This window comes from Sceloporus occidentalis, unplaced genomic scaffold (genome assembly GCF_023333645.1).
Source record: "Sceloporus occidentalis isolate IW3139 unplaced genomic scaffold, rSceOcc1.0.p SCAF_523, whole genome shotgun sequence".
NCBI classification, from domain to species: Eukaryota; Metazoa; Chordata; class Lepidosauria; order Squamata; family Phrynosomatidae; genus Sceloporus; species Sceloporus occidentalis.
In genome coordinates, this window is record NW_028317503.1 from 1 (window position 1) to 122,500 (window position 122,500).

A 122,500-nucleotide genomic window follows, 5' to 3' on the forward strand; every position below is an offset into this window, starting at 1 on the left:
AAGATAAAAAGTGCTTTAAACTTATTTAGTGTCGAATCGGATTTTAACCAGTAAAATCATAGCTTTAAAGAATAATACTGCCACACACATTTTTTTTGTCCGATTAACCCCTTCACACCCCAGTGCAGCGGGCTGCGGTGGTGAGCGTCACCGAATTAACCCCGCGTCTCCGCAGATCCCTCCGGAACCTTTTCCAGATGAGAGGGATAATGAGCTGATGGATCGGCCAACTTGGCACGGAGCGGATTTTTCTCTTTTATGACCCATTTTCAACCCAGTCGGTGAACGGGCGCGGATTGGTTCGCTTGGCCCACTGATGGACCTCTTAGTAATTCCCACCAAGGTGCAGTCCTAGTTACCCGAGTCATTTGTCCCCCTGGGGACGATCAGATCAGCCTTGAACTCTTTAGGAACTGGATCAGCACTTTATACACGAACGTGTACTGAGCGATCGTCTGAACCATCATCATCCTCTGCTGCCTCAGCTTATCCAGAACTAAGTGGATGTCCCGCATCTGCAAAAACAAAAAAAAAAAACATCAGATTGCAGGAGTTTCCCCAGAAAATACAACCTAGCTGCTCCCCGGAAAGGCACAAGGCGATGGCGTTTAATTTTGATCCCCGCGGGGGGGTTGGGGTTGGGGTTTGCTGCACATTTTGTTGGAATATTCTATCGTTATTTGAAAATATATAAAAAACAATGATAAAAAAAATAATTGAAATGTAACCTAATTAAAGCATAAAAACAGCAGTTTTTAGTTGTTTCCTGGAGGTAATTTTATAAACGTTCCTCTGAAGCAAAAAAGCATTAAATTATCTCCAAAACAAATAATGAATGTGAACGGTAAAAATCGATAATATTAAGTACCGAGCGTGTATTTGAGCCGGTACCGGAGACACGACCAGTACGAGACCCAAAGTGTCAGCGTGACTTCTGCTCACCAACCGCTGGGAATAATTATATTATTTACCATTTTAACTGTACTATTCTCACAATCTCTTACTCCTTGAGGTCTCTTAGAGACAACCCTTCCGGCTACAGTTACTATAATAAGATTAAATGTTTAACTTCATTCATGCGTCCGCCAGACGACCTCGTGTTACTCTTGATCCAAAGGATCTGAGGTTCGCTCGGTTTGAGGGTCCGTTTATAGTGGACAGTGAAGACATGAATGTCACAAAGGCTTCAGATGGCTTTTTCAGAGGCGATCTCGATAAAATACTTAATCGACCGATCCCTACCTCATTGTGTTCCAGACAAGCGATCATGACCTCCGACAAAATGACGACTCCTGTCCTTCCGACGCCGGCGCTGCAATGAACGAGCACCGGCGGGTTCGGGGTTCCGGGGTCCGCAGTGCTGTTTGTGTGACGCCGCACAGACTGGATCTCCTCTAAATAAGCTTAAAAATAAGGTGGGGGAGACAAGTCACAGATGACATCACACATCAAAGAGCATGGTGAAACACGACATCGTTCTATGAGATTTATTTAAAATACGATTGATGATTGATGTATCACTTTTAATAAATAATAAATTATTTCCTTTTCTGAAAAATATTTTTTTTTTTTTGTATTAAATACATTTTTAAACTTAAGCAGTGTCCCCAAAATGTGTGTTTTTTAAATAATTTCAGTCAAATTCCAGTCTGGGATTTTACATTTTTATGAAATTAATTAGCTAGTTAAACCTAAACCGCGAGTTATTTTGGGTCTCGCTCTTTCAACTTACAGAGGAAGCCTTTGAGATCATCGGGGTGTCCGTGTTCCGGCCAATCGGTGTACTGCAGGTGCCATACAGTCCGCTCCTGGTTGGTCAGAAGGTGTTTGATCTTCAAGCCGGTGGTGGCGTAGCAGCCGGAGTCCGTGCGGAATCTGGTGGTGATCTTAAACCTACCGTACGTGACGGTGTTGTGCCGGGAGCCGAGTCTGGGCCAATAGCGGTAACTCTTCTCTCGGCCGCCCTCCTTTGAGATGAAAACACGGAAACCGAGAAGGTTAATTAAGGACCCTCCGTCTGCTCTATTTTCACCCCCCCCCCACAGCGGTAATTCCTTTCCCATTAACCCCCCAAATCCACAACTTCCTTTAAGAAAATTATTTAAAGCGTTGTTTCATCGCTCACTTCTTCCAGCGTCACCATGGCGATGATGGATACCCCCTGCTCCCAGACCATCTGCCAGAAATCCTGGCACGTGTTTTGCACGGGTCCTTGGGAGGCTATGTAATCCCAATCGACCCCGCCAACCGTCACCTGCGGGGGCCACAAACCGTTTGTGTTAGAGGAGCATAGATTTGATAAAAAAAAGAAAACAAACAGAACTTTCTGCCATCCGAGATGATCGCCCCCCCCGCACCTTGATATGAGAGGCGTTGATGTAACCGGTGTTGTTCTCCTTTGTCGGGACGAGCTCCACGCGGGTATCGTCGTAAGGGAGGACATCTTGGAATCTGTTTCGCTCCGTGTTTTCGGGAAGTCTGGCGAAGGAACATTCCGTCTCCGGCAAACGCTTCTTCTGAATCTGTTCATATTCCGTGAACACCATACCTTGTTCCAGCCGCTGCTCGAGGAGCTTACACTACGAAGAGAGGACACGACCCATCAGAATATCAAAACGGCGCACGCTCAGCTATGTTAGACAAGCCGTAAATCAGAGCTGCGTAACCTCCGTCCACGAGGGCCACAAACAGGCCAGGAATTCTGCTTATCCCTGCCTTAAAAAATAAATACAAGATCTAACCAGGAGAAGCGTTTTTTTCCCCATTTGCTGGAATCCTAACTGGGGTCAGTTTGGTCTTAATTCAAAAATTAATGGAAATTAAAATATTTCTATTTTTGTTATTAAAAAAATAATTACTCGTTCGTCATTGGTCGCCTGCACCCTCTCCTCTCGGTCTTCACCCGGTAAAGGCATCCGAATGGGCGATATCCCGTTCCAAGCAGCCATTCTCATGGGGCCTATTTTTCGGACTTCTGCCCTGTTGCCCTTTTTCATACCCTGTAGATGAGAAAATATTTTGTTTACAATAAGAACAAGGAACAAAAGCGCGAGATTACACTTTACTACGGAGCTTCTACACACCCCTGATGGTGGGAGTCCCTCCACTATGTCCTTTTTGCCCGAGAGAACTTCAGACACCGGTCTTTTCTTGGCGGGTTCCTTTTTCACCCGATAGCGCACGGTCGCTGCGGTCAGGTCGGATTCAGATACTGAAGGAGGTATAGCACCTTCTCCTCTTCTGAGATTCATGGGGTCTCCAGAAAACTGTACGGGGCCGACGGCCTTCATCCTTCTCTCTATCTCCAGGTCAGCCGGTTTGTGCTCACAGATATGTAAATGGTTGGTGGGCATAGACGCGAATAGATAACCTGGGTCCGTCTCGTCAGGATAGGTTTCCATGACCGTACGGAGCTGAGATCGGTCATAACAGATGGGTGCTTGAGGCACGTTGGTTCTGCGGTGCTCTTCTTCGTTGTCCTCTTCATCGTCCTCGCTGCTGTGAATGAGCATGGTGGCATCCGACAGGGACTTCTTGTGACCAAATTTTCCTCTCTCGTGCTCGGAGCTCTGCTCGTCTTTAGTCCGTTCTATGTAGACGTTTGTCTGCGAATCCGTCGATAACAGCCTCTGAGGTGCGACGTTCGCTGCAGATGAAGACGTGGTCCTCTCCTTCACCCTCATCCCTTCGAAGCTGTGAGTCAGCCCCGCTATTTCGATGCTATTCCTCTTCTGCACCTGGGCATGACGGGCAGCGGTCAATGGCTCGCTTACTTCTTGAAGAGAATGGGCCACCGGCAGACTGTCCTCCTGGAACATCTGCACAGAATGATGAACCCGCCTGGTGATCAGGTCCGGATTGCTGTTGCTGGCGTGGTGCCGGGTAAGATCCGGGGTGCTGTTGGCCGGACGTGGGTACGGATAAGGAGGAGGAGGCCTGTAGACCTGGGTCTTCATGATGTTGGATGCCGTGTAGTCTTGGGCTTGAAGCTGGACATTGGTCAGCTCCGGGACACTGACTGCCCCGACTACAGGGCGCCGTTCAGCCTGGTAAGGATACGGAGACTGGCTGTGAAAACTATAATTTAGATTAAAGGGGTAATGGTTCGACTGAGGAGACGCGAACTGCGAATGTTCTCGGATTTCCGGCTGGCTGTACACCAAGGCGTCCGGCCGGCTGTAGGCGTAAGAACTTCCAATGTTGAGGTTCCGCATGGAGTGGCTTTGTCTGTCCGAATGCATCATGCCCCTGTTCAGCTGCCTCATTACGGTCTCGTAATCAGGGGTCGGGCGGTAAGAAGGTGGGATGAGGGCGCTATGGCGGTGGGAGGGGATATACTCTGGCCTCATGATGTCACTTCCTGTAATGCTGGGATTGGAGGACATGGGTGATGGCTGCACGTAGTGCTGTTGGGTGTTCAGAGAGTTGGTGCTGTGTGCGCTGTACACGCTCCCGTTACGGATTCTCCCGTTGTAGTCGTGCGGCGCCCTGTCCAGGCTGGTCTGGGAGTAATAATGGTATCCATTCTGATTGTTCATAAACACGGAGAGGTTGTCTGCAAGAGACAAAGTCGGCAATAAAACACGACTGAGGACTTCATAGTGGCGAGCGTGTTAGCTAGAGAGCGAGACTTTTTATTATTTATCAGGTAATTTGCAGTTTTGCTGGGATATACCGGACTTCCCATCATATCAAGTTCTTTTATAGGCAGACTACGTGGGCATCTGCCATGTAATTCTGTTTCTATGTTGGTATTATTATCACCCACCTTGCGAAGACGCGTACTGCTCATTGTAGTGCCCGTTATATATCATCTGATGAGGCGGCATCATGTAAGGCTGATGTTTGGGCTGTCAGGAATAAATCGGAAAAATTATTAATAGGCGTTCACATGGACGTAGAGAATCTGCTCGGTAAAGGTCGCTTTTGGCTCATCTTACCAGGGACACTCTGGTGGAGGATCTCCGACGCACCGGATTCACTGCCTGGGATTGCCTGGAAAGAAAGAAAAAAGAAACAATGTTTCCCTTTTACTTTACAAAACGCAAGAAAATTATCATATATGCAGGTGATGAACCAGAAGCACGAGCGCATGTCACACACCAGAAAGCAGATGCCCGGGTCATATGAACTCATAAGACACAATTATCACCATCCCTTAAGAATTCATATTCAGTAGAAATTTTCTTTTTATCATATGACCCACTTTAGAACTGCTCATACCTCATAACCCTAGACTTTGCCGACAACGTGTCAGAACAGAAACGTCACTTTGTTACAATAAGGGAAAAAAAAAAAGAAACGTGAGGCTTGCAGGGCAGTAGGAACACACAAAGCGTGAAGCGTAACGTGGAGACCTTATCAACGGAGGGGTTTCACCGGCACAGCTGTCGGGAGTTGCCGGCGTGGGCATCAGAACGTACTACATTAACACAAGCGCATGCTTTCCGGCCCATGGCGAGCCACAAGTGCGTGGGGGCCAGAGAACAGCTCAATCTCACCCTTTGGGAAGAGAAGAACGAGAGAGGATTGGAAAACGTTGAAAGGAAAGGAGAGAGAGAGATTTCTGGAGACCTTCCGCTGGAGGAGGCGCAGGGAGATCTGGGGAGTCCCTGAGGACAAAGACACATGGAGGTCAAACAAAAAATACACAAGGACGCCGCTCCGAACGCGTCCCTTCCTGACCCCAACATCTGCTGGGATCTTCTGTCTGAGGACCGGTCCAGATGCACGGTTCCGTTCCATGACAAGATATCCAGAATTTCACCGGGCAAAGAAATTTAAGCAGGCCTGAAATATTTTACCCCCCACACACACACACCGGTCCATGACATCAGGCTAGCCTTATTGTGACCCAAAAAGATTGAACGTGTCACGAGGTGCCGACAGCTGACCAATAACAGTCTAAACCTCCCTGGAAATGAGCTCAACGCTTGTTGCTGAATAAACACATTAGCACCTAGAAAGCGTCCGAGCCGAGACAGGTGTCCGCAGCCGTGACATGTAAACGGAGAACACGTGTGACCCAGACACTGCGTCTATTGAGGGCCCAGGAATGCAGACATCGGAGGAGGACAGGTGGCAGCTGCCGGCCGCAGGGATGTCAAACAAAGGAGGGCTGTCAGAGACACGACCCGAGAAATGTGTAAAGAGCAGGGTGCAAGAGCCCCACACCGGCCCTCGGGGGCTACAACCCATCCAGAGCTTTAGATGTACTCTAGTGGATTATGATGTACCACGCGTGGGCCACCTTTAACATTAACATGGCCCTGGGCAAGCCTGGGTTCTCCAAGCACTCCCCAGCCCTACCATTGCAGAACACGTTCATCCCCTCCACCCGTTTGTATTCAGCTCCGGGCACTTCTGGTCGAGCGCATTATTCAGATGCTGTGGGCCCCTGGAAAGCGATTGGGCCCCTACGAAGCTACACATCTGGTTCCAATAAGATACGCAGAACATAACTGCGGACATTCGGAGTGTTCCAGCTCATAAGAGATTCACGGGCGGCCCCATCTCACCCTGGCACCATCGATTCACAAGCTTCTACTCCTAGAATGTCCCGTCTGGCCATAGTACAACACTCTTAGCACTTTATCAATACACTCATAACAAGAACAGAGGGTGTTAATGGGGTCAGATCACTAACAACTCAAAAGAGCCCCTGTCCCTGTCCTGACCACCCTTGGGGGTTTACAGGTGGATGGAGAGGAAAGAGTTGTCTTTGGTGTCTCAATCCGCACAACGTACACGCAACTGACGGCCAGCCGCTTTTCGAAATTCTTCCAGTCAGCAATAATCCGCTCCAAAGAGCTCGCAACAATGTTACTTAAGCAAAGGCTTACTGAGGACCACGATACCTTTCAAGGAGAACTGATAATTAGAAGGTTTGCCTTCTTCCTTGTGTTAAGAAAATGCCAGAGGAGTTCCGGGATCTGAAGTTATAAGATATAAAACTAGATAGCCTGATAGGAATATCATTTAACGGATCATAAACAAGCCAATTCCACTTAATAGCCTTTGTAAATTAGGGGACTCCAGAGTTCTGAGCCCACGGTCTGTGTCTGGGGGGTCTCGATCAGGTCCGGTACTTACAGGCTGCAGTGTAACCGGTAGAACTTGTGCCGAGCCACACACATCCTCCATACGTATTTAGCGGTTTCCATGTCCTCCTAAGAGAACAAAAACAGGAAACGTTAGTGGAAAAGAAAACAGCCATCGATCATCGGCACGGCCAAAACACGGCTTTCCGGAGAGACCCACCGGGAAATATATTGCAAAGCGACACACAACCACCTACCGCCAGCAAACTTCACATAATAACACGCAGTGAAAGCCATCCGTGACACGCATCACATTTACTGCTCGCATATTCCTGTCCCGGTCCAGAGCCGGCCTGTCCTTCGTCAAACCCAATGGATTTGAGGACATTTAAATGTAATCGATTATTTCATAAAATAAAAGGCAGATACTCACGGTCTGGAACTGGGTGGTTTCCTCTTTATTTGCCAACTCGAGAGTAAAGAAAGACTTGTTGTGCGTCATGTTGGTGATATCGAGCCACCTAGAGGCACATACAAAGACAATGAGCCGCGGAGGGTCCAGGAGAACCTGGCAAGCACGAGTCATAGGAGTCGGGGCAGCTGGCAGATATCGCCCAGCTTATTTCACTCGTTCCATTTTAAGGAAAGCTCCCATTCTTACAATAAACACCATTATTATACAACCAGGCAACTGGTCTACATTTTAGGAGGCCGGTTGGCTGTTCATGTAGAGATGGAAAGGCCACGAGGAGACAGAAAATACCTTGTATGTATCGTTCTAAAGGTCTATTAGAATATAACGAAAGGGACGCCTGGTGCGTTAGGACAGCTCTCTCCCTCCAAGATCCTCTCTCGTAATAAAGAACAATTAGTAACAACGTGACGCTGCCGGATACCAGACTCTCCGCGCGTTGGCGATCGGGCCGGTCTGGTACCTCCGGTGGAGGAGGACACATCTCGGTAGGTCTGTTTGTGACTCCTGGTACTCACCGGTACACAGCAGGGGGCTTCCCGTTCTTGTGTTTAACAAATACCCCCTTCAGGCAGGCGCCGATGGAGAGGTCAGCTCCTTGACTGTCCTGGGAGGAACAAAAAGACACAAACGGACGGTGAGGGGACGTCTCCAAGGGGAAGCGCCAACATATGGGGTTTTAAATCCATTGACCGGACACCGGTTTTGTGACGTTTTTGCTACGTTTCAGGAAACGTCCGTGTAATAACAGATCCTTACAACCCAATCGCTAAACAGCCCAAGTTCTTTTCTTGCTACTTTGTGGCAAGTAAAATGCCTCTTTTTACAATGATGTGTAAGGAGAGGCAGGGGTTACCGGCAGACATACCAATGATTAATGGGGGGGGGGAGCTGCCTCTTCCTTCACAGTTCATAAAAATATGTAAGATTAGATTAAAAAAAAAATTTACTCATATTCCTCCTGAATAAGGGTAGGGGCTTCCCAAATACAAAAAAAATAAAAAAACATTTTTATTATCAGAAATATGCATCCATCTGTCTGTCTGGTCAGTCTTTTGAGATGCAGAAACTAAAGTGGTAACTTTTGGTCTTTGTGATGGATCAACCCGTTAATGTCGTGGGTGGAGCCGCCAGTGCTAGTAATGGGCGGAGCCGCCGCTTACGCAAACCAATTGCATCTAAGGTTCAGTGGGGTGTAAATTAACCATTTACGTTACTTAGGGACACTTATGAATAGGAGCAGAAGACTATCCCGCGAAGTAACGTCAGCCCCCCGACTGCAAGTACCTTGGCGGGGTAACTCTCCTCCCCGTAGTTATCCAGCCTCTCAATCTCCTGCATGTACAACATCTCTGCCTCGGAAGGCAAGAGGCCCCTGAAAGACAATAAGCAATAAAGTCAAACACACAAAAGACAACACATTTACTATCATCCCTTAACATAATCACGGTAAGAAAGGGTTAAATCGCGGAAGGCGCTGCAGACAGACCTGAGCTTTTGGTGCAGTAGGGCCACGTTCTGCGTAGCTTCTTCCAGGGTCTTTTCATCCTGTATCCATCCCTAACAACAACAGGCGGCATGTGAATGGGCCAGCGGGGGCCGCGTGTACATTTAACTAAAAAAGATTTTACTAAAGCAAAACAGAATCCCTACTTGGCACTGAAAAGGTTACAAAGTATCGGGGTCCGATACATTGTTACGGGAAGGGTTAACCCAAAAGGTTCTCACCACAGGAAATAAAGCGTATCGCTGCAGGAAATCCTGAGATTCATACTGGTCGTAATCTCCGAAATCCGCTGGAAAAAATGAAACAAAGCATCAAACGCCCGAGCCGAGCGTTACTGCGCATGCTGGTAACATTCCCGAGTCCTGCACTGGTTGTACAGCAAGTCAGAGATTTTAAAACATATGTAAATATGTGAGGTGCAGTCCGGGTGGGCGACCGTGGAGACCACCAGCTACTTTGTATCTGTTACAGCAGGACCTGTGTGATTATCCTGTATTCCCAGCCAACCTCCTGCTTTTATCCTCACCCTGAACAGCGAGAGCGGCCAGCTGGACAGCCTGCTCCAACGTGCACGGGACCTTCCCCTCGAGAATGTCCTTCTTTAACTGGAGATAATACTGGTATCTGCGGGGCAAATACACAAGCATTTGGTAAATGAAGCAAAAACATTAATTCACAACCAAACATTTTTTATTCCACCTCCTCTCAAACTAAAAAAAATCTCAAAAACATTTGCGTTTCAGGCTTCTGTATTCGGTGGCCAACGATAAACTCATGGCCGCTCCAAGACAAGATGGTGCCTGGAATCCATTCCTTCATCTGACTTCAGATTCTCCGGCCATCGAACCTCACGTTCTCCCCAAATTATTGGAATTTCTTTCTTGAAGTGCACATTATACAGAAATCCCAGCGTCTCCCCGATGCACTCTCCCCCCCATACCTATACCCACCAACCCCAAACCTCTCACCAGGACGCAGCCACCTACCCCAAACCCTCTCATCAGGACGCAGCCACCTACCCCAAACCCTCTCATCAGGACGCAGCCCCCTACCCACCAACCCCAAACCTCTCACCAGGACGCAGCCACCTACCCACCAACCCCAAACCTCTCACCAGGACGCAGCCACCTACCCACCAACCCCAAACCTCTCACCAGGATGCAGCCACCTACCCCAAACCCTCTCATCAGGACGCAGCCACCTACCCACCAACCCCAAACCTCTCACCAGGACGCAGCCACCTACCCACCAACCCCAAACCTCTCACCAGGACGCAGCCACCTACCCACCAACCCCAAACCTGTCACCAGGATGCAGCCACCTACCCCAAACCTCTCACCAGGACGCAGCCACCTACCCACCAGCCCCAAACCTCTCACCAGGACAGCCCTCCACCCACCTACTCCATCACTCGGCCCATGCACGTAAAGAAATGCCTGGATGCCCCGCTCTTGGCTCAGACCCCATACTCCTCCTCACCTGGTTATTTCTTGCTGCAGCTGGGAGACAGAAGGCACGTAATACACCACCCCGAAATAGACCGTTGGCTCCAGCGCATACTTGTCCAGCTGCTTCTTGAGTGGTTTTTCCAAGTCGACCCAGCGCTGCTGGTTCTGCTTGTTAAAATACCACAGGCTGAAGTAAGTCACCTGAGAAATTCAACAAAGAAATAGGATTATTACGGTTCCTCTCCCTTAATCTGCGCAAAACACAAGTGCAATATCGCTTATACAGTTGGGAACTTTCCAGCAGCGATCCGATCATCGCCGGTAAAATATTACGTCCATTATACCCAGTACCCTCGCCGTCATCTCCCCGTTTGACCTTGAAAGCACCGTCGACCCATCGCGCGCAATAATGTAGCCTCGGCTCCGGTTCTATAGAACTTCATGCCAAAACTTTTGTTTGATGCAGCTCTCCATTACATGGGGTCATGTGATATTTGGCCCCACCCCCTGCACCTAATCGTCACTGTGCCACTCGCTTTATGGCAGAGCCGTCTCGTTCTTTTGCTCAGATCCAAAAATCGGACAGAACATGTTAATTTTATTTAGACGCCTAAAACAAAAGCGGGACTGGCGCCTGCGCTCTACGAAGAGGCTCCAAAATATACATTAAAATGGGAAATTATATTGTAAATATTTCGATAATTCAACCCAAAGTCAGGAAGGTCTTTCTTTCCTGAACAACCTCAAGGTTTCTGTTCAAAAGTCAAGTGACCGGCAACTGATAACGATATAAACTTTTGCCAGATGGCCTGAATCCCGGGGTGATTTGGGAACCGGGTCCTGAAATAGCCCGGAAGCTATACTTGGACTTTTAGAACTTAATATCCTTCGGCCGACGAGACCGGCAGAAAAAGCCGCCATTCGGACACATTAGAAGAGGAGTAACCGGAACGGGGAACTGCAGACCAGCAAGTCTAACAGCAGCAACAGATATTATTTATGCGTGTCTAATAAAAGTCACGGTAAAGACCATAAAAACCCAAAATTATACAGAATAATGTTGTAATGAAGACGAATTTGTAGTTTGATTATCTGAGAATGCGACGGGCCGGAGAGGAATCGCACGGAAACCTTTTTATTACAGGGGAGCAGCAGAGAAAAGAAAATGTTGGGGGGCAAAATTCCGTGTCCAAGAAACACCGGGCTGGGGTTCACCGGCATTAATGTCTCAATTTAACCCAGAAGATGCCAGGCACACGGAAAGACGGCCAGGGCCCACGACAACCGTACCGAGAAAAATGCAGAGACGGCACATTAATGGGAAGCAACGGAGGGCACCGCAAGTTCAGCTATCAGTGGAGGCTTTATTTCCAAAAAATGTTGTCATGGTAACAGTAATTTAGGTTGAAAAAAAGACCCAATACCTTAGAGTTCAACCCTGTCATCTAAAAGCATATTTTAAACGTATTACCAGACCCTACGGTGACAGCACCCGGCCCACCAAACCACAAACCATCCAAGATACCCTAAAACTCACCGATACAGACAAAAAGTGTACTAGGGGTGTATTCACTAAACAGAATTACGTGCAAAGCTAAATCCCAGCTTCAAGGCTTCGAAGCAGGCCGCCCCGTCCCTTTAAGACCCCCAGGCCCGGATTTGCCCCCTGATCATGCAGGGAGCCCACATCAAGTCCCACATAGTCATGGAAAAAAGGGAAAGAGTTAAACAAAACCTCAGCATTGCCCCAGTGAACCCACGAGATGACTCGGCCCCGGAGGAATGATGCGAGGCCGCGTTTAGCCACTTCGCACAGAGATTGGCATCTTAATCTACACCACGGCAGGTTCATTACTCACTGCGGCAGCCAGTGAATCACACACCGTACACACACACTATACACACACCATACATACACACACATGCACAGACACCGTACATACCATACACACACATCATAAATACTGTGTACACACAGACAGTACACACAAACACGGTACATACCATACACACACCGTACATACCATACACACACCGTACATACCATACACCGTACATACACACGCGTTTACACTGCACCAGCGACTGCTTTCCATGACGCAGCTTTTCACAAACGTCTAGAACAATACAAACACGGGATAAAACAGGAGTTACGTCACAGAGGGACAGACGAAAAACAAAAATGCCCCCCCCCCCCCCCCCAATGTGCCTTTCACCCAGCGGCAGGGCTTCGGTCAGCGCCCGGGAATCTGTCTCCACACAATAGATCGCCCTGCATTCTGCTCATTCTTTCTCTAACTTGCTGAGTAGGTGAGACAGGTTTGTTTGCGAATAAATCCCCTGCAAGCCTCATCGTGGCTTCATCAGAATAATTCAGTACACAAAACTACCCCCAGTTACCCCCCCCCCCCCGCACGGCGGGGCTGCAGAGCTAGGCAATCGGCGGGCGTTCTTTTACACAAAGCCGAGGGAACCGGGGCTCGGCGCATGTTTGCGACACGGAATTCCATGCCCCAGAAATAAGGAATTCGGGTTATCTGGAGAGTTTCAGTGAAAGCAGTGAGTCACCGGCTGACTCGGAGAGCCGGCGGGCAGATAAGGCCCGCCACGCAGGCGCTCGGTAAACACGCAGGAGGGGGGTCTCCCTCTTTCACCAAATAATCATAGCATATGTTAATACAATGTATCCGCACGGCCAGGACAATGAGTGGGGATAATGGGGGGTAACTGCAGGACGTCGGGGCCCCTCAGGACCTCACAGGCGTCCACGACGTCTGCGGAGAGGATGTTTCTTCTCTGAAGCTGCAGCCCCGGCACCCACACTGCCCCTTTACCATTACTATGTCGTGGACTGGGCCACTGGGCTCACACTCACCTCTCGGAGCTCCAGTCTCTGGGCCACGGCCTCCAGACACTCCTGGCCGGAGCTTTCCACCGACAGCGTGTACTCCACGAACTCATTGTTCAGCAGCTGGATCCGCGCCACCAGGCAGCTCTTGCTGGACACCGTGTACCTCCGAGTCCTCTTTAACTTCAGCCCAAACGGCAGCGGCATCTTCCCGGGGCGGAGGGGCAGCTGGAGGATTCAGAGACCAGCCCGGTCATCCAGCGGCCATTAAAAAGTGAGAGAAGAGTCCGCACGAGGAGGACATCAATAAACCTGCGCAGGAGAGAAAGCGGACGTTACTAAACCAAGAGACGCTCGTCAGGAGTAACGTCGGGGAGACTGCCGTGTTCATTCACACCGAGTCACGTTCATCACGACAAAGACCGCATTCCTGTATCTGCCGCCTAAAGCCTCAGCAGAAGCAAAACCATAAGCCAACGCAGTCATTTAAAGCAGGCGAGCGAAAAAGAGTCCAACATTTTCTACACCCCCCCTACATGTGGATGCTCTCGCAGGCCATCTGAAGGAGAGACCTCTGAGGCCTCAAAAACTTACGCGACGTATACATCTTTTCCTGCGTTAGTCCGATAATTGGCATCAGCCTCACAGGAAATACCCCAGCGAGTCGGGAATAACGGCTGTTACCAGGTGGGTTCCTCGGTCCCAGTGACACCGGCTAACACAGCGTGAAATCCTGTCATCGCGCAGCTGCCGTGTAAATCAAACAGCACTTTCTGTTCTGTCCGCATGCGGCCCTCAGATCCACAACCGATCAAGAGATTTTAATATTTAAAGGGGGACCACCACAATATCAGATAAAAGATACATTGTATGATAAGGGGTCGGGGGGGTTGTTTAGTAGATTAGGAGTGAGTGAAAACAGCCTGTGGAGAACAATAGAATGGCCCAGTCTTAATTAACCAGGGGGACTGTCCGTCTAATGAAAGTCTATGGAGGAACGGACTTCATTAGCATCGCCATAAAGCATCAGCTCAGTGTGGTGTCTGAGACGGGAAAGTCACCCAAAACATCACATGACTGACAGCAACGGCGGCTCCAGATCTGCAGATAAAGGGGGTTTATTGGGATAAAATGAGATAAAAGCAGGTTTTTGACCAACACCGACTGACATTAGTGTATACAGCGCTGGGGGGGTTATATTACTGTACACAGCATCGGGGGGGCTTATATTACTGTATACAGCGCGGGGGGGGGGCTTATATTTCTGCATACAGACCCAGGGGTAATATTATTGTATACAATGCAGGGGGGGTAATATTACTGTATACAGCCCCAGAAGTAAATATTTAAAACTAACATCTTTAATTTATATATATATATATATTTATTATTATTTATTTATTTTTTGTTAGAAACCTCTCTATCTTGGTCAGTATAATAAAACTTTGCAACCCTGGGCTATAATCATCAGTATTTATTGACAACCACACTGTATGAAATCTCCTTGTGTCCTCTAGGCGAAAACTCTACAGAAGCAAAGTCATGAAGCAGGTATAGATCGCGCCATTAAATAATTACAAGTAGGAAAACACAAAAAAACACTTCTTCTGCTACACAATATTTATTATTTACATCCATGTCTGTGACGGCATCTTTTATAAAGTCAACCAGTGCGAGGCGCGACACCAAATCCCCTTGCTGGCAAACGGCTCTGCAAAATGTAGAGAGGCGCACCAGAAGCACCGGACTCCTATCACACACAGCCAAAACCCACCGAGGATGTAGGCTGCAGAGCGTCTCAAGTTCATTATAACCACAGGAAATATTGCTGTATTTCAGTAACAATGTTATTATAATTACACGGACAAAAATATACTTTAGAGTTCATTATAGAATGTATTAGAACAGGGGCGTCCAACGTGCGGCCCTCCAGCTGCTGCAGGACTACATCTCCCATAATGCTCTTTCAGCTAAGGGGCTGGCTGAGGAGTATGGGAGATGTAGTCCTGCAGCAGCTGGAGGGCCGCACGTTGGACGCCCCTGTATTAGAATATAGTATATATATATATATATATATATATATATATACACACACACATATATATATATATATATTATATATATATACACATACACACACACATACAGTACTGGCCAAAAGTATTGGGACGCCTGACCATTACACCAACAAGGGCTTTGACGACATCACATTCTAAATACAGAGACATTAATATGAAGTCTGCCCCCCCCCCTTTGCAGATATAACGGCTTTCCACAAGATTTTGGGCACATGCTACCTGCATTAACTCCTTCACAGCAAGTCAACCTACGCCTGCCTGCGCAGAAGAGGATATGCCTCCCGCCATCACCGCCAGCTGTCGCTTTCACCGGAGTCACTCATCGCTGGGGTATTAACTCGATCTGCAGATATTCCTAATCGCCCGCAGCACAGAAAAAGAACAGGCCGCCCGGCCGGTACCTGGAATGAAAACTGTCCCCGAGCTGAAGTCACGTCTCTTTATTTAGCCGGAGAAAAAATCCTGCCGGACTTCCAAGAAAACTCCCCGGATTCTTTTCTAATCACGAACCCTTATTGTAGTAAATCTGATCCACGCAGTGAACTATAGAGGGGGGGGGGGGGTCCTCCAATATATACTACAACAACCAGACACATAATGTAAGCATCAGAGATCCGGGAACCCAGCAGTAATCAGAGCGGGGGTCCGGTGTCGGGGGTCCGGCGTCCGCTGTCACACTCACGGACACGTGATAAATACCACACGGTATCATGTTATTGCCACAATATTACAGAATGCCAGATGTAAGAGATCGATATGATATTACAGCCATACGTTATAAATAGAATATTACAGCCAGTGTCATAAATATCACAATAGGTGGGACACAGCGGAATAAAATAACACATTACGGCAACGATCTGCGGAACACGATGGCACCATTTAAACCTAATAATAATAATAATAATATTATATCACAAGTGAAGCAGATCACAGAAACGATGCTACAGGCACCATAAAACACCAAAACGATCACCGTGTTATAAAACTTGTTACACTAATAAACAGCACGATGTGAACAATAACAATAATACTACAACAATAAACAAACTTCTTACACCATTCAGCGTTACTGCCGGACCCAATGCATATATACAGCGCTATAGACATATCCCCCGCATATAGATACAGCGTTACAGCTGGACCCACCGCATATAGATACAACGTTACAGCTGGACCCACCGCATATAGATACAACGTTACAGCTGGACCCACCGCATATAGATACAACGTTACAGCTGGACCCACTGCATATAGATACAACGTTACAGCTGGACCCACTGCATATAGATACAGCGCTACAGCCGGAACCCCCACATATAGATACAGCCTTACAGCCGGACCCACCGCATAAAGATACAGCCGGAACCCCCGCATATAGCTACAGCGTTACATCCAGACCCACCGCATATAGATACAGCGTTACAGCCGGAACCCCCCCACATATAGATACAGCGTTACAGCCGGAACCCCCCCACATAAAGATACAGCGTTACAGCCAGAACCCCCCCCCATATAGATACAGCATTACAGCCAGAACCCCCCCACATAAAGATACAGCGTTACAGCCAGAACCCCCCCAAATATAGATACAAAGTGACAGCCGGAACCCCCCCCATATAGATACAGCGTTACAGCCAGAACCCCCCCACATATAGATACAGCGTTACAGCCAGAACCCCCCAAATATAGATACAAAGTGACAGCCGGAACCCCCCAAATATAGATACAAAGTTACAGCCGGAACCCCCCCCCCACATATGGATACAGCGTTACAGCCGGAACCCCCCACATAAAGATACAGCGATACAGCCGGACCCCCACACTGTTGTAATTCCGTAGAAAGCCCTGATTGAGGGTCCCTTTACCTGTTGCCCAGACCCGGGGGTGACTGTCAGTGTGTGGGGGCTGTTGGGGTGCTCCCTGCCCCGTTGTTGCCCTGAGAAGCCGAACCCCGAACCCCACACAGAGCCGCACTCACTTCCTGTGTGCAGAAGCTGGCAGCAGATCAATGCGCGCGGTGACGCGGCTAGAGAGAGTGAGAATGTCAGGAAGCCTCCACTCAAAGCCCCCCTCAGTATAGTCCCTCTCGGTACTTGCCCTCCGCCATCTGCCTCTGGCAAGGACGGGGCTGCCAGGTGCAGCAGGACACGGAATGGGGAAGATTAGTTCCCCGCGGAGGGATCTGCTGAGGGAGGGACACGCAGCCCCCATTAGGCTGCCCATGATGTCAGGGGGTTGGAATGCTGGCAGCCTCCCCGGCCATGGGGTATTACAGAAATAGAGGGCTATTCAGCAGCCCCTCAGCTCGCTGCCCCCTCCATGTGACGGGCCACTGGAAGGGTTAATGGTGGAGGGGTCGCCTATTAACCCTTCCAGTGCCGGGGGGGCTTAATATTTTAGGTAAAATAACTATATTAAAGGTTTCAGACTCCCACCCCCCAAAAGTCTATGGCACCTTATTAACCCTTTACATACTGTACAGGGCAACAAATGCAACAACAAAAATATTCGCAGAGGCAAAGGATTGATACAGTAAAGGGTTAAGTAAACGTAGCTTTTATTACAATAAAGTCCATCCGCGTGCTTTATGTTTAGTAACTTCCAGACCATATATGCTTGAACATAAAGGGTTAACTGCATGTCAGGCCTGCGCGTCGGCCCCGTCAGATCACAGGGAATTATTTTTTTTGCGCCGGGCTGGGATGGGTTAATAGTCATAATAACCCATAGGTAACCTGTTCCCAAATATTCCCAGCAGGTTCCTCTGGGCGCCTCGGAATCTGCAGAGCAAATTTAAACACCGGTAATCGGAGACGTATTTTACAAATATTACCATTACTTTACTGAGGGGGTGGTGGACAAGTGGAACAGCCTCCCAGCAGAGGTGGTAGAGGGTAATACAGCGAGGGTATTAAACATGCATGGGATAGACATACGGCTCCTGAATCTAAGACGAGACCAACGACTGATTAAGGTTTGAGTAGTTGCAGCCGGATGGGGCCGATCTGCCGGAGGGTTCTATATAATTACCCCCGAGTGCCACTAGCATTAAGTTTCTCGGTAGGACCCATAAGAGGTAGTGGCACCAGGAGAGGGGATCTGCCCTCAGATCAAAGATAACGCCTGCAACAGGTAGGTGTAGTGGATGCAGGTAGTTGCAGTAGGCGCAGGTAGGTGTAGTGGATGCAGGTAGTTGCAGTAGGCGCAGGTAGGTGTAGTGGATGCAGGTAGTTGCAGTAGGCGCAGGTAGGTGTAGTGGATGCAGGTAGTTGCAGTAGGCGCAGGTAGGTGTAGTGGATGCAGGTAGTTGCAGTAGGCGCAGGTAGGTGAAAATGTTCCGCTCCTCTTCTTTTGGAGGATGCCTCTCTTGAGCCGAAAGCCTCCAGGGGGGCTGTTGAGTAAATCATTCACACACCAGGTGTTGGTTCTCGGTGTATTTATTGCGGGTCGTTTCATGGGAGCTACAAAAATGTAACCCGCAGCATATAGCGGCTACAACCGATCCACACAAACACGGAATGAGGTCACAGTCTTATTCACACAGCAGGAGATATCGTCCTCTACATACAAGTAACACACGTTATCCCGCTACTCACGCATGACAAAGAAATCATTAACAAAAACCAGTCTGCGGGTATATAACAAGAGGTGTATTTAATAAAAAATGCTCTTCATCTGAATTCCATATTTACAGTAGGTGTAGTGGATGCAGGTAGGTGCAGCAGGTGAAGGTAATAGCAGCGGGAATTCAGTAAGTGCAGTGGGCATGCAGCGGGTGCAGCTGCCACTTCCGGTGTGCTGGTGCTGCAGTTCCTCCTCCTCGCCGCCAGGTGTCGCTCAGCTCTCCCCCCCCGTCGCGGCCGCTCTGCCCGGATATCTTTCCCCGGCAGCCCGAGGACCGTGTACCGGCTGCACCGGTCTCAGCTGTTACCATGGAGATCGGGACGGAGATCAGCAGAAAGATTCGGGTGCGGGGCTCGCAGGGGGGGGACCGGAGTGGGCTGTGTGGGGTCCGGAGGCAGGGGCTTTAGGGCAGTATGTTGTGGGGGGTCCTGGGTCCGTGTTGGGAGGAGGAGAGTGGGGGGGAGGGCTTTGGGGTGTGTGGGGTCAGGGTTTGGGGTGTGTGGGGTCAGGGTTTGGGGTAAGGGTTTTTTAGTCTGTAGACCCTGGTGTTTAACGGGGGGGGGCAGATTTGTGTAACCAGCACCTGGGGTCACTGCAGACTCCTGAGTGTGAGAGCAGAGCTTGCAATCTAATCTAGTGCAGGGGTGAGGCCGGTGTCCCCGAGCTCTGGTGAAATAAACGACGATCGGCAGTTGATTCTGTTTCTGCCACCGCCGTGGTTAATTAACCGCCCTGTCCCGGCAGCATGCGCAGTAGTTTGGGGCGTCTGGGTGGCCCTGATCTACAGGGACTGTCACTGCTGGTGACCGAGGCCCCCGGGGCCGCTGATCCGGATTTTTGTCTCATTTACATTTTTCTTACAGACGGCCATCAAGGGCAAACTCCAGGAGCTGGGCGCGTATGTCGGTACGTGTTACACGTCATAGTGATTGTCCGTCTGTCATACTTTACCGTTATACACGTTACACGTGATCCGTGATCCCCGAATCTGTATATCTTTTTAGATGAGGAACTTCCGGATTACATCATGGTCATGGTGGCCAATAAGAAGAGTCAAGAACAGATGACCGATGACCTTTCCCTCTTCCTTGGGAGCAACACTTGCAGGTTTACCACGTGGTGAGTGCCCGCGGCGCCCGCTAAATGGCGTTATGTTACCGGTGGATCCAGAGCCCGATCTCAGGAGGGACGCTCTCACCCTCGCCCACGCTCTCACCCTCGCCCACGCCCTCGCCCACGCCCTCGCCCACGCTCTCGCCCACGCTCTCACCCTCACCCTAACATGCCCATTCCACACACTCACTCACTCACAAACTCTAATAACATACCCTGATGCGCGCACGCTAATAATATACCCCCACACGCACATGCATGCCTCTGACTTACCTTGGGAAGCCTCAGCCCGTGTGCTACTACCTCGGGGGTCACAAACCTTACGTGACCCCTCTGAACTCACCCTCCTCCTTGAAATTAGGGACATAAAATGGTAAAAGTCAGGGAGCCGCCATCTTTTTCGGAGGCGATTGAAGCCGCTTGCAAACAGAGTAATGATAATGAAACGTCTCACGGCGAGTATTTTATTCCCGAAGAAAATCACGCTGCGAGCGTCTCCCGTCTCGCCTTGTGTTGCGTTGCGCAGGGAATTCTGTGATTGTTTAGTAATCTTTGACTCGTGTTTTTGTCCGCAGGCTGCAGGGGGTCCTCGATAAGCTGCGCTCAGCCGCACCAGGTCAGTGACCCCTTAAATCTTTCTTGTTTCCGGTGGAAATCCACGGATTCCTTTGTTCTACCGAAAAACGCGAGGGGGGATTCAGTGGACGCGGCAGCGGCATCCGTGGGGTCGTTTTTTAGGTCCATGCCGGCTCATTTATTTTTTATTTTATGAATGGGATAGATAGATAGATAATGCTTGAATGTAGAATATTATATAATGTCTTATTGCTGTGTTGGATGGAGATACGTTAGATGGCCACCTCCACTGTGAACGTCAGTATAACCCGCGTTGATGAGTTGAAGTTCTTTCAGAGTCCAACAGCCTGAAGGCATCTGAGGCTATCATCTTTGAGAGCTCCTTGCCACCGCTGCCATCCCTGCCCTCCAGTAGAGAGGATGGGAGGCGAGATGCGAAGACGGCGGCGGCGGCCTCCAGCACCAGACACGAGAGGTACTGCACCCAATCTCCTTTCAGCACCCAACACCGTCATGGTATCGGGTGGGACTCGTTGTTGACCTTCACTCTTTCTTTTTCAGGGTTTCTTCTGACATTGGGGCAGCTGCCCGCCTCATGTCTACAGTAAAACCCCTCAGGGAACTGTCCCCTTCAGAGGCTGTCATCGATATTAAACTTGATGTGGACGACCCTTTTAACGATGACGTGGCCTGCGTGTCCGAGAACGCCTTTCAGTCCAGGAAGAGATCGGCGGTCGCTTCCACCTACAGAAACGCTCGTCCCACGGCCCAGCTGTACAGGCCCCCCGGCAGCGGGCAGCAAGCGTACCGCGACACGGAGAGCGGCAGCGCTTTACAGCGACTCCCCCCCGGCAGACCCTCTGTCGGGAGACCGGCCGGCACGAACACCAAAGCCCTGTACAGCTCCCGAGATCCGTCTAGAGTGTCCGAGACCTACAGATCTACGTTACACACCTCATCTGCTAGAGTGTCTCTGGAAGTGAGTGTGAGCGGCGCTCTTGAATGAGTATTTACTCCCTGCTTGTCTGGTCCGTTCCTGGCGTTTTGTTTGGATATGGAATACGGTGGTCCCTGTAGTTTGAAGTTTTTGTATTCAGTGGGTAATTTTTTATTTCTGTAGCATGAAGACGCGCGGAAGCGGAAGCTCCCCGTAGTAAGTTCTGTTGTAAAAGTGAAGAGGGTTCCTTTTGGTGGTGAAGAAGAACAAGAGGAGGAGGAGGAAGAGGAGGAATATATCACTCACACGACTGGTGTTTCCAGCAGCGTCTCGGTGCCCGCCAGGCCAGAAAGAAGGTACAAACGAGGCCGCGTGTTCGGCGGTTTGGGTCAGCCTTTGGGGGGAGGTTGCACGAGTGCGTTAGACATATAGTTTGTTTATATCGGTGTAACGGTTAACGTCTCCTGGTGGTCTTCCAAACCCTGAAAAGGGACCCCATGACTATTCAGCGCGTTTGACGTACCCTCTGCATTTTTAGGCCGTCCCTCCCTCCGTCCAAACAGGCAAACAAGAACCTGATTCTGAAGGCCATCTCCGAAGCGCAGGACTCTGTGACCAAAACAACCAGTTACACCACAGGTAGGAAAGCCCCGTAACCAGTAACAGCATGGGGGTAAAAGTGTATCCGCGCACTACAGAGCAATGGGGGCTAAGCTGAGCTCCCTGATTTTAGGGGAGTCCGAGAGGAACACAACCCAGCTTTGCATCAGCGTTTTAGATAAAGTAGCAGCCAAAAGGTTTGCCTCCTTCTAGGGCGCAAAGATATAACGTGCCACGGGGTATAATGTTCTTCCAACGTACCCTCACCGTGACCTTTAAAATACCTGGCCGCGTTCCTTTAGTGTAATTATCCCCATGGTAGCTTTGATATTTAGTTGCTTGGAGTAAAATGGAGTGTTAGTAAAATAAAATCAAAACTTCCTCCCAAGTATTTATTTTTGATCCGAATTTTACTTTTTATTTTCAGCCATAGCAGCTCCCCAAAAGCAAACAGTGCCCGTGGCCCCGAGGGCTCGTTCGGAAGAGGAGCTGATTCTAATGAGGAGCCAGGCGGCCATGCTGTATTACCAGACAGATCCGCAGGGAGCACTGGAGCAGAGAGAGCAGCCCGCGGCAGGCGTGGAGATGCTTCCCACCGGAGCGGAGATAGCAGGTTGGTCCCTGTTTTTGGCCATTTTCGGCCAGCACGTTCCTCGACTAAGATGCCGAGCCACATAAACATCTCAGAAAGCCCGTCTTCTTCAGGCTCTCTGATATGTATATGACGGACCGTACGGCGATAATCTCAACGTATGCTGACCGTGATCGGCTCTGACATCCTATGTTAAGGGATCCACTGGATCGAGAGCTTAGTAGTTACTTCAGGAGCAGGCGGGCTTTTCCATCCTTTTCCGCAGGAGGAAGAATAAAAGTTGGGACGATTAACGGGTTTTATATGGAAATGCAGATTATTTTAACCTGTTTTTTGTTTTTCCAGCCTCGCAGCGATCGCATATAACGTGTAATAACATTTCATTCATTTAGTTTATGTGGATTTGTGTCTTCTCAGAAACCATGTACAGAAGGGACTTGTTCTCCAGGCTTCAGCCGGACCCCGAGGAGCCTCCGCTCAAAAGACAAGGTTTGGGTCCCTGTCTGTAACTAATATTTCCAATTTCCGTTGGAGTTTCTAACCCCCGGCTCCTTAAATAAGTGTTGTCTAATTTTATCCGTACTGCGTGTCTTGTTTCCATTAGACCCCCGAGAGGCTGAAACTCTCAGACCCGTGGACAGCAGATCCTTCATTCTGAAGAGAACAAAACTCTCTGCCCCGCCGCCCCAGAGCATCGCGGCTCAACCAGCAGGCGAGATCCAACCCCAGCCAGGACGTCTTATTCAGCCTAGGTGAGGATCTCCAAACCAGGATAGAACCCAGACTGGCTGAAGCTACCCGGGACTAGGCTGCAGGGGACGGTCTCCCCGATGGTGCTGAACCTGGTGACCCCTAATTTATTTTGGGTATAATGTCCCTGTTTTGTTTCATCAGGGAAGGATCCACCTATGAGAAACCAGCAAGCCCCAAGTTCATTGTGACGTTAGATGGAGTCCCCAGCCCCCCTGGGTACCTGTCAGACCAGGAACCAGAGGAGGAACCCATGTGTTTCACAGAGGAGGGGGAAACGTATCCAGAGCCGTACAGCAAGCTGAGCAGAGCGGAGCAGAGTTATCCGACGCAGCTCCTGCCAGAGCCGCTCCACGACACAGACGGTGAGCCCGCTTTACACGTGAGCTTCTTCCAGGACACGCACTTCTTGCTCTTAATTTTAAGGCTGGGTGATTGTTGTGCCCTCTGGCAGGACAGGGTTAACCGTGGGGCTTAATACTACCTGCCCCATCCACTGAAACCTTGCCGCTCTCGTACGGAGCGCACACACATTAAAGGGGGCATCGGTACCTGCCACGGGCCACAGAAACCAAATACCTGTCTGTTCTTTCTTCGCAGTGTTAATGGAGACCAAGGAGAAGATTAACGAACGCTGCAAATATTGGCCGGCGTGCAAGAACGCAGACAGCTGTGCTTACCACCACCCCACGGCGCCATGCAAGTAAGAGCCCTACGTACCTGCGCTACTCTAACAGCCCCAGATAGTGCTGCACTGGGGGGAGGGGGGTCTGTAACGGTCCTAGATAGTCCTGCACTAGGGGGGGTATTGCTCTCTATACATAATCCAGCAAGCGGGTGTTTCTTTTTGTGTGTCTGTTCCGTGTTTTGATGAACCCTCTCTGGTCTCTCCAGGGCTTTCCCCAAATGCCGATTCGCTGATAAGTGCTTCTTCATCCACCCGAACTGTAAATACGACGCGAAGTGCACCAAAGCCGATTGCCCTTTCACGCACGCCAGCAGGCGCTTACCTGCAGCTCCGCTAAAGCCAGGTAACCCTCAGTCTGATTTCTAGAAAACCTTTCCGCGGGTGCAAGGGCTGCTTCATCGTGTATTTTGTTCTTACTCCAGAACAAGGGACGCATCCCGCCGCTCAGCAGTGCCGTTACTTCCCAGCATGCAAGAAAACAGACTGCCCGTTCTACCACCCCAAGGTAACGTGTGCCTCGTCGAAGTAATCTCCGTCGTGGATGTTCACCGTCCTCGTTCTAACGCTGGTTTTTGTCTGGCTCCCGCAGCACTGCAGGTTCAGCACGCACTGCACGCGGTCGGACTGCAAGTTTTACCACCCGTCATCCTCGGTTCCACCCCGCCATGCCCTGACGTGGATTCGGTCACAAGCCAGGTAGGGCTTCTGGTCTTGGGTTCTCTTTAGTGCATGCAGGGGGAGTCGTCTGTCTGTCTGTCTGTCATGAAAAGGTTTGATGCAGTTATATATCATTTTTGTCTGTGCCATAACATGAAGTTTTGACCTTATTTTAGCCCTCATGGTCAATGTAGAGGGGATAATATAATGCATTTCTTTCACTCTTTAATACAAAATTTCACTCATTCCCCGTTGCCCTGTATACACGAGCCGCCATCTTGTTGCCCCGTCACGGGGTATAAATCGCCCCGTCGCCCTGAGATATTTGTGATAATAGCGTTACGGAGGGACAATCTAATGCTAGAGGCTCACGCGCCGTCCACTAAAACAATACGGGGAGAGAAAACAGAAAGCGGCTTCCTACTCGGGCCGACCAATGGGGTTCCAGTGCAATCTGCACTGAGGGATTGTGGGAAATGGAGTAATATTTGCATGATATACCTATACTGTATATTAGAGACAGAAATATAATTTCTGAACTTTGTGTCTCTCCTCAGTGACTGACTGCGTAGCGGGAGAGGGTCTGTCTCTTTGTAACACCAGCAAGGAGGAGGAAGAAATCCCACAATTTACATATTTTTGGTTTTAATCTTTTTTTTTTTTTTTTTTTTTTTCCCTGTGTTTTTAGATTCTTATGTAAAACTGTTGGGGGCGTTTCTGTGATTTTCTGCCAGGTTTTATATGCCGCTGGGTGGGAAAAACCTCAACCATTGACCTCAATTTTTCCCCCCTGTATTTTTATAAACAAACTGGAACATCGCTTGTTATCTGACTGCCCTTCATAATACATTTTATTTTTAAAATACAGGTTGCCGTTTTCCTTTCTTTTAAGCCAGAAGTTGACCTTTATTTGGCCAACATCTATTCCAAAAATAACAAAAAAAAAATAAAAAAAAAATCACCCATCTTGCAGACGCGACAACGGCGCATTCTGTCTCTTTCTGGTCCGCGGTAGAAGGGTTTTGATGAAAATCCGGGCAATAAATATGAAACACAGAAGGGCTGATCTTAAATTTATTATGTATCGGTTGCTATAATTGTTAATTTTCTAGCTAGCGTCCCCTGATTGGCACTTTTTCATCGGGTTTATGGTCCCTTTGGAGAGGAGGAAACTATCAAACCAAATGTAAAATCATTCCATCTCCCGTTTCTGTGCAGTCTGCCGGTGCATTTCGCCCTCTATGTGGTGTCTGCCGGCATATTTCGCTCTCTTTCCTTTCCTGAGTCAGGTGCAGACTTTCTTTCACTCTCCTGAATCAGCGCTACTGAATATGTTGGCGCTTTATCGAGCCCCCTGTTCTTACTTTCATTCCCCGGCTGGCGCTTAATAGAGAGCCCCCCGGAGCAAATATAAAATAATTTGGAGGTTTTCCCAAGCCGGACGTCTTTAGAACTTGTAAATAACTCTCTCTCTCCTGCATTTACCCCAATTTGGTCTGAAGGTCCTTCCTCTGATAATTGGTAGCCCAATACTGAGTCTTAGTAGCCCTTCTAGTAGACAAACTATTAAGGAATGTCAGGAGGATGTGTAGGAAATTATATTTATCACTTTTTTTGTTAGGATAAATGCACCCATAGCCCCTTCGGCGACCACAACGATCTACCGCGGGGTTAAAATACACAGCTTGACAGCCTATATAACATCTTCAGGGTAAGAGCTCCATGGAAGGGAGAACAAGCAGCACAGATGCAGGTATGGCAACTTCATCCTGTGACGCGCAGTTTGACTTACAAGGCAAATACAGGAGTCATTAAACTTTGGGAGTGTAGGGAAGGCACTCGGAAAGCGAGCCGCATCCCCGCTGGCACGGCTAGTCGAACGTGGTCTTGAGTAGATCGTCACGCCAGGTCGTGCGGGTCACTAGCAGCTGGACCGATCTTGGACCCTCGGGGGCGGCCGTGGGCTGCCGGTTCGTCCGTAAACAAGTTATCGAGCAGCCCTCTGATAGACGAGCCGGTCGCCCAAGCTGGCAAGTGAGAATCTTTAATACTCAGTCCAAAAAAAGATGTCTGCTTTAAAAGACAACACTCATCAGTCCTCGGGACGGGGCGGACGCATGCTTTCTCCATGTGGGCTTGCTTGGAAAAATCCTCTGAAGTGGACATGCCTGCCTGTGAGCCTCCAAAAGATCCCCCAAAAAGGGGTCTCTGACTGTGGTAGTTTTGCCCCCGTACCTTCTCCGTGACTCTGCATCACTCCTTGCAGACTCAAAGAGAATCCCCCATCGCACCTGGCCTGAGAGGTGGAGTGAGCGGCGCTCGGCAGGTCGGTTCCCGTCAGTGCGGCATATGCACACATTTCCATACGAACAAGCTGCAGCGACCGAGAGGCAGAATCAGGGGGGTGTTTTACCAACAGGTAACAAAAATAAAATGCTAAATTCTAGAGTATTGGGGTAAGCCGGGGCTTTGACCTCACCTGCAGTCGTCTCCTCCGGCGCTGACCACGTACCTGTCCCCGCTGGTGAAGCGGATATTGGTCAGGTGGGCAGAGTGCCCCAGAAAGCGCTTGTGTTTCGCCTGCAAACATAGAATACGCCATGAAGACAAAGCATGGAATGATGAGGTTAGTCGGACGGCAAAAGATAATTCAAAATAGAATTAAAATAACGAAAACGTGACGTTTAGCACAACGCTCTCCCTCGATCTGGAGTAATTAAAACGTATTTCTCTTTCTCCTAAAAACTTTGACCCGTTCTTCTCATTGGACCTCGCTGCCCGACTTCACCCGTAACGTCTCCTACGTCTGCCGGCGGCGGACAGCCATCTGAGGGATCTCTGGTGACACCAGCGTTAACCTGGAGCTCGGCCGCCGACGGCTCGCTGTCAATCAAACGCAAAAAAATATGCAAAAAGAGCTCTTACAAATTTTTCAGGACAGGGGAAGTCGAATAGTTTGACCGTTCCAAAATCGTCCCCGGTAACCAGGCTTATTCCTGAGTGAGAGACGGAGGCGCACGTCACGTCCGACTTCTCGTTGTGTCTGGACCAGATTCCGACCACCTCGTCTCCGAGGACGCTGGACGGAAGATGAGGAGAAAAGAGGTTTAGCCAAAAAAGACGGGTCGCTTACATTCTGAAATGGAATGGGTGTGAAAAGTCTAGAGATCGCCCCCTTCCTCGGGCAGCAGAAACAGGCGAGGATGTTTCTAACATTCTAATATAACCTTAATACTAATAATAATATCATCCCATCAATTCGGAGGGATACAAAGGACGTGTGGGCTTCTTAGTGAAGAGGATACATTGTAACAGGTGCGATAATATAAAAGGGGGGCTCGGCCCGAGGTACGGATGCCCACCTGGTCCAGGAAGCCCACGTAATTCTGTCGATCAGGGCTTGCTCGGTGAGCAGTTTCCCGGAAGGCACTTCATAGATCAGTCGCTTGTAACATCCGGTGGAGACCTGAGGATGACGAAAGAAACCCGAGGAGGATAAGCAAAGGAGAACGTGAAATAAACGTATAATATCATGTCTCCGGGGCAACTTTGAGTGTTGTGGATCTTACTTAGGGCGGCAAACCTTATTTGCTCCGTCATAGTATGTGTTTAAACATAACCCAAAGAATTAACGTTTAAAAGATAAATCGATAGCCAGTGGTCTATTTTTTTTTTCTTTACAAATCTCATCATCCTCAGCTGTTCTTCGGCGGCAAAAGGACCCGTCACACAAAAATGGTACTTCCACAAACACGCGGCGACGGCGAGAGCCGCAGGAGGTACCTGGACGTAGCGGCTGTCGGCAGAAAAATCTATCTGCAGCACAAAGCTGGGGATGTCTTTGCAGTAACTGATCCGATTCAGCGACGGGCCCATCGTCAGGTCGTAGAAATCCACAGCGTTCTCGCTGGAGCCGACGGCCAAGAAGTGGGAGTCCGGGCTGAATCTGTGCGGAAAGCCGTTGGGGCAAAAACCGCATTTTTTAAAATAAACAATAACAGATTTGTAGTCTTTGTTAACTGAACCCCCGAGAAACCCTGGCGGGGGATTCTATCTATAAGTACCTGTACTGTATAGATACCTGCGTCCCCGTAGCATATAAAGCCTCTCGCTGATCTCACCTGATGTCCTGAATAGCTGACCTTCTGTCTCTTTTCTTGCCCCAGATCTTCAGGGAGGTTACAAGAAGGATAATGAATTCTCCATTTCTCATGCCGATGGCTACCATGTCCCCCTCCGGGCTGTAACACACCGTGCGGGCAGCATGCCCTAAATTCACCTTATTCAGCATCTTCTATGAGAAAAAAAAAAAGGACGGAGGGGGGGACCCCAGAGGTTAACGTTTTTTCTCCCAGCGCTATTTAATCCAAAGAATGATAACGAAGAGTTTTTGTGCACCTTGTCTGCGATGTCCCACAGCCGGACTGTCCCGTCTTCTGCGGCCGACAGAAAGAGGTCTCTGGTTGGGTGGGTGGTCAGCCCCCAGATGGGTCCTTCCATGTGTCCGTTAATGAGAATGTTACACGCTGCGTTTTTTTCGCCAACCTCGATGATTTCTGCGTTGCGAGTTCCCACCAAGATTTTACCCTGAAGAGTATAAAAACCAAGGGATCAAATAGGCCGCCATATTGGGGGCTCCTCTCTGTGAGCCAAGCCTCAAACTGATGGAGACCTGACATGGACCAAGAGAGAAGAGTCCGGAGTATTCGTTAATACAAACAGTGGAATCGTATGAGGGGAACCATCTTCTGAAGTTCTTTGTTTGCCATATTGATCGGCACCGCCATATTGATTTATTGCCGGTAAGCCTATAACGTAGACCTGCCGTAGTGCGTCGCCTTACCGGGGGCTACATTGAGACAGAGCCACATCGCGATACGGTCACGGTGTCCGTACGGCTTTTACCTTCCCTCTGCAGACGGATCTCACGCAGTCCGTTATCTGACCCGTCTCCAGTCTGAAGGCGCGACATCTTTTCAGTTCCTGATCCCAGAGCTTCACCGCGCCACCTTCCTTAGATCTAAAGAGACCAAAATGGCTTGTTATCGGCGTTGCGTTTAACCGGAGGAGGATACATTGTGACGGGAAACAAGTAACTTTGGCATCAGCACCGCGCCTGTGTATGGGGCAGATCGCCCAAGAAGGGTTAATAAAAATCAAATCAATGACAAATTTGGTCAATATAATTTTTTCTGGAAAAGCGCAGATCTTCTCGCCGGAAACCATTGACATTTCTTAGATTTGTGAAATGGAATGATTTCCCTTGGAAGGAAGGAACTTCCTGCGTGTCACTTCCTTTCCGCCACCGTCCCAGGAGTCAATCAGAATCACTTACGGCCTCTCCTTCCCGCCTGTGACGATCAGGCCGTCCCTCAGCGTGGTGTACATGGTGAACACCGGCCCGTTGTGAGCTTTGGCCACGATCCTAGACAGTATGTGGTCTTTCCAGACGCAGACGTCCCCGCTGATCGTCCCGGTGAAGGTCAGGTTACCCTGCGAAGAGGCCGCAAAACAGACGAGGGCCAATCATTATCAACAAGAGATACGTGAACGCAGCCAATAGCAGGTCTTCGTTGGCTTTAGGAATCGTTAATGGTCTTAAAATAATTTTATTAACGCATTTCTCCCCGTGAGCTTGTTATGCTGGGGGGCACCTTGGGCTCTCTCCGGCCCCTCGGCTGAGAATAAATAAGAGAGAATAAATAGAAAGTCCGCGCAGAGATCGGACACTTACAGCTCCGAATGCCACCGCCAGCATGGTCTGCATGCGCGCGTCCTCGATGGAGCTCAGCATGCCCTTCTTACTGAGCAGCGCCCTCCCGGCCAGAGTCCAGAACCGCACGTGTTTCACCCCGACAGACACAAACTGGGTGTCCGAATCGGGTCGGAACTCGGCCACAAAGATGCGCTGATTGTGACCGGCCTTGCTGGCGATTTTGGCCCCTGAGAAGAAATAAAGGCGTCTGAAGTAATGGGGGTCCCGATATGAAACAGAGGGGGGCATCAGCGCAAAGGGCACATTTGTCTTAGTGGGTGCGGTTAGAGCTGTGGCTGGGGGCGGGGCTTTACCCAGACTTTTTAAGTGGCATTTAGAGGAAGAATAATGGGTTTTATTTCCCCCGTTTAATTTATAAAGCCGTTCCCTGCTGTTTCTATACACATTATCGGGGCTTTTAGGGCCGTAGAACCCTGCGATCCCCCCATACCCAGCAAACATTCTGAGCTCCTAGAAAAGAGGGGCTTCAGGGAAGAGAGGGAGGGGTATGAGGGGAGGTGAGAGGGGCATCGGTGGAGGAGAGAGGAGCATCAGGTATCACCCATTCTACAGAGCCACGGAATATGATGGCGCTATAGTAAACAATACAATGATAATAATCAGGGGAGGGGTATGCGGCTGCTGTTTGCCGGGATAACGGGACGGTACCTTCTTGCCACTTCCATATGGTGATGGTGTGTTCGGGGTCCAGTCCGACAGACAGGAGGAGTTTGCCGGTGGCACTGAAGCTGACGGAACAAACGCCCTTGGAGTGATAGCAGCGGAGGACGGAATGCGTCTGCTTGGTCATTGCGTCCCACACGTGGATAGACGGCGCCGTCGCTGCAAAGACACGCGTGGAAGAAGCTCGTGAATCGCTATCAGATCTCAGCCACTTCCCTGCAGCAGCAAAGGGGTTAAAAGGTCTTATTGTATTCAACCTGAAGTTACACAGAACCCCCCTGGTTACCGGCGCCGTGCACACAGAGCCCCCGGTTACCGGCGCCGTGCACACAGAGCCCCCAGTTACCGGCGCCGTGTACACAGAGCCCCCGGTTACCGGCGCCGTGCACACAGAGCCCCCAGTTACCGGCGCCGTGCACACAGAGCCCCCGGTTACCGGCGCCGTGCACATGGAACCCCCCCGGCAATACTCACACAAAGCCTAACAATCTTTTTATTGAACTATAACCCAATATTATCCCCGTCCCTCACTCACCAGACATATCGGCCGCATCACCTGAAACAAACAAAATGGGCTCATTATAACCAGGAATGGGCAAACCCACAGCTTATTAACCCCTGCACTGCTGGAAAGGGAATCACCATTAAGTATATATATAAATAATATAATACAGTGACAGATAAAATGTATCCTTTTTAAGGAAACACTGTTTGCCAACGCATTTTGCACCATTAACAAGAAATGCAATACTACTGCGGTACTGAAAGGGTTAAAAGCACACATTTGTCATCCCCACAATGCACCGCGGAAGCCACCAAAGAGCCGCTCCGTCACCGTAATACGGGGGCATTTTATTTGAATGACTCGGATCAGAACAAAGTCCAGGGCTTTATTAGAAATGTCTACTAAATAAGTAAATACTGAGATAGAATGCACACAGTGTATTAAACTGCACACTCTATATTAGAATGCACAGATGATTGACTACTTACGGTGTATTTAGTTTCATACAATGGATTTAGTTAGAATTCAAGTCATATGTTATAGAAGGCACATACTATATTAGTTAAATATATTTAGTTAGAATGCATACAGTTTATTAATTAGTTAGAATGCACCCGATGTATTAACTTGCTAGAATTCACACAGTTAATTTAGTTAGAATACAAACCGTACATTAGAATGCACACACTATATTAGTTAAAATGCACACAATTTGTTTATTCAGAATGCACACACTACATTAGAATGCATACAGTGTATTTATTTAGAATGCACGCAGTATATCAGAACGCACAGTGTATTTATTTAGATTGCACACAATATATTAGAATGCACACAGTGTATTTAATTAGAATACACACACAGTATTTGTTATAATACACACAGGGTAGGGTAGGTTGCATTTCAGCTAAAGGCAGCTCTTTGTTATAGTTGCTTCCGCCAGCCTTGAATGCATATGTTGTATTGAATGTTAGAATGTACGTACAACATTAGCATACACACTTTGTATCAGTTAGAAAGCACACACTGCATCAGAATCTAGAATGCACGCCGGTATTAGAATGTAACATGCGATAGTAATTTCAGAAGATTGATACACGCACTATTAGAACGCACTATTAGTATCCGACCGATCTACAACGGCAAGCATTTGAGAGCAGAATGCACGTGCAGCATTAGAATGCCGGACAGGTCAATGCACCGAGGAGGCTCCAAGTCTGAGGGTAATACGTACAAACATACCTACTTGGCCAGTTGCCACAATGTTGGTGAATTTGGGGTGTTGGTTTATAGTGAGGCACAAAATGTCATCCGTGTGTTCCTGGTAGAAGCTCTGAGAACCTGAAACGAGGCAACGCTGTCAGATTAGAGGATAGAGCGATCGCCTGCTCTAGAAACGTACAACAATCCACAAATACTGAAAAGCCCGATTCCAGTTACAAAAATACCAGTCCGATTTATTTTTTGGAGGCCGCTGGAGAAGATTTTCCATGGTTAAAGGTCCAGTCGATGTTCTCATCCGGAGCCGGAACATTCTAAACGTAAAAAGGTGATATAACGAGCGCTCCGCTAACCTGTAGCCACGTTGTACAGGATGCCGACCGACGCCACGTGATACAGAATATCAGCGCAGTCATTGAGATAATGGACGTTATTCCGGCAGTCTCTTCCCCGGTATCCGAACACCAACTCCAGAACCAGATCCTGCCGTCACAGAACAAACGTTACAAACGTTACAGCATCTAGCGAAGTGTGGGATTTGCTTTAAGGAGTCCGTTTGTTTTCGGAGAGTTCTAGATTAGAACCTACTTATTATTAGCAGCATTTATTTTGTTTATTCGCAGGAGTTTGACGAAACACACAACTTTAACCTCCTTATTAATAAATCCTTAATATCTATATCATTAATACATCAATACATTCTGAATATCTATATCATTAATATATTAATACATTCTGAATATCTATATCATTAATATATTAATACATTCTGAATATTTATATCATTAATATATTAATAAATCCTTAATATATTAATACATTCTGAATATCTATATCATTAATACATCAATACATTCTGAATATCTATATCATTAATATATTAATACATTCTGAATATCTATATATCATTTATATATTAATACATTCTGAATATTTATAATATATTACTAAATCCTTAATATTTATATCAATATACTAATACATTCTGAATATTTATATCATTAATATATTAATACATTCTGAATATTTATATCATTAATATATTAATACATTCTGAATATCTATATCATTAATATATTAATACATTCTGAATATTTATATCATTAATATATTAATACATTCTGAATATCTATATCATTAATATATTAATAAATCCTTAATATATTAATACATCAATACATTCTGAATATCTATATCATTAAATATATTAATAAATCCTTAATATTTATATCAATATATTAATACATTCTGAATATTTATATAATTAATATATTAATACATTCTGAATATTTATAATATATTAATAAATCCTTAATATTTATATCAATATATTAATACATTCTGAATATCTATATCATTAATACATCAATACATTCTGAATATTTATAATATATTAATAAATCCTTAATATTTATATCAATATATTAATACATTCTGAATATCTATATCATTAATATATTAATACATTCTGAATATCTATATCATTAATACATCAATACATTCTGAATATCTATATCATTAATATATTAATACATTCTGAATATTTATAATATATTAATAAATCCTTAATATCTATATCAATATATTAATACATTCTGAATATCTATATCATTAATATATTAATACATTCTGAATATCTATATCATTAATATATTAATAAATCCTTAATATTTATATCATTCATATATGAATACATTCTGAATATTTATAATAATATATTAATAAATTAAATTTTTAACATTCTATTTAATTACCCAAAGAGTCGGCTGTGAGCGGTCACATACGTACCTCAATGGGTCTCTTTTTTTTGCCAACGTTATTAGTCTGAAGTTTTTCGGGGGGCGGTAATGCCCGACTAACGGGAGGTCTGAAAACAGAAAACCGTTAATAAAAAAACGTCCCTCGTAAGATCTGCCGTGACGTTTCCTGACCCACAGACCAGTCGGAAGGATGTGAAGGTTTTAAAACATTTTCCACCCCGCTGTGAAGAAGTCTCATGATTATGATTAAGATTCAATAGAACATCACGGGACGGAAACAAAGCCTTTGAAACAAATGTATGAAGAAGGAATATGCACGACGATGGGTACATCGACGACGTAAGATACATTGACGACATTCAGACGGCAGATCACTGGATACCGAAAAGTGAAGATGAAATAGATGGGGATGAAACAACATTTAGAGGAACAAAATTACCTGGAACCTCTACAGAGCAGCAGGTGAGAAAGAGATAAGAATTACATACACAGGGACAGCTAAAGGTGGAGGATCAGAGACGTAAAAGGAGCGGAGGCTGCATGTAAAGGACGCAGGTATTCATTGTACAGCGCTACGGAATATGATGGCCCCATATCAATATATCAATCGATAATGATAATTCGAAGGATAAATCCTGGTTGTTAACCCCTGAAAAACGTAATAAAACTATATTCAGGGTATTTCCTTAAACACGGACACATTGTTCCTCTATACAATCCCCCGATCGAATGCAAAACGTTATAGGTCATTTGTAATTGCCGCAGCGTGGTGGCGGATGCATTCCTTTAGTAAGCCTTTTGATCTGTGCTGAAACGGACGTGTTGCCATAAATATTAATGGCCGGCAAAAAAATTCTCCTTGGCATCTTCCCCGACCCCCAATAAACGATATCACATTTGAACCTGCGTCTGTTTAATTTTCCAGTTCATTTAATGCGGGGCGCAGACATTACTGCTAAAGGGAGGCTTAATACCCCTGTATGGTTTTCACAGACTGCGCTTCATTCATTCCCGGGGTAATTAGAAGGTTCGGATTGGCATTTGATAACCGATGTAAGAAAACTTCAATTAAATGAACATCTGCTGCTCTCCTCTGCCAGGAAAAATACAGCAAAACAAACACTCTTAACGCTGTTGTTTATCGCTATTTATATAGTTTTACAATTACACGACCCTGTGGCGTTAGAGGGGTTAACTCTCTAACGCAGTATCGGGTCCTGTGAGTTTTCCCGTCTATTGTAAATGACATCGGAGAAACGGTTCTGAGTTTTCGGCTGCTTACCTGACTACGCCCTGCCTTCACGGGACGGCGGGAGGAAGCAGAGAGATGGGTTAGGAGCGGAAAAGGGGTTAACGGCAAAGGCAGGTTAACAGAGTATTCATCCGGCACAGAAAGGGTTACATTTTCACGCAGGTGACGTGTAAGATCGAGTGAGCTATGGCTGATGTCAGTGGGCGGTCGCGCTGATGTTATTAGACTGTCGCGGTGATGTCACTGGGCGTTCGCGGTGATGTCACTGGGCGGTCGTCACTGACTTTGTGGAGCACGCTTCTGTTTAAGGGGGAAATGGTCTAGGACCCCGAGTTTTCCGGTGGCGACCAGCAGAACCGGAGAAGTTCCCAGGTATGGTTATAAAGGAACAGTTTAATGTCACTGATTTCAGTATACATTATGCAGGGCCGGCCCTTATCACGTATAATTATTGTAATGAAATGACTAGTCAGTAGATGGCCTCTAACTAGAAAGTCTGCGCCGTCTCAGAGCCAACGGCAGCCCAAACGAAGCCCTAAAGCCGAACAGCCATTAATCCAGCAGGATCGCCGCCGGTCCCCGTGTCCGGCCGCCCCGTCACATCTACCTCTCATCCAGAGACAGCTCCTTCTGCTGGAGGTGCGGTTTGATTCCCACCATCGGCCGGATATTGGTGCATAAAGCTCTGACGGTGTAATTCATTTCGTTCTCTCTGGTGACGTCGCTGTCGTAACCTGATAGGGAGACAGGTTTGTTTCTAGAAAGCCTAAAGTTATTTTTTCTTTCCGGGATATTTTTTTCAATTTAATGACTTTTAAGAATACCGAGAGATGCCGCATCACACTAAAACTCAGTGACATCATGCTACGTTTATAAAGCTGTATTGCCCGATTAAAGTAACCGGTTGGCGCGTGCACCCTGTACACACAGAGCTCTGTGATTGGCTCCCCTCCCGGCCGCGCGTTTTGTTGTCCATACCTCCGTCCTCCTCGGAGTCGAGGTCGGACTCCTCGCTGTCGCACTGCCTGCTCTCCCGGTGCCCCTCGGCATCGTGGGTCCACAGCATGAGCGACGTGTCCAGACCCCCGGCGGTGACCAGCAGGCTGTCGTCGTGTACCCAGCGCAGGTTGGTGACGTGCGAGCTGTGTGCCACGTACCTCTTAAACTTCCCAAACTTCCCCTGAGAACCAGACAAGGGGCATCAGGGGCCGTTAACGGAGTAACCCTTTCCCCGCCGGCGCGCAGATCAGTCATTATAACAGCCGCCGCGGACGTCCGAAGCAAATGTATTTGAATACGTACTCTAACCGGGTACCGGAACAGCTTCACGAAGCCAAAGTCGTCTCCGGTCGCCAAGACCTTGCCATCGCCGGTGAGGCTTGCGGCCGTCACGTCGCTTACTTCGCCGATCACCGGCCAGATGCCCTCGCAGCTCGGACCCAGGACACTCGTCCACGACGACCAGGAAACCTTTTCTACCTGAGAAATAGGTAGTTGAGTGTACACTCCTAGCACACCGAGTATACACTCCCGGAGGTTGACCTACACGGGTAATGTTGGCTACCAGGGGATCTTTCAGCAAGATGATGATTAGATATTATTATTAGAAGCAGTAGTAGTCTATTAGTATTATTACATGGTATTATTATAATTATTATTATTGTTAGTAGTAGTAGTGTTATTAGTATTATTTTATAGTATTTTTATAATAATTATTATTATTGTTAGTAGTAGTAGTAGTGTTATTAGTATTATTACATGGTATTATTATAATTATTATTATTGTTAGTAGTAGTAGTGTTATTAGTATTATTTCATAGTATTTTTATAATAATTATTATTATTATTGTTAGTAGTAGTAGTAGTGTTATTAGTATTATTACATGGTATTATTATAATTATTATTATTGTTAGTAGTAGTAGTGTTATTAGTATTATTTCATAGTATTTTTATAATAATTATTATTATTATTGTTAGTAGTAGTAGTGTTATTAGTATTATTTCATAGTATTTTTATAATAATTATTATTATTATTGTTAGTAGTAGTAGTGTTATTAGTATTATTTTATAGTATTTTTATAATAATTATTATTATTGTTAGTAGTAGTAGTGTTATTAGTATTATTTTATAGTATTTTTATAATAATTATTATTATTGTTAGTAGTAGTAGTAGTGTTATTAGTATTATTACATGGTATTATTATAATTATTATTATTGTTAGTAGTAGTAGTGTTATTAGTATTATTTCATAGTATTTTTATAATAATTATTATTATTATTGTTAGTAGTAGTAGTGTTATTAGTATTATTTTATAGTATTTTTATAATAATTATTATTATTGTTAGTAGTAGTAGTGTTATTAGTATTATTTTATAGTATTTTTATAATAATTATTATTATTGTTAGTAGTAGTAGTGTTATTAGTATTATTTTATAGTATTTTTATAATAATTATTATTATTGTTAGTAGTAGTAGTGTTATTAGTATTATTTATAGTATTTTTATAATAATAATTATTATTATTGTTAGTAGTAGTAGTGTTATTAGTATTAGTTAATACTATTAGTAGTAGTAGTTGTAGTAGTAGTAATTAATTATGACCAAAAATACAAACAGAGGCTCCTTTATCGCATTCGTTTCCATGCAGAAAATACTATTATTGTATATTTGCCCCCTGCTGTCTCTGTAAATCATATTGTTATATTCTTCTAGTCCCGTCTACCCTTTGTACAGCGCTACGGAATATGATGGCGCTATATAAAACAATAAATAATAATAATTTGTCCACCGACGGGCTTCAGAAAGCAGCGACCGCTCTTCACCTTACCTCCTGGCTGAGAATGTTCTGCTTCTTCCCTCGGGGGGCTTCAAAGAAGAGCTGCTCCTTGGCCCCCGTGTTCACCTGCAGCAGCTTCCCTGAAAAGAGCACAGGAGGGTTACACGGCTGCCGGGACACACAACTCTCAGCCGGCACATCCGTAAAGGGATGGGGGGATACCTCAGAATCTCGCTCTCCCACCACGAGCGTAGTACAGACCCCCGGGTTCTAAGGGGACCCAACAGCTCCCCTAAATGTTCTGTTACCCAGCATACCCTGATATGTTAACATTGTGAGACATGGGGGGGGGGCCCTGAACACAACTTGCTGAGGGGCCCAGGATTTCCTACTACAGGTAGGATGGCCACCCAACCCCTCTGGGCTCCAACCTTCCTGTTGAAGTATGACATCACTACACGCCTTATCCGTGCACCGGCTACGAAGGTAAAAAAAAAGATCTCCGTTCTGAGATAAGACAATAATAAGGGATTTTTTACGCTGTCATGGTTTTCGTTATATTACAAAAAAACGAGGGATAATTATTGGTCGGGAATAAAGTAGTTTTGTAGATCAGATCAAAAATGAATAAAATTATTAATACATCAAATAATACATCAAATAATAACAATAATAATTGACAGATTTATCTCGTGGCGACGGGTGTTCTAGAAGTAGACCCGATGCTGAAACGGCCTCCCGGGGACAGGACGGTAACCCCTCACCGGCACGGGACGGTAACCCCTCACCGGCACGGGACGGTAACCCCTCACCGGCACGGGACGGTAACCCCTCACCTCGGGCGTCCCAGTCGATGTGCGTGATGTAGCTGGACGATCCCTTGCAGACCCCGACCCGCTTGCTGCTCTTCACGCTGTAAATGTCTACAAAGTTGTCGTAGGAAGCCACGGCCAGGTACTTCCCCGCGCCTGCAACACAAGCGGCCGTAAAACAGATCGCTTCCCAAACGCACCGCGGAACGGATCAACGCGCAAACACACGGCATCAAACGCAAGCGGTGGGACTGGCTTCTAAGAACGCAACCGACGCCAACGCTCCATGAAATGAAAGCTCGGGGCCACTGGAATTCCGAAGGCATTAAATAAGAGAGGGAGGTTGAGCGTCGCTCGGCCCGTTACCCACCAGGGGAGAAGCGAATGTCGGAGACGACGTCCTTTCTATGGTGAAACGAGACCAGGTCCTCCATCGTGTCTGTATTAACGATTAAAAAGCTCCCATCGTTCAGTCCGACGGCCAATGCTTTACCGTCCGGGGAGAAGGCACAGCATCTTCCGCCTGGGGAGGAAAAAAAAGCACACAGGTAAGTGGGTGCCGGCTACGGACACCCATCAAGGGCAATCGCCATGGAAACATTTTGCATTTTAGCTCGTTTTTCTCTCGTCCCCCCAACCTCTTAACGTTACCTTTCTTTAGCTTGCGAACAGCCAGCATGCAGTGACTCGGGGACAGGTCCCAAATTCGGAGGGTCTTATCTTCACTTACGGTGGCACAGATTGGTAAGTGAGGGTGAGTGGCCAGACCCCAAACCTCTCCCTCCATGTGTCCCTAAAAAAAAAAAAAAATGAAACAGGGAAGGGAATCGCCATGATCGTGTTACTTCACTAAGATCCGTCGCCCAGCCGCGGGGAAACCCGCCTGGTTAAACAGAGACAGAGCGGCCGCGTCATTAAGGAAGGCGGCGGAATCTTTCAATGTCTTCTCAGGATCATTATCTCTGCCGACGGATAACGGCTGCGGGAGCAGAACTCACGAGGGCTCCGTCTCCGAATGTCCGGGTGTGAATATTAAAGTAACAGAGTGACGGCGCCTGCCAGGATTTAAGGGTTCCTCAGGGGACCGTTTGGCTCAATGAGACGCAAACAGCCGATAGAGGTTGACATTTTATGAGACGCAAAGTCCCAGTGGCCATTTCCAGACGTAAGTAAGGACTTTCCCCCGGTACCTGAACCTGCTCCGGACCAACCGAATGGAATCGGATGATTTTGGTGACAATAATGGTCTCGTTATGATGGATTATAGAATTTTTACCAAGAAAAAGTGAAACGAAAGAAATCTAATACCTGAACAAGTAAAGTGACGGGTCCGCTCTTATCCACCTCCAGAATCTCCCCGTTCTTGGTTCCCACCAGGATGTGACCATGGCCCAGGGATATGGCACGGATGGACGGGTTGTCTTCTAGCAAAAGCCCTGTTTGGAACACGGATTCAGCATTTCAAGATTCCCGGTAATGTTAGGATGTTTGGGGGAGAACGCGAGGAGAGCCAGAGCTTCTTCCTTCCTCCTCTCACCAAACGCCGTCTTAACCTTTAGAACGGACTAGCTGAGAAGTGACGGGGGAACCACGTGCATCAATGTAAGGTTACGCATCGGTGCTGCCACCAGCCCCAGAGGGGTTAAACAAAAGACCTGCCCGCTGGAGCGGGATAAATCACCTTTAGATCCTGGGGCCAACGCAGCCCTTTTTATAGCGTAGGTTTTGAGGCATCGTTCGAAGGCATCGTCCCAAAGAGCTACCACTCCATCCTTTCCTCCCGTTACAAAGCCCTGCGACGGGAAACAAACACAAGCATCACGGAAGTTCCCCGACAACTCTGCCCTATCCTGCCCTAGCCTCACCCCTCGAATAGGGCTAATATTTTCCCCATGGTGGTTTGGCTCTAGACATTGCTTATACCTCAACCATGGAATCTTCTCTCCCAATGGAAACATTTATCTTCATATGTATATATATATATATATATATATATATGTGTGTGTCACAAATTATATGTGTAAAGCTCCCAATCTATATGGAACCATAGCGCCAGGAGCTTTGTCTCTGGTGCAAAGTGTCACATGGGGACACGTTTTGGGGGAAAACCAATTTAATTCACCTTATCCAGAGCGTGCATGCTGAACACCGGCCCGTCGTGGGCTTTAACCGTTTTCATGAGGAAGAGGTCTCTCCAGATACAAACGTCTCCGGTAGATGTTCCAGAAAAGGACATCTCCTCCGTCCAGCCATACACCACGCACATCATGGTCTCGCTTTTCGATCCGGTTCCTGCGCAGCCCTTGCGTCCGATCAGACCTCCGCCTGCCAGAGGAAAGGAGATCTATAAGCTGTATATATTATATATATATATATATATATATATATATAAATATAATGAAACTATACAATATACATATAAGAGCCAATTTTACTCTCCACCTATTGTAACAGCGCCACGGCCTCTGCTAGGGCCATATAAATAAATGTAATGTGTAAATTGTTGGAACTATAAAAAAATAAATAATGATAATAATAATAATAATAATAATAATGTAATGTTATTCAGAGGTGTAATTGGGTTTTTGTCCACTAGGTGGCGATAGAAGACCACAAAAAGCCAAATACACATTTTTCCATTTTTTTCAGGATTTGTTGCTTTTAGCAATAATATAAACAAAAAGCTAAACAAATATTTTCTAATTACAGATTGAGGTCAGATGATGGATTTCTGGTTATTCATGCGTTTTCCCTGAGTTTCTCTCCGTGCTAATATTCGCTAATAACGATGGATCTTTCCTGCAGAGGCCGGCGGTGTTATTAAAAGCTTTAAGTGATGAATGACCCAGGAGATCAGTAACTTCCCCAGATGCCTTTTTATACAGCAAGTGACTCCTAAAGGTCTTGAAAGTATTGCTGCTGTGTTTTACTCTCCATTTTACTTTACTGAAAGGGTGGTAGATAAATAGAACAGCCTCCCAGCAGAGGTGGTAGAGGGCAATACAGTGAGGGTATTAAGCATGCATGGGATAGACATACGGCTCCTGAATCTAAGACGAGACCAACGACTGATTAAGGTTTGAGTCTTTACAGCAGGTGAAACGGGTGACTAGACGGGGGCCGGATGGGGCCGATCTGCCGGCGGGTTCTGAGGTTCTATTAAATGTCTGTCTTGTTCACTTTACCTGCCCGTCTCCAGAACTTCAGGTGTTTTATGCCGGCCGTGATCAGCTTGTCCGGAGTGAACGGATTCATCTTCACCGCGAAGATCTTTTCTTTGCTTCCTCTAAAAGTCAATAATAACCAAAAAAAGTTATTCTGCTACAAATGGAAAGACCCGGAAAGACCCTCACAGATCCGGACGTGGCCCGGCGCGTAAATCCGGGGGCCGCGTGTCCCGAAACGCTACAAATACAACCCGTGCCGTCTATCGTCCAATAAACCATCAGAGATGTCGGTCTGGATTTACTAACCTGACTGCCGAGAGCTTCTCTCCTTTCTTCCAGTCCCAGAGAACAACAGTGTGATTGTCATCGATGCCCACCGTGGCCAAACGCTTTCCGTCCGCTGCACAACACAAAACACACAAAACACACAATCATGACGGATCCGCCGCACAAAACACAAACACGACGGATACAGCGCACAAAACACACATCCATGACGGATCCGCCGCACAAAACACACAAACACGACGGATCCAGCGCACAAAACACACATCCATGACGGATCCGCCGCACAAAACACACATCCATGACGGATCCGCCGCACAAAACACACATCCATGACGGATCCGCCGCACAAAACACACATCCATGACGGATCCGCCGCACAAAACACACAAACACGACGGATCCAGCGCACAAAACACACATCCATGACGGATCCAGCGCACAAAACACACATCCATGACGGATCCGCCGCACAAAACACACATCCATGACGGATCCGCCGCACAAAACACACATCCATGACGGATCCGCCGCACAAAACACACAAACACGACGGATCCAGCGCACAAAACACACATCCATGACGGATCCGCCGCACAAAACACACATCCATGACGGATCCGCCGCACAAAACACACATCCATGACGGATCCGCCGCACAAAACACACATCCATGACGGATCCGCCGCACAAAACACACATCCATGACGGATCCGCCGCACAAAACACACAAACACGACGGATCCAGCGCACAAAACACACATCCATGACGGATCCGCCGCACAAAACACACATCCATGACGGATCCGCCGCACAAAACACACATCCATGACGGATCCGCCGCACAAAACACACATCCATGACGGATCCGCCGCACAAAACACACATCCATGACGGATCCAGCGCACAAAACACACATCCATGACGGATCCGCCGCACAAAACACACATCCATGACGGATCCGCCGCACAAAACACACATCCATGACGGATCCGCCGCACAAAACACACATCCATGACGGATCCAGCGCACAAAACACACAAACACAGTACTATCCAGTGTTCTCTGTGACTATTCCAGGGCTGTCTATGGCGTCACCATCTGCCCCGGATCAGCCTTGCTGCCCCCAATTACCCCACATTCTATTCTACGATAAGAATTCTGAATAAACCCCATTTCCGTGACGACGCGTTTCGCACAGAAGCTGCCGATCGAGCCGTGCGTGCGAAACGCGTCAGGCAGGTTCCTGCAGTCTCCTCTAACGAGGTCGTTCTCTTTTAGAAGTAAATAAAAGTCTGACCCGAGAAGTCCGCGGCGCACACTCCGTACTGGTGCTGTCCCTTTAATATGGAGAGAGGTTTGATTGTCTCCGCGTCCCAGATATGCACGGCGCTGTCACGACCCACCTAAAAACGGAGCAAACGTATCAGGAGAGGGGCAGAAGCGGCCCCGGGGAATGAATATCTCAGAGCTGCTGCCGATCGGAGGACTCACCTGGCCGGTGGCTACATAGTCCTTCAGCGGATGAATGGCGAGGCATAGGATGTCATCGTTGTGCCCTAAATAAAACCTCTGCGTGTTCTGCTGACGGTTATACACCACCCCGACGGCTGCCACGTGGTAGACGATCTCTCCCGTCTGGGTATAAAACAGGTTACTGCGGCAGTCGTACCCCCGATACCTGCAGAGACCCCGAGAAAGGTTTACACAACGGGAAGGACGACTCTGAATAAGTAAAAAAACTAGTTTTATATGTTTTCTAAATAAACTCCCTTGCAGACCTGTCAGTCATGTGATATTTTGGGTGACTTTCCGACTCAAACATCACACTGAGCTGATGCTTTATGGCGATGCTAATGAAGTCCCATCCTCCATAGACTTTCATTAGTCAGAGAGTCCAGGGACCAGGACTCGCATCCAGCCATAACTGGGAACATCCAGCTACCTGGAGCCCTCCCTTTTCAGGATGCCGAGAAGTGGTCCCGCAGACTCTGGTGGGCGGTCCCCCTGGCACTGGTAGGCGGTCCCCCTGCGCTGGAAAACTGGCCGTGATTGGAGGGGAAGTGGGCGGGGAGTGGGGCGTGCCACAACGCCGCTCCCACGACCCAGAGTTTCTCCGCAGTGACCCGGGGACCCCGAGAAACAGAACTTTCCCCCCGACGTGATGTCACCCGGAGCCACGTTACTGCCACGGGTATAAAGAGTGTAAACACCTCTCACCCGTGAACAAAGTGGAGCCGGATGCTGTTCACGGGCGGCCGCTCCCGTCTCTTGGAAGAAGCACTCCGGTGTTTTTCTTTGCATTGCTCCTTTAGCTGAGGTAGATCCTCCTTATAAACCTGCGATTAGTAAATAACGACACTTTTCAGACATGAGAAGTGTAAGAATGCAAGAAAAAAACAATTTCACACCGAACCCCCCCCCCCCTCCGCTAATTAAACAAACGGGGACGGTCACTTGGCTCTGGTGGGGTTCCGATGGAAGGAGTCACATCTCACAAGGCGTCTCACCTGGCGGCGGTAAGTGGTCTGAGTCTCCTGCTCTATCTCAGAGTCCAGCTCTGGGACGTCCGATTGGTCGGTATCCGAGTCGTCGCTGTTGGAGTCGATCAAACTTTCTGGTATAAAAAGTTAGGAAGTAATGAGATTGGATAAATTTTTTTAAAAACTTGAATAAATTGCCAACCAGTAGAGGGATTTTTGTTCTAAAAAACCTCAAAGGTCTCTTTTTCAGATGTTTGCATAATTTACTATTTATTTAATGGTTATGGCGTCGCAGGGTGAGCCGTTACCTTGTGGGGCGATGTGCAGGACGTCCTTCAGCTTCCGATCCGGAATAAACTTCCACTGAAACACAGAGTGATCGGCTCCACCGACCGAGATGATCCACTGGTAGTCATGTGACCATCGCACGCTGGTCACATGTGCCGAGTGACCAAGGTACTTCCTAAACTTCGCACCTGCGGGAAAAAATACATCGCAGATCACTCTCTGCAGCCTCCTCCGACGTCACGATCCGTTAAAGTACGTTAAAAGTCGTTAAAGTACGGCTTCCGCGTTTTACTCTCCGTTTTACTTTACGGAAAGGGGGTGGTGGATAAGTGGAAAAGCCTCCCAGCAGAAGTGGTAGAGCCTAATACAGTGAGGGAATTTAAACATGCATGGGATAGAAATCCTGATTAAGGTGCGAGTCTTTGCAGAATAGATGGGGGGGGCCGAATGGGGGCCGATCTGCAGGTATGTTTCGTGCAGATTATTAATTACTTCGGCCTCATGGGGTTGCCGAGACTTTTTGGTTTATTTCCCGACGTCTTTTAATTTTGCTTGAGTTTAAGTAGGTTGAGTGGAATACACAGAGCATCTTCCCCGCACCTTGCTGCTAAGTCCTGCTTTAATGGTTATTTCACACCTCCCAGGGCTGATAATTACGCTGGGATAATAGCGGCTCGGCTCGTGGCTCTTACCGCGTGTCACTTTGTAATTAACCTGCTCAAAAATTAATGGCATGTCGTTAATAATTGAAGGGAACTGAGTATGTAGGACAACTGCGGTCTCTTTAATTCTACGTTTGTCAGATGAACCATCAGCGGGAAATTCAGCATTTATCGTCCGGACCGATATTATTGTGCATTTCCGGTGTTTTTAGCGAGTCCATTCGTGGTCTGAACGGGTCAGAAGAAGACGGCGAGAAAACAATTCCGTCTCGAATGAGTAGAGATAGCGGAAAATACTATATGTATTATTAATGGAATCTTTCTGTTTCTGGTAGATTAATTGCACATAAATGAATAGGTGACCCTAATAGCCCACGTGGAGCGTGACGGGGGGGCGGTCAAATAAACTGGACTTCCATACAGCTGCTTAACGTCCAGACCTACACGTGCTGCTTAAATATGATTTTGAAAGAGGGAAAACAGAGATACATTTAATGGAACGTTGGCGGAACTCGTGAGCCAAACGCAGGCGACTCAAAACCAGCGAATCCAGTGGAGAATAATGGCGGACCCCTAAATATAAGGGACTGGCACCAAAAACAACCCAAACGTACCTTTTTTCAGACACGGATATCTGAAAAGCTTCACTGTCCCGTAATCATCAGCTGACACCAGAACTTGTCCCCCGAAATTAGCGTCTACAGAGTTGACGTCGTTAACGTCGGAATATTTAGGCATGATGCCGTTCACTTCCGAACCAGAGGTGCACGTCCAACGGGCCCACTGCACGCCCTTCAGGTCGTCCTTGGACACGTCTTTACCTCCTGGAACACAAGACAAGCAAAGCGGCTTTCAGTTTACAGGGTGGGTAATATCACTCACCAGACATTCTATAGAACTTTCTTCTGGTTGGGGAATCGTTGGGTAATATCGCTCACTGGGCATTCTATAGAATGTTCTTCTGGTTGGGGAATTGTTGGGTAATATCACTCACCAGACATTCTATAGAACGTTCTTCTGGTTGGTGGAATTGTTGGGTAATATCACTCACCAGACATTCTATAGAACGTTCTTCTGGTTGGGGAATTGTTGGGTAATATCACTCACCAGACATTCTATAGAACGTTCTTCTGGTTGGTGGAATCGTTGGGTAATATTACTCACTGGACATTCTATAGAACGTTCTTCTGGTTGGGGAATTGTTGGGTAATATCACTCACCAGACATTCTATAGAACGTTCTGGTTGGGGAATTGTTGGGTAATATCACTCACCAGACATTCTATAGAACGTTCTTCTGGTTGGTGGAATTGTTGGGTAATATCACTCACTGGACATTCTATAGAACGTTCTTCTGGTTGGGGAATTGTTGGGTAATATCACTCACTGGACATTCTATAGAACGTTCTTCTGGTTGGGGAATTGTTGGGTAATATCACTCACCGGACACTCTATAGAACGTTCTGGTTGGGGAATTGTTGGGTAATATCACTCACCAGACATTCTATAGAACGTTCTTCTGGTTGGGGAATTGTTGGGTAATATCACTCACCAGACATTCTATAGAACGTTCTGGTTGGGGAATTGTTGGGTAATATCACTCACCAGACATTCTATAGAACGTTCTTCTGGTTGGTGGAATTGTTGGGTAATATCACTCACCAGACATTCTATAGAACGTTCTGGTTGGGGAGTCGTTGGGTAATATCACTCACCAGACATTCTATAGAACGTTCTTCTGGTTGGTTGAATCGTTGGGTAATATCACTCACTGGACACTCTATAGAACGTTCTTCTGGTTGGGGAATTGTTGGGTAATATCACTCACCAGACATTCTATAGAACGTTCTTCTGGTTGGGGAGTCGTTGGGTAATATCACTCACCGGGCATTCTGTAGAACATTCTTTTCCCGCTCCCATCGTTGGTTTGGAGGAACTTGCTGTCCAAAGACCAATCCATGTGTGTGATGAAGGACAGGGATCCGGTGCACTCCCCAACCTTTTTATATCGCTGAACGACCCCGTAGATGTCCACACAGCTGTCGTTGGAGCCGACGGCAAGGAAATTACCATCGGGAGAATATTTCAGCTCATGGATGGTCTCTTTCCGGTCCTTGATATGGACGACCTCGGTCATGTCCCTGCGTCAAAACACGATTAGAGAAAAGTCATAAATGCCTTTAGTGATCACAAAACATAAATCGATATAAAACAAACTGACCCTGAACTGGGAAGCCTTTTTAGTAAGCGGAGCGTCTGCTTGGACACAGTACCTGACCCGGAGCACCGTGAAAGAGCCGTCCTTCATTCCTAGAGCCAGGTGGATGCCGTCGGTACTGACGGCCGCACATCGAATGGGTTCCTCCATATTACACCGAGCTATCAGGGCATGGTCTACTAAACTCCATATCCTGCCCCAAAACAAAGAGAAACAAGGAAAACGTTACAAAGATATCTTTCTCCCCCTCATGTCATCCTATGGCTCACGCGATCATCGACACGTAACATGTGAGAGTCTACGCATTTCCATGAAGAGATCCGGGCGCTCAGTGCAAAGGCTGATCCTGGACACCGGTAATGATCGGCCAACATATTCCGGAGCAGGGAGAACGTGGAACCCATTGGAATCGTGCTTAGTAAATGACTCAAGGACTCTTCGGTTTCCTTCTTTAGGAGATTTCTTGGGAGAAAGCTGTATAAATGATGTTGTTTCGCGGTATCCACCGGATAACTACAGCCTTCAGGGGGGGCATTTAAATCCTACATGAACATAGAAGAACCTAGAACGTCCAGACACACAGACAGGGTGTGACTGCAGGGTAGGGAGCCGCCTCTACGCCACGTCCGCTTCTTCGGCTATGTTAATGTAATCGGCTCCGATGAAACATTGCGACAGGATAATTGGAAAAGGGCCTTTTCGGGAATCCGGAGTTCGTGCTTCTCTCCCGTCATCGTCTCCAGGTGGATCTCGGCCAACTTGTTAATGATCCGGCACAGACCGCGAGTTCATTAACTAGAAAGCCTTTACCTGGAAGACCGAACGCCAATAATAATAATAATAATAAAAAAAATGATAAAACGATCTGCATTTGTGCTGCGTCGGCAGATGACAAACGCCGCAGGAGCAGGAGCCGCAGTCACTAATGTAATTGCGGAGACAGAATAAGGAATATGTTCCCAAACCGTCCGGAGAGATGGATGGAGTCCCTGACGCCGGGGCCGGAGGCAGCTAAAGGGGCCTATCAGACTATAATCCCCATCATCCCTCCTGAGGTTACAGACTGGGCAGCATCTGTTCTAATCTTATTCTAATGCAGACAGGTGTCACTCCTTCAACGGGAGATCTTCTATCCGACTATATACCTTGCTGCGCTACCGGGCAGAGCTGTCCTCCATAGTGATACCGAGTATAGTGTCTCGTTTACAGCCTGTATAATGATTTCATATAATATAATGTTATGCGCTATTACGCTACATTTGAAGTGACCGGTGTAAATTAGCCCCAGGAGCTTACAATCTAGAGGTCTATACTCAACCTGTCCGGATTTTAAGATTCTCCATCGGTGCGGAGGCTGAGAGTACGTCTGAATTCACTGGTCTACGATATAAAACCCACAGGGGGTATCTGTAAAGGTCGGGAGCGCTTGTCCGTTTATAAGCCACCCCCTGGGCTCTTCGACGCTCGCTTGGAAGCGAAGGTTAATTAGCGAGAGATCGTTAGTAACGTCGTTATTAGACCTATTTACAGCCGGCTCGTGGGACAGTCCATTTGCTTTCCTAACAGGACCCGGCTGAGGCTTAATGGCTGAAATATTAGCGGAATTAAATCGGAGTCAGCGGCTTCAGGCAACGCACGCCGGCTGTAATGGATTTAACGTGCGCGGCTACAGAGCCATTCTCTATGAACGGAATCGCCTCCACTGTCCGTGGCGCGGGGGCGACGATAGCGGTGATACATTGTTACAGTCGGGGGGGTCTTACCTCACTGATTGTCGTCGTGGCCCAGGTGACGCCAGGTTAGCGGTGATACATTGTTACATTGATCGGTCGTCGTGGCGCGGGGGGGTTAGCGGCGATACATTGTTACAGTCGGGGGGGGGTCTTACCTCACTGATTGTCGTCGTGGCCCAGGTGACGACGCCAACGTTCCGCCAGGTTAGCGGTAATACATTGTTACATTGATCGGTCGTCGTGGCGCGGGGGGGGTTAGCGGTGATACATTGTTACATTGATCGGTCGTCGTGGCGCGGGGGGGTTAGCGGTAATACATTGTTACATTGATCGGTCGTCGTGGCGCGGGGGGGTTAGCGGTAATACATTGTTACATTGATCGGTCGTCGTGGCGCGGGGGGGTAGCGGTAATACATTGTTACATTGATCGGTCGTCGTGGCGCGGGGGGGGGTTAGCGGTAATACATTGTTACATTGATCGGTCGTCGTGGCGCGGGGGGGTTAGCGGTAATACATTGTTACATTGATCGGTCGTCGTGGCGCGGGGGGGTTAGCGGCGATACATTGTTACATTGATCGGTCGTCGTGGCGCGGGGGGGGTTAGCGGCAATACATTGTTCGGTCGTCGTGGCGCGGGGGGGTTAGCGGCGATACATTGTTACATTGATCGGTCGTCGTGGCGCGGGGGGGGTTAGCGGTAATACATTGTTACATTGATCGGTCGTCGTGGCGCGGGGGGGGTAGCGGTAATACATTGTTACATTGATCGGTCGTCGTGGCGCGGGGGGGTTAGCGGTAATACATTGTTACATTGATCGGTCGTCGTGGCGCGGGGGGGTTAGCGGCGATACATTGTTACATTGATCGGTCGTCGTGGCGCGGGGGGGGTTAGCGGCAATACATTGTTCGGTCGTCGTGGCGCGGGGGGGTTAGCGGCGATACATTGTTACATTGATCGGTCGTCGTGGCGCGGGGGGGGTTAGCGGTAATACATTGTTACATTGATCGGTCGTCGTGGCGCGGGGGGGGTAGCGGTAATACATTGTTACATTGATCGGTCGTCGTGGCGCGGGGGGGTTAGCGGTAATACATTGTTACATTGATCGGTCGTCGTGGCGCGGGGGGGTTAGCGGTAATACATTGTTACATTGATCGGTCGTCGTGGCGCGGGGGGGTTAGCGGCGATACATTGTTACAGTCGGGGGGGGGGTCTAACCTCACTGATCGGTCGTCGCTCCCGGTGATGGCCAGCGGTTTGGTGGGGTGGACGGCCAGAGCCCACAGCTCTCCTTCGCAATGTCCCTGCATGATGAGAAAGGGTTTGTTCCTCTCGTGCACCACAATCTCAAAGATCTCGCTGTCCTGCGTCCCGACCAGGATGTGATCGCCTCTCCAACACACGCTTCGCACAGACAGACCTGCCGGAGGACAGAGGGGGTTAAAAGGGCAAGAAGTGCGGCGGTTTATTCAGAGACAGGGCAGAGGGGCGAGAGCAGCGTGGCTTTTGGGATATCTACTAGACCAGCACGGGGCAGAGGGTAGCAGAGATAGTAATTACCTCCTGTACAGCACACATATGAATTACTATAGGGGTAGGAAGCATCTGGCAGTGGACTGCTACTGCCATCATGCTCAGCCAGCTGAAGCAAGCACCATCGGATTTAGCCGACAGCAGCTTAGAGGCTCCCTGCCGCGTAGTTGTAACCGGACACGATGCTAAACCCCAGTCAGACCCAGTATGCAGTGGGCACCCCCAGTATGCAGTGGGCACCCCCAGTATGCAGTGGGCACCCCCAGTATACGCGCCCGTTGCGCAGACTTTACCTTTGTATCCCTGGTCGGTTTCCCTGAGATCAATCACAGTAATTGGTTTAAAATTTAAATCCCACAGCCGCACGCAGCTGTCCCGGCCGCCGGTGGCAAAGCCTTCTTCACACGCGTTCATACTGAAGATTCCTGCCTGGGATACAAAGAGCGGTGTCAGTGATCTGTACCCCAAAGTGCGGGGGGTCAGTGATCTGTACCCCCAAAGTGCGGGTGTCAGGGATCTGTACCCCAAAGTGCGGGGGGTCAGTGATCTGTACCCCAAAGTGCGGGTGTCAGGGATCTGTACCCCCAAAGTGCAGGCGTCAGGGATCTGTACCCCAAAGTACAGGGGTGTCAGTGATCTGTACCCCAAAGTGCGGGGGTCAGGGATCTTTACCCCCAAAGTGCGGGCGTCAGGGATCTGTACCCCCAAAGTGGGGCATCAGGGATCTGTACCCCAAAAGCACGGGCGTCAGGGATCTGTACCCCAAAGTGCGGGGGTGTCAGGGATCTGTATCCCAAAGCGCGGGTGTCGGGGATCTGTATCCCAAAGCGCGGGTGTCGGGGATCTGTACCCCCAAAGTGCGGGTGTCAGGGATGTGTACCCCAAAGCACGGGCGTCAGGGATCTGTACCCCAGAAGCACGGGCGTCAGGGATCTGTACCCCAAAGTGCGGATGTCAGGGATCTGTACCACAAACCTGCTCTAACACCCACTCACTAACACATACACACACATACACTATATCCCTCCTCTCTCTCACACCACTAACCCTAGGCTCACACACACTCACCATATACAACACACATACTCATACTAACACCAAATACTAACACCACGCACTTACACACCAACACTCTACAGTAACAATCACACTCATATTCTAACAACATACACTCACACATACTAACACCATACAACCACACATGCACACTGTAACCATACCTTAGCACACACTCACGCTAACATCATACACTCACACATATTCTAACAGTAATGCACACTCTCCAACACCATACACTTACACTCACTCACTCTCTCTTCCGCGGTATACGTCGAGGGTCTGTACTCACAGCGTGCGCCCCCTGGATTGTACGCGAAAGGTTTAACCCCTTCCAGACATATATGTCCCCGTTCAGAGCCCCGGAGTAAGTCAGCTCGTCCCTCGTACATGCCAGGCACAGAATGGTTTGCAGGTCACCCGTCTTCCCAAACACGCCACGCTTGGGGGTCAGCGAATTGCCGCACATACTCCAAAACTGCAGCGAGAACAAAAAAATAGAACAAGAAAAATAACCCAGAAAAATAGAACTTTTTAAAAAAAAAATTGCATCGTTTGTGATCGCAAATATTATTCTTCTCTGGAGCTGCCAGAAACACCTCTGCCTGGCTTCTAAATAATTCTCAAAATAAGGATTTTTGTGCCCAAAATGCTAGTATTCAGAAAGAGAATCCAGGACTTCTCATTTTCGTTTATGTGGATTCCTTTCCACAATAAATCCTATGAGAATTCATACTTTTTCACCCAATTCATTTTTTTTTTTTTTTGTAGAATAAGTTTATTTCCATGAAATTTCTTTGTAGGATAAATATATTTTCATTAACGCTCTTTGCAGGATAAATTTATTTTCAGCATTTTTTTTTCTTGTAGAATACGTTTATTTTCATTAAGGTTTTTTTTTTGTAGGATAAATAGATTTTCATTCAATTTATTTGCAGCATTTTTTTAAGTTTATTTCCATGAAATTTCTTTGCAGGACAAATTTATTTTCATCCAATTTATTTTTTTTTGGCTTATTTTATTTCCATAAAATCTCTTTGTAGGATAAATGTGTTTTCAGCATTTTTTTTTTATAATAAGCTTATTTGTAGGATTTATTTATTTTCATTCTTTGGAGGATAAACGCCTTTCTTTGGTCCTTGGCGCAGGTCCCCTCCTCCATATTGTTAATAATAATGTGATTTTTTTTTTTCTTGTTTTATCGCTTAATCAGATGTTTCCAGCGGATCTCCCATTTGTTTCCATCCCGGCCGGTTCTGCGGTGGTTTGACCTCCGTCTTCCGAGTCAATCGTGGTTCAGGATTCAGGAGCACGGACGTTATCACCGCGCTGCGTATCGAGAGACTGCCGGCGAAATCTGCCGGGGATTAAAAGGCAGCCGCGGGAAATAAACGGAGGCTCGGTTCTAAGAAACACTAATAAAAAAAAGCAATTTACTGAACAAAATAACCCAAATCTTCGAGTGGGAAACCCTTGGAGTCTATCTGCTCTGGACTACAATTCCCATCATGCTCTCCGCTCAGAGACCGTTTTAGGTCAGGTTTTTTTGGGGTCAAATTGTGTTTTGAATGTTTCTAACCGGAGAAGCATCAAAGGGGTTAACGCAATGAACCCGCTGACCCCACGTGAAGCATTAATACTATCTAAATACTCCGACCACCGGTGAACGAGGGTCATCTCTCAGCCTTTGTGGTTCGGACTCATTCCCTTCGGTTGTCTTTTTTCCCCAAAAACACTAGTTTTTGACCCATTTTCCATTTGGTAAAATAGAGATCTAAGATCTTCCAGGAGCCAGGAAAATAAAAATAATGTATCTACCCAAGAACGGGAAAAAAAGGGGGGTCAGCGTTGCCCCGTTGGGGTGAGATGGGGAGTATCTGGAGGCTTTTATCACCCCTTGGCCCAAATGATCTTGTTTTTAGTCTCCATTTTTGCCGATATGTACGGGTTTTATTATTTCTGAATGATTCTACACACAAGCAGCGTCTTGGACAAGTCTACAAACTGTCTGCCGGAGTCCGCGGACCCCGTCAGTGAATAAAACGAATCTGTGCCCCGCGGGCTCGGGGGGGGGGGGGGGAGACGAGGACGCGCTTGACCTTTTGGGGACATCCGGCCTCGATGTGAATTTAAATATTTATCTTTCTGTGATTAATTTAGGGAGTTAAATAATTCTAAATAAAATGTTATTGAAGCGGCTTCTACCTGCTGCCGGCTCGCAGCGCTCCGAGCCACGGCGTGGACAGGGAACCCGCGCAAAATACACGGATATTCATGTACACGGGGCGGATTCGGGGGGGGGTAGAACTTCTCGATGTCGGCAATCCATGCAGAACATGTGAGCAGCCAATGGGAGTAAAGCAGGGAATAGATCCCATCTCCCATTGGCTGAACACTGTCTGCCGGATTAAAGCTCCTAAATTTGTATCATTTATTGCTACAAAAGGGATTTTCACCAAAGCAGGCGTGTAAAGGGTTACTGAGGACCTGCAACAACGTTATTATATCTGAAAAGAGTGCGCTAAGAGCGAGCGAGTGCGGCCACCGCGCCGAGTCAGGGACCGCGTTTCATGGTGAATCCACGGAACAATGGTATACTCGCGTTGTACAGCGCTATGAAATATGATGTCGCTATACAACTCGACAAATAAGAATAACAAACCCCATACCTGTATTTTTAAGTGAAATTTATGGATTTCTGGCCGGAAAATAAAGCAGGAGATGGTCATGATTTTTATTTTTTACCTTAATGTGTTTGACCCCACAGCTGACGAGTTTGTTGGGCTGATAAAGGTCCCAGGAGATGTCAAATATCTGCAAAAAATGAAATAATAACTCTCTCTCTCTCTGGTCAACAATTCCCAGTGCCTGTCTTTCCTCCCCTGATGCCCCTCCCCCCCGATGCCCCTCTCTCCCCCCCGATGCCCCTCTTTCCTAGGAGGTCAGAATGTTTGCTGGGTATGAGGGTATCGCAGGGTTCTACGGCCCTAAAAGCCCCGATAATGTGTATAGAAACAGCAGGGAACGGCTTTATAAATTAAAGGGGGTAAATAAACCCCATATTCTTCCTCTAAATGCCCCGCTCAGTAAGTCCGGGGAAAGCCGTCGGTTTTATACAGAGAGGGGAATCTTCACATCTCTCCCAGAGGAAGCGTCCGGTTGGAATTTCGGGTTATCGGATGTGACAGCAGAATTTGGTCCGGATCCCTCGCTGCCCCGGCGATCGAGCCCCCGAGGCGCTGTCACTGGAGATGAATTTCCCCCACCGGGTGATTACAGTCTCCCTGTGACACGGCCGCCGGGGACGGGGGCAGAACCTGCGCGAGGACAAATCCAGCCAGCGCCTTCCCCGTGGAGTCTTTTAAACCGTTTTATGGAAGGAGCTCAGATCCTTCACCGGGCAAATAACCATAAAATTCTAAACTGCGTCAAAAGTGGCGCTGGGACAAAATATTTTCAATGTAATTTGTGAATTTGTATTTATTTTCTGTTTTTCCCCCCCATTTATTTTTATATAGGGGTGTGTTGTTAGATACCGGAACGTTGGACGTTACCCTGTCCGTGTGACCGGGCGCCATCGCCAGCAGCTTTCCTTTCCTCCAGTCCCAAACGCAGATCGTATTCTTGGAGTCGAGACCCACTGAGACCAGCCGCTGGCGTCCGCGGGCATCGATGCCATCAGCGAAAGCGCAAAGTAATCAAAGAGGCAAACAAGTTAGAAAATAACTTAAGATACAAAACAAATTTAAACGTAAATTCATCCCTCTTCACCATTTCTACTGGGGACATATAACTGGGTTCCTGTCCATACTGGGGACATCTCACTGGGTTCCTGTCCATACTGGGGACATCTCACTGGGTTCCTGTCCATACTGGGGACATCTCACTGGGTTCCTGTCCATACTGGGGACATCTCACTGGGTTCCTGTCCATACTGGGGACATCTCACTGGGTTCCTGTCCATACTGGGGACATCTCACTGGGTTCCTGTCCATACTGGGGACATGTCGGTTAATAATAAGTTTATTACTCCCTCGATTGGCATTCAATAACAGATTTCCATTCAGTATCCAAGACTGACCATCTGGAAGGCCAAGTTGGACAACTGCCTGTGGCCCCTGGCCAAAATGCAATGAATATTAATGCAGGTTATTATCGTGAAGGCGTCATAATCTCCTTTACCCTGGACCGGCTGTGACTCGTAAACCCTTACTAAATACAATCTAGCTTCTCAATGGATTCCACTCATCCATCGGTCTACCTGTCCATCCACATCGAACGCCAAGCAAGCTATTCCATGGGTGTGAACGTCCTTCAGTATGGAGACCGTCTGCACGGTGTACGAGTCCCAGACGCAGATGTACGGCTCTTTCCCAACTTGTCCGGTGGCCACCAACACTCGCTCTGGATGCAGGGCCAAGCTAGGAGAACAGAGAGGTCACTTGGTTAATACGAGGTCCTAGCGAATAAAGAGTCGTGGCATCCAGGATCAGATTGATTTACCAAGGTGGCACCCGTCCAGGTTCAATCATTCCAACCGCGCATGTGATGTCTCACAACCAGCCCACCACGAGCCAACCCTCACTAACATTACTTAGTATATATAAGAACCTTCATGTAACTGCTTATTATCAGCCTTAATGGCTGAACGGTTCACCGTCCCTAATGGAATAATTACTGGGATGCATCGCCCTTTAATAAGATCGGAGACGACGGACTGGAGACGACGGACGGACTCATTTCTCAGAGAAGGTGACAGCCTCTGGCGTGACGTATAAAAGAGTTCTCGGCGTTCTAAGCTCAGCGCTGGATACATTTGTAGAGTTAAAAGCAAATCCATTTAAATCAGAGTCCATTGTCGAGGGTCAGCGTTCCGCCCCGATCGCAGGACTTCTCTCATCGGCAATCAATCGGTCCACTTGGCGATGCAATGTGTGTAACTAAGTGGAGTGATCGGGTGCCCCCCCCCCCCCCGGCTAATGAATGGCCATGGAGGGTTTAAGTTAAAAACGTCAAGAAGAGGGGCAGAGCGTTCAAGGTCACAAAGGACAATGATAGAGACAGCTTGAGACGTCTAGAACAAGGAGTCTTAGATCAGCAGCCGCAGACGCGTTTCACAAACCAGCAATCTAATAAACACCCCGACATCTAACTGTCTCGAAATTAATAAACAGTCCTGGTCTTATCTATATCCCTATGATATAACCCTAAATCCTAGAATGCTGTAGACTATATATATAAAGAGCGGAGTAACTGCAGGGCTGCAGCAGGGATCAGCCCCAAGCGAGTAGAGTCCGGTGGTTCTGCCCCTTATGTGTCCCTGCGTCTGGTGACCAAAGACAAATATCCGCTAAGACGTGGGGACTGCAGACCGAGAACGGTTCAGACAAGCGTCCAAAATCCAAGCAGAACGACAAAGTCGGCAGAACCACCGGACATTAAATAAATATATACGATTAGAGAGATCCCATCTCTTATTGGTTGCATGTAAAAAAAAAAAAAAAAAAATTAATACAAATTGAGCCTCCATGAAAAAATTATTATTATTATTATGAAAATGTAAACCAAATAGAATTTTCTGGGATATAATAGGAATTTGTTTTATTTTTTATATTGTTTTTATCTTTTTTTTATATTTATATATATATATATATATATATATATATATATATATATATATATATATATATATATATATATATATATATATATATATATATATATATTAGGAGAATGTAGCAGGAAACGTTGAGCGAGAGAAGCTCGTGACTTGAGGCCGGGTTTCCAGAGAAATGTCTCTACTGTGTCTGTTATCAGTGGAATTCTGTTAATTGTCGTGAATTATATAAAGTGAAGATTAAAAAAAAAAAAAATAAAGCATGCGTTTCGGTAAATGGTGTCCTGGGTGGAGCGCGGACAAAATAATATTTTATATATATAATAATATTAATAATAATATTTTAAAAAGAGCCGGAATTCTGGTGGTGGGCAGCGGCATCTTCAGAGCTGTCTTGTTTGATCAGAGCGCCAGCATGTGAGGAGCGGCCGCCGGCAGAATGTGCTCCCCACCGTCCGACGACCGACTGGCTGGTCCTTTCAACATCTGCCGAAGGCTTCCACCGGGGGCTTCTCCACATCCCCTGCCCCGCGCGTGCAACCCTTTCAGCTCCGGAGAGAGGGGCCCTGGCTGACCCTGCACAATGTGTAGTTAAATCAGGTACAAATCTATACATCATACAGGGCGTCTCACTGATGTATCTATACATTATACAGGGTGTCTTACTGATTTATCTATACATTATACAGGGGGCTGGCCGCTGACATTCCCCGAGGGTAAAAGGCAAATACCCCCCAGATCTGCCCATATTATGGGTTAATTAATATCTTCCTCAGTCACCGGTGCCGGGGAACCGACGTCCATAAACCGGCCAAAGGTTATAAATCATCCACTGCCCTTAATGTCGGGAATCGGACGCCTCATCTCACAATTAACGATATCCACAGGTCGTTACGTCAAAAACCTACACGAAGCCCATTCTGCCGGCTGAGAGTGATCGTCCCCAAACGTCTCGGGGGCTTCTCTGACCTCCTCGAGCCCCGGCGATGGAAGGGTTAATGGTTTAAACCGGGATCTTCCCCGGCATTTATCGTTCGCCGGTTTCTATCACCGACGGGATCCAATTATTACGAGTGGAATCCTCAGCGAAGGAAACAATAACCGGCAGACAAAGTCATTATTTCTACGGCTGCTCCGAGACGCTCCGCTTCCATTTAATATAAAAGGAGAGCAACTAAAGCATCCGTCGCGCCGCCGGCAGAGCCGCGCGTTATTTAGCCTGTTAGTGGCCGATCCGGGGCGTGTGGCCGGTGCCCAGCGGGTATGGGGGGGCGTGGGGGGGGTCACCTTGCCTGCTCTCGTTTAGGGATTAAAAGGAGAGGGACGCGGATTAACATCGCTCTAGAAATCAGGATGAGGTTTATGTGGCTCTCCGCAGAGTGCGGCTAATCCACCCGCGCCGACGTACAGCGCGCTGGCCGCGCACGCTCCCGCTGTACAGCTCTGTGGCATAGGATGGCGCTATACGAACCCACAAGTCATTATAAGAATCATCATTTGCTCCATACCTATCCAGAGATTTCCGGAGAACTCAAAAACTGGATTCTCTGCACCCAGAGACAGCGTTGTACAGCGCTACGGACTATGGTGGCGCATTAAAAATCAATTATTAATAATAGTTACACCTTGGATTATTATTATTAGATCAGCCAGGATGTTGAATAAAGGAATGCTTTTGACGGCCTCCGGTTTAACCCCTTTTCTGCCGCTCCTTCTGTAGCGCGGAATCGTTGTGCGAGCGCCGGGTGAATATGGCGGGATGACAGCAGCCTCGTCAGACGGGCGCCGAGAGTAAGATTAATGGAGGCCGTTTATTTAAGTAAACCTCACGCCGATCTCAGTTCCAACACCATACACCTACATATACACACACACACACACACACACACACTATATCTCCCTCACACCATGAACCTTAGGCTCACATCTAACACCAATCGCTGACACACACACTAACGCCATGCACTCACACGCTGACTCCACATTCTAACACACACACTCATGCTAACACCTGACACTAACACATGCGCTAACATCATACACACACCACAGTAACAGCCCCACTCATATACTAACAACATACACTTACACACGCTAACACCGTCTGTTCACACACAAGCACATTCTAACATAATACAGTAACACACACTTACTCTAACACCACGCACATACCTACACACACACACACACTCACACACTCACACTCACTCTCTCCCACCGTGGCTGCTGCTATTAAAGCTCCCGTCCCCATTCGTGTTTTTACTCTCGGCGTGAGCTGTCATGCTGATCGTGCCCTAAAACTGCAGGGTTACTTAGTGTGAGTTCCGTGGCCCCGTCGGGCTCCTTGGTTATTGGCCGACCTCCCCTCGTATTCCCCCGGGGCAGATATTAAGCAGGGGGGGGCAGATGCTCTCTGTGGTTATATGGAGGTCGCATCGCATATTCAGAAGGAATTCCAGGCAACCGCCAGGTTCCTTTAAGAATTAAAACCTCGTGAATAATGCACGGGATGAGCTGCAAGGACACTGAGCGACGCTAAAAACCTTCCTAGAGCTTTCCGAGGCGGAGCGCGCTGCAGCCATCAGAAGCCGAGCGACGATGACGTTCTTATATGTGCCTGCGCTGCATCCGCCGCATATCCACGAACCTCAAGTGAACCTCGAATGGGTCTTTACAGAAGTTTAGACGCCTGATTTTGGGGACCATAAACATGGGGAGCTTTGTAAGCAGAAGGGGGTGGTGGATAAGGGGAACAGCCTCCCAGCAGAAGTGGTAGAGGGTAATACAGTGAGGGCATTAAACATGCATGGGCTAGGCATACGGCTCCTGAATCTAAGACGAGACCAACGACTGATTAAGGTTTGAGTCTTTACAGCAGGAGAAACGGGCGGCTACACGGGGGCCGGATGGGGCCGATCTGCCGGCAGATTAATTCAAGTGACCCCCACAGCAGGTCTTCGGAATAATAACGGGGTCCAAGGTCCCCCCTTTCCGAGGGTTCGCGTATGGAGTATTATGGTTATCGTCTCCATAAATTTCCGTATAAAAAGATCGCTCCAAATTTATGAAAATTCTCCCGCAGACACCAATAAAACGTTTCCTGTAAAGCACTCGCTCGCCACTTTTACTTTGATTAATAGGTTCTTCGGAGAGCGGTGAGCCTGCGATGGTGGAAGAATAATTACTCGCTGGCCCTTTAAAAAGCCTCGGGGGGGGGGATTCACCTAATACAGATGCGTATCGATCGACTACGTTATCCATTGAGTCACCTGCCGTGGGGATCACGCTAATTAAAGTTCTGATTCCAAACGGAATCCTCGGCAGGGGGCAGAATGAGGTAATTACCTCTTATAATTTACCTACTGGAATGGTGGTGGATAAGTAGAACAGCCTCCCGGCAGACGTGGTACAGGGTAATACAGCGAGGGGATTAAACACGCATGGGATAGACATACGGCTCCTGAAACTAAGACGAGACCAACGACTGATTAAGGTTTGAGTCTTTACAGCGGGAGAAACGGGCGACTAGACGGGGCCGGATGGGGGCCGATCTGCCGGCTTCTATTATTAAAAGCTATTCATTTAAGCTGGGAATGGCTGACTTTACTATACAGTACATGGCGACGTCCTGATGCACCTTCTCACCGATTTCATCCGTCCGTGGCTCGGATAGAACTCCCTTGGATAACTTCATTCAGTCCCTGAAGGGGTTAATACATTTAAACTGGAAATCCCGGCCAAATCGGTGATTGTAAACGTAGGTGACGAGCAGCTGCTGCTCCCGGCCCCCGGGGTGTGCAGGAAATAAATCGCTTACATATTACAGATCAAAGAACGCTGACGGGAAGCGGAATCCGGAGGCTTCGTCATAAACAGAGCGCTTCGACGCCAAACGATTTCCTGCGTTTATCCTCAAAGAACGGCATCAACGCTCGACGCAATTCCCGTGAAATATATCAACTCGGCGTGTAACGGGGAAGCTAATAATACGATAATAACACGGCTCCGGCTCCGTAAACCGAGGTTTACAGGGACCAGTTTATTAATTATTATTATTACCATTATTATTATTACTACGATCATCACTATTATTCTAACAATTATTACTATTATTATTTTTACCATTATTACTATTCTTGTTATTATTAATATTATTGTTGTTAACTATTTTTACTATTATTGTTACTATAATTACTATTATCACTATTATTATTGTTACTATTATGACTATTATTGTTACTATTATTATGACCATCATAATTACTATTATTGTTATTATTATTACTATAATTATCACCCTACTTGGTCCTCGTCTTAGATTCAGGAGCCATATGCCTACTCCACGCACGTTTAAATCCCCTCACTGGATTACCCTCTACCACTTCTGCTGGGAGGTTGTTCTGCTTATCTATCGCCCTCTCAACAAAACCAAATCTTCGTTGAAGGTCATCTCTAATCAGCTCCATCAAACCAGAATTGGACTCGCCTGCTGGAGAACATACGTATCACGGAACAGCCACGTGTTCTAAAACATACATTGATGACTCCTGACGTGAAGCAAAACGCTAGGAGAGCCCCAGAAACGATCAGCGGCGGCCAATACCCCGAGAGACCTCGTCACCACCGGACCAAAGCCGATGGCGGTCACCGGTCTGTAATAATAGAAGCTCTTGAGATAAAACCCGTCCGTCTCGAGGAGCCGATACACGGTTTGTTGAGAAAACTTCCCTATCAAGGCAAAACCCGGACGAGGAGCACAACGGCCCCTGCGGTTTCAATCACATTTGCCCTCCTGCCCCACATCAGGTGACGCTGCGGTCTTCTCATTGATCGATGAATCAATGGGTTGAGGGGGCAGCCGAGCGCAGCGCGTCCTGCGACGTGTCGCGTGTTACATTGTAACGTTGCGGCTACGCGGATAACGCCTGGTTTCTCCGCCTTTACCGGCTGACTTTATCGACGGACTATCGGCTTCCTTGTGGCCACATCATATATTAACACCATACACTTACACATACATACACATCTTCACTCTAACACCATACACTTATGCAAATACATAACATCATACACCTATATACACACACTCACTCTAAAATGACATTCTTACACATACTCAATCGAACACTATGCGCATTCTCACTCACTATAACACCCGGTACACATACATGCATACATACATACACACACTCATCCATGCAGCTCAGTTCCGCCTCTACTTCCCTCCCTGGGACCGAGTTGAACCCATAGTATTTCCAGTTGTGAAGACATTTGGCCACACACACACACACATCTGTCCAGTAACTGCCTTGTGAACCCCGGGTTACGTTTTTTTTTTTCTAGACGCTCACTGAATTTCTCTGCTTTTCTCCGCGTCACTTAATCATTCACTCGTTAGAACGATTACAGTTAGGAGTGGACGTTCCGGGCTTCGGAGAGACTTCGCTGCCATTACCAATTAGTTGCTGTCAATACTTCCTACAGCCGTGGATTCCTTTCTACACGAGACGGTACCCGGGAAAAGCGGAGGACTGGAAATGACGGGTACCTAGCAACTCCATTTTCATTTCAGATCAAGAGGCGATAAGAGGGTGGTGATTAAGTGGAACAGCTGGCCATCAGAAGTGGTAGAGGTGAATGGTAGGCGGTGGGGGAATTTAAGTCTGCATGGTATAGGGTTATCCTGACTATAAAGACCAAGTAAGGTTTGGAACGCTCTTTGTGGCCCTTCCTTTTGGCCAAGTTCTGCGGACCCTCTCATATTTGTATACACAACGAGTTTCCCTATCCGATTTGATGACATCACAAATCCATCCAGATACCCGGCTCTCCGATATATAATAGAATTCTGTAAAATATGTTTTTCCCTCGGGATTTATGAGCCGCTCGAATTGCGATAAAGACCTTGTGAGGTGCAATCGTCATGGAGACAGCTCCGGGTTTAAAAAAAAAAAAAAAAAAAAAAAAAAAAAAAAAGAGCCGCGCTTAATATATCGCATGCCGTCCACGACTTGCAAGAGGCTCTTCTGATCCGAACGATTGTTTCTGCATTAAATTTGCAGGACATCAGCTGTAAACCTGTACTAATCCGCATTGAAATAGCAGATGTTCCGCTACATTTCCTAGCGGGCTGGAACCCGGCCAACTGGAACAATTATAAGATGAATTCGTTTGGAACCAAAAACCTCTTATTTATGAGAAAAAAAAAACACAAACTGCTTTTCCAAAACGCAAACATCAAGCGCCAGTAATTAGAATATCAAAATATAATTAAACATACTTAACGATCTGATACGGTCTCTGCAACTAATATGATTCACCTGCAAGAGACCAGCGAGTATTAACAATTTCATAAAAAACATAGAACCTGCCGGCAGATCAGCCCCATCCGGCCCCCGTCTAGTCGCCTGTTTCTCCTGCTGTAAAGACCGTACTCAGTCGTTGGTCTCGTCTTAGATTCAGGAGCCGTATGTCTATCCCATGCATGTTTAATACCCTCACGGTATTACCCTCTACCACCTCTGCTGGGAGGCCCCTCCCCTTATCCACCACCCTCTCCGTAAAGTAAAGCCTCCTTGCATTACATCTAAGTCTCTAACCCTCTGGTTTTATACGATCTCCTCAGGAAATATCCATCACAGACCGCATCGTACGATCATTCCATCTTTAGAACACTGGAACGTTACAAAAGCTAAATATTAGTAAAACGCTACATCTCAAAGAAAAAGTCCGGCAACCCTTCAGCTGGTCATCCTAGTAGGACTTCCGGGGGATGGGTATTAATCGCATTGACACAGTAACCTGAGCATATGACCCGCACTGACTAGGCGTTGCGTTAATTCTCAAATGTCACATTGTATCCACAGCTTATCCACCGGTGATTAAGGGAAAGCAGCATTAAGAAAACCGACGCGTTCCGCCATCCTGCTCATAACGGAACGGCCAACGCGGCCCACGTGTTATTAACTGCAGACTCAACACATGTTCAGATATATTACGCATACGATCCTGCAACTCATGAGGTCCCTAAAGAGACAACGGTGACAGAGGATCGGGCGACGTATCGGAACGTGTGATTGTTTGTTTTGTTTATGTAACACTGATCATAAAACACAAGATACAAAGTGTTTTATGTCATCTGATGACATAAGATGCGCAGAGACATCCTCCGCTAATTGACTCCACACACACCAGCAGCCACGGGAGTCCGTGTTAACGATGGTGAGTAATGCTGCTCATTAATAAAAATTAAAAAAGGAATTTTTTTTTTTTTTTTTACTAAAATTCCCAAGAATTCACATGGGATTCACATGCAAATATCATATTTTATATATTCATATAAAATATATAAAATAGAATCATCGAGCGGAGATTAATAATTACCGGTGTCGCGGTTCTCTGTGACATACAACATTATTTGCTAAATTGCCCATTTACATACTAATTTCCATATTATTAATCAATTTAAATTGAAATTAAATTAAAATCAAATTTAAACCAAATTGTCTAATTAATTTAAAAGCATGAGGGGTATCCAGGGTGGCAGGCAGGACAAATGCTGCATAACTAATTACTGCCCCTCCTAACGCCCCTCTTCTCGACCAATTAGCTTCAACCACCAATCAGCTTCCACTAAAGAGGAGGAGTCACTTAAGGGGAGGATCAACATGGCTGCCCTAACCGGAATACGGAAGGGTTGTGTGTTTTCTCACACGTGTTTGTCGTTTTAATCTCCGATACATTCGTTTATTAGGACAATTAACCCTAAAATGCTGGATTTGGAATAGTTCCGACCCAAATTTAATGGCCACCTTTGAAGGCTAAATATTTTTAATGAGCATGGGAGGCTGGAGGTCACCATACAGTGGTCCGCCATCCCTTGCACAATTTTTTTCCCCCAAAAAATTCAATTCTTCAGGCAAAAAGAAAATGAGGTCATCTCCTTAGGGACAAGAAACAGAATTAGTTCGGTTGGACTAAATTTTTATTTATTTATTTATTTATTTTTTAACTAGAAGCTTAAAAAGGCCTAAACATCCTATATTTTCTTTAATACCCTAGAACAAACCCCAAAAAATTAAATACATAAAAAAAAGTGTTTTCCCATTAAATTGCGGCTTCTTATACATTGATTGCCAGATTTTTTTTTTTTTACATTTTAAAATATTTAAATAAAATAAAATGAAATTACGTGATGCGGAAGACAAGCCTCGTTTCGGCTCCTGATAAATATTTCATATTTCTTCGTCACGTCTGTCTATCCCCGCTGATTATAAAATCCAGATGGAAAAGGATTAATTTAAAAAAAAAAAAAAAAATTATGCAGAAGAAAAATCCAGTGCTGGGGATTAATTTTATAAGAAGAGTATATTTGTTGCAGCTTTTAAAGGAACGGTTCTGTGTAAAAAAAATGGTGATTTTTTTATCATATATGAATCATGAGGTTAGGTGAAACCCAATGCACGGTAGCGGTCATCTACAGATGACTATAATACAGATTATTATCGCTGTAAGAAGGATTAATGATGGCGTCATGGGAACCGGGGATTCTCTTGTGGGCTGTCAGACACGGGGTTGGCCAAGAAGGATATCCAGCCTAATAATTTGGGTTAAAAAAAATCAAGATCAAGCTAGAGATGGGTCAGTACAGCTAAATCTGTATTAAAACAGAGCTAACATGCCCAGCGTGTTAATAAATGGCAGCTGCACCTGTTTGAATGCAGTGTAGAGGACGGGATAAATCTATCACAAGCTACTGAAAAGACTGCAAAGGGAAGGAAAATTATTAAAAAGCGGCGATCCGGTGACTCTGGGCGGATATCCCTGTTTTTATCCCAGATTTTCCATTTGCGGTGTATTGACCCCAGTCCAGTTCATGCATCTGCCCTGCGTAGCCCTTAATACCCCATAGCACCCAATACACGGGGCATGGCCTGGTCCCTGGGAGCTGTCCTAGACTGCGGTGCTGAACGTCTCGCTGACCAGCTGTGTTTACCCAGCAAATAGTGGATTACTGTTACAATCTACACGCCTGCTGCTACATGTAACACGTATTAACCCCTTCAACGCTTCATGGTAAACCCCGCACAAGGAAGACATGTCCAGATATATCTTATTAACCCAAAACCCACATATTACCGATATCCCTCTGCATTTTTAGATGATTCTATTACAGGCAAGGTCAGAACATGCTGTTTAAATATAAATGGAATGTTGGGGAACATGGGGTTAAACTCTGAACAGTTACATGATACAGTAACTGATCCAAATGTACTAAACTGTGAGTATTTAGTAATTCAGGAGGCAGATATAGAAAGTTACACATTGATGACAATGAAGACTGAATTTAACTGTTTAAAAACTGCAGACAGGCTCATGCAGCCCTCCTGGAGAGCTCAACAGTCTCTTAACAGACCAGATATTCAGAAGCCCCTAGCCAGGCACATGATACATCGGATCTGTGAGAAAGTTGGTTTATAATGAAGGTATACTATGTATAAGTGCAGAGCATACTAAAGTCAGGGATCCCTGTATGGAGATCTAAACCCCTAAACCTCCCCTAAAAAACAATAAAATACTTCTGGGCTGCCAATAGCAAACAGCCACCTCCATTTAGCCACAAAGTTTATTTATTGCTGTTATCCAACAAAAAAAAAACCTTTTAAACCTCAAGTATCAGAAATCTCTATTGATTGCAATATTCTATACAATGGCTCTACTGTTAGTAGTTAACCCCGTAAGTGCCACATTTCTGGAAGATGTATTCACACCTGGTTGTGAAAGTGTTAACTCCCAGACACACCTGTCTGGGCTGTAACCTGACCCTGATATATAATGTGCCCCCCCCTCCCTTCACCCACTAGGTGCAGGGGGGTATTAATAAGAGGGGCTGAGCTTACTGCCCATCTGCTGGGCACATACTCACAAATGCAAACCTTAACCCTTCCACCCCCAGTGTCACCAGCACAACAGAGTCATAGGACACACTGTAGCAAGAAATAGACACCTGCGCAGGTACCTGATAATGTCATCATTGTGGCCCAGGTAGAATTTCTGCTTGTGTTCCCTGGTGTTGTAGACCACACCAACCCCAGCCACAAAGTACACAATCTCCTTGGCAGCTGTGTAGTACAGGTTGTTGCGGCATTGGTGTCCTCTGTAGCCATAGACCCACTCCAGCCTCAGGTGGCAGTTAGGGGCAGTCCTGTCAGCCATCTCCCAACTCTTAATTGCAGCCAGTTACCCCTTCAGGACCCTCCTGGTCTCCTGGACCCTCCTGGTCTTCATGGAAAAAGCACACAGACCTCGTATTGCATGTGCAGTGGGCTGGATATAATGTCAATGCATCAATGTTCTCCTGCATGCAGATCCTCAGCCTAATGCACTGGGTTAGAAGGTGTTGCATGCTCTGTGCATGGCTGGGGGGTGGGGGGGCAGCTGTCCTTGGTCCTGTGATGTCCCTATGGCCTGTGCTGTGCAGTCTCCTGCAAACTGCATCCACAAGCAGGTCCTTGGGCTGCCAGCCTCCTGCAGAGGGAATTAGGATCTCCAGTACTGGAATAAGGACTGCTGTCATTGGCACACCCCTCGCATAAGACTGATTGGCTGATTCACTTAAAGGATGTGAAGTTTCAGCCAATCACAGGGCACTCTTCCCAGTCATGCTCAATCCCCCTCCATTGAGAGTTAAAAGTCTAGCATCCTAGGTATGGGGGGGTGATCAGCCCTGCTGGTGGTCTGTGCAGGGTGCCTGGGTTATTGGAACCGCATCCCATAGATACCAAGAAGCAACATTGTTGCAGAAAGAACACAACAAGAAACAGAGCTTCTTATTATCAGACACAAAACAACTCACTGCAAATAAACAAACAAGGAAGAGACTGGGTTATACAGAATACATGTTTATAGGCTTCTAACTTAACAATGTTACATTAATGCAAGGCAGGGGGGTTAAAAATATACAATTTAAATTGAACTTGACCACAAAATTCCTAAACAATAATCCTAATAATGAAAAAATCATATTTTTTTCCATGCTCTGCCCAGTTTTGATCCTTATGTCACTCCATCTCCTCTATACACCGCCTATGGAGCATTTCAAGCTGCTGTCCCAGTTAGATAAAACATTACACTCGCTGACACATTTAGCAAATCAACCTTACCTTTGCCATTCTATTTTAGTAATTTAACCATATAATAAAGGTAACATTTTACATGATTAAAGAAGTATTTCCGGAAAGGGTTTGGGTGTTTTACGGTACAAATAAAGACGTGTCTCGGTAGATCCAGTAGGTGGGTAAGTGGAACAGCACCTTTAATTTCATTTTAGGGGAATATGATGGTAATAGTTGAGCCAAAAACGCAATTTAACGAAGTAATGCTGAAGTCATTAGCGACAACACGAGATGATTATCTATCAAACAAGTGGGAGCAAAGAGTACGCAAGCAGCGGCGAACGCAGAAAATATTACAACAATCTACTTTGCATTTAAATGCCCAAACAAAGCGTAATGCTTCCCTTGGCCGTGCTTGTGTGGCGGATAATGGTTATTATTCAAGAGCTTTACAGTTTATCAATAAAGCTATTAACATAAAGAAATGTAGTTCTGGTGTAAGTAAGAGGCACATGGAACGGGGTAAGTGATGACTTTAATTTCATAGCTTTTATTGCATCATTTTATTATTTCGGGGCTTCTTTAATTCTAGAATACGAGGGCGTTTGAGTGCGAAGTTTAGCGCCTTTCTGCCACAGATTAAATACAAATATTTTGGGCACCGTAGCGCTCTCGTATAAATACATTTCCCCACATTAAACCATTAACCCCCATTCTGCTTCCACGCCCTTACTGGTCATCAGGCGTGGGTTATACCCATAATGTGAAGAGATTGTAATCTAACACTAAAGGGCGTAATGTAAGGAACCTTTACTTTACTGAGATGGTGGTAGGTAAGCGGAACTGCCCCCCAGCTGATGTGGTAGAAGTTAATATAGTGCTCCAATAATGTAATGGCGTAGATTAGATTAGGGAACCTTATCATGATAATAGGTGCAGAGGGAAACGTTTAATATCCTTAATTGCCCAAATAAATATCTCTAAGTTACATTATTATCATTTTTATTGCAGCAACGGTTTCCAACTTTCCATGGTGTTGTACATAGTACGGGTTTCACAAAACCAGATAAATATGTAATAAAAGTATATTTCTTATTCTGTGCTCATTTAAACTACGCGCCTTTTAGAGAATGTATGACATCATGGACGCCCTGCATAGCGCATATATATGGGGCCCATGTTAAAGGACACTCATGGCGTCCTTTGCCTTTGCTACCCCAGTGGGGTAATAAGTTTGAACATTTGTTACACAGCCGATTGACTTTTCCAAACTGTACGACACAGGAACCCTTAGTGTGTTAACCTTACCACCTTCTGAAGACAGGCTGTTCCATGTATCTACCACCCTTTTAGTAAATTAAAGCGCCCTTACTTCAAAGCCTCTGACGTTCTGGTTAATATCCATTATAGTGATACATATCTGTAATGATTTGAGCGAGGCGTTGTTGACTGTGTGGGTTTTAAACAGTTAAAGCGCTCCATTCACGTACGACAGCTCGCTTAACTCGATTGCTTTTCAACAGGTGGAAACGCAGAGGAAATATAAAGCAGGCTGATTGGGAATCAATGAACAGGCAGGGACGGCCAGGGTGTCTTCACTCCAGCTATTTTGCTATTCATCCGGGGCCTGAACAATGTCGCTGAATGATTAGGACAACAGGGAGCAGATAGCTGACAGATGGCGGGTGATCTACAGAATGCAAAGAGCACTTAATGTCGCTCTGTCTCTTTGTAAATACCCCCCCCCCTCTCTGCACCCAGATTAAACGCTCGATCATAATGAAATCCGCGCTCCTGCAACTGAAAAGGCAATTTCATATCTGCGTTTCTGTTCAGGATGAAGCATTGCGCCTAGAGATACATTCACTAAACTCTTAGAATTGGGAAGACGGGAATTACAATGTTTAGCCCCAGACAATGCGCTGAAAGCAGAACACGGCTGGAAAAGCGGGCACTGATTACAAGCTCTGTTGCCGCATCTGGTTCACACAGGTAGAAATCATTTTGGCTCGGGTCCCCCCGGGGCTGAGGGGGCAAGTAATCACTGCATTCAGTGTTGTAATGCCCCCACACCCTGGTGCATAACGACATCCCTTTGGTGGGTGTTGAAAGGCGGAACATAAGGGCCAGAAGAGAGGGATCCAAAAACAGATCCCTGCTTAGTGGCACAGGCCAATGCCTCTCAAAGAAGCCCACCTGCGGGGACAATGAGCTCTGTGAATCTCAATGGAGCTCACGCTAATGTAAGACGTTCTACTCGCCTTACGGGAGATACTTTCCTGTCCTAAAAGAAATATTCAGATGGGACAATGGGTGTGTAAGTGTATGGTGTTAAAGTGACTGTGTGTGTGAATGTTAGTGTATGGTATGGTAGAGTGTATATTTTACTGTATGGTGTTTGTGTGCATGTTACTTTATTATGTGTCACCATATGGTGTTAGTATGAGTGTGTGTGTAAGTGAATGGTGTTAGCATGAATGTCTGTAAGTGAATGGTGTTAGTACGACTGTGTGTGTAACCGTATGGTGTGAGTATAGTTGTGTGTGTGTGTGTGTGTGTGTGTGTTTGTCAGGGTGAGCCTAGGCAGAGAGAGGGTGTGTAAGTGGATGGTGGAAGAAGTAATTTTTCCGTGCCCAGTTCGGCCAGTTATTTGGTTATTGCGTTAAAAGCCCTGCGGGGTATAATATAAACGGTGAAACTTTTAATACTATTACTGTTCTCGCTTTCCACACGCAGGCGCGGTCAGGACAGCTCTGCTCTTTACAGGACCGTCTCGTAGTCAGGCAGTTTCACGGGCAGACTCATTCCCAATTAGGACCCCGTGGAAGGCGGTTGCTACGCAGACGGAACGCTCAGGCTGAGCCGTTACCATGGAGACGAGGCCTTGCTCCGAGCCGGCCGCTGTGGGTGAGAGCTGCACCCGGTGAGGATGGGGCTGGAGTCGGAGCCGCTGCTCCAGGCTTGGAGTTATTTCCGGCGTAGGAAGTTTGAGCTTTGCGCCCAGGTGTGCTCTCGGATACTGGAGCAGGAGCCCTGTGACCAGGTACAGCGGCCGGGGCAACATGGGGTGCCTGGGGTATGAGGGGGCTGCTTGTCTGGGCAGTGAGGGGTAAGGTTGGGGTTTCCCTATTAACATCTGACTCCCAAAATCTGCAGGATTTCAGGATCTCCCCACCTGATGTCGGGCAAGTTGGGGTACTTAGGGGATACTCCTAGATCAGCCTCTGACAGGACCATTTCACAAGAGGGACTAGCACATGCCCTTGGGCCGTCGGCGTGACGGGCTTGGCTCGCCCCCGAGGGCCGTCGGCGTGACGGGCTTGGCTCGCCCCCGAGGGCCGTCGGCGTGACGGGCTTGGCTCGCCCCCGAGGGCCGTCGGCGTGACGGGCTTGGCTCGCCCCCGAGGGCCGTCGGGGTGACGGGCGCGTCTCTCCCCAAGGTGCGTCGATGTTTTCTTCACTGATGTCACATTGTGAAGGTTAACGAGGGCATCGCTAATGATACCGTTTATGCAAATGTAATCAATATAAGAGACTCCGTGATTATTCTGCGCAGACGACGTAACCGATAACATATTGGGAAATTAAATCATTTTATTTCTGCTTCAAAGTCCACCCGGTTTTTCTATGAAGAATTTGCAGAAGAGGCGGGGGAGCAACGATTGATATAAACAGAATTACTGAGAATAAATATTTATAGAATGTTTAAAAACCTAAACAATAACGTTTATAGTTGCCGATCGTTACTTTTACTTTGAAGTCGCTGGTTTTATTTTCTTAGCTTTAATTGTAAAGTAGATTTGAATTCATATCCCATCGCTGCCACAAACCTTTCCCGAACTTGCCGTGAATACATTGTGTTATAGATTTAGATTATACACGACTTTAAACAGGTTTGGGGTCTCTTGAAAAGCACATTCTGTCCGTTAAAATAACACAAAATGGATCAGAAATCCAGCGCAGACAGGGTTAATGTCGTAAATGACTATTGTAGCTGGAAACGGCAGATTTTTATGGAATCTCTTCATAGGCGTACAGAGGCCCTTTATCACTCCCATCACTCCTGTGCTCCAATGGCCCTTTATCACTCCCATCACTCCTGTGCTCCAATGGCCCTTTATCACTCCCATCACTCCTGTGCTCCAATGGCCCTTTATCACTCCCATCACTCCTGTGCTCCAATGGCCCTTTATCACGCCCATCACTCCTGTGCTCCAATGACCCTTTATCACTCCCATCACTCCTGTGCTCCAATGGCCCTTTATCACTCCTGTGCTCCAATGGCACGTTGTGTTCACTGATCCAAGTTGAAGTTTAAAAGGATAATTGATGTTAGAAAACCCTTTTGCGATTACGTTACAGTCAGAAATGTCCTCGTTTTCCATGAAAACAGCTGAGTGACCCCAAACTTTTGCACAGCGTGTATATGCTTTAATATTGTATCGAGGCACAGCTTGTATGTGGGAAACACGACTTCCTTCAGTACAATCCGAGGCTCTGTGGTCTGCCCGCCATATGGGACATATTGGCTTTCAGAGATATCCCAGTGTGTCTGAGGCTAACATATAAGAGGATGAAAGCGCGCTAATACCACGGATGAAATACTTAACCCTATATATATATATATATATATATATATATATATATACACACACACACACACACCAGGCCTGGAGGTGCGTCCGTTACAAAGATCCTGTCCACACACCCTGAAAATAACGGGTTAAAATTGACAGAACAAGCGGGGAAGGATATTGGGATTCCGTGTTACAAAGTAATTTATTAGATTATGTAGCTTGGTTGCAGTCCGTGCCGTTTGATCTTTGGCTACTGGTTTATTTTGTAGTAAATCGCTGCAGCCGCTGCCGCCTCTCTGCTCCCAGCCACCGAGTCTGCCCCCCCCCCACAACCTCGTTCCGATAACGAATGGAGATGCTGCAACACGTCGTCTGTCTTTATTTTCTTCAAACCTGCTATCTTATTATTGAAATTATAGATTTGATTTAAGGCTTCCGATTCTCAGAGTTGTTGTTGTTGCCAATGTTGTTTTATTGTTTTATATAGCGCCGTTATCTTCCGCAGCGATGTAAAATGGATCGTCACGCTTGAGCCTGCGGGTTTCCTCTTGGCATAAAGCGTTGATTTGGCTCGTATGACCCACTAAAAATCTCTCTCTCGCTCTAGCGATAAGTATGCAGGGGTTGTAAAGGGCTGCGTCACGGTTTTTACTGCTTTTGGCAAATACCGGGCCAAAAAGTCTCTGTAAGCGTAAGCGGTGTTGTTGCCAATGAAAAAAAAATGTGACTTCAATCCTGCTGACTGAACAACATGGCGATGGGGTGGCCGGAGAAGCTTAAAATGTTGCTTTTGTCCATAAAGTGGGACATATGGAGCAGAGAGAGATGTAATCAGATTATGTATCCAATAAGATGATTGGGAAACAAGGCTGGATGTGGTTTCTTTCCGGTCGCCCGGCTGTTTGCCTTCCTTATCGTCAGAGGGGTGAGAACGTACAATGTATACCTGTAGCTCAGGAAGCTTGGTCAGCAGGGGGTTAATAAATCAGCCCTGCACGACCCCGCACTTTGATGACCTTCCATGTCTGAAAACATAATGGGGTAATCTGCTGAGCGGTCAGGATGCCATATTGGGTTCTGTAAGCGGGGTTAGTGATTAAATAGGGATCTATCTAATAAAGAGGTTTATCCGTATCCTCACATATCCAAACGTAAAATCTAATGGAAGAACGAGTGATCGGATCCAACCCGTCCGATGGATACACTGAGGCTCCATCGGCAGAGCTTACCCACCATGTCCTTACGGAAACATAGTGTCACTAGATCAAGATCCGGGCTTCCAAAGTATCCGCAATACAAACAGGCTTAGAGTGGCTTTATCCGTTATCTTCATCCGTATTTCAGTCCGCGTGGAGCTGCAGAACGTTCACCGGAAGGTCGTCCTTGGGATATTGTCGCCGACATCAAAAATAAAGCGGCTGCCGAGAGAGTGACTTACAGGCACCTGAAAATGATTAACAGTGGGCTTGTAAACCGGTGGGATTTATCTCTGTGTATTTTTTTTTCTCTCCATTAAAGACCAGAATAAGCCCGTTATGCAGCCGTTGACTTGCAGTTATGTTCCCGGGGTGCTGAGCTATTAACCTTTTGAAGGTGACATTCCAGGCATCATAACCCCGTCAGAGACACAGATAGGCTACGTGTATCTCTGATCGATTGGCCGCGCCGTACGGGCTTTACGGACCGTGAAAGTGGGCATAGTAAAAATCTAAAACGGGCCATCACGGACGTGGTGGGTTTTACTAGCAGAACAGCAGGCTCTGGATTAGGGTTCTCATCATCGGTACTAGACGGCTCTTCGATGTCTGTAGCTCGTAGAAATCTCAGTCCATCTCAGGAAATCATTTTTCTAGCGGTCTGTGCCGTTTTAGTGAATTTCTGTGCCATTATAAAGAATTGCAGCTGTTGGCCTTGAAGCAGAACGTCTCCCGTTCTCCGTTCCGGAACGCCGCCTTTACTGCGTTTACATTTCATATTCTTTCTTTTACTGCTTCAAGGAGTCCGGTTCTGGAGACCTCACACAGGTAACGAAATAGACAAATAGAAACGTTCGCTCCGATTTGTCAAACTTAATTAAATAAAACAGTTGATTAAGTTTAGAGTACACCCCCCCCCCCAAAACAAACAAATCTAACCCATGGCAATATATCCTTTTAATTAAAGATTTATACGGCGAGCTATATCTGCGAAGATTTATCAGGAAATGTATATTGTGAATCACGCATATTGTTTAGTGTTAATTAGATTAGAAAACCAGCAGTTTTCTGTAGTAGAAATAATCTCAGACTCCCTTGGAGGAAGAAGCCAGAAGAAATTCATTATTTTTCCAGCATATTTTAATTAGTGCTCAGCATCATTAACTCTGTGTGTACCGGGTTCAAGTGGGCATATCTTCAATTCTATTTTCACTGCCCTGGAAAATGCCATTAAAAACACGGTATACCTCCCAAGTATGCTCACCCAGTCCCTCTTTGGGGCGTGTTCTTCTCCCCCCCCCCTTGTCTCTCCTCTGATGCCCCTCTTTCCCCCCCTAATGCCCCTCTTTTCTAGGCGGTCAGAATGTTTGCTGGGTATGAGGGTATCGCAGGGTTCTACAGCCCTAAAAGCCCCAATAATGTGTATAGAAACAGCAGGAACCGGCATTATAAATTGAATGGGGTAAATAAATCCCATTATTCTTCTAATCTAAATGCCCCACTCAGTTACACAAATACCCCCACAATAGGGCACACAACTCCACCCAAGCCACGCCTCTAACCACACCCCAAAAGTGCCTCTCTTGGGCCACATAAAATCTGAGGAGCGTCAGCGCATCTAAATATCAGCGAGTTTGGTGTTTTTACGCAACGCGAATGTGTTAATTTGTATTTTCAGCTTGTCTGCTTTGCTCCCATTTGTCTCCCCTAATTACAGACGTCGTGTCCAATACGGTCGATAGCCTGAAAGGTATTCCCTGTCACTGTTCATTTCTAACAAATGCCAGACAATGAAGATCATTCTAGGTGAAAAACTTCCTCGTAGAATGTATTGAATGTTAAGTAAGAGATCAGATGACCAGAATGCTATTTTGAGACGTACCAAACTGTCAGAAAATGTATGTTACAAATTATTTTACATCTAGAAGACCCTTATTTCTCAGAAGCCCGAGGGCACGTCCTGTTCAATCCCTCCCTCTGAAGCACCGAGCACCTAGAGTTGCGTAGATGTAGGTTTGATTCTCTAAACAGGTCAAGGTCTGCGTTTTCCCAGATCTCTTAAAGCTTAGCCAACGAAGGAAGTAGACGGCCCCATAAATTAATGGAAGACCACGTTCTGAGTCCAGACCACCTTCAGAAGGGCCTGCAGATGGGTCTGTTGCTTGAAGGCATCTTATGGCCTTCATTAGCAACCCAAGAATTGCCACCCGTCGCAAGGATGTCCAGGGTCCGCTATTCTGGAGGGGTCACTAATGCTGCAAAACATCTCACGTCAACGCAATAAACCACCCGTCGACAGTGGATGTGGAATACACAGAATGTTTCTAGGTCTCCGATTTGGAGAAAGGAGGGTTTTCCATTCCAAGTGCCAAGAGGAGAACGATAGAAGTGGGAATAAGTTTGGATAAATCCATGTTTCTACTTAATTTAGCAGAAATGTTTTGTCACCTGTTTTCTTGAGGTTGGAGATATAGTTTCCTTTACACCAATGTGATGCTTTTCTTCCCTGCGCGTGGTGGGCTCTCCTTGTTCTGTAAAACAATGAGTACTGAAAATGTGTACCTGTCAAACACCAGGCTCTCTAAATACATTCTTGCCGTAGATATTACTTTTTGTCCTCTGATACATTCTCCCCATGGCCTGGATAGACATATACTTTAAAACTGGGGCACTTCATCATAATTCATAAAAAAAAAATAATTGGCTGATAAAATTATACTTGAAACGTTGCTGCTTAGTTGTCTGCGATCCATTTCCGTGGGCTGTTTGTGATGCGGTGGCCGGACCCCATCCAGCAGAAGGCGGTCTAACTCTTTCGTTCCTTGTCTTCTCTTGCAGGCGGCCTGGAGTCTGAAGACCCGAGCTCTCACCGAGATGGTTTATGTGGACGAAGTTGATGTTGACCAGGAGGGAATGGCAGAGATGATGTTGGATGAAAATTCGATCGCTCAGGTGGCTCGTAAGTTCACCCCAATGTATAGGATTAGCCCTTTTTTTTTTTTTACCCATCCAAGGTATGAATTGCCAACAGCCTCAAGAGCGGAAAATTCCAGACTCTCCTCCAGGTTCGGACCTCGAGGAGAGTCGCTCTATATGTTTTTAGTGGTTCTACAGAATGCAAGACTGGGTTTCTAACACTGGGGGTCTTGTGTGAATTCACTTGAAAACGTATGTGGCGACCGGCATTTGCCCGAAGCTTGCTGTCTAGAGATGCCTCTCCTGTGTTCTGATTCTTGTGAGATTGAAACATCCCCACCAAGCACCGGAGTGCGTGTGCAGCCTCCTAACATACATGTATACGTGTGTATTGATGACATATGAGCAGGGCTGCCAGAAGCACTTTTTTATCTGATAATTAATCATACGCAGCTGATGGAGACAAGCCCAGCTATACCTTCCTCGTTATGCTCATGTAAGGGTCAGTGTCCTGCCCTAGGACTGTGTAATCCCTTGCAGGGGATCTGTAAATCTATTGAGATGCCCACGGTGTTCCTCTCGCTATTTCATTGTACTGTCAAAGGTTGCTGTGATATTTTTAATACCCCAAGGAGGAAGCGATTATCGTGCTTGATGTTAAAACCTCAATGGCTGCCTTACAGAGCGTTGGAAAGCATTGTATAGGTGTCCTGTTGTACATTGCTACGTCATTTCATGGCTCCATAGAAAACAATAAATAATAACCTTTGCTTCCTCTTTAGTCCGCTCGTAGCATTTCTTATTTTCTTGAATACAGAACGTTAATTATTTGAATATTCTTTAAATTACAGGTCCCGGCACATCCCTTAAACAAGCAATGAATAAAAAGTTTGACGGCCCCAGTCCAGCAGTCAGGTAAAAAAAAAAAAAAAAAATCTTAGCTTCGGTCTTTCATGAAGAATTTTTTCCTTTTATGACTTTTACTGTATCCTCTTCTCACGTAGGATAGTGAAGTAACAAACGTCCAGCACCAAACACAATATGAAAAAATACATTTTTAGTAAGCCCACGCTTACTAAGGAGCCAATGGGAGATAGGCATGGAGTGATTCTGTCTCCCATTGGCTTCATCCCGAACCCTTCATTCTCTCTTTCCCTTGTTTGTATACGTAGACCAGTGACCCAGTCAGGAAGACCAATCACTGGATTTGCCAGACCCAGTACTCAGTCCGGACGGCCGGGGACCATGGAGCAAGCCATTAGGACTCCTAGAACCGCTAGTACAGCCCGGCCCATGACCAGCGCGGCCGGCCGAAGCATACGGCTTGGAACGGTAGTTATTTAAACCAAACAAGGTTAGCTAGCCGATGGGGACCGCGGTGAATCTAATAGTTTGTTAAAATGTTTCTCCTCTTACCCAGGCATCGATGCTTACTTACCCCGATGGACCTTTTATCAATATATCCCGGCTCAATTTGGCTAAATACGCAGAGAAACCCTACTTGGCAAAAGTGAGTTTGCTTCTAAAAAAAAAAACAAAAAAAAAACAAAACCCTGCAACAAATGGAACATAACATTTCTTAATGCTCTAGATAATAAAAAACGCTCATAATTTGGTCATGTGTCTCTTATTATTATAGCCCCCCCCATCCGTTTTTAGGTCTAAATATAGACCCTGATTAACTGAACATTTTGCCAAATGCTGCCCTACGTTAGAATATTTACTTGTAATAATTTCAAGGTCACCAGTGTTTACACAATAATCTACCGTATTTGCTCGATTATAAGACGACCCTGATTATAAGACGACCCCCCAAATCTGAATATTAATTTAGGAAAAAAAGAAAAAGCCTGAATATAAGACGACCCTATAGGAAAAAAGTTTTACCAGTAAATGTTAATTCATGTAAACTATTTTTTTTTTTTAATAAAAGCTATGATTGAGAAAAATATTTTGGTTTTATTTCCTTCTATTTTCCAACCTGCCCTCCCAGTTATGCACATCTGCCCCAGAAATGCCTTATACCCCCTACATGCCACTGTGCCCCACGATATGCCTTTTAACCCTCTAAATGCCACTGTGCCCCATGATATGCCTTTTAACCCTATATGCCACTGTGCCTCATGATATGCCTTTTGACCCCCTATGTGCCACTCTGCCTCCAGAAATGCCTTATACCCCTATGTGCCACTCTGGCATTTAGAGGGTTAAAAGGCATATTATGGGGAAGAGTGACATATAGGGAGGTTTAAGGCATTCAGGAGGCAGCGGTGCGGGGAACTCTGACAGCCGGGGAAGGTCTGCGCGATGGACGCAGACAACCCCCGCTGCTAGCCACGCCTCCTTCCTGCTGCAGCGGAAGTTGTCCACACGAATCGCGTAGATGTCAACCCGCTGCCCCGGTATACAGCAGGAAATTGGAAGCACCGGTAAGTGCGGCGGGCGGGCGTTGGGAGGGGAGACAGGAGGATCCAGGTCCCCTGCAGCTGCGGGGGATCTGGATCTTAGTCGTCTCATAGTCAGACCTATTTGAGGTCTGATTATAAGACGACCCCGATTATAAGACGAGGGGTATTTTTTTCTTATAATCGAGCAAATACGGTATTACAAATGAAATGGCTTATTTAACCCCTTCACGACAAAGCCCAAACATGTACAGGCTCACAATGCATTGTCTTTAATGGGTTTAAGGACAACCCGTAGTCCTTAAGTGGTTGATATTCCAAAGTGAGGGATAATAAGATGTGTAGGATTCCTGTTCTTTCCCAGTCACCTGTCCGACGTGTGGCCCCTGGAGGTGAGAGGATACGTAAACCCAAATCAGAATCCCGGGGGTGATGGACAGCTAACGTTGTTCCCATGTGGGGCGTCAATTTAGAGGGTCACTTTTGTGTGTTCAGTCTCTGAATGACTTGTATGTAGCACCTGGATCTCTCTTTGCTGCTTACAGATCGTTTTAATGCACTCATCATCTCTGGGGGGACAGAGAGTTTGTTTTTAAATCACTAATGGCATCGCGGACTTGGTGATATGGAAACGACCTGCATCTCTCGTGTATGTTTTTGTTAGCTGAAGACTTTCGGTGAAGTTCACGTGCGTTTTGTTTTTTCCAGGCCCTGTTCGAGTACATCTTTCATCACGAAAACGACGTCAAAAACGTAAGGATGCAGAATGCTACGTCACAGAAAAAATATCTAATTCATGAAAGTATTTTCTTTAAAAAGCCCAACACAGGCTGATTGTTGATTCCGCCTGTGTCATTCGCAGGCCCTGGAGCTGGCCGCCCTGGCCACAGAGTATGTGCAGTTTAAGGATTGGTGGTGGAAAGTGCAGCTTGGAAAATGCTATTACAGGTAGGCCCCAATTACAAATAATACTGGCAAATCTGTACATGCGCGCGCATGCTTAATACGGCCGTTTCATCTGCATAGCGAAAGGTTTCGCACCCCAGGGCCAGGGACACTCCTGTGAGCCCATTATACCCCCTTCCCATTGTCACCTAAAATCATTTCTAAGGGACGCTGTGACAAGCCGAGCTCCCATTAGACAGACGATGAGATATTTGGAAGGAACGCCGTGACCTTGGATTTCCTGGTATTGTTTTCACTGCTCCTTTCAGATCCTCGGAGCTCCGATGGATGGTTTGTGGGGAGGGCATCAGCGCAGCGCTTCACAATCAGCTGGGGAGACATATGAACTTTATGTCCGTACAGTTAATGTTCTCTTCGTTAAGAGGGGCTTAGCTTTAGTTGCCATTACCGAAGCTCATGGTATTTTTAACTGATTTCGTGTTGTTTTACTTTACGGATGTCGCGTCCATCTCGCTGTTTTCTGTAAAGGCTGGGATTGTACCGGGAAGCAGAGAAGCAGTTTAAATCGGCCCTCGCGCAGCAGGACATGGTGGACATATTCCTGTACTTGGGGAAGGTAAGTCAATCTCCAAGATGTCTGGATGCTCTCAGCAAGGCGTGCAGCTGGAGATATATTAATTTAATTTAATAGACCAGACATAAAGCAGCACAAGCCACAAGTCACATCTCTTACCCCGCCTGGGGATTTATATGTTCCCAGGGGTTTTTGCGCACTTACTTGTCTGCTTTGCTGTCCCAGAGTCACCAACTTTGCAATGGGAAGTCCCATTTCTGATTCAGAAACGTATAGGCAGAGGGGCAAGAACCCGGATCTCCTTAGATCTCGTGCCCTGCCATCAGTCCATGCCTTGCGTTAAAATGTGAGTTGAGTAAAGAAAATAAAAGCTCCCTGAACCCCTGTACTAATTAATCCGTGTCGCTGCTGTGATGTGTAATTTAAAACAGGACAGAGAGATTGGAGAGCGGCGATGAGGTTAGGAGAGGCCAAAGATGTTGAGTTTCGTTACATGCCACACAAGGATACACAAATGTATTACGTTTGTCCAGCGGGTTTCTAGTCGGGAGATCCCTGCTTCTATACTTAAGCGTAGAACCCAAACTTTCTGTGATTTCTCCTCATCGCAGCTTTTTGGAAATAATCTGACGACGCTTACTAATGCTTTATTAGGTTTATACGCGGATGGACCAGCCTCTGACAGCTCTGACTCTCTTTAAACAAGCTTTGGACCGCTTTCCTAAAGAAGTGACGCTCCTGTGTGCAGTGGCCCGGATTCACGAGGTGGGTGGCTCGTTTTTTGTTTTTTTTTCCCCAGCGAGTGCCCCCTGGAGTCTTTACTCCACTTTATTATGAATTAAAATGCTGGGGAACCAAACAAGTGAAGAGTGTAACGGCTACTAGGCACGCTGCACAATCTTAGTGACGGCGTCTCCCACACGTCTCATTCATCCAGACGGTCTTTGTAAAGACGTTATGGCGCAGTAACAACGGTGACGGGCGCGTAATATAGGTTTTTAATTTGCCTTTTGGTGCGTTCATCCACAGGGGCTATTTTTTTTTCTTGGCTGATATAATTGCATAAATGTACAGAGACAGAAATGATCAGTACATTAACTGCAATGATACGTCTTGTTTTGTGTGTTCAGGAACTGAATGACATGCAGTCGGCGTCCGAGTACTACAAAGACGTCCTCAAACAAGACAACACCAACGTGGAAGCCATCGCGTGCATCGGGAGCAACCACTTCTACACCGACCAGCCCGAGATCGCGCTGAGATTCTACAGGTGCGCCGGGCGCTGGGGTAACCGGCGTCTCAAAGCTTTATTCTGCATCTCGAGAAAAATATTTCCACTCGTGATCACGGCCCTCCCAGGTTTAAAGATAACTTTATACCCCGAAAACAGAACATTTTTTTTAAACAAAATAGTGCTCTACAAGCAAAATTAGCAAAAGTTTGATTATTTAAGAATTCAGGCGTCCATAGGGGCAAGAACAGCTTTTATAAGTGTTTGGGGGCAGTAGCAGCAGTTTCTGATGCCCCCATGCCTCTGTGTGTATACCCTTATTGTACAGCGCTGCTCAGTATGAGGCCACTATATAGATAAAAGTAATAACAATAATGGATGATGTCTCAGGGGTATGAAACATTCCATGTAGGAGACCCCGCGGGAAGCGGCTGAGGGTCCGTCTGAGCACGTCCCGTTTCCCAGCCCGTGCTGGCAGGTGGAGGAGGGTGCATGTCCTGGGTTATGTATTCCGGCTGGTGTGATGCTGTGTAGTAGACACTGTGTTTTTTGCAGATTGTTTTTAGTGTTGTTGTTTTTGTCTTGCACACCAAGGTTTTTACTGCTTCTCTCTATTTTCCAGACGCCTTCTTCAGATGGGTGTCTACAACTGTCAGCTCTTCAACAACTTGGGATTGTGCTGCTTCTACGCCCAGCAGTACGACATGATCCTGACCTCCTTCGAACGAGCCCTGTCTCTGGCCGAGAACGAGGAGGAGGCAGCTGAGGTGTGGTACAACTTGGGACACGTAGCAGTGGTAAGTACATGGCCAAGGGAGGCAAAATGCACCTTTTCAGTGAATCATTAAACCTTTTTTTTTAACACTTGCTGTTGGATGGGTGATGATCTGACATGCTACAGAGAGCTCAGGGGTGAGCCCATAGGTACCCAGGCACTGCTATGGTATTTCTTCTAGTCCTCCCCATATAACTGAAACCCAAACGTATATTAATAAATAAACTCAATCCAAAGATCACTTACACAATCATGCACATACTATCTGCCTTCTCTCCCTCACACCACCAAACCCTGGCTCACCTCTGGCTCTCTAACACCGTACGCTGAAACATACTATCACCCCAACATGATATACTAACATTTACACACTCCTGCTGCCGCCATACGCCCATACATACGCTGACACACACTCAGTAATGAATTATTTATATATTATATTCAACATGTTAATTGGTTATATTTATGTAAATTTAATATGTTTTATATTGATTGTATGTAATTCAGACAGCCTAATGAATTCAGATTTCATATTTTGATCCTGTATTTGATTAATCATGAGAGAACTCGTTTTTTATGCGATTCTCTATGTATATTTAATGTATATATGTGGCTATGATTATGACTATATATTCAGTTGATCCAATTCATTTATTTGATATATTCATATTGGAATCAGTCCATCTATTTATTTATCTACATAAATCTTTGTTTAACTAATGAACTTGGATTCTATATGCATGTTGATTACAACAAACTCTGTTTCCCCTGATGATCAGTATACTGTATATGTGCGATTGTGAATATACATAAAGTTTCAGTGATTCAAGATTAATATGCATTTTATCCGATGACTCAACAACCCACTAGATCTATTCGTTTGTCTTTCTAGATGTCCTTATGTGTTTAATACACTTATTATGAATCTATTAATTTGATTAAATAAACGTTCATTTATTTATTGGTCAAGAATATCGGCCCCCAACGAACATAAGGGGCGGGGCTTTAGTGACGCATGGTCTCTTGGTTCCCGACGTTGTGCCTCGCCATGGCATCATGTCGGTGACCATGGTTACCATGACGCTATAGAAGTCCCGTGGTATATTCCGGCCTATTGCGAGACTTCTTTAAGTCTAAAGGTAAGATGGAAGTCTCGGGGCATTTGTCTCCTTTCGCGATACTTTTTCTAAATAAATAGATAGGTCTCCTGTAGAGCAAGTAATGCGTCTCCTTGTTTGCAGCTGAGGACGTTTTCTACAAACGAAAAAATAATTATTATTATTGAGTTGATTGTTTGTTTTTATTTTAATCATTTATTTTTTGGGCTTATTAACCCTAATATATAAATATATATATTTGTTATTGTATGTGTTTTTTTTTGTTTTTGTATGTATTTTTAATATGTTTGTTATTGTTTCTTTTATTTATAATATATTAATACATTCTACACTTTTTCAGCGCTGTCTTTCTTGAGTTAATCTTTTGACAAACACTCATGTCAACACCATACAGCAACATGCACACACATTCTAACAGAATGCAGTCACACATACTAATACACGCTCATGCAAACACCGTACACTAACAATAACACACAATCTAACACACACACTCAAGCGAACATTTGGAAACACTATCCATTCACACACACACTCTATTGCCATACACTCACTCACGCTAATAGCATGCGCTCACGCAAACAAACTAACCTCATAGCATTCTTCTTCCATACTGTAACAAACATCAGTTACAACACCGTGCACTTACATGTACATACACACTCTCCCCGCACCGCTGACCTAAGTACCCCTGAAGGAGCGGGATATCTGCCCTTGATGGGATATCTGCCCTTGAGAGGGGTGACTGTAGTAGCACCATGTGGATGTGTGAACAGCAAATGTCCTCTGTGTTTCCTGCTTGGTAGTTTGGCCGCTCTGTGAATCTGTATCAAATAATGCGTGACTTTGACTTCCCATACCATGGCCTCAATGCATACATTTATTGGACTACCGGGTACTTGAGAACTCATTAAATGGGTGCTAACTAATATTTCAGGGTATCGGAGACCTGAACCTGGCGTACCAGTGCTTCAAGCTGACTTTGGCCAATAATAACGACCATGCCGAAGCCTACAATAACTTGGCGGTTCTGGAGATGCGGAAAAACCACACCGAACAGGTAAGTGTTTTTAATCGAGGGCTTCCGTCTGAAAACCGGTACCCCGAGACTTCCGTTGGACTCGTCGTAAAGCCGATAAAACCCAAATAGTACATTTTAATTGAAGCTAACTTTTAACTCATTGTGTGCCGCACACTGAGGAATAGTAAGGTTTAGCTTTAGGGCTATAAACAGAATGAATATTTTGGAGCTTCTTGATCCGAGGAGAAATCCGATTGCCTTTTGGAGTCAGGAAGGAATTTTTTCCCCTGATGGCAGAATTCGCTTAATAAGGGTTTTTTTGGGGTTTTTTTTTGCCTTCTTTTGGATCAAGAGTAGGAAGGTTGGGTAGAAGGGCTGAACTTGATGGACTTTAGTCTTTTTTCAACCTTATGTATAAGTATGTAAGCTCTGAAATATTTTTCTGATTTCTCGCGTTGCAAGAATAAGACACAAGAAGAGCCACAAGTTTTTATTGTAATTATATTATTGTATCCCCCTTAACCTTGTAGGAGCAGGACCCGCTTCCAGTGTTAGCGTGTCTTGACGTGTGTTTGCGTTAATTTTGTTCTTATCGGATTGCTAATTTTCACTCTTCTTTACGGAATCGCCACTTTGTAAATGTAATGAACATTTTGTTCTGTGGACGGCGGACTATTTCTGATGGGACCCCTGTGACACGGCTTGGTAATGTTCTCGTTGCAGGCCAGAGCTCTTCTGCAAACAGCCGCGGCCGTGGCCCCTCACATGTACGAGCCACATTTTAACTTCGCCTCCCTCTCGGAGAAGGTAAGCGGGATTTATTTACGTTTCCGGCACGAATGTGTGATGGGATCTGTGCCGGACGGACACTGTTACAGACGCGCATGCTGTGTATCGGTAAGGAGTTGGCCATGGTCACCACTTGATTTCTCTCTTGCAGATTGGAGACCTTCAGAGCAGTTACATCGCTGCGCAGAAATCCGAGGCGGCTTTTCCCGATCACGTGGAGACTCAGCAACTGCTTGAGAAGTTGAGGCAGCATTTTGCAATGATTTAGTCGATTATTTTACACACACAACTGATAACTGCTACCAGATTTAATATTAACCGGCTGCCACCACTGATAAGATAATGCTAGTAGGGATTTAGGCTGTAGATAAAAGTTTAACCCTTCTGCCAACTGGAGCCAGCAAGATTTAACCCTGTTAGCGCAAAAAATGGTTAAAAGAATGCGCGAATGGATCACAATGGTGGTTTTTATCTAAGGATCGTTAGTACGGACGTTTCTGTGCCACAATGTACAGGTGGCGTGACCCCTGAAGGGAGTCTGTAAGCTTAATCGAGTAACACTCGTTCCAGAGTTACATGGAGGGCGGCTGAAGAAGTGACCTGGTGGTCTATACCTACACTTTCATTAGCTGCAGGAACATTTAAGTTGTGTGAACATTTTCATATATTGGTCTATATAGTAAAGTCCGTTGGGTTCTCGATAAAATCAAGCAAAAGCTCCTTTAAAAAGCAGTTTCTCCATTAGATTTCCTGGACGGGGTCAGCACTTTGGGAGAGCGAAGTTCATAGATGAAAGTAAATATCCGCAGAGAAATGATTATTTTGGCAGTAGGATCTGGGAGATCTGTGAATATGTGTTTTAGTCAATAAATTATTCTAGTTTTTGCACTTTATTTGCAGTTTCGTGAATGTTATTTTGTTTTATGATGTGTTACGGTATATCCCCCTCTTCCTTCCATTCTGCGGATGATGACGGACTACAACTCCTATGATGCCCTGGAAGCCTTTTGAAGCCTTTTGAATACATAAATTCAAGGGATATGACAAGACATGAATTGACAGACTAAGACAAACCGATACATTTGGTGGAGAGAGCTAAAATGGTGAACTAAGATGATACTATAATCTTATTCGAAATGATATCCAATAATTCCCACATAACGGGAAGCCAGTTGTGACCTTTCCCCGAGATCCTCGGCTTTGCTGACTTATAAGACGTTTGCAAAAGTCAACAATTCAAGGTATTGAGATTGCGTAGATTGAAGCCGTAACAAAGGTGACGGATGACAATGCGACACGGGGGCTCTTAGTAACCTTTATACGCGTTTTACTTATTATTACAGAATGACTTTCATTTTCATGGAAGGCTCCGGCGCTCGAAGGTTTGTGAAAGACGCCAGAATACAGTAGCGGAACAACGCGCGTTAATTAGTTTGAATTGTTTATGTGACCCGCGATCCGGCAGATTAAGGTAATGTGACGTCAGAAGAGCCGCCCTCTCTGAATTATCGTGTTAAGAACGTTACAATTTGAATAAACACCAACCCAGCGGCGTCTGAGCTGCAACGCGGATCTCACAGGTTTAATTAGCGTTTATAACGCATGGCAGAGGCCGGCGGCCTGCGCAAGGTGTTTGTATTCGCGGGACGCGTTTCGCCTGCGCGTGGAATAGAAAGTGCTCCAGTACACAAATCATTGCACGTGTAACCACAAATTAGCGGTTCACTTTTAATGAGGGGGTTTCACATGTTCAGCCCATCTCCAGGGATTGATTCGCTGTTATTACCCCCCCCCGGTGCGATATGTGCTTTTATTAAAGCCCTGCCAGATCTTCTGTGCGCTAAATAAACCGATCCAATGGCTTTGCAGGTTAAAACAAACCAAATGCATGTGTCTTCTACCCTGTTTCTAGGAATTTTATCTCCCTGGTTCTCTGCCCTGTTAAGTTACTGATAAGCAGCCTTTGTAAGTGTGGGGGAGGGAAAGGGAGAGGCGTTTGGGACAGGACTTTGCCTGGGTAATGCTGGGTTTGCCTGTCTTAGCTTCAGAGAGATAATATAGTCCCGTATTAAAAACATCACAATCTGAAAGTATGTTCAATAAATAAACGTATTAATACCAGAAGCTGTCGTGGAGACGGTTTACTTCCAGGTCTGGCGTGGATATAAAAATGTAAAAAATAATCCGGGGGTAATAATCGTCTGTCCGCACGTGGGTTTCGTTTTTGTAGAACCCTTGGGCAAAAAATATTGACAGGTACAAAAGCTATTCCCAAAATGTGAAAATGCAGAGAAAATTTGTAATTATTGATTTAAATCATTTTATATTCTTTCCCTTTGGCTATTAAGTACTCTTTCGTAACCGGTTTCATGCCTCGTTTAATTTTGGGGGCAATCTATTTAAATCTTAAAGCGCTTGGTTGCCAAGAAGAGGACATCTGATGCGTGTATAATTACCAGACGTACCACGCTTTTGTAAGGAAGCCCATGCCTTGTAAGCTTCTAACGTAATCAGCCACGTCCACGCTAATGTTCTCGCTTATGGTCGGTAAACGCGCTTATCCTGCCCTCATTAGTGGACGTATCCTTTATAATCACTTGTCATTGTCAATATGGAGCTTTATCAGCTAAAGTCAATAATTCTACCCCTATGGATCGGGGAGGCGATTTTGTTGTAAAGGAGACACAATGACATTTTCCAGGGTATGGAAGCGAACCATTGAAATGATGGAGATGGCTACTCATTGCACGGTGATTATCAGATAGTTTCTTAACAACTTGGGAGGACTTGGAGGACTGAAAGAACAATATTTTACAGCAATTGGTGTGTTTTTCAGCAGAAATAGCCTCGCTTTGTCCTAGTAGGTTGAGTTTCACATGTAGAAGGTTCTCAGTGTCTCCTTGACCAAGCCTGGGACTCGGGGGAGACCAGAGGCGCATGTCTGCTCTTTTAATTGTATTTGGACGTTTCACTGGTGAGTTGGAACCTAAAATTGTAGCAGGTATGGCTTACAGGTCAACTGAGGCTTTGATGCCATAATGTCCTTTGGACCTCTCTTGGCCCTATAGGTCTATATAGTTATTAATAATTATTAATCTCATTTGTAAATATAATTTGGTGTTCTGTTCCCTTGTTACATCTCTGTACTTGGACCATTTCAGCCAATGGCATGTCTTTTATAGCGTGATCCATGCCAATCAGCAGTAGAATTAAGGGTCGTATCTGGATCTCTGGTTACCTAACATCCAAACCTATGGACCCGCCACCAACTTCTTCTTAATAAATAACGATATGTAAGAGCTTAAAATATTTCCTCTGATTTACCAGGACTTTACGTCTCCCGCCACGTTCTTTCTCAGCACCATGTGGTCTCCTGGAGATCGAGTCTCGCCTAACAAATGGTTCAATGTTTCCGGCTTCTCCGGTGACTACTCCAACTGTTCGCTCGAAGGAACGTGGCACGCCACGCTTTTTGTTATCACGTACGGTGTGAGTATCGTTGTCGGCGTGCCTGCAAATCTCATGGCACTTTGTGGAATCTGCCATCTCGTGAAATCCCGGGTCCTCCATTCGGTTTATCTCCTGAATCTTGTTAGGGATATTAATGGGACAAAATAGGCAAAACCAATATTTTATCACATACGCAAAATAACGACGCTACCAAATATTGTAGTACCACATCCACAATATTAATTTAAGGAGATACCCTATATTTTATCTCCGATCCTAAATTCTTTCAGATCGCCGAAAATTATAATTCAAATTAGATAGATATCACAAAAATAATCAATCAAAAATATTATTTATTGTGAATACAATTTATCAAATCTATATATGGGTCACACAGTGCATGATATAAAACACAAAATTCTTAAAACATGTCAAAATGAATCAATTCAAATACAGTATATTATCGATAGTTATCAATATAAGTTACTACTTTATAAGTAACACACAATTAATTTCCATCCCACTCAGCAACCAAAAATTGATAATAATCAGGGCAGTAATAAAGATATCACTATCTCTCTAATATTAGTTCAACTAATATAACAAATTAAAAATAATATAATTGTGTCTAAGAGTATTAGTGAAGTTCTTAATAGATGCAAATAATGTCAAACTTCATCTATAGGTAAAAATACCTTTTCATTATTGTTATTATCACGGGTTATAAGCTGCAGTCTCACAAGCCGTCATATACAATAATGCAATATAGTACTTCCCAGAAACAGGGAATTCTATACGAAGAAGACAAAATTCATCTCTATTCAGAATAATAAAACAATTATAATTACCACCACTTGTTGCTGTTATCCCACCGGTCCTTGTAGAAATTAATCCAGGTTCAGTGGCAAGAAATTAAGTGGAAAAAATATAACTGTCTACCAGTTATATAGGTTATAACTCAAAGTAACTCCAAGAGTGAAATATGGTGCCAGAATCTTAAGATTCCCAGTCTCTGGGGAAAATTTGGTGAATAAATCCGTCAGGTCTGTCTGTTTCAGGGTGCGATTTTTTTTTAAGGTCCCTCTCTTTTTTTATTAAAGACATAAGCTTTTAAAGACAGGGCTTATTATCATAGCCTCCACCTTTTGATTGGAATTCTCCAATCATAACGGTGGGTTTTACCCATTATAATTAGAATTTCTACTCATATTTACACCGTTGTAATTTCTTACTTTACCTGTGAGAGACGCTCTGGTCTAAGAATTAACTTAAAACCATTACATATGTGTTTGGAATTTATCCTTGGTCACCCTTATCGCTAGGTGTTACCTCCTAGATAGTAACTCAGGACTTGGTAGACTTACCATGTATCCCCCATACGAATTTACGTTCCCAAGGATATGCAGCGTCTACTCCTTAACTTTCTCATGGAAAATAACATTAATTGTATCATACTTACTGAAACATCTATATACATGAATACTTCTTTGTTCTCAATTATAGAGAGAACAAGGACAAAAAGAAATAATCACTATATGATTAAGTAAAATAAAATGGCTCTGACTCCATTTTGTTTTCATGTAAAATACAGAATATGTGGAATACATGTTTTCTATCATAAAATATCTGACATAATCCCCCCTTTAGATTATGACAAAGCAAAATCCAGTTTGCTTTAGAATGATCTAAACAAACGTCAGATGGTATATTAACGACTTCAAATCATGTTGTCCGACATGGGACGTGCAGGGGTATAATGCACGGATTGGAACACTTTTGCTCCTGAAAGAGAAGTCATTAATGAAAACTTTACAGTAAGAATAATTAGCCATATACAAACTGTTACAATCATCAAACCAAGAATGATGTCGTTGTAATATGCCCAATCCACATTGTGTATGATATTGGTATCTTGTTCTGTGTACTTATAAGCATCGACAGAAATATTATTCTTCCTGATAGACATCTGTATCGTATGGTTAGGCTTATGGTCAAGCAGATATTGGAGATCAGGATTAATGGGAATATCAAGATTTTGAAACGCATCAACCATTTGAACTTCCCCTTCCCAAACATCGGTACCAGCAGGATACAAAGTAACAGTGCCTACAGTAATACGCGAGTCTTGGGGTACCTTGATGAGTGACACTGGAGATGGCAAGGCTATCACCTTATTAGTCACCTGATCTCTCCGAAATATACTCATGTTTTTGTACAGAGTACTGACCAACCATCTATCTTTTACCAAGATAGCATGTACTGGGGCATTATCACCAGTTTTTGTCATAGTTACTTGACACTTTTCAGAACCGTGCTTAATATATTCAATTCCACATAAGGCATTGGTAGAATCGTATATAAAAGGATTCCCGTCACACTGAAAATTATTGTCCTTAAATTTGACACATTCTGTCAAAATAGGTATTGAATACCAATCTGGTACCCATGGTTGAAAAGCCAACACAGCAGGGGTTTGGATCTTGACATGTATCTCATCCTTCCATGTTCCAACATTATGTATGGTTTTCAACTGAAAAATGTTTCGTGGGGTAACATACGGGATTGATAATAAGAAACATATTTCCATTCTCTCTGGATCAATGTAAAGAGGAAGAGCACTTCCCATTTCATAGGCCAGATTTAGTTGCATGGGTTCCACGGTATTGCCATCGACTTTTGTAATCATTTTACGAACGATATCATCTGCAACAAAATATAAAGGGATGTGTCCTCTGGTTAAATCAGTCATTCCAGATTGCACTTCGTCCAAAAATGAAGTCGTGTGGAATATTATCGGGTCGTGCACAAACAAAAGTTCACGTTTGAATTGTTCATGACTTTGGTGCAGATTAATGGAGTGAGAGATTAATTTGGAATGCATATTCGTGGTTACAATGGTATCATTTACCATAACCATTAAGTCGACTAGATACTCTCTTTGTCGTTCCATTTCCCGATGAATAGCATTGATTTCTCCTTTTAAGCCTCGAATTTCGTTCTCCAAAGTTTGAACGGAAACAGAGTTTGCGGCAGACATACCGGTTGCAACGACTGCACCTATGGCTGTACATACCAAGGCAACAATTAAGGCAACAAGGAATCTTTTAGCTCGATGATTCATTGTAATGGAGCTAAAAGATTCCTTGTTGCCTTAATTGTTGCCTTGGTATGTACAGCCATAGGTGCAGTCGTTGCAACCGGTATGTCTGCCGCAAACTCTGTTTCCGTTCAAACTTTGGAGAACGAAATTCGAGGCTTAAAAGGAGAAATCAATGCTATTCATCGGGAAATGGAACGACAAAGAGAGTATCTAGTCGACTTAATGGTTATGGTAAATGATACCATTGTAACCACGAATATGCATTCCAAATTAATCTCTCACTCCATTAATCTGCACCAAAGTCATGAACAATTCAAACGTGAACTTTTGTTTGTGCACGACCCGATAATATTCCACACGACTTCATTTTTGGACGAAGTGCAATCTGGAATGACTGATTTAACCAGAGGACACATCCCTTTATATTTTGTTGCAGATGATATCGTTCGTAAAATGATTACAAAAGTCGATGGCAATACCGTGGAACCCATGCAACTAAATCTGGCCTATGAAATGGGAAGTGCTCTTCCTCTTTACATTGATCCAGAGAGAATGGAAATATGTTTCTTATTATCAATCCCGTATGTTACCCCACGAAACATTTTTCAGTTGAAAACCATACATAATGTTGGAACATGGAAGGATGAGATACATGTCAAGATCCAAACCCCTGCTGTGTTGGCTTTTCAACCATGGGTACCAGATTGGTATTCAATACCTATTTTGACAGAATGTGTCAAATTTAAGGACAATAATTTTCAGTGTGACGGGAATCCTTTTATATACGATTCTACCAATGCCTTATGTGGAATTGAATATATTAAGCACGGTTCTGAAAAGTGTCAAGTAACTATGACAAAAACTGGTGATAATGCCCCAGTACATGCTATCTTGGTAAAAGATAGATGGTTGGTCAGTACTCTGTACAAAAACATGAGTATATTTCGGAGAGATCAGGTGACTAATAAGGTGATAGCCTTGCCATCTCCAGTGTCACTCATCAAGGTACCCCAAGACTCGCGTATTACTGTAGGCACTGTTACTTTGTATCCTGCTGGTACCGATGTTTGGGAAGGGGAAGTTCAAATGGTTGATGCGTTTCAAAATCTTGATATTCCCATTAATCCTGATCTCCAATATCTGCTTGACCATAAGCCTAACCATACGATACAGATGTCTATCAGGAAGAATAATATTTCTGTCGATGCTTATAAGTACACAGAACAAGATACCAATATCATACACAATGTGGATTGGGCATATTACAACGACATCATTCTTGGTTTGATGATTGTAACAGTTTGTATATGGCTAATTATTCTTACTGTAAAGTTTTCATTAATGACTTCTCTTTCAGGAGCAAAAGTGTTCCAATCCGTGCATTATACCCCTGCACGTCCCATGTCGGACAACATGATTTGAAGTCGTTAATATACCATCTGACGTTTGTTTAGATCATTCTAAAGCAAACTGGATTTTGCTTTGTCATAATCTAAAGGGGGGATTATGTCAGATATTAAACAGGAGATCCTGAGTTCGAATCTCAGCAGTGCCTCCAATTATGTTAGGGATATTAATGAGACAAAATAGGCAAAACCAATATTTTATCACATACGCAAAATAACGACGCTACCAAATATTGTAGTACCACATCCACAATATTAATTTAAGGAGATACCCTATATTTTATCTCCGATCCTAAATTCTTTCAGATCGCCGAAAATTATAATTCAAATTAGATAGATATCACGAAGATAATCAATCAAAAATATTATTTATTGTGAATACAATTTATCAAATCTATATATGGGTCACACAGTGCATGATATAAAACACAAAATTCTTAAAACATGTCAAAATGAATCAATTCAAATACAGTATATTATCGATAGTTATCAATATAAGTTACTACTTTATAAGTAACACACAATTAATTTCCATCCCACTCAGCAACCAAAAATTGATAATAATCAGGGCAGTAATAAAGATATCACTATCTCTCTAATATTAGTTCAACTAATATAACAAATTAAAAATAATATAATTGTGTCTAAGAGTATTAGTGAAGTTCCTAATAGATGCAAATAATGTCAAACTTCATCTATAGGTAAAAATACCTTTTCATTATTGTTATTATCACGGGTTATAAGCTGCAGTCTCACAAGCCGTCATATACAATAATGCAATATAGTACTTCCCAGAAACAGGGAATTCTATACGAAGAAGACAAAATTCATCTCTATTCAGAATAATAAAACAATTATAATTACCACCACTTGTTGCTGTTATCCCACCGGTCCTTGTAGAAATTAATCCAGGTTCAGTGGCAAGAAATTAAGTGGAAAAAATATAACTGTCTACCAGTTATATAGGTTAGAACTCAAAGTAACTCCAAGAGTGAAATATGGTGCCAGAATCTTAAGATTCCAATTCTCTGGGGTAAATTTGGTGAATAAGTCCGTCCGGGTCTGTCTGTTTCAGGGTGCCATCTTTTTAAGGTCCCCCTCTTTTTTTATTAAAGACATAAGCTTTTAAAGACAGGGCTTATTATCATAGCCTCCACCTTTTGATTGGAATTCTCCAATCATAACGGTGGGTTTTACCCATTATAATTAGAATTTCTACTCATATTTACACCGTTGTAATTTCTTACTTTACCTGTGAGAGACGCTCTGGTCTAAGAATTAACTTAAAACCATTACATATGTGTTTGGAATTTATCCTTGGTCACCCTTATCGCTAGGTGTTACCTCCTAGATAGTAACTCAGGACTTGGTAGACTTACCATGTATCCCCCATACGAATTTACGTTCCCAAGGATATGCAGCGTCTACTCCTTAACTTTCTCATGGAAAATAACATTAATTGTATCATACTTACTGAAACATCTATATACATGAATACTTCTTTGTTCTCAATTATAGAGAGAACAAGGACAAAAAGAAATAATCACTATATGATTAAGTAAAATAAAATGGCTCTGACTCCATTTTGTTTTCATGTAAAATACAGAATATGTGGAATACATGTTTTCTATCATAAAATATCTGACAATCTCACCATCGCCGACCTGCTCTTCTTATCGATCTTGCCTTTATGGATCTTATACTTCATGAGAGACCATCGCTGGGTTCTAAGTACCTCGGCGTGCAAAGCCAGCGGGACCCTGTACTTCATCAACATGTATGCCAGCGTTTACTTTTTGTGTTGCATAGCGGTCGAACGGTGTCTGGCCATCGCGTATCCCCTGAAATTCCAGACTCTGAGAACCGCAAGATGCTATGTTGGCGTCAGCCTAGTCGGGTGGCTGGTTATCATTATGTGCCAGGTCCCCATCATCGTGTCGGCGGAGTTTGCCTATTCCCACCTCTGCTACCAGGGCTACGTGAAAACCCGGTCGCACGCCGTAGTCACTTGTGCCGCTTCTGTGTTTGGCTTCTTGTGTCCCTCGTTCCTCCTGTTATTTTGTTACCACGCCTCGATTCGGGGAATCGAACACTCTTCGGTAGCGCGGACTGACGCCTTCTGGATAAAATCCATGTTGCTCGCATGCTTACTGACTTTTCTCTCCTGCTTTGGACCTTATCACTGTATATCTTTAGTTCACGCAGTTCACGTGATTATTTACGGTCCCGACTGTGACTTTGTGCTGACAATCCACTCGTACTACAGGATCAGCGTCGCCATCACGAGTCTGAACACCATCCTCGACCCTCTGCTGTACGTCTATTTCTGCAAGGATTTATCTAAGCATCTGGAAAAACTCTGCCGTTGCGGACGTTAAACAGACTGGCTGTCAGAGAAACAACTTGGCCAGACCATAAGGGGACCGGCTGAAGGAAGAGGGCACGTTAATAAAAAGCTGATTATAATGATGATTAAATAGCAAGATTTTTTAATAAAGGAAATGATTTAATATAATAGATCCTCGTCTGTCTCTGTGTTCGACCTGTTCCTTATATTCTGTTCTTCTCATGGTGATTTATTTAGCAATCAGTCTCTTTTCTACTAGAAATATGGTTATTTGAAGACCTTAGGGATAAAACGTTCGTACCGAGTCTTGCTGTTTTATTCCCGGTACATTCTGGGAAGCAGAGGTTTTAGACTGATGGAAGATAAGTGGAGTAGAAGAAACAAATGTTTAAAGACGTTGCCTTACCCCTGGGGATGTGGCGTTAATGCGAACACAATATGCAAGGACACAAGACAAATACAGCAAGCAAGGGGGTGTCTAAAATGGCAAACAGGGCGATTCCCACACGTATCTGTCTTTTTATGCATCAGTATGTTACAATGATGGGTGTCCCCTAATATTTAAAATGTTTAGCTTTCTGGTTATATATGGGTCCAGGGGGGAGCAAAGGGACAATTGCCCCTCGAGATGGTAAAAGTTGTTCACAAAGGACTGGTCTGACCTGGTTGTGTGAGCATGAATGCGTATGTGTGAGCATGAATGCGTATGTGTGAGCATGAATGCGTATGTGTGAGCATGAATGCGTATGTGTGAGCCTGAGGCAACAGCAAATGGCCGGAAACTGGAATTGGCGAATGGTAGGTATTCCGGTGGCGGAAGAGCAGAGCCCAACAGTGGAAGAGATGACAACAGCTGAGCGCAGTGGATAATGGAACTGGTAGCACTAATGAATTAACAGACAGCAGGAACTCTTTTGGTAAGTGAGTGAACAGTAGCTGACTGCAGGAATTCTGGAACCAGTAGCAGCAGGAGTAACAGGCAGGCAAGATATAATCAGGGTCAGTAAACCGTGGTTTAAACAGCATTGCAAGCAGAATCAATATCCAGGAACAAAGTCTGAGTCAGAAACCTTGTCAAGCAAAGGACCATAGGATGCAGGGATGGGAAGCAATGGGTCCAAGGGTCAGGTGAGGCAGGGACGCGCTAGGAGGGGTTAACAGGGCAGATTTAAAGAAAATACCAGCATTAAGTTGTGTTTTGTTGTTTTGAAAAATGTACGGTGTGCGTCCCCAATGTGTTTTTGAGACGTTTTCCTTTTAATAAAACCGTTACTGTAACAGTTCTGTCTCAGCTCTGTGTTGCCAGTCTCGCTGTGGCCTGAGGGGGGCAGTGTGGCGCCTTGTTTTCCACTTTTTGGGGATTAGTTTGTAGTGATGAGAAGTTCGGATCATTTCGACTCGTTCATTGAAATGATCCGATTCATGATCCGAATCTTCAGATCACTCAGTGTGACTCACAGGAGTTACTGTTTCCCAGTTCCTCCCTGCAGGCACACTATTGATTGGCCCCGCCCCTTTCATTACACTCAGTGAACCCTCCTGCCTGCCTGCCTGCCTGCCTGCCTACTCTGTTGATGTCACTGAAGGCAGAGAGTCGTTCAAAGATCCAAATCTTACAGGCATCCGGATCTTACAGGGATTCGAATCGTTCAGAGAATATCACTGACACCATACTTTTATAAATAAATACATTAATAATCTTCACTGACCCCAGGATTTAGATTCCCCTCAGTTTGCCCCCCCTTACCTCTAAATGCACCTTAAGTTTACCTTAACTTTATTAAATTAACCCTCAGTCATCAGCATTAAATTAACCCTAAAGACCCCATTAACCATAACTGCCCCTAAACACCCCATCAACCAAAACTGCCCCTAAATTAACACTAAAGACCCCATCAACCATTCCAATTTATTAGGTAATTTATCTGGAGTACATGCAATTAATTTAGGGGCCATTATGGTTAATGGGGTATCTAGGGTTAATTTAGGGGCAGTTATGGTTCATGGGGTCTTTAGGGTTAATTTTAGGGGCAGTTATGGTTGATGGGGTGTTTAGGGTTAATTTAGGGGCAGTTATGTTAATGTGGTCTTTAGGGTTCATTTAGGGGCAGTTATGGGTGATGGGGTGTTTAGGGTTAATTTAGGGGCAGTTATGGCAGTTAATTTAATTAATTTAATAAAGTTAACTTAAGGTGCGGTTAGAGGTAAGGGGGTCAAACTGAGGGGAATCTAAATCCTGGGGGCAGTGAAGATTATTAATGTATTTATTTATAGAAGTATGGTGTCAGTGATATTCTCTGTAAGATTTGAATCCCTGTAAGATCCGGATCCCTGTAAGATTCAAATCTTTATATCATTTGAATCTTTGGACTCTCTGAGTCATCGTTCCTCTGTGAATTAATGAGCTGTATCCTGATCCCAGATTCTTTGAGAGCTGTGCAGATTACGCCCTCTAGGATCAGGTTACAACTGCATGATTCAGACTGAACTGTTACAAATGAATCGTTCATGATCTGGACGTCACTATAAGTAGTTTGATCTTCAAACTAGCAACAGGAAGAGAGTCGGATCGCTGCGTATATAAAGTCAGAAGAAAGGGAAAGAGGACAGAAGGAGGAAAAGGTAGGCGGTTAAAAAGTTTATGAGTTAAGGGGGGAGATCACAAACCGGACTGCCCAGCGAGGGGACGACGGGGCGGCTGTCTGCTTCGGGAGAGGCCGGTTTGTAGACGTCGCAGTAAATAGCGAGAAAGGGGGGAGGGGATAGATAGTGAGAGGGGGTACATAGTGAGAAAGGGGGAATATAGTGGGAAGGGGCAGATGAGGAGAGGGGGTAGTGTGAATACGTACGAGAATGAATAAATTGTGTGGATGAATTGCTTGAATGATTTGTGAGACTGCATTAATGAATATGTGTAAATGATTCGTGTGAATGAGTGAGTAACTGTGTAAGTGTTTGTGTCTTTGGGGAAATGCAAAGATGGTACATGAAGGGTGGGCTGTTTCCCGACAAAGATGTCTTACACTGGGCTGTTCGGGGACAAAGTTGGCTCAGGCTGGGATGTAATGTGTGTGTAATATGGGTGCTGATCAGGTTCTATGTGGGCAATGTGGACGCCAGGGCTGGATTTGGGGTGTGCAACCTGTGATCTATGCTTTAATTTAGGGGGGTATTTATAACTTTAATGCTGAGTTTATATGTGAATTCCAATTGATTTATACCTGCAAAGCTGGGTGTGTGTATCTGGTACGCTCTGTTTCCATACATTATTATTGTATACCTACAAATAGAGGGTTTGTATGTCTGATTCTGTTTATTTGATCTATACCTTCAATGCTGAGTTGACATGTGATTTTCAATTGATGTATACCTGCAAAGCTTGTTTTTTGTTGTTGATTCTGTTGATCTATACCTGCTATGCTATGTTTCCATACGTCATTTATGCATACCTGCAAATATAGGGTTTGTATGTGATCTATACATGCAAGTGCTGTTTATACGTGTTTGATCTATAGTTCACAGGGAGGAAGGAAAGGTGTGGTATGGCTTAGTGAATGAGGGACAAAGGGACTGGGAATGATTTCAGAGTAGAGGACCTCTCAAAGTCATGGTCAGGGTGAGAAGGGGGGGGAAGACTGCACTGACTCTTACAGTCTTCCTCTAATCTGCAGTCAGTGTGGCAATTCTTTTGGTAGCGGAGGGAGTGATTGTATGCTAGGGAGCGTGGAGCAGGACCCAAGGAAATGTCGGTGTGGCAGAGCCTGTCCTGGTGTGTGTGTTTGGTGTCGGTGTGGGAGAGCCTGTCCTGGTGTGTGTGTTTGGTGTCGGTGTGGCAGAGCCTGTCCTGGTGTGTGTGTTTGGTGTCGGTGTGGCAGAGTCTGTCCGTGTGTGTGTTTGGTGTCGGTGTGGCAGAGCCTGTCCTGGTGTGTGTTTGGTGTCGGTGTGGCAGAGTCTGTCCGTGTGTGTGTGTGTGTCTGGGTGGCAGATCCTGTCCTGGTGTGTATTTAGTCATCTGTTTTCTGGCCTTTTACTTTCTGTAGGACTAAATTGAACTATTTAATTTTTACTTATCCAGAGATAAAACGCCCTCCTGAATTTGTAGTCGCTTCAGAGGCCCAGAAATCAGTGAGAGCAAAAGTAAAGGTATTGTGTTATTTCCTCTATTTCAACCTGCGTATTTTATTAAAAAGGGATTAGTGGCAGTAAATTGTGGCTTCAGGGGTCCCGTGTATGATGACTTTTTTTTTTTAGTCGCGTTGCTCCGCCTAGAGGATTGGCTGAGCGCCGCAATTCAGTTGGGGTGGTCAGAGGTCTGAGTTTCTTCCCTGCTGCGCGGTGAGTCTGCGACTTACAGACTCACTCGTCGTGAGGGTGATCTGACCAGCCAAGGCCCAAGGAGTGCCACACTGCCACTAGTACCAACTAAATGGTCAAAGATTAGTTACTGTTTTGAATCTTTCATAAAAAATATAGCGCTTTATAAATTGCATGACGTTATGATTCATTTATTATATATTTATGTATTGCTAATTGATAACAGTGACAAAAGCATGCTGAAATAAAACTAATAGACCGCAAGAAATGGTATATAAGATTTGTGTGGTCGCGGTTGTGACCTTCTCGGCATCTTCTTGCAGCTCCGGGGAAGCATGTGGCTCTCGGTCGTGTTCCAGTGGGCCTTCTATCTGCTGCTGCTGGCGGCGGCAGTAGCCGGGGTGCTCTTTCTGGCATATTGCGCTTACGTTCAGTACATTCACATGAAGTTTGACCACATCCCGGGGCCGCCGCGAGACAGGTGAGTGACATTCCGTTAAACCACCCACTGTACAGCGCCACGGAATATGGCGGCGCTATATAAAAACAATAAATAATAATTATAACCAGGTAACACGTTGGCTCCATATCCACACTGAGGTTTGTGATAAAGGTGCGACCGCAACCGCGTCGGGGTTGGAAGGGGATTCTCTAACCTTTTCGTGTAGTCTGGGAATTCTGACACCGCACCCCCCGGTGTGAATGAATGAATGAAGCGCTGATTTCTGATTCTCATCTTCACAGCTTTCTCCTGGGGCACATTCCCACTCTAAAAAAAGCAATGGAGAATGATAAGCTGATCCACGATCTCTTCCTGCAGTTGTAAGTCTCATAACTTGTCACAAGCCTGTAGTTATGTTTATGCCGTATAGAAATTTCTATTTTTCCTCTACTGAGAGGATGGATGGAGTAGATTCCTGCCGTTACCTCTCAGCTGAGTTGGTGGAAACCCAACCGGATCAGCCATAAAATCCAACAGGCAACCAATACCGCCTAGTGGTTCTGATCAGCCCCCAATGTCTCTTCTTCTAGTGCAGAAGAGTATGGTCCGGTATTCAGGATTAACACTCTTCATCGCGTCATGATAACCTCCACCTGCCCGGAGTCTGTGAAGGTCAGTAGCTATTACCCCCTTCCCTGTACGGGTCAGTAACTATTACCCCCTTCCCTGTACGGGTCAGTAACTATTACCCCCTTCCCTGTACAGGTCAGTAGCTATTACCCCCTTCCCTGTACGGGTCAGTAGCTATTACCCCCTTCCCTGTACGGGTCAGTAACTATTACCCCGCTCCCTGTACGGGTCAGTAACTATTACCCGCTTCCCTGTACGGGTCAGTAACTATTACCCCCTTCCCTGTACGGGTCAGTAGCTATTACCCCCTTCCCTGTACGGGTCAGTAACTATTACCCCCTTCCCTGTACGGGTCAGTAACTATTACCCCCTTCCCTGTACGGGTCAGTAACTATTACCCCCTTCCCTGTACAGGTCAGTAGCTATTACCCCCTTCCCTGTACGGGTCAGTAGCTATTACCCCCTTCCCTGTACGGGTCAGTAACTATTACCCCGCTCCCTGTACGGGTCAGTAACTATTACCCCGCTCCCTGTACGGGTCAGTAACTATTACCCGCTTCCCTGTACATATTGCCTACAATGCCGAGGTATTGTGAGATCTGCAGGGCAGGGACCTCCTTTCTTAATGTATTCACACCCTGACCACTGTATGAGTTATTACATACTATGTATGTGTGTGTGTGTATATATATATATATATATGTATATGTGTGTGTGTGTGTAAGCAGTACGTGGCATGAATAGAAGTTACTGATATATCGTTTCTTCTCCATGTAGATCCAGAGAAGGCGTAAAATCATTAATCTTTATGCTAATTTGAGTGCATTGATTACTTATAATAAGAGTTAAAATGAGTTTATTCTCCTCCTGCTCCTGAATTCACTGGAATTTCTTTAAAAATAAATAAATAAACATACATTTTTTTTTTTTCTGACTTTTATCTGGCAAACAGAATCTCATCGTTCTCTATTATCTGATTGATTTCTAGGAATATCTGATGAACCCCAAATATCCCAAAGATCCGTACACATACAATCGGCTTTCCGGTTTGTTCGGAAAAAGGTACGTTCCGAATGTGTTTGTGGGCGAGAGTCTGCGAATCCTTTACGTTTCTTTAATGTGTGATGGCGGCAGATTCATCTCCCATCCCTCCTCTCATTAGGTTCATGGGCAGGGGATTGATAACCGATCCAGACCACGATCATTGGTACAAACAGCGGCGCATCATGGATCCCGCATTCAGTAAACAGTGAGTCCGCAAAGCTCGGGGTATAGGCAGATGGGAGAACCCACCGGCAGATCGGCCCCATCCGGCCCCCGTCTAGTCGCCAGTTTCTCCTGCTGTAAAGACTCAAACCTTTATCAGTCGTTGGTCTCGTCTTAGATTCAGGAGCCGTATGTCTATCCCATGCATGTTTAATACCCTCACTGTATTACCCTCTACCACTTCTGCTGGGAGGCTGTTCGGCTTACATTTGGTATTTATTATCAACTTGGAGATCTTAATAACCATTCACTTAGGGAAGATGGACACCCATTGTCAATAGCTGGAAGCAGGGCCACTAGTGTGTGTTCCCGACAGGTACCTGATGCAGATGTTCAAAGTGTTTAATGAAAAGGCTGAATTCCTGATGGAACAATTGGAAGAGAAAGCAGAAGCCAAAGAAGCAGTGAGTTTACACAAACTCATCAACTGCGTCACCCTGGACGTCATCACCAAGGTCAGTAGAAACTTCTCGCCTCCATCACTGAGCCCGGCGCTGTAAACAGTAATGACCCCCCCGTGCTGTATACAGTAATATAACCCCCAGACTTTGTCAGAGTGTCCAGAAGGGAGACTAAGACTGAGCCATTCTATTGTCCCCCACAGGCAGTATGATAAGGAGTCGGGGTGTTTAGTAGATCGGGGATCAGATAACAGAGCGAGAATCATACAAACGGCTGATATGCAGGTCCCTGAAAACATCATATTATGGGGCAAAATGACTACAGATCGATATTTCTGAAAAAGATTTATAATCTGATACGAGGGATGAAGAAATCGTTTTTACGGTTTGATCTCTGACTTATCTCTACCTTTGATCCTCTTTATGACCTGTGTAGAAAGGTCGCGTTCGCTTCTTGCACAACGAAGCAGGAGTGTAACCGGTGTCCTCGCTTTGGTCCGCATCGTGTAAAAATATCCCTCAGCCCCTCTCTGCTTTTTTTTTATTTTTTTTATTTTTTTTTTTTTTATTGCTACATTTTAGGGGGGGAAAACCCAAAACTTGGAACTTTAAATGTTGTGTGGCATTATTGTATAGTTGCAATGTTACGAGAAACGGTAACCCAACAACATCAAATAATCAACATTCCAAAATCAAGCTGAAAACCTAAAATAGAGAGATCTGTATTAACCCCTTCACGACAAGGCCCGTATACGTGCGGGATCACGATGCGGTGTCCTGAGGGCTTAAAGACGTAACATTTTCTGATCAGGTGAAGCTGGGTCGCTCGGAGAACTTTGCCACGGACGCTGTGAGCGATATTAAGGCTATACCGCCCATATTGAACTTTATTCACAGTCATTTTCAGCCGGTTCTCCTTGTTGTGGTTGCAGGTTGCGTTCGGGATGGAACTGGATTTAGTTGAAGGAAATAAGAGCGATTTTCCTGGCGCCATCACCACCGCCCTCAAGGGAATGATGCATTACATGCAGGACCCCTTCATGGAGGTGAGACCATCGTTCCTCGCGAGACTCGTGGCCTTATAACCAGAAGATTCTGACAATTATTCAGGAATTTATGGAATTTCCAAATTATTGGCTGACATTCCCAGTTTGTGACACATAAATGTGTTATAATTGCGTAGCGGGGGGACCACATCGGCCATTATTTCCAAGACACTTAGACCTTCCACCTGCCGCCGCCGGCTCTACCGGATGGGTTTTCGGGATCTGTTGCCATATAACCAAAAGGAGAATAGATTAATTTCTCCATAACCTAAATGAATTCCACCTGTGCTCATGCAGCAGACCCTGAAATCCCAACCTGGAGACCGCTGGAGGAGGTCCATGGATGGGAAGACCCTTCGGTGCGTTCTGAGCTCCATGTGGTTACTGCTTCACTTTAACAAACCCCGCCGAGTGTCTCTTTTCTTTCAGTACTTGCCGAAACACCGGGCTTTTGTGAGGGAGGTGCACGAAAGTGTTGAGCTCCTGCGTAAAACCGGAAGGGAATGTATCGGTAAAAGGAAGCAGGCCATGCTGAACGGGGAGGAATTACCCAAGGACATACTGACCAAAATCCTACAGAGCGCTGGTAACCCTCTATATGTCACCGTGTGTCTTAATACTTTCTATTCATGTCAATGCCTGAGCTGGCGGGTGCCGGTGCCCTGTTCTCTCCCATGTTAGTAAGCAGGAGGGGGCAGCAGGTCTCCCCAGGGTGCTGGAACGCTTAGGGCTGGCCCTTGACTTCAGCTGATGATGGATAGGAGTCCTGAGGAGACAAAGGGATGTCAGATCCTTTGTTTTTTCTCGTCTTCTGATGTGTGTGACGCCTCAAAGATTCCCCTGTTGGGTAATAGGACTCTCCGTGCCCCTCATCTCAATGGGCCCATAGGCGAGATTACTGTGGTCTGTGCTAGGCCGGGGCAGCCACTCCTGCACCTCTTCCTCTGCTCCGAGCCTTTCTGGGGCCGCCATATGATGTCATATCCCGATGCATGATGAAAGCATTTCGTGTGAGGAAGAACCAGAATATATAGAGCTTCCATAACCAGAGGTGTAATACAGATAAGATAAACCTGTGATAAAGGAGAAAGGCATGGAGGAGATCGAGGGCTATAGTGCTACTAGAGATGCAACTAACGTGGGATGATGGTGGACAGACCTAAATCACACCCCTTTGTGGAAACAGATAGAAGCGGCGCTCCTCGGCGCATGTTTAAATGCATTGTCTGTGTTGAATCGGCCCCTCGCAACCTTTAAGATCACCGGACCTTTAATACCCCAAAAAACATGTTTTTCACATTGCTTTTCCTCCCCGTCGCTCAGAGCAGGAGAACGGTTTGGATGACGAAGTCATGCTGGACAACTTTTGTACGTTCTTCGTAGCCGGTGAGTTTGGGGGGACGCTGAGAGATGAGACCCTCTCTGGATTTACTATATATATATATATGTCTGTAAGCGCACCAGGAGCATAAATTATATATAAAGCGGGATACGTATAGAGGATTTAATGGGCAGTGAGCTTACCCTGCGTTATAGGAATACATTTTATTATCATTAGTTGTTGTTATTGTTATTAATAATAATACATTTTATTCGTAGTATTAGTCAATGTTTATTATTGCCGTTATTAATAATAATTAATCATACATTATTATTAATCATGTATTATTTATATAGTGCCAACAATTCCCACGTGTCTTCTTACAGTCACTACATTCAAAGGGAACCTGCAGACTATGATGAACCATACATTAGGGCTTGGCTTGCAGGCTTACAATCTAGATACATTGATAAGTGTTACTTTGTAGCTAATTTGTATCGATCCCTGCAAGGTCCCGCTGAATAAAACTATGGGCAATGTGTCTTTTACAGGACAAGAGACTACGGCCAACCAGCTGTCGTTCACGGTCATGGAACTGTGCAGACAACCTGAAATAACACAAAGGTATGTCATGGGGAGGAAGACAACGAATCTGGCAATGAGCAGGTTAAACTGTTTTATCAATGTGATTATTTCCAAGGAAAATGTAAAACATGATCACATGTGAAAAATTGTGCTTATTTTACCGCGAGCGTGTTGTACCGCACCGCAGAATATGATGGTGCTATATAATTCAATACATATTATTAACCTCTCTGCATAAAATCTGTTCGTCCCAGATATAGCCAGCAGGGGGCCGTCCTCCAGAGCTGAGTTTGTCCATGTGATTATTATATTTATTCTTAAATAATTATAACAAATGAAAGAAAAGGACATTTTGTCCATCAAAATAACATGAAATGGATCAGGAATCCAGCGTAAATGGGGTTAATGTCGTACAGAGGCCCTTTATCACTCCCATCACTCCTGTGTTCCAATGGCCCTTTATCACTCCCGTCACTCCTGTGTTCCAATGGCCCTTTATCACTCCCATCACTCCTGTGTTCCGATGGCCCTTTATTACTCCCATCACTCCCATGTTCCAATGGCCCTTTATCACTCCCATCACTCCTGTGTTCCAATGGCCTCTTATCACTCCCATCACTCCTGTGTTCCAATGGCCCTTTATCACTCCCATCACTCCTATGTCCCAATGGCCCTTTATCACTCCCATCACTCCTGTGCTCCAATGGCCCTTTATCACTCCCATCACTCCTGTGTTCCAATGGCCCTTTATCACTCCCATCACTCCTGTGTTCCAATGGCCCTTTATCACTCCCATCACTCCTGTGTTCCAATGGCCCTTTATCACTCCTGTGTTCCAATGGCCCTTTATCACTCCCATGTTCCAATGGCCCTTTATCACTCCCATCACTCCTGTGTTCCAATGGCCCTTTATCACTCCCATCACTCCTGTGTTCCAATGGCCCTTTATCACTCCCATCACTCCTGGGTTCCAATGGCCCTTTATCACTCCTATCACTCCTGTGTTCCAATGGCCCTTTATCACTCCCATCACTCCTGTGTTCCAATGGCCCTTTATCACTCCCATCACTCCTGGGTTCCAATGGCCCTTTATCACTCCTATCACTCCTGGGTTCCAATGGCACGTCGTGTTCGCTGATCCAAGTTTAAAAGGATAATTGATGGTTAGAAAACCCTTTTGTAATTACGTTACAGACAGAAATTTCCTTGTTTTCCATGAAAACAGCTCAGTGACCCCAAACTTTTGAATGTTAGTTTGTATATTTATATAGATGAATGTGTTATCTTTATTTATTTATTAGCGTGTTTCTCCTTGTATGTTAATCACATGACCAAGTGTTGGAATGAATTAATGTGCCATCTTCTTCTTCACGGTTCTATACAATAAGCAAGTCGAGCGTTGTGTATAAAAGTGATTCTGGTGCAAAACGTTCTGGTCTTATCGCCATAGCAATTTATGGAATGTATAGTAGGTTGAAAAAAGACTTCAGTCCATCAAGTTCAACCTTTCACACCTATCTAGTTCTAAAGTTGGTCCAACAAAGGCAAAAAACCCTACTTGGGGCAATTACCGATTATGCCACAACAGGGAAAAAATCCTTCTTGGTTCTGATCCATTTAATTTGTTGCCATAGTGATAAGATCCCTTTAAATCCTTGCACCATAGTCATTGGCTGATTGAGTAACATATACAATGTATCTGGGATTTCGTTTTTTCCCCCTAATGAAGCGAAGGGGTGACGAGATCCAATTTCTGAACATAAAAACTCTGCGGGGAGGAAAAGGTTAAAATCAGAAGTTAACGCTAAAGTCGCATAACTGGGACCCCCAATAATGGTGTCCTGAGAGTAATTGGGCTCCTGCTACCGGGCGGCGTCTGCTTCCTCCGGTTCCTCTCCTGAAATATGTGTAAGAGGTGTGAATGTATTAGCCGGCTGAGGCTGAGCCTAATGAGGTTTGTTAATATTATTTTAAGACGGTGCTAAATGTTGCTATTCCAGGCTCAGGGAGGAGGTGGATGAAGTCCTGGGATTCAGACGCGATATCAACTTTGAAGACATAACGAACCTCAAATATATGACTCAGGTGAGACGTGGGATTGGAGGGCGGGGGATGAGGAGAGACGCAGGACAGAATATTATTAATTATTGTTTTATATAGCCCCGTCATATTCTGTAGCGCTGTACAATAAGTAGATAGTCCATAACAAGTAGCATATAACATAACAATTTGACTTACAGAAACCACAGGTGGGGAGGGGAGGGCCCTGCCCACAAGAGCTTACAGTCTAGCCTTTCTTTATGTCTGGTCACAGGTTTTAAAGGAATCCCTGAGATTTTACCCCCCGGGGCCAGGGACCAATCGTTACGTTGTGGAAGATACAGTGATCGAAGGAATTCGGATTCCCAAAGGAGTGGCCATCACTGTAAGTTCTCTGATGTTTGGTGAAGCCAAATCCTACGCAATAAACATTTATCTTTCCAAAAAGGACCAAATCCTGACATAGAATCTGACCGTTTCTCCTGCTGTAACGACTCAAACCTTAACCAGTCGTTGGTCTCGACTTAGATTCAGGAGCCGTATGTCTATCCCATGCATGTTTAATACCCTCACTGTATTACCCTCTACCACTTCTGCTGGGAGGCTGTTCCACTTCTCTACAGCCCTTTCCCCTAGATGTGTTTATTCATGTGTGCGTTGGGAGTCTGCAGAGGGCATGAGCTGCAGCCATACCATAAGCGGATCCAGGGGAATTTCCTCCTGCGAGAAAGATAACGTACCTCTTAATGTCCCTAATTTCAAGGAGAAGGCAGAGGTGTGTGTGTGTGTGTGTGTGTGTGAGAGTCTAGGTATGTTACAGTGTGTTTGAGTCTGTGTGTTCAGTTGTGTTAATGTGTCTGGTTGTGTAAGTGTCTGTGCCTCTGGATATGCTAGCATGCGTGACTCTGTGTATCTAGGTATGTTAATGCGAGTGTCTGGCTGTGTGTTAGTGTTGAGTGTCTGGCTGGCTGTGTGTTAGTGTTGAGTGTCTGGCTGGCTGTGTGTTAGTGTTGAGTGTCTGGCTGGGTGTGTTAGTGTGCATGTCAGGGCATTAGGGTAAGTGTTAATGTCTGTGTGTCTGGATATGTTAGCGTGTGTGTGTACATCTGTGTTAGTGCTGAGTGCCTTGGTGTGTGTGTGTGAGTGTCTGGGAGTGTGTTAGCGTGTGTGTGTACATCTGTGTTAGTGCTGAGTGCCTTGGTGTGTGTGTGTGAGTGTCTGGGAGTGTGTTAGCGTGTGTGTGTGTACATCTGTGTTAGTGCTGAGTGCCTTGGTGTGTGTGTGAGTGTCTGGGAGTGTGTTAGCGTGTGTGTGTGTACATCTGTGTTAGTGCTGAGTGCCTTGGTGTGTGTGTGTGTTTGTGTGTGTGTTAGCGTGTGTGTTATTGTGAGTGCCCCTCCTGATATTAGGTTCTGGATCTGGCCCTGAGCCATACGTTTTATGATCAGCAGTCTCTGCTGCCCGTATCTGCACTGAAAGTGAAAATGTGTGGATGTAATGGGATCGGCCATACTGTGGTTGGTAATCATGAAATGGGTATAAGGCCATGTTTCCCATAAGGGATATTAAGGGGTCCCCTAAGCTTGGTTTCAGTTTTGGGGTAACTGGAATATGATGTGTTTCCGTGCAGTTTAGTACCTACGTCATGGGGAGGATGGCTAAATTCTTTCCAGATCCATTCAAGTTTGACCCAGAAAGATTTCATCCATCAGCCGAAAAGTGAGTTCTGTGTGTTTAAAGCCCGTGTCCGTCTGTCCGTCTGTCTGATCAGAAGCGCTTTCTGCTGTCACATGACGCTCGGTGTTAGTTGGTCGATCTGCTCTTTTTCAGACCGTATTACTGCTACTTCCCGTTTGCGTTGGGTCCGCGTTCCTGTCTGGGGCAAGTGTTCTCCCAGGTGAAGTATTTCTCACGATTTCTTAACGCCCTAAAAATGTCACCTGATCCCAGCCTCATCCTACTTGTGGAACTCAGCCCTACATGAGGACGAGTTCTCCACGTAACTTCCATATTCTATACATCATGTGATTTAAGTTTTCATGAAGAAAATGGGCAGGAGTTGGTATTTGGTAAAAATGCAGTTTGAGTATTTGGTGATTTGGCATCAGGGCTCACCGGCTTCTCTTTTTCTCCTCGCTTCTCTGGGCAGCTGGAGGCTAAGGTCGTCCTGAGCAAACTTATTCAGCGCTTTGAGTTTGAACTCGTCCCCGGCCAGTCCTTCGGCATCATGGATACAGGAACCCTAAGACCCCGCGATGGCGTTGTGTGCACCCTGAAATCCAGAGTGGTCTCCTCCAAATAACAAGGTGCTGCTTGATCCAGATGTAAATCTGTCTCATCATTAAAGCTTCTGTCACGGCTTCTGTTGTGTGGTTAATAACGAAAGCTCTGGCTTTACCGGCGGGAGAAAAAGAATACCTAGCCACCAAAAGGGGCAAAGTAAAATTAACACCCGGGGGCGCATTGTAATGGGATACTAACCTTGGAGGTTGTGCTAAAGAATGGAGGGGTAGTGAAGGCTCCATCTCAAACCAGATGCCTACCTCTGAAACCTTTTTACTCTTGAGCCCCACCAGAACGTTTGAATTTCTCACTTGCTGTCCAATTGCCCCCTTCTCCCTGACTCCTCTCCCTTTAGATAACAGCTACTAACAAGCTCCACTTTGCGGCACCATGCTTGGGTTCAGTTATTTAAATAATACAAGGCCCTACACTGGAACACCAGCCCAGGCTGTTGTGAAACTCATTTCTGGCACTCAGTGGGTTAAAGGCTAATAATAACAGCTGAGTTTACAAAGTATCAACCTGTTGGAGGCTGCAGTAATCCCTCTCACCAGCAGGTGGCGCCCCCGAATCACTCTCCCCGTATGCCAGGCGCAGTAATCCCTCTCACCAGCAGGTGGCGCCCCCGAATCACTCCCCGTATGCCAGGCGCAGCGTGACTCCCTTCCTGCCCTTACGGATTGAGTTTTTTTCACTGCAAACTTTCTTGTTAAACGTTAAAAAAAAGGAAAGTTTTCGGAATTTTTCATTAACCTCAGCACAGAGCACATGATATGCTGCCAAACGCTCAGGTTACAGGGCTCTCCAACCAGGGGCCACACGTAGCGTTTAGTTACATGGATCCGGAATTGGTTACTTTGTATCGTTCTAAAGACTCGCGATAGGCCCCGCCGATCGTCCTTATACTCAGCGTTTTATTCTGGGGGCTTCTGCCGGCACTAAACTCAACAACTCCCCCTGGATTATTCCCATCTATTATTGGTTCTTTCTCCCCAGTAGAGGGAAGGTTCCGGGTAGTTTATTATCTCTCCTACACCTACCATGATGGCCTCGGTCGCGGTGCCGGTGTTTCATGCTGAGCGCCGTAAGATGACGTCATATGCCGGCGCTCGGCAGTGAAACAGCGTACGCCGCGGCAGAGGCCTCCCGCTCCCACCGCAGGACGTCTGCAAGGTAAGTAAACTTCAAAGGGGGGGAGAGGGGTAGATAGTGAGAAGAGGGGGTGGTAAGAATATTAAAATAAAGAGTGAGTGAGATAATTAATGTGTCTGAATGAGTGAGAATGAATTAATGAATTTGTAAATGATTTGTTTGAATGAGTGAGAGAGTAAATGATTGTGTGAATAAATTATGTGAGTAAAAATGTTTGTGTGTATCATAGATGTATAATTTATTTGTGGAAAGATGGCACAGGCCGGGTAGTTCGGGGACAAAGATGGCAAGTCCGGTGTTTTTTTTATCTGGGTGCTGGTCAGGTTCTATGTGGGCGCCAGGGCTGACGTTTGAGGCGTGCGACCTGTGATCTGTGCCTGTAATTTAGGTTTAATGGTGAGTTTTTATGTGAATTACAGTTGATCTATACCTGCAATGCTGGGTTTGTGTGTTTATTCTGCTGATCTATGCCTGCAATGCTATGTTTCCATACCTTATTTATGTATAGCTGCAAATACAGGATTTGTATGTCTGATTCTGATTCAGTGTGGCAATTTTTTTTATTTTATTTTTTTGGTGTGGTAGTGGAGGGAGTGATTGCATGCTAGGGAGCGTGGACCGGGGCCCAGGGAAATGCTTGCGTAGGGTCCAAGTTTTTCAATATAAAATGTATTGGCAGCAGGTTCTAATATTTATATATATATATATGTTGACGGCAGGGGCTAATATTAATATACATCGGCGGCAGGGTCTAATATATATATATATATATATATCGGCAGCAGGGTGTAATATGTATGTGTGTATATATATATATATATATATATATATATATATAATATATATATATATATACCGTATTGGCTCGGATATAGGCCGCCCCCGTATATAGGCCGTACCCTAAAAGTTTGGTGCTTTTTTAAAGAAAAAGTTTTTTTCTTTAAAAAAGCACCAAAAAAACATGCTGCCACTCTGTCTCCCCCCCCGAGATATGCTGCCACTGTCCTCCCCCCCGAGATATGCTGCCACTGTCCTCCCCCCCGAGATATGCTGCCACTGTCCTCCCCCCCGAGATATGCTGCCACTCTGTCTCTCCCCCCCCGAGATATGCTGCCACTCTGTCTCCCCCCCCGAGATATGCTGCCACTGTCCTCCTCCCCCGCCCCGAGATATGCTGCCACTGTCCTCCCCCCCCCCGAGATATGCTGCCACTCTGCCCCCCCCCGACTTACCAGAGCAGACTCCCGGGTGTCTTGCTGGGCCGGCGGGGGACATCTATGCAATACGCTTATACAACTTCCGGTCCCGGCACTCAGCTGATGCGCCGGCACCGGAAGTTGTATACGCGTATTGCGTAGATGTCCCCCGCCGGCCCCGCAAGACACCCGGGAGTCTCCTCTGGTAAGTCTTGGGGCAGAGGTAAAACACATCGTGCGGACGGTCACCGGCTGCGGCCATGCGGGTAAACAACCTCCGCAGCCGGTGACCATCCGCACGATGGGCTTAGACAACCTCCCGTGCCGGCACCCCCCCCCCGTGGAAAGTGCTGGCAGGGGAGGCTGTCTAAGCGTATCGGAGAGTAGGATACGGGTCCCCTGCACTGCTGCGGGGGATCTGTATCCTAAGCCTGCTGCCTGCCCGGCGCCCGGAACTGCATGTCCCGGGCGTCGGGCGCTAGACCCCGAATATAGGCCGCACCCCCACTTTAAAGACTTAAAGTGGGGGGAAAAAGTGCGGCCTATATTCGAGCCAATATGGTATATATATATATATATATATATATATATATCTATATATCTATATCTATCTCGGCAGCAGGGGCTAACTGCCAGTTCAGCTGTTATTTTGAAATCATATTTCAATCAAGGTCTTTACTTAGAGGGATAAGTACGTATTATGTAGTTAAAAATGCATGTCTAACGCATGGGGTGACCATATTTTATTCCTGCCATTCAGAGACACACTATGAAGCGCATGACATCACACACACACACAGGTGTATATATTATAATATAATATATAATATAATATATATACACCTGTGTGTGTGTGTGATGTCATGCGCTTCATAGTGTGTCCCTGAAGGAATAAAATATGGTCACCCTACTAGGCAAACGGCCTTCTATTTCCTTTATGTGATGCCCGTACACGGTGCTTAACAAGGTCATGTGATACCCTGTATGTGGGGCTCCGTGAGGTCTCGTGGTGCTCTGTATGGGGTGCTCTGTGAGGCCTCGTGACGCTCTGTATGGGGTGCTGTGTGAGGTCTCGTGGGGCTCTGTGAGGTCTCATGATAAATGATGATAGTTCGCAGGTTGCACCTGTTGCATTTCCATGAATTAGAATACTTTGCAGGTAATTCATCTCCGCGAGACAAAGTGATAAAAAAACAACAAAAAAACGTAATGTGATCTCATCAAACAGCCCGGCTTATGCCCTAAAACACCCGTTCTCTAACACTGAGGAAAGTCAGAATGCGAGTCAGGGGCAGCACCTGAGATTTGGGGTCTGCGGTGAGCCGACCGGTGATGGGTTTAGCGTTTATCTCAAACCGTTTGTTGCTGAAGGACGAGCTCCTCAGACGGGGGACTCATTACTTCTTCTCTATTAGAAGCTTTTGTGTTGTTTGTTTTATGCTATTGTTGGTCTTTGTTGGATGAAATTTATGGTTCTGCGTCCGGAAGAAACGGTTTCAGTCGCCCTCCAGCTGAGTCGCAGAGTTAAGGCTTTGGCTAGAATAACATTGTACTAAATACATCAGACCCACTGCCTGAGAGAGCGTACAGACCGGCCCCCAGATCCCTGCCCCAGGTCATGGCTCATCCTTACTCACAGAGACATTTTGTTTGGCTTTCAGGCTGACCTCTGGTCCTCTTCCACACCAGGGTAATTACCAATCAAGGAACTCTTAGGATATAGCTCTGCAGCTGAATGGGCAGATTCTCAGGGTTTTTACCCCAGTCTCGGGTGTAAGGGGCAGACTCTCAGGGTTTTTACTCCAGTCTCGGGGTGAATGGGGCAGATTCTGGAGTCTGGCGCCGACTCCTTCATATTCTCCTCCAATTTAATGATATTTGGGCATCCTGATTAGTGCTTTTCTCACTGCTATATCACATCTTAAAATCCCTGCTTGAACACAGGTGACTTTATTCAGAATATCTTTACCTCCTGACCAGTCACTGTTTCCATAAAGACAGTTAACGAGTCACTACAACAGGGCCTGTATGATTGTCTATTAAAGGGTTAATATTTGGTAAGAATCAGCCTATTTAAATGTTTCCAGCTGTGATAATTACCCCCCAGCCACCCCCCATCAACTCACAGAGCGAGGACGGCAGCAAAGAATGACCGACAGCCTTTTGTATTACTTATAAAGAGCTTTCTTCCCAGACACCCGTCTGCTGTCTCCGCGAAGAAATGGGTTACATTTCTCATTTTCCAGGTTTCCAAATGATTTTTAAACCAACTCGCGATATTCCCCATTTCCAGACGGCTGCTGCAATCCCAGCGCTGATTGATGCGGCAAACCCTGTGCCGGCACGCGGGGGAAGAGAAAATCTAAACAGATCACTCAATGCCTCCGCCGTCTGATGCCGCCGTTTCTCTGTGAAGCGCGGCCCTCGCCATTTAGGCTCTTTGGGGCGGCAAAAGTTTAAGTGGCAGCCTGGAATCTCACTGGATACCTGATGGAAACGCTTACCGGTAGAGAGAGGCGGCCGGTTAGGGAATTATTTGGGGGGTATTGTTTCATTAGCAATCTGTTGAAAATGATAAGCCCAGCTGGGCGAATACAGGCTCACCGCACCGACGGGCGGCTGGTGGTGCCAGGAATAAAATCAAACATCTAATAAAAATAATAGACGAGGTGCAATATAAATGGGGAGATCGGATAGGGAGCCCCAGAATTACAACCAGATAATTCCATGCAAACTAAAAAAGTATCCAACGTTTCTGCCCTCAAAGGTCTTCCTCAGGGATCGGCGGCTTTATCTGGGGACGACAGGTTTTCAATTAAAACCTGGATAGATAAAAACAAAAAAACCTTTAGACGTTGGCATCGAGACAGAGCAGCGATTCTATGCGGTATCTGGGGTAAGAAAAAATTGCCCCCAAACAGCCTGCCTGTGCCATCCTTGTCCCAAAACATCAGTGATGCCGCTTTACTTTCACACGGTAACGTCAGAGAGGGACTCTCTCCTCGGCACGAGGGCAGCAGAGGAGCCCAGTTCATAACCGGATGCCTACAAGGTCCTATAAGGTGAGGACGGATACAACGTCTGATTCATGTCCATCTCTTGATCTATGGCGGGACAGACGGACGTCTCGATGTATCTATATTCCCTTTTGATTAAGATTCACAAAGAGCTTTCAAGGGATTGAAAAGTCGCAATTTTTTTGGTGGTCACGTAGAGGTTCATCCGTCGGCCATTAAGAGAATTTATTAGCTGGGTTTGAATAGAGACGTGAGAAGTGGCCACTTAATTCCCCGAGAGTCCGGCTCTCTCCATGTCTGGCTCTGTCACTCGGCTTTTACCCGCTCTTATGCCTCTTTTTACCGCACATGAAATTTATGACGTCTCGATGTGGGTACGAGACGAGCATTTAAATCAGCCTGGGAGTCCCAATGAATATTCATAGAGTCCCCAACGAGCGCGCATCACCATAAGCTGCGAACAAAGGTATGTTTAACCCCTTAGCTTGTTTGGCCTGGGCTAGAGCGGTAATTAAAGGTGTCGAAAATGTTTTTTCTATGGAGTAGGGATTGGACAAATAAATAGGAAGAAATCCTGCAGATTTTCTTCCATCTTGGGTCACTTGTAGTCATGATTACTTGCCCTTTTCCGGGGTTCTCTTTGCGGAGGCATTTTCAGTCCTTATTACACCAGATTGCGCGTCATGGAGCTGAGCAGCATCCAGAAAAAGTCTTCTTTTATCCAAATCCCGAAAACTGGATGAGAAATGAAGTTTACAAACCATCCCGGATGCCAATCTGTGTTACATCGTTACACAACAAGAGCCAACACCGACCCGCAGATGTTTCACGAAAATCGGGTAAGTTTTCCATTCCTCAACCAAATATAGCTTTACTACCAATTTTTTTTACCAATTTTCTACCCAAAAGGCATTCCTCCCAAGTGTCTGTTTCGTCAGTCCCTATCTGGTCCCCCTAACTCCCGTGCCCTTCTTTCCTCCCTTGATGGCCCTCTTTCCTCCCCCGATGGCTCTTTTTCCTCCCGTGATGGCCATCTTTCTTCCTGATGCCCTTTTTTTTTTTTCTAGCAACTCAGAGTATGAGGGTATCGCGGGGTGGTTCTTCTAAATGCCTCACCCGTGTTTACAAATAGCCCCGCCCCATCCATGCCTCTAACCACTCCTCCTAAAAATAAGTGTCCCTCTCTGGCGGCGACACGTTGGGAGGTTTGGGGCTCCTTAAAATACTTTGGTGTCCGGATCTAATGAGAGGTAGAGCCATACGCGTGGCTGTTGCATTTGGACAAGTGGCTTTCGGGATCTCCTTACACGTGTCCGGCAGCGCAGCGGATCCCACACGTGGGCCAATGGGGGGCCGCCATTTTTTTTTGTTTTGTTTTTTACACAAATCCCATCTCAATAACCAGAACACGAACGCCAAATGATGCAACTCGGTAATTTTTATTGCAACTGGAAGACAATACATCACAGAAACGTTATGGGAGATTTTGGGAAAGTGTTATTTACAATAATTGATGAAATATTTTCTTTGGCAAAATGATTAAACATCAAGAAAATGTGAAAATGCAGAAAAATGCATCAAAAATCAACATTTATTATTTTTTCCGTTTCGTATCTGCTGACGACTCATCGCCGTCCGCCTGCCGTCCGCGGAAACAGGACTTTCTCTAAACTATTGCGGGGCAACTGTGGCTCCTGCTGGGCTGCAACTCCCAGTACTCTCAGACAACCTCTGTGGCTGAGGGTGCTGGGAATTCCTCAGACCCAATCCATCGGCTGGCGGAGGGGGATGCAGTTGCTAACCTCTGCTCTGGATTAAGGGTATCGGCAGCTGCACGTGACAAGCAAAGAGTCAAAATAAAGTGGCAGTTCTGTCTTTTTTCACCCCAAAACACTCAAAGTGTTCTGCTTAGTGGCCAATTCGGGTCATACATTGAGTTAACCCTTTCACTGGCAGGTGGGAGACGAAGCAAACCCCAGCACGATGTGCTGCAGCCGACCCGTCGCCCTCACCCCCTGAAATAGGGGACCCTGTAAAACCCTTTACGGCTAACAGCAACAGCTGCGATACAATTCCGGTCCCTTCGGCAGTGAACGGGTTAAGCAGGCCAGTCTTTTTTTTTGATTTTTTTTTTTTGATTGCTTTATCACTTTTTTTTCAGCAAAATAAAAATATTTTAGAAATGTTACAGAATCCATAAAATAAAACGATCTACGAGTTTAAAATGCTTTTTCCATACACACATACACACAATTTTTTTTCCTCCCCAACATTTTTTTTTTCTGGACAAACTTGAATTAGTGAGTGTGGTTGCATGAAGTCGAAATGGCTTAATCTGGCCTGGATCGACCTGTGCTGCCTTAACGGGGGCGGATCTCGCTATTGGGGCAATCGGGCTCCCCAGGGTCACTCAATGGGCCACTGGTAGCCTTGTAACTGGCCCATCGAGGTCTGCACTCAGCCGGCCGGCGTATTGTCTCTTCTGCTGCTGGACCTCCTGAGATGGACCGTCGGGATAAGACCTCAACGGGAAGAAGGGGGGGCAATACTCAGGGTGGGACCCAGCACAGGGACCCCCCAAACAATACACCACTGGTGGCAGGAGTCACAGGACGGTCAGAGAGACCGCCAGAGAAGCGGGACGCTGCGCATGTCGATGCCACCCGGGCAGATCTTTAAACGCTGCGTTATTAGAATGAGTTATTACATATTTCTGAAATCGAGCGCTGCCAAAAACGTGCGATACCGGCAGTGAGTCGTTTATACTTTCAATATTTTGAACACAAATCCCTGTTAATTTATTACCGCGGAGGAACTTAACCCGTCAGGCCCAGAGTCACAGGGGCGGTCCCAACGAGGGTCGGAAGGGAGAGAGAGCGGCTACCGCTCCGGCACTCAAAGGGTTTATCGAGGAATCCCTAAAAAATCAGTGTTTTATTTTTTATAAGCACCCTTTAAATGCTGCAGGGCAGTGTAGCATGATGAAGCTGAAGGTTAAGGTTAACTGTTACTCGCCGAGACACCAAGAGAGAGAGAGAGAATGTTGGGAGAAAAAAGAGACGCGCAGCGCAGAGGGAGAACAGACAAGGAATGTGCCAGCGAATAAGTGAGTACGACGCGTTTGTCTCTGTCTGAGATTCTGACGCGTTCAGCACCTTGTAGAGTAACTGTGGCTTTTATCACTAACCAAGCGATTTTTCAAACCTCTATCCAAGATATTAAAAAGCACCGTTTTCATTGAAAAATCTCCAGTACGTCGACATAACGGGTTCGATGCAGAGAGACGGCGCAGCCCCGATGCGTTACACATAACAGGCGACATGTAAAATGTGACTCCCTGTGTTTAAATGGCAGTGAACAGGACGAGACGGGCGCAGGGTCGCTTGCAGGGGGGTCGTTTGCAGGGGGGCTGAATACTGCAGGCTAAGTTTGGGCGAACATGTGCGAAACGCGCCAACCCTCGGGATCCACGTGATCCCAACTCCGTGTGGCAGCTGTGCGATGAATACACTGAAGAGGTCGTTACGAAGCGAGGCGTTAACGAGGGGGGTTGGCCTATAGGCAGTTTTGGAGTAGAGAAAATTTGCAGAAAAGGTCAGTGAACATAAGGGTTAAATACCATTCAACCAACCAGTAGTGTCGGATGGGATCCCGGACAGCTCATTGGCTGAAATCACTCGAGCCGCCGAGTGACAACTTTTCATCGGACCGATTGACTGCGGGAAGACTGTATTTCTTTTTTGCCGGGTAACCTGTGTACTCTGATTACGCCTAACGTGCGGCGGGTGCAAGACGCTGATACGCGCTACAGGAAAGCTGCAGTCCTTCACGCGAAAGGGAAGCTCAAGCTCCACGTCAGACACACATGACATGAAGCGCCGAGCGGTTTGCAGCGGATACAACGCGTCTGTCGCGCTCTGATCGCGGATCTCTCGGCGAGACTCTCCGCCACGACTTTCACCAACACACTCACTAATCAGCCTGTCGACGTATTATTGCATCATGTTAGGCAGATACACGTAAATGAGAAAAAGACGTACTTTTTTTTTTATATAAACAGAGAATTACAGTAGGGGGAAGGGTTTGAATGTGCAGGCAAAGGCAGTATCGATACACCATCCAAGCCCTACCACAGAATGACAATTGTAATTATCATAATATTGCAGAGAAAGTTCACCAACAGTCATCTGTTTGTCCCTGAAGAAGGTTAGACCTTAAGAACCTGCTTCCAAAAAAGAAAGAAAAAATAAAATAAAGCCAAAAAAAAAAAAGTCGAGGCCGTCGGCCTAAAAATTAGAGGCATTGCCTTTTTTTTTTCTCTAGTTTCTATATTTATATGAAAATAATTCATGCTTCATGCTAAATACATTATTTACCGTACAAGAACCTTTGTTGTCTTTGAATTGAAAAAGAAATAAAAACCTTTTTTTTTTTTTGTAAAGGGTTCCATGCACCTGTGAGCGGGAAGATGAGGTTTTTCTGCTGGCTAATGGATGAATTTTATATATATATATATATATATATATATATATATATTAAAAAAACTGTCATTTCGGCAGAGGGGGGCATCGTTGGCCCAATCGGCAGGGGGCTTGGTTTCTTCGGTCTGTAATACTTGCGGCAGGTGCTGTAGAACTTTTTTTTTTATTCCTGGAATTTCAGGCAGTTTAAAGACAAAAAAAAAGTGAATTTCTTTCTTCTGACCGATTATAAGCTCGGGACCGATTATTAAGCTTATGGCTTTCGCTACGACTTCTGTTAACCTTTTGCCCGTCGGAACAACCATGACAACTTAAAACGTTGCCCTACTGACCCGTTACAACGGGGAAAGGGTTAATCCATGCATTCATTAATATGCAATTCGGTTCTCCGCAAATTTTAACCCCGCAAGGTTTTATGGCCGCTATAACGCTATGTTTGGCACGCTGTATCGGACACTTGCTTTTGTTGTTTGCGATTCCCGAAACGGGGGGCGATCTACATAAACAGGCGCTGATAAGATGCACGTTTTTTCCTCCCCCGGCTATGCTAAATGGCACCCGTTCGCTTTTTTGCCGCAAAAAAAAACCCGGAAACTCCGACTTGGAGAAGAGCGGACACCGTTTTGTTTTGTGGATTTTGGAAAATTCAAAATAAAAA

The 122,500-nt window shown here is 45.7% G+C and overlaps 6 protein-coding genes across 15 annotated transcripts; 4 read left to right on the top strand and 2 right to left on the bottom strand.

Annotated features, from left to right (window-relative positions):
* Positions 1–386: 386 nt before the first annotated feature.
* On the bottom strand, positions 387–13,522 carry LOC149271418 (tyrosine-protein phosphatase non-receptor type 21-like). 2 transcript variants are annotated; one of them, XM_089507451.1, is made up of 19 exons: positions 13,343–13,522; positions 10,499–10,668; positions 9,546–9,643; positions 9,241–9,308; positions 9,002–9,072; positions 8,800–8,887; positions 8,031–8,119; positions 7,474–7,561; positions 7,093–7,169; positions 5,502–5,612; positions 4,941–4,995; positions 4,769–4,850; positions 3,084–4,555; positions 2,859–2,999; positions 2,358–2,579; positions 2,126–2,254; positions 1,733–1,967; positions 1,243–1,403; positions 387–515 (listed from the first exon to the last, which is right to left on the bottom strand). In XM_089507451.1, the coding sequence occupies exons 1-19, from the start codon at positions 13,520–13,522 to the stop codon at positions 387–389; spliced, it is 3,666 nt and encodes a 1,221-aa protein (XP_089363577.1). The 2 variants fall into 2 exon arrangements, with proteins under 2 accessions (XP_089363577.1, XP_089363578.1); XM_089507452.1 differs by lacking the exon at positions 5,502–5,612.
* Positions 13,523–19,328: 5,806 nt separating this feature from the next.
* LOC149271419 (zinc finger CCCH domain-containing protein 14-like) lies at positions 19,329–25,707 on the top strand. The gene is made up of 17 exons (XM_089507454.1): positions 19,329–19,364; positions 19,884–19,926; positions 20,025–20,139; positions 20,709–20,749; positions 21,046–21,232; positions 21,271–21,688; positions 21,830–22,002; positions 22,185–22,285; positions 22,680–22,823; positions 23,256–23,327; positions 23,452–23,590; positions 23,733–23,953; positions 24,189–24,291; positions 24,483–24,619; positions 24,699–24,781; positions 24,866–24,972; positions 25,668–25,707. The coding sequence occupies exons 1-17, from the start codon at positions 19,329–19,331 to the stop codon at positions 25,705–25,707; spliced, it is 2,160 nt and encodes a 719-aa protein (XP_089363580.1).
* Positions 25,708–27,270: 1,563 nt separating this feature from the next.
* On the bottom strand, positions 27,271–68,958 carry LOC149271420 (echinoderm microtubule-associated protein-like 5). Of its 3 annotated transcripts, XM_089507441.1 has the most exons (44): positions 68,762–68,958; positions 57,388–57,547; positions 56,681–56,779; positions 55,872–55,940; positions 53,419–53,604; positions 52,364–52,499; positions 51,756–51,957; positions 48,862–48,999; positions 48,473–48,729; positions 47,204–47,413; positions 45,948–46,115; positions 45,667–45,773; positions 45,377–45,495; positions 44,651–44,837; positions 44,457–44,562; positions 43,178–43,271; positions 42,890–42,990; positions 41,827–42,029; positions 41,386–41,497; positions 41,013–41,140; positions 40,356–40,497; positions 40,075–40,227; positions 39,729–39,860; positions 38,944–39,032; positions 37,413–37,589; positions 37,089–37,290; positions 36,718–36,844; positions 36,141–36,155; positions 35,298–35,306; positions 34,887–34,965; positions 33,452–33,581; positions 33,120–33,218; positions 31,908–31,928; positions 31,358–31,531; positions 30,668–30,876; positions 30,269–30,426; positions 29,839–29,953; positions 29,332–29,520; positions 29,055–29,227; positions 28,717–28,879; positions 28,296–28,399; positions 27,859–28,012; positions 27,413–27,513; positions 27,271–27,307 (listed from the first exon to the last, which is right to left on the bottom strand). In XM_089507441.1, the coding sequence occupies exons 1-44, from the start codon at positions 68,956–68,958 to the stop codon at positions 27,271–27,273; spliced, it is 5,931 nt and encodes a 1,976-aa protein (XP_089363567.1). The 3 variants fall into 3 exon arrangements, with proteins under 3 accessions (XP_089363567.1, XP_089363568.1, XP_089363569.1); XM_089507442.1 differs by lacking the exon at positions 35,298–35,306; XM_089507443.1 differs by lacking the exons at positions 35,298–35,306; positions 36,141–36,155.
* Positions 68,959–72,786: 3,828 nt separating this feature from the next.
* On the top strand, positions 72,787–87,633 carry LOC149271421 (tetratricopeptide repeat protein 8-like). Of its 7 annotated transcripts, none has more exons than XM_089507445.1 (15): positions 72,787–72,914; positions 74,866–74,881; positions 78,469–78,589; positions 79,398–79,461; positions 79,719–79,878; positions 79,967–80,056; positions 81,660–81,704; positions 81,814–81,899; positions 82,386–82,473; positions 83,086–83,196; positions 83,562–83,701; positions 84,285–84,459; positions 86,493–86,615; positions 87,300–87,383; positions 87,517–87,633. In XM_089507445.1, the coding sequence occupies exons 1-15, from the start codon at positions 72,787–72,789 to the stop codon at positions 87,631–87,633; spliced, it is 1,548 nt and encodes a 515-aa protein (XP_089363571.1). The 7 variants fall into 7 exon arrangements, with proteins under 7 accessions (XP_089363571.1, XP_089363572.1, XP_089363570.1 ...); XM_089507446.1 differs by lacking the exon at positions 74,866–74,881 and adding an exon at positions 74,251–74,277 and having other exon boundaries at positions 72,787–72,900; XM_089507444.1 differs by lacking the exon at positions 74,866–74,881 and having other exon boundaries at positions 72,787–72,933.
* Positions 87,634–97,027: 9,394 nt separating this feature from the next.
* Positions 97,028–97,699, top strand: LOC149271422 (G protein-coupled receptor 4-like). Its single transcript, XM_089507438.1, has one exon. The coding sequence runs from the start codon at positions 97,028–97,030 to the stop codon at positions 97,697–97,699; it is 672 nt and encodes a 223-aa protein (XP_089363564.1).
* Positions 97,700–102,317: 4,618 nt separating this feature from the next.
* LOC149271423 (cholesterol 24-hydroxylase-like) lies at positions 102,318–112,015 on the top strand. The gene is made up of 15 exons (XM_089507440.1): positions 102,318–102,463; positions 102,727–102,804; positions 103,015–103,096; positions 104,043–104,116; positions 104,217–104,303; positions 104,637–104,775; positions 105,654–105,767; positions 106,197–106,353; positions 107,091–107,153; positions 107,640–107,712; positions 109,674–109,758; positions 109,988–110,098; positions 111,344–111,432; positions 111,544–111,610; positions 111,863–112,015. The coding sequence occupies exons 1-15, from the start codon at positions 102,318–102,320 to the stop codon at positions 112,013–112,015; spliced, it is 1,518 nt and encodes a 505-aa protein (XP_089363566.1).
* Positions 112,016–122,500: the final 10,485 nt, after the last annotated feature.

Coding starts and splice junctions, on each gene's coding strand:
- LOC149271418 (XM_089507451.1), bottom strand. CDS start 13,522: ATGCCGCTGCCGTTTGGGCTGAAGTTAAAGAGGACTCGGAGGTACACG. Junction 9,644..10,498: donor CTGCAGCAAGAAATAACCAG/GTGAGGAGGAGT, acceptor TTTGCCCCGCAG/ATACCAGTATTATCTCCAGT. Junction 1,968..2,125: donor CCATGGTGACGCTGGAAGAA/GTGAGCGATGAA, acceptor TTCATCTCAAAG/GAGGGCGGCCGAGAGAAGAG.
- LOC149271420 (XM_089507441.1), bottom strand. CDS start 68,958: ATGGCTGACAGGACTGCCCCTAACTGCCACCTGAGGCTGGAGTGGGTC. Junction 30,877..31,357: donor CATATGGAAGTGGCAAGAAG/GTACCGTCCCGT, acceptor ATTTCTTCTCAG/GGGCCAAAATCGCCAGCAAG. Junction 27,308..27,412: donor GCCGGAGGAGACGACTGCAG/GTGAGGTCAAAG, acceptor CGGTCGCTGCAG/CTTGTTCGTATGGAAATGTG.
- LOC149271423 (XM_089507440.1), top strand. CDS start 102,318: ATGTGGCTCTCGGTCGTGTTCCAGTGGGCCTTCTATCTGCTGCTGCTG. Junction 102,464..102,726: donor CCGGGGCCGCCGCGAGACAG/GTGAGTGACATT, acceptor TCATCTTCACAG/CTTTCTCCTGGGGCACATTC. Junction 109,759..109,987: donor ACCTCAAATATATGACTCAG/GTGAGACGTGGG, acceptor GTCTGGTCACAG/GTTTTAAAGGAATCCCTGAG.
- LOC149271421 (XM_089507444.1), top strand. CDS start 72,787: ATGGGGCTGGAGTCGGAGCCGCTGCTCCAGGCTTGGAGTTATTTCCGG. Junction 78,590..79,397: donor TTCGATCGCTCAGGTGGCTC/GTAAGTTCACCC, acceptor TTTAAATTACAG/GTCCCGGCACATCCCTTAAA. Junction 82,474..83,085: donor TATTCCTGTACTTGGGGAAG/GTAAGTCAATCT, acceptor ATGCTTTATTAG/GTTTATACGCGGATGGACCA.
- LOC149271419 (XM_089507454.1), top strand. CDS start 19,329: ATGGAGATCGGGACGGAGATCAGCAGAAAGATTCGG. Junction 22,824..23,255: donor GAGAGAGCAGCCCGCGGCAG/GCGTGGAGATGC, acceptor GTGTCTTCTCAG/AAACCATGTACAGAAGGGAC. Junction 24,292..24,482: donor CACCCCACGGCGCCATGCAA/GTAAGAGCCCTA, acceptor TGGTCTCTCCAG/GGCTTTCCCCAAATGCCGAT.
- LOC149271422 (XM_089507438.1), top strand. CDS start 97,028: ATGAGAGACCATCGCTGGGTTCTAAGTACCTCGGCGTGCAAAGCCAGC.